At 38.7% G+C, this 144179-nt stretch overlaps 1 long non-coding RNA gene across 5 annotated transcripts; it reads right to left on the bottom strand.

Moving 5' to 3' along the window:
• Positions 1 to 43340: 43340 nt before the first annotated feature.
• LOC134759563 (uncharacterized) lies at positions 43341 to 97179 on the bottom strand. Of its 5 annotated transcripts, none has more exons than XR_010135915.1 (5): positions 96967 to 97179; positions 61811 to 61926; positions 58258 to 58796; positions 50877 to 50958; positions 44119 to 45592 (listed from the first exon to the last, which is right to left on the bottom strand). It is a non-coding gene; the product is annotated as an uncharacterized LOC134759563 (long non-coding RNA). The 5 variants fall into 5 exon arrangements; XR_010135913.1 differs by lacking the exon at positions 44119 to 45592 and adding an exon at positions 49189 to 50441; XR_010135917.1 differs by lacking the exons at positions 44119 to 45592; positions 58258 to 58796 and adding an exon at positions 43341 to 43452 and having other exon boundaries at positions 96967 to 97168.
• Positions 97180 to 144179: the final 47000 nt, after the last annotated feature.

Genomic DNA, 144179 nt, shown 5'->3' with positions numbered 1-144179 from the left:
TTCCCAGTCAGTGTTAAGTATTCATTTGTTTACACCTGATTAACAAAATGTTTGTACAAATACGTTTTTTTGCCTTTTCAGAGTTGGCCTTGCATCACAGTGTGTGTGTGTGTGTTTGTGTGTGTATTTGTGTGTGTATATACATACATATATGTTGTCTCCACTAGATGCTGAGCTCATGGAAGATAAATGCCATGATGTTTTCCCCATTTATTTCTTTAATCATTAAATAAGTATTTCTGAGTGTCTATATTCACTGTGCTCAGCATTATGAAGATACAAAAATAAATCAGACAGTGTTTTATTCTCCAAGAATTTACAATATAGAAAATAGAAGGTAGGCAGAAAAAGAAATACAATGCAAGTTGTTATAACATAAGTGACATAAGAGAGGTAGAGATGAAATGTTAGGAAAAATAGGAATGAGGAGGAGATCATTCCAACAATGATAGAGGGGCAGCGACAACTGGAGAAGATGTCATGAAACAGGAAATAGTTTGAAATTGTCCACCGAATATAGATAGCTCTGGAGGTGTGGGGATGTGGGTTCCCCTGAATGAGAGAAGCAGCATAAGGAAAGGCATGAACAGAAAGAGCAAGAAGATCAGTTTGAGTACATCATGAAATACATAAAGAGAAACTGTAAGAAACTCTTGGAATGCTAGCTTGGAAACGAATGCCATTAATCTCACCCACAAAAGAAGTGGACAAAAAAGGAGGAGGACGTTGGGTGTGTTGGAGATGCGGGTAGGGAGTTGGTCAGTCAGACTGCATCAATATTGCTAGAAAAGGATAACATGAACCAAAGCTGAGACAGTGGCAGTGGGGGCAGAGGCTCTGGATAGAGTCTTAATGAGACTTGACTGTTGGTTGCATATGGAGGGAAAGGGAGAGGAAGGAATAGGCCCTCAAGAACGGAGAGGATGGTGATGCTGACTAAAGCAAAGAACATATGAGGATTACACAGATTAGATGGGGGCAAGAAATGATTCCCAGTAGAGGCATCAAGTATATGCTCTTCTATCTGCCTCCCATTCCAGTGCCTGACAGAATCACACATAAAATAAGTCAAAATAAGTGTTTACTGAATTCATATGAATCTACAATAAGCATTAAAGGTATATGAGGACAATGGTGAAAATAGGATGTTTAGAGACATCATTAAAACTTGAGGTTGTCATCAAGGGAGACAACAACACCATGTCCCATGTCCCGCTATCATCATGGAAAATTCACATCCATTGGAAAGTAGCTATCACGCACTGGGTGGCCGAGGTGGGTAAAGCATTTAGGTACTTTATGAACTATATGGCACTACATCGTCCCGACTCTGTTTTACTAAAGAGGTAAACAGGATTTAGTTATCCAAGAGTTTTTAAATAGCAGGTTACAGCAAATTCTTCCCCTGGCAATGTTTCAATTCCTTTAAAATATTAAGCCTTTTATTTCTCATAACTCCAGGAACAAGAATTATCTCCATTTGGAGTATGAAGAAACCCTGGCCTAGAAAGTTAAGTAATTAGAGAAAGACCACACCACAAAAAAGAGGCAGAGGCAGAATTCAAGCTCAAGCAGGCTGGTGCTGGGGTCTCTGAGCCTCACAGTCCCCTTACACAGCCCCTGCAGACTTCAGCAGGACAGTGTATTTGGGACCCATGTCTGGCTGGTGCCAGAACTATTTCCTTCCACTTTTGTCCAGAGATAACTCTGCTGGAGTTCCCCTCTGAGGAGGAGGGGGAGGAGGAGGAGGAGGAGGGGGAGGAGAAGAAGAAGAAGAGGAAGAAGAAGAAGAGGAAGAAGAAGAAAAGGAGGAGGAGGAGGAGAAGGAGAAGAGGAGGAGGAGAAGAGGAGGAGGAGGAGGAGAAGAGGAGGAGGAGGAGGAAGAAGAAGAGGAAGAGGAAGAGGAAGAAGAAGAAGAAGAGGAAGAGGAATAGGAAGAGGAAGAGGAGGAAGAGGAAGAAGAAGAAGAAGAAGAAGAAGAAGAAGAAGAAGAAGAAGATTATTGAATGATTGGTGCAGGATCAAGCAAAAATCAATAGTGATGTCTGTAACTCATGATTCCTAATATTCAATTTAGGGTTTTACCCAGTAGTTCATGTTGCCCTTCTGTCTAAGGGTTAACAATGAACAGACTATAATCTTTATGTTGTCTTTATTTTAGGAATGTCTTTCAAAAGATGTAAACATGCATGTTAGATATGTATAATGAAGGAAAGCATTACACTTAAAAATCTTTGGGGCAAAGGCCAATACTTGATAAATGTAATCAGCAATTTTCTGTGATTTTTAAAAATCAAATTTTTATGGCAAATTACTCAAAAAGGTAATTTTATTTATTTGTATTTAGATTTCTAGGTACAGTATATTATCATGAATCCCCCAATCATCCTTTAAAAACACTACAATGTAGGGTTTTATTGTAGCTGTCTTTTGAGGTTGCAAATTATTAACATCTGTCTCTTAGTATTTTTTTTTTTTTGTAACACTCTAAATAATCTCTGGTTATCCTGCTAATACCTGTAATTTTCTAGTCAGCTGCTATCTCTCACAGTAGTTTAAAGGTCATTTTTTGCAATACATTAAGAAGCCTGTGAAGAAAGTGGACGTGATTTATTTTTAGCAAGTTGAACTCATGTTTGGATTTGCTTTTGTGTCCCAGAGGAAAAAATCTGCCTAGCTATTTTGCTCCTATTCCTCATTTGGTCCCAGTATGATCAATTTTGGTCTCTTTCATTACATTTTATTTCTGTTTCCTGATGTTATTCCTAATAGAAAGGGAAAACAGATATTACTTTCAGGATCATAATTAAAGGATACATTTATATTGTACATTTTATATTCAAAGTACTGGATAATCCATGCATTATTCCTACAAGATAAAAACATGCTGCACTTTGCCCTGGAGAGGTATGTTTCTGAAAACTCTCTTAATCAAGATTTAGAGAATTACATCCACTTCATTTGCTACAACACCAACCACACTTGCTACAGAAATTATGACACTTGAGTATATTTGTGTAAATGCACATATTTTCATTTATGGAAGGTGCCAATAAAACAATTAAAGAAGCATAAGCATATAGTGAACATACGTTGTTTGTTTGTTTTGTCTTCTCAGCATCCACTACTTTCTTGTACAAAAAAATAAAAAGGCCTGGGTAAAACTTTCCTTTGGGTAAAATTTATCCTCATTGCACACTTGGCCTGTACCTCCAGAGCCTGACCTATTAAACATGTATAATGATTGGCTCACAGACAAATATGTGATCTCTGCTTGAACAATGGGATGCACAGTCAGGAGCCCACAGAACTGTTTCAGAAATGAACATGCATTTTATTTCCACTGGGATTGGTGAGTATGTAGGGTATCATTACAGACCTGGCCATGTCAAATGGCTACATGGGGAAAAATTATGTCTGAAAATGCGGTCAAAGCGGGAAAAATTAGATTGTGGAAGCCGAGAGAAGCAATACCCTGCTGCCATCATCTGAAGTCCCAGATCCAACCACAACTGTTGTTACATGAAATGGGCTCCTTTCAGTTGAAAAATGAATGACACTTACTTAGTATGTAAGCACAATCAGGGCTTACAGGCATAAGTAAGGATCCAGTTTTACTACGATACCAGATGGTAGGTGTGAAGGAAATTTTAGTGAAATATTTTAAATCAAAAGAACTAGATAGGATTAAATAAGAAAGGCAAGACATTATAAACAATGTTTTAACTACATCAAAGAAGTAGAAAGTAATAGCTCATATATGTGCATACAGTAGGAGTTTATATAAGCGTTTGTTATGAACTGAATTGTGTCTTTCCCTCAAAGTTTATGTGTTAAACTCCAACCTCTAGTATGTCAAAATGTGACCTTACATGGAAATGGGGTTATTGAATGTAATTCCTTAAGATGAGGTCACACTGGACTAGGGTGAGCCCCTAATCCAATATGGACTGGTGTGCATAAGGGGAACCAAAGGGGAAATTGTCCCAAAGGGGAAATTTGGAAAGAGGCATACACAGGAAGGGTGCTAGGTGGAGCTTAAGAGAGGTAAAGGGTAATGCTTCTATAAGCTAAGGAATGCCAAAGATCAGCAGCAAATCACCAGAGGCTATGAGAGAGACATAGAGAAGATTCTTCCACATAGCCTCAGAAAGAATTAACCCAGATGACACCTTGATCTTGGATTCTGGCCTCTAGAATTATGAGATTACCAATTGCTATTGTTGAAGCCACTCAGTCTGTGGTACTTCGCTAAAGCTGCTCTTGCAAACTAACACAGAGTTTAAGGACAATTACAGATAAAAATGCAAAAATTCCTTGGGATAGAAAAAAAGTTAAGATGAAATAGGAGAGCACCAATTAAGATCTAAACAATAGGAGATAGTTTTCTCTTTTTGGATCAGAAGTAAACTAAAATTTTAGTTGGATATTGTGATGGTTAATACTGAGTGTCAACTTGACTGGATTGAAGGATACAAAGTGTGTCTGTGAGGGTGTTGCCAAATTAAATTAACATTTGAGTCAGTGGGCTGGGAAGGCAGACCCACCAGTAATCTGGTGGGCTCCATCTTATCAGCATCCAGTGAATGAAAGCAGGCAGAAAAACATGAAAAGGAGAGACTGCCTAGCCTCCCAGTCTACATCTTTCTCCCGTGCTGGATGCTTCCTGCCCTCAAACATCAGACTCCAAGTTCTTCAGTTCTGGGACTCAGACTGGCTCTCCTTCCTCCTCAGTTTGCAGAGAGCCTATTGTGGGACCTTGTACACACACATATATATATATATATATATATATATATGTAAATATATATGTAAATATATATATATGTAAATATATGTGTATATATACACACACACATATATATATGGAAGTTTATTAAGTATTAACTTACATGGTTACGATATCTAGAGGGACAGAACTAACAGGATATATATGTCCCTCTAGAGAACCCTGACTAATACAGATTTTGATACCAGGAGTGAATCTAGAGGAACAGAATATTAAGGATGGAGTTATTTTGTTGGTTTTGGGGTTTCTGGAGTTGGCTGCTTAATATGATTTGACCCCAAAATGTTAAGGACTCTACTTCTAATAGTATGGGGAACTCTGATAGTCCTTGGTGTGAACTGTTTAGAGAGTTATGCAAAATAAGTAAATTTGACACTCCTGATTCACTGCTCATGAGAGGCAAGGAGTTTAGTGACTCTATATATAATACTTTTGAACATATTTGGAGAACTAAGAAACATAATGAAGCTGGTTGGTTGCTCGTAATTTCAGTGGACAAAGTGATGAAGAGAATGATGAATTCAGGGATTCTGTCTCCCAGCTTGAGTTTCAAATATGCTAAGACTGCCCCAAGTGAGAGTCTTAACTCCTGTAGAGAAAGAGCTGAAATTGTGGAAAAACAGACACAAGCTCTTATCATACGAGCAGCTGACCTGCAATGAAAGATGCATGTACAGCTTTGCCAGGTGTCTACTGTTAAATTGAAAGCACGGATTGGAAAAGAATGGGACCCTGAAACTTGGAATGGGGACATGCGGGAGGACCCTGATGAAGCTGGGGACACTGAGTTTGTAAACTCTGATGAAACTTTTTTGCCAGCAGGACAGTTTCCCTGTCCCCAGTAGTGGCAACATCCCCTCCCCAACCCATGCTGCCATTAGTCTTTCCACTTTGTCTGAGGAGATAAACCCTGCACTGTCAGAGGCAACAATGATGGCCTCCCCTGAGGCAGTTGCCAGGCAAATAATGTTGATTCTCTTCAGGAGTCACCCTCAACACTCCTGTTTGCTTCTAGATCTATAACTAGACTAAAGTCCCAGTGGGCCCCTGGAGATGAGGTTGAGGGTGTGACCCATGAGGAAATGTGTTACACTTGAAAAGAACTGTTTGAATTCTCTAATTTATATAAACAGAAATCTGGAGGACAGGGATGGGAATGGATATTAAGGGTATAGGGTAATGGTGGAAGGAACATACAGTTGGATCAGGCTGAATTTATTGATTTGTGCCCACTAAGTGGGACTCTGCTTTTAATGTTGCAGCTCAAGGAGTTAAAACGGTTTTAATAGTTTATTTGCTTGGTTAGCTGAAATATGGATTAAAAGATGGTTCACTGTGAGCAAGCTGGAAATGCCTGGTCTCCTTGATTTAATGTAGTGGAAGGGATCCAAAGGCTTAGGGAGATTAGGATGGTATAGTGAATTAGTCACTTTAGACTTACTCATCCCAGCTGGGAGGGTCCAGAAATATAATCTTGACCAATGCCTTGTGAAATAGATTTGTGAGGGCGGCACCTGCATCTTTGAAGAACCCTGTAATTGCTGTTTTCTGTATGTCAGATCTAATGGTGGGAACCGCAGTCACTCAACCACAAAATTTAAATACAATGGGAATAATTGGATCCCAAACCAAGTGGCGGCACTCAACTGTCAAAGGTAAGGCGGGTGTAGCTACCGTAATGGACAGCAGAGGCAAAGTGGCAATCAGAATAGTTTGACTCATGTAGAGCTCTGGCATTGGCTAATTAATCATGGTGTTCTTAAAAATGAAATTGACAGGAAGCCTATTGCATTCCTATTTAATTTATACAAGCAGAAAACTTCTAAGTCGAATGGACAAAAGACTAATTTGAATTATAAAAACAGATAATCCCCCCCAATCAATTTCCAGACTTGAGTCAATTTACAGACCTAGAACCACTTGAATGAACGGGAGGCTGAGTCCTCTTGAGGAAGGACCCCACTACACCACTGACAATTTATGCAGTGAATCTTTCTCCCATCCTTCCCCAAGGAGACATCTGGCTTTTCACCAGGGTAACTGCATTGGGGAAAGGGAAATGATTAGACATTTCAGGGACTACAGGACACTGGCATTGAGCTGATGATGATTCCAGAGGACTCAATATGTTACTGTGGTCCTCCAGTCAAGGTAGGGGCTTATGGAGGTCAGGTAATTAATGGAGTTTTAGCTCAGGACTGACTTACAGTGGGTCCAGTCAGTCCCTGGACTCATTCTGTGCTCATTTCCCCAGTGCCAGAATGCATAATTGGCATAGACATACTTAGCAGCTGGCAGAACCCCCACATTGGCTCCCTGACTGGTAGGATGAGGGCTATTATAGCAGGAAAGGCCAAATGGAAGCCATTAGAGCTGCCTTTACCCAGAAAAATGGTAAATCAAAAACAATATCACATCCCTGGAGGAACTGCAGAGATTAGTGTCACCATCATGGACTTGAAAGACACAGGGTTGGAGATTCCCACCACATTCCCATTTAACTCTCCCATTTGGCCTGTGCAAAAGACAGATGGATCTTGGAGAATGACAGTAGATTTTCATACGCTTAACCAAGTGGTGACTCCAATTGCAGTTGCTGTACCAGATGCGGTTTCATTGCTTGAGCAAATTAACACATCTCCTGGTACCTGGTATGCAACCATTGGTAGAAGGTGGTGGTGATGGAAGATAACATTTTTTCAGGAGTTAATAGACTAAAACTTTAAGGAATAAACTAGTATTGTGGTTGTATAACTGAAAGAAAAGAATATCACTAAAAATAATACAAAAGCAAAACTTAGGATTAGCAAGAGAACAGATTATGAGTGTGTGGGCTTAGATTAAAGGGGTTTTGGTTTTTGCTTATTTTTGATAACTTCAAAACTATGTATCTGGAGAATTAGAAATTGATGAAGGCATTGTCAGTAAGAGTGGTGGGAAAGAATTGTGGTATGGAGAAGAAATTCTAAAATAGCTTGAGTTACATCATACTTTCAGAGTGTCATAATCTGGTAGACATCTCAACCATCTGACAAAATTAAATACCACCAACTTTGGAGTGACTGGCATTATATATCTCCTGATATGATACACTGAGAAGAACAAAATATCACCTATTTGTACTGTTCCATAATTATTTAACCTGCATTGATTGTGAGCAAACAATCAGACAAATATAAACTGTGGAACCTTCTACAAAACAACTTGCCTGGACTTTGCAAAACTATTAATTTCATAAAAGACAAAACGTTGACAGAACAAATCTAATGCAGGTTAGAATGGTCTAAAGAGATATGACAACTTAATGAAATGTGCAATCTTTTATTAGATCTTGGATCCGAAAAAAGTTCAAAAAAGCATTACTGGGATAATTTGAATATGGACTTTATATATTAGATTAATATGAGATAATAATGTTAAATTTCTTGAATGTGATCATGGTATCATGGTTATGCAGGTTATTTAGGAGATGCAGTAAAAGCAGAAGTATTTAGTGGTAAAGTGTCAAGGATGCCTACAGCTTTCTTTCAAATGGTTCACCAAAATATAAAAGTATATGTGCAGTATATGTCAACACAAACACACACACACATAAACTTTTTTTTGACATTGTTGATACTCTGCTCATATCCTCTTAGATTCATTTTACTATTTCTGTGTGTCTATTCACCACCTCTGTGCTTTTTCTTCTAGCATTCTGTCATTGTGGTATCAGAAATCTAAACAGGATTAGGGCAAGGCTCAACTCACCTGAAATCACACCCTTATTTAACTTCCTCCTGCTCCTACCAATTTACTTTCCTTTTTCCTCTATGATCATATTTTTAACAAATCACTTTCACCCAAATCCTCATCTCAGGATCTGTTTTAGGGGAATCTAACCTGAGATATATAAATATATACACACATTACAGAGAGAGGAGATGATGTAAGATATTCTCAATAGTGAATCTAGGTGAGTTTATTTTATTATTCTTCCAACTTTTCTGTAGGTTTCATACTGGGGAGGAAGGACTTAAAATAGTGGGTCTGTGACCTCTTTCTCTTTTCATTCCTAAAGCATCCTTCCCCAGGGGGAAAAAAATGTTGGTAACCTTATAATCACCCAACAGGCTCTTCCTGCTTTCTGCACAGACAAAAATCAATCCAGTGAGACCATGGCATTGCATTAGAGAAATAGTTTAATTGATATGAGTCTGACCCACTGGCCCATGCAAAAGAACTGGAGTTATAACTCAAATCAGTCTCTCTGAAGTTTCAGAGGTTGGGGGTTTTGTGGACAATTTGGTGGGTAGGGGGCTAGGGAATGAGTGCTGCTGATTGGTTGGGGATGAACTCACAGGGGTGTGGAAAATGGTCTTCAGGCACTGGGTCCACCTCTGGGTGGGGCCACAGATCAGTTGAGTCACAAGTCATGAGTCCAGGTGGGGTCAGTCTGAAAGATATCTTGAAAACCTCTCTTAGGTTCTAGAATAGTGATGTTATCTATAGGAGCAACTGGGGGAAGTCATAAATCATGCGACCTCTGGCCACATGACCCCTGAGCAGTAAGGGATTATATAAACTATGCTTATCAGAATTCAGCCCCCTCTTGTAATTCTAACCTTGAAGCCAGTCATTAGTTTTACAAAGGGAGCTTTAGTTTTGGGAGGGGCTGTTACCATCTTTGCTTTAAGTTTAAACCATAAACTAAATTCTTCCCAAAGTTAGGTTGGCCTACACCCAGGAATGACCAAGGACAGCTTGGAGATCAGAAGCAAGATGGGGTCAACTATGTCATATTTCTTACTGTCACAATTTTGCAAAGGTGGTTTAAACCTGGTCTTATTTCCTTACAAACAAGCTGAACCTCTTGATTAATATACTACTGATATTGCCCAGGAAGGGAGTTTGTATTGATTGCATAATATCATCTTAGCAGGATAAACCTGGTTTAGGGTTAAGGTAAACAAACCCAAGACTTATGAATTTCCTTGAAAATGTCACATAAATTAGGTGACCATCTGGGGTATAAAATGGAGATATTTTATAACCAAAATGTTTTCTGCTATGTGAGGCAACCTGCATACTTCCGTTAGAGACTTCACTTGATCATGGTGTGTGTGTGTGTGTGTGTGTGTGTGTGTGTGTGTGTGTGTAGAAAGTCACAGGGAGCCTCCATCAAAGTTCCAGACCTGTCCTGTGCTTTACATGCACCTTTTGATTGCTTATATCTTTTTGGGATTATTAATAAAGCTGGACACTGGGGAAGATCCTTGACTTGTGAAAGTCTGACTTGACAAACTGATCTTTTGTGTTAGCTTAGTTATTTTACAAACTAAAAAGTTCTTTTGAGAACACAGAGTATCAGTTTCTAAAACGTTCTCATACAGGATTTGGACTAGATCTGTAAGTTTCTCTTCTAAGTTTATATAACACAGTACACAAATGCTGTAGATTGGTCTTCTAAAGTGTATGTCATATTGACTCTTCAACAAGACTGTGCTACTACTGCTGTTTCTTCTGTTAAGTGAGGTCATGGAGATGTGAGTGATAAGGGACACATTCCCATGTTGTCAGCAGCTTCTGGGTGTCAAGGGTTAGTGGTGGCAGCTGCGGCACCAGCAATGCAGTAGCGGTGTTTGGCCACTGAGCTGTCTCCTCAGTGTCCCCTGACATCCACACCTCCAGCCTTCCCAGTAATTTTCTAAGCTCTTAATTTCCTGCATTAAATTCCTTTCTGTTTAAAATACCTAAAGCAGTTTCTGTTTCCTGCAGCAAACCTCAAATGATGTAGTTAATTACTAAGACAAATAGCTATTTCATTTTGGTTTGGAGGAGTGTTTTTCAGCAACTTGATTGATATGCACCAATATTGTTTATCTTCAATATTTTTTAAAATTTAAAATAAAAAATAAAGGGTAATAGACATATTTCTTGGGCAAGAAAAACAAAGGCAGGAGGAGTCATATTTTTACAACTATATGTTTCATTTAACATATATATCTTTTTAGATAACTTTTTATGTAATTGCTGGGTTTTTTTGTTGTTGTTGTTCTTTATGCAATTTTAAATATCTGATTTCTTATTAAGATATGTAACAAAGGCCTTGGGATTTTTCCTGGACACGAAAATGGTTTGAAGATTATTTGAATCTATTTTTTTAATCAACAGATATCACCACAAACTAATCCAGAATCTAAAATTGTTAATGCCATATGTGTCATTGATTTCCATCTTGCCAATTAAATAAAGGTTACCACCTGGGTGCCTCAAAGATTGCCTCTCTCCCTAGGCACCATCACAGTAATTCAACTCAGCCAGGGCAGTCCTGCTGGTCATCCCCAGATTCCCTCTGCAGGGAATGAGTGGCAGAATGCCTTCTGGGAAAAACTTCACTTAGGGAATGGCAAATCTGCAGTTGACTGGGACTTCAATTTGCTCACTAGAAAGGCTCATCTTTTCTGTTTTCACAAAGGGCCACGGATTAGTTCAACATATATGTATTGTGCACCTAGGATATACCAGGCACTGGGTCAGGCACTAGGAATACTAAGAAACAAAATGCAAAGCTATGTTTCTGTCCTCTATAATGTCTGACTTTGAGTAGACGGCTGTGTATCTAATTTTAAAACAATGTGATCCGTTCCATGCATTAAGTGCTTTTGGGAAATAGAGATAGGAATAGTCTAATGTCACTATGGAAAGAGAAAGAATTGAGTTCACAAGTAGAGAAGATGGTAAGATTTGAACTCAGTTGTGAAGAATAAATAGGGCTCGTCCAGGCCAGAGCAGAGGAACTATGTGAATGAAGAATGAAATAATCTAAAAAAAAAAAAGGAAAGAAATTCAATATGAGCCAAGGCAAGAAGACACAAGAGGGCCAGCTCTGTTGAGGAAATTGCCAAGAGTCTGCTGAGCTGGCACAGAGTGTGGTTAGGAAGGTGTGATGGTTGATTTTATGTGTGTACTTGACTGGTCCACAGATCGCCCAGATACTTGGTAAAACATTATTCTAGGGGCTTCTACGAGAATGTTTTGAATGAGATTAGCATCTGAATCAGTAGACTAGGTGAAGCAGATTACTCCCCCTAAGGTTGGTGGGCCTCATTCAATTAGTCGAAGGCCTGAATAGAACAAAAAGGCTGACCCTCCCTTGAGTAAGAGGGAACTCCATCTGCCCAAGTGTCTTCAATCTGGGACACTGGTTGTCTTCTGCTGTCAGACTCAAACTGAAATATGGATTCTTTTGGGTCTCTAGTCTGACAACCTTCAAACTGGAGCTATGCTATCTGCTTTATGGGGTCTCCAGCTTGCTGACTGCAGGTTTTGGGACTTTTCAGCCTCGGTAATTAGATGAGCAATTCCTTATGCAGGTTGAGTATCCTTTACCTGAAATGCGTGGGACCAGAAGTGTTTCAGATTTGGGATTTGGGTTTTTTTTTTTAATATTTGCATATACATAATGAGATATTGTGGGAATGGCACCCAAGTCTCAACATGAAATTTATTTATGTATATACACTTTATACACATAACCTAGAGGTCATTTTCTATTTTAATATTTTAATAAATAATTTTGTGCATGAAACAAATTTTTGACTGCATTTTGACTGTGACCCATCACATGAGGTCAGGTGTGGAACTTGCCACTTGTGGTGTCATATTGGTCCTCAAAAAGTTTCAGAGTTGGAAGCACTTCAGTAATATATATATTTCCCATTGGTCCCATTTCTTTGGGAAAAAAACTGACAAATACAGAAAAGTTGGCATAACATGAGATTGTAACAGTAAACATGACTGGAATGTAAAAACTCCAAAGGTGCTGGGTGCAATGACTCATGCTTGCAATCCCCGCAGTTTGGGAAGTTGAGGTGGGGGGATGACTTAAGGCCAGAAGTTGGAGACCAGCCTGGGCAACACAGCAAAACCTTGTCTCTACAAAAATAATAATAATAAAAATAATAATTAATTACCTGGGCATGGTGGCATGAGTAGTCCCAGCTACTCAGGAGGTTGAAGGAGTATTGCTTGAGCCCAGTATTTCAAGTTTGCAGTAAGCTATGACTGGGCCACTGCACTTCAGCCTGAGTGACAGAGTGAGACATATTAAACACAGCCAATATTTATTTTAGATATTATTGCTATTATTGACAAACCATACTTTTTCTGCTATTTCATTGGTGATCAAGATACTCTTCTGAGGGCTTTACAGATATCCGTTTATTTATTCTTGATGGCCCTTTTATAAGGGAGGCACTAACATTATCCTCAATTTATAGAGGGAGGAATGAAATACAGACAAGCAACCTGCCTAAACTCCCCAAGCTAGTAGTGGCAGAGTCCAGAGGAGTGGAAACCAGGTGATCACATCTCCAGAGCCTGCACTTCCTTGCTGTCTTAGCAATGCTCTAATATTGGACTTAATTCTACAGGAATTTTCAAATATAGGGGTATCTACCATCTTTGCCATTTTTAGGAAGGTGATTCTGTTGGTATAATAGAGAGCAAATTAAAGAATGGGAGTAGAAAATATGAGAAAAGCTAAGATGAGATGTAAGTGATAAGGACCTAGCTCAGATTAGCAGTGCTGGGAGTGAGCAGTGGGTGGTGACACACGCAATGTTTTCAGGATGGCATCACCATGATTTGGTAACTAATCAGATGTGGAGAATACGAGAAAAGAGGTAAAACCCAGTGTGATTAAGAATTGGTGAGTGATTACCTGAACTAGGAAGCATATTGAGGGGAGGGGAGAAGGCAGCTAGTGGGGATTTGGGAATTGAAATTGAGTCACCCACAAGATAGAAATTTGAATCTCAATTCGGAAGAGAGGTCAGCATTAGAGAAATAAAGTTGGGAGTTGTATCAGTTTCCTATGGCTGCCATTATAAATTATTTCAAACTGGCTTAAAACAATAGACATTTATTCTCATAGTGCTAGAAGCTGGAAGCCAGAAATCAAGGTGTTGATGGAGCTCTGCTCCCCCCAGAGGCTCTAGGGAAGCCTCTTTCAGCTTCTGGTGATTACCACTTTTCCTTGGTGTTTTTGGCTTGTGGCCACATCCCTGCAGTCTCTGTCTCCATCTTTGTATCTCTTCTTCTATGTTGTATTGAATCTCTTCCCACAAGTATCACAAAGACACTTGTGATAACATTTAGGTCCCACTCAGATAATATAGGATAACCCCTTCATCTCAATATTCTTAATTTAATCACATCTGCAAAGACTCTTTTTACAAATAAGATAAAATTCTAGGCTCCAGAAATTAGGACCTGATATATTTGGATTGCCATTATTCAGCCTACTGCAGAAGTTATCAGAATATGAATGATTAGTAAGGAAGGAGAAAAATTTCCAAGGGTGAGAGATGGTAGGAAGTCACCTTGTTATAGGGGTAGAAATCTCTGAGCTGAGATCCCACTTGGTCACTGCTTGTGTGTCCCTAACCAAATAGCCTCAACAGTTTAGACATCATTTCTCCCATTGTCAAATGAGGGAGCTTGACTGCCTGAATTTCCTCTTGAGTAGAAAACTTCAAGCATGCGTTTCCTCTAAGTAAGTGTGCACAGCCACTGGGAGGCTATGGCTGCTTAAAATAATATTATTTTACTTAAATAGCAATACTAAAAAGATAAATTCAAGGCAAAACTGTCCATAAACCTGTCATTTAACCAAATCAATATTTTCTTTGTAGGGCATTTTCTAGTCATTGAAAAAACAGACACTTAATTTTTACATATTGGCCACAATTTCATAGATAGAATTGTATAACTTGCATTTTAATTTAAACTGTCACCAAGATTACCTTTCCACTTTGCTACAACCCACTTTTTAAAATCTCCCCCCTCCCTACCCTGCCCAAGCTGACACATTGTATAGCTGAAGGACATGCATTCTATGTGAGTGGCGTCCCCCTAGAGTTGTGCACTGGCAGCCCCATGAGAATGGGAATCCACCTTCTGAAATGATGTACAGTTTCCGCCCATAGGAATACACCCAACAATATCAACACTACACATCTTTCATTAAGGTTCTTTTCAGCTCTACATTCAGATTCTAATTCCTACCAAGGTGACAATAGATTCTAATGCAAAGACTTAAAGAAACTTCTCATAAAGCTTTTGTGTTAGGTAAAGCTTGAAACAATACTTTAGAGAGCTAAAATAAGTCCCGTATTGAACTTGTTCAACTTTTCACTTAAGCGATATCTCAACTATTCCTGCCCAAAGGATTAGATCCCATTCAAACATATCTACTTCAAGCTGTATTGACATCATTTTCCATGACACAAAATCACTGCTACGATTCAGCTCTAGCACCAGTCATTCTCTACTCTGCGTAGAAGTGCTGAAAATAAGGCAAGACTGCCCCAGTTTTCTGTAATAAATAGCAATCTGAATATAACTGGAAAACTTCAGAAACATTCTTAGAAATCTATTTATTCTATTTAGTCATTGCTTCTTTTTTTTCAAGCATACTCTCTCCTTAAATAACCTCATGATTCATGGGCACATGCTTGCATTCACACATTCCTCTCCCTTTCTCACGCACACACAGATTGGTGGAACTATCAAAGTGCTATAATCAATTTTTGTTCAGTCTACACTAAAATTTTAAATGGTACCAAAGAGCATGAAACTAAAAGACTCAATCATCCTTTATCATCCCTGCTCAGTATGAAGTTAATGTGAAATGGTCATTCTTGTTTCTCTCTAGTGGAATAGAAAACAAATTATACTTGCCACCTGAAACCTAGAACATTGAACACCTGCTTTGGAGGCATGAGGTGTCCTCTGTGCAGGAATTTAATGAAATTAATTTAATGATATTAAAGGTGTTACAGTTCACAGAGGTGTGCATGTCCGGTTGAAAAGGCTGTGTACAGCTCAGCACTCATAATGCTGAACAGAGTTAAACTTGCGCTTTGGGTCTCATCTGCAATTAGCTGCTATTCTGCCTCTTCATTCACTCTGGAGGAAGCTTCCTGGGTAGGTGTGGCTTTGGGCAGGTTACTTAACCTCTCCATGCCTCAATTCTTTCCTTTGTTGGTGAGAATTGGGCTAAGAGCACCTTCCTTAAATAGATGTTGAGAGGGTAAGTCAAATGATGCATGTGAAATACAAGATAGTGCCTGAAGTATAGTAAGTGCTCAATAAATGTTTGCTACGCTATCCAACTCCTCATTTCATCAAATGGTTTAGTCGTTCATCTTAATCATCCCACTTTACCAGGGGGTCCACGTGGACAATTTGCAGAGTTTCCATCAGACTCATTCATTTGACATATTTTTCAAATCTGATTACAGCTGCCCTGCTTCATCATGTAGTAGCAATGTGAAAATTCTATGGTCACCCAGTGGGGCCATTTTGTAACATAAAAGTCTTTGAGGAACTGGAAGTCCAGTTATATCCCAGAGACTGTTGGTAAAGCTGGCTTGCCAATTCTGTGTTAGACATGAAACCCTGAATATCAGGGGGGCCTAGTTTGGGAAACTGGAGTATGTGCAAGTCTCCCAGTGAGTTAAGTGAAACCTATTGCATCTGAACCTCTAGATTGGCCTGTGATTGAAATGGCTGGGCACCATGCTGTTTGCCAGATTCCCAAGGGATATTCTGATCTTTTTATTTTCATTTTCTATTTATCTGTTATTGAATATTTTTGGACACTGTGATGCCAACATAGCAGATCTCAGTGGTAGCTTCCCTTTCTATTACAAAAAAGATAAAAGGACCTTAGAGCTGTGAAAAATATCTTATTTTAAAACAACATAGGCAGTAACTGTTTTTGAAAACAGTTTTTATCTTCTAAAACTCAGTGCTGGTTAAGTCTTTAAGTCTTTACATGCAATTATTTCTTTTACCCACTTAGAAAACTGAGACCTGGAAAGGTAAAATATTTTTCATCCAGGGGTATCCTTAATTATCCAACTCTGGGCTACTCTTTGAGGACTTGCTTAGATGACTGTCTATCTACATTAATTTGATTGACTACATCACTAGTCAAGTTCACATGTCATCCGTGCAAATGGCCAATCTTTACCAAATTGTAATCACAGCTTACATTATATAATGCTCTGCAGTTTTGGTATGTCATCTACATTTTAGAATACTATACAGAATACTATATAGTATTCTATATATGTCACAGAATATTATAATACACCTATGTTGTGTATGCCAAGATGGGGGATTATATTTATATGTATATTAAGATGAGACATTCACATAAAGAAAGTGTAGTTTATTTACCAGTGGTTCCATAGCTGGTGAATGGTATAGTTAAGCCTTGCATACAGGCCTCAGATTCTCTATTACATGCTCCTCCCTCCTAAGGAAATTTCCCTGGGTGTAAAGAATAGCTTGCCATAGGGAGTTATCTTAATTAGCATAGAACTAGACCACCTGGGAATGGAACACATGCTGGGATCTTGTGGTAAAGTCAGTGACACCAGGAATAAAGACAGGGTTTAGATAAATACATTTATTCATTAAATAGAACCTTTAACTCCTTACCAATATTGTGAAGACTCAGGCCTGCTTACACACAAATTTGGTTAGAAAAAGGTATCTAATTGTGTTTTCTGGACTCCTACCATATTTCCCCATATTAGTTCATGCATATATAAAAAATTTGAATCCTAACTCAATTACAACAGCCCCCCACACCAAAAAAAATTTTAAATCCTAAGAATTTCATTCTTACCTGTCCTGCAGTATTGCTGTTTTTCCAGAAGCCAAATGACAAGTTGTAAAAGAGGAAAACTTTTTATGAGAACAGCTAAATAGTGACAGAGTCATTTCCTCAAATGATACTTATCTTTTAATAATAATGCCATAAAGATAGATTAAAAGCAGTTGTTTGTTGGGTTATTAAGTTCCAGTACAGGATTAAATTGACTGTGCCTAAAAAATTCACAGCCCCACCTTTGGTGTTAACATATCTTTACAGATTCAACTTTATAAAGATGTATTAATTGTGATTAGTTGCTACAATCTACATAATATTCTTGTGTATATCATAGCAATTTCTTTTTTAAATTTAAAGAGCTGTTTGTTCTTTCATATTTTAATTATATTGGTTAGTTAAACCAGCTGTAAGTGAAAAAAGGTAATGGCTGAGGATTTTGCACTGACGCCAACTCTGTTTTGTAGTTGCAAACTAGAAACAGACTGGTCTGATAGGGGTGGCACTGGCCACATGCAAACAAGTAGGAAACTGAGGATGACTGAGGGCCCTCCTTCTTCCCTGCCACCCTCAAACAACACCTTTATTTAGAACAACTTCAGTTCATATTCACAAGACAACTCTCAGAGATCTGTTCTACTCACTGGATTGTGCATTTAGTCCCCTGAAAATATCCTTGGAGTGTCACTTTGATTCCCAGGAGGCAAAGAAATGTGGCAAAGGATGGGAAGAAGAGAAGATGAGGACAAAAACTCCAGTATCACTCAGTTCTTCTAGTGATGACAATAGAGAGGTATGTATGTACATGTGTATGCATGTATGTGTGTGTTTGTGGGTCCATGTTTATATTTGTGCATTTGCTAATTATTTTATTTATTTAGTTATTTATTTATTTAGTTAGTTAGTTAAACACAGTCTCATTCTGTCACCCAGGCTGGAGTCCAGTGGTGCAGTTTTGGGTCACTGCAACCTCCACCTCCCGGGTTCAAGTGATTCTTGTGCCTCAGCCTCCTAAATCGCTGGAATTACAGGCATGTGCCATCACGACCAGCCAATTTTTGTGTTTTTAGTAGAGATGGGGTTTTACCATGTTGGCCAGGCTGTTCTCAAACTCCTGACCTCAGGTGATCTGCCCACCTCCGCCTCCCAAAGTGCTGGGATTACAGGCATGAGCCACCATGCCAGCCTTATTTTAGTTTTAAAGAAAAAGCTCAGCACACAAAGCACCTCTTGGTTTACAAAACCATTGATCTGTACTCTATAATATGCATGTATATATATGTGTGTCAAGGAGGGGATGTTACCCTCAAGATACAATGTACTCTACTTGAGCAGATGTGTACTATACCCCTAACCTAAGGATGGCAATTCAAAATCCTAAACCAATTTTTAAACTATTCCTAGACTGAGCTTCTTTTTATTATGCAGGGCTTCACAGTTTGGACGTTTGTATCCCTCGCCAAATCTCATGTTGAAACGTGATCCCCTACTTGGAAGGTGTTTGGGTCATGGAGGTGGATCCCTCATGAATAGCTTGTGCCCTCCTTGTGGTAATGAGTGAGTCCTTGCAGTATTTGATTCATGTGAGAGCTGATTGTTTGAAAGAGCCTGGCACCTCCTCCCCTCTCTTGCCATATGACACATCTGCACCCCCTTTGCCTTCCACCATGATTGTCAGCTTCCTAAGGCCTCACCAGAAGCAGGTGCTGGTGCCATGTTTCCTGTGCAGCCTGCAGAACCATGAGCTAAATAAACCTCTTTTCTTTATAAATTACTCAGCCCCAGATGTTCCTTTGTATCCATACAAAGTGGACTAACACACAGCTCCTTTATCAAAATGCCATGGCATAGTTACCACTCATGACAATACTGAGTTCCCTAATTGGCAGGTTTCCAATCTGGGCTCATGAAGATGGATCTTAAACAGAAAAGCCAAAGGTTGACATCTTTCAAATTTAAAAAGGGATAGTCTCCCAACACCAGTAATAATCAATAACAATTGACCAAGGGTCTATCTTGTGCTGGGTAGCATGTGAGGACCTTTATACAAATCACCGAGAATCCTTAAGACCATCCTGCAAGGCAGCAGTTACTCACCTATTCAATGGATAAATAAGAAGCTGGATGGTTGACTGATTTGTCCAGGGTCACACAGAAAAAGCCAAGAAATCAAACTGGGATATGTCCAGGTCCAAAGCCCATGCCACTTCACTTGGGCAGGACTACTTGCTCTTACAAACGTCTCTTGGAGCTACTTTTTTTCCACTTATTATTATTTATTCTGAACTTCACAAAAAATACATGGCAATTGTAGAAAACTTAGACAATATAGGTTAACCAAGTTATAAAAGAGAAAGAAATATTATTACCCTAATTACCAATAAATTACCACCATTAACATATTGAAGTATATTATTCCAGATTTTTCTTACCTCTGTATCTATACAGTGGTACATGGATAACTATATAGTAACCATTTTATAGGTACTATATCTATCTATTTTATATATCTATATATCTATTCAAGTAGCTTATATTTATAAGTGTTAGTCTGTTCTTGCATTGCTACAAAGGAATACCTGAGACTGGGTAATTTTGAAAAGAGGTTTAATTGGCTCACGGCTCCACAGGCTGTACAGGAAGCATAATGCTGGCATATTCGTGGCTTCTGGGGAGGCCTCAGGAAACTTATAATCATTGCAGAAGGCAAATGGGAAGCAGGCATGTCACACAGCCTGAGCAGGAGCAAGAGAACAAGGTACCACACAGTTTTAAACAGCCAGATCTCACAATAAATTACTCACAATCATGAGGACAGCACCAAGGGATGGTGCTAAACCATATGAAAAATTTACCTCCATGATCCAATCACCTCCAATCAGGCCCCATCTCCAATACTAGGAATTATAATTCAACATGAGATTTGGGTGGGGACACACATCCAAACTATATGACTATATTTTGTGCCATCTGATCTCTTTTAAGTGTCAAACATTCCATCTAGGTATGTATTTTTTTAACAAGAAATAAAAAGATTATAAATACTGCTTTTTCCTTTTTTTTTCTTTTTCTACTCAGTACATTCTGAACTTAATATATTCTTAGGCATAATTTTTGTTACAGCAATTTGGTGAAAAAACATCAGTCTGCATCTGTTTGTGTGACCACAATGTGCAAGGTGCCATCAATTCAGGGGCCTCATGAACATATAACAGAGCTGCACAGGATCAACTTGTGTAGCTGCAATATAATGCACTTTACCAATCTCCTGTTGTTGGACATTTAAGCAGCTCCCAATTTATTTATTATTATTAACAATGCTGCAATCAGTATCCCTATATATTTAATATATAATCTTGTACATTAATAGAATTACTTTAAATATTTCTTTAGAATAAAATTTTAGAGGCACAATTACTCAGCCAAATACTCTTCAACATATACTTAGGATTTGGGAAACATATTACCAAATTGCAATATGATTGCTATTCAGTAATATTTTATCAATGTACTCCCTTACAGGTCAATGTGAATAAAGCTGTTTTCCAGGATGCAGTGGCTGAGTAGAATAACAGATTTGTAGCTATTCAGTCCCCATATCCATGCCAATTCAGGGAATATTATTAGCCTTTGAAGTTCAAAGAAACAACAACAACACAAAGGTATATTATTTTTATTTGTATTTCTTTGTTAGGCTGACAATTTTTTATATACATGTAAGTATATTCATGCACATATTTTAGTATGTGCATGTGTGTGTGAATTGCCCAACACCTATTTTAAGTGAGTAAACTCTCAAAAATCAATTCAAAATTACATATTCATCACCTATATGAGAATAGTATCTCATTAACTAGTACCTCATTCAACCAAATTTCACTGAGTGCTTACTAGGACTGACATTCATGCCAGCACACTGATTGTCTATAGCCTTCTGGTTGTTTGCTGCCCATGTTGAACTGGTAGTTAAATATTTTAAATATCACCCTGGTATTTACTATCTGCTAAAGTTCCACTCTGACATTGGAAATTTAGCAGTGAACAAAAACTCAAATCTCTGTATTTATGACACATTCTGACCTAAAGATACATATATAAAATATATAGTATCTCTGGAGAGTATACCAAAGGTAAAATAAGGCTTAAGCTCCTTTCAGCTCACATACAGACACAGCACATAAAATATGCAACAATTATAAGAAAAGATTACACTCAGCTTTAGGATGTATTCATTTCATTGTAAGGCTATGAATACATTGATCAATCTCAGCAGAACCCTGCCCAGATCTGCCATAATTTCCATTTCTCCTATTCTCTACCTCTGGGCTGAAACGCCACATTTTCTTTCCTTGGAAGCAAGTCTTTCCCAGTAAGATTTTGGGCAGCATATTATGCCACCCCCAGGCCTGCTGGCGGCGGAGGAGGACATAGCATCTCCAATCTGCTCTTTTCTTTCAGGCATGCTAATTGGAAGTCCTTCCTGGAACACATGGTCAGAGTGAGGAGCCAAGAGCAGAACAAAGGACAACCACTCACACGCATTTCTTCTCAATCTGGTTCAGGCTTTCTGGTTCAGCAGGGAGGTCAATGCTGCAAAATACTAAATGGTGAAGGGTCAGCAAGTGGTGAGTGGTCACATCCCTGACAAGCCCTGGACATGAGAGAAGAAAGATTGGCTAGATAGATTTTTAAAGGAACTAAAATAGAGACTGGAAAATTAAGAGAAAATGGAAGAGGGAAAATTAGTGGGAAATTCACTACTCTAGACTTTACTGCCTAATGCCCTTCCAGGATTTAAAACTGCTGAGAGAAGTTACAGCTTTTCTTTCCTTAAAAACTAAAAAAAAAAAAAAAAAAAAAAAAAAAAAAAAAAAAAAAAATTGCTAAGGAGATATACTCCTGACATTGTGAAAAAAAAATTGAGGTGGAAGTAGCTAGATTTGGATTTTAAGCCAAGCTCTAAAATAAACTTATTTTGTGGTCTTGAGGATATATGGTTGCTTCCAAGGGCCTCAGTTTTACTTAGTGTGAAATGGACTATAACCAGTGGATTGTATCAAGAGCTCTTACTCTGTTGTCTAAGGACCTCTCTCACCAACCCTGTGAAATCTTAAAAAAAAAGGCACGTGAAATACCGTGTGAATGTACAGTTTTCTTAGAATAGAGGGCTTTCCTCAGACTTGCAAAGGGACGCCCAATGGTGAGAAAGGAGACATTGGATTGATGAACCCTATGATTCTTTATAATTCTTAGAGAATAGGGTTTTATACTGTCATGTGGGTCCCGACTGTGAAATCAGAATTGTTCCAATGAAGTTGTCTATATTAGTCAGTCTCAAGCCAATAGAACTTTACCCCAATACCCAGTCCACTCTACCTCCAGCAAGGGGAGGACTTTGCTAAGAAGTGAAGCTCGAGATGTTGAAAATCTGGGCTGCCAACCCTTCCCCTCCCTGAAACTCACTGTCCAGCCTTCTTGCTAGCCTTCCTCTTTCCCATTCCTCCTGGCCACTGGAGAAGTACAAATCCCACTCATTATCAAAGACAAGTCACCTGCTGACTCTCTCATGGCCAGAACGACAGAAGTCAGTGAGAAATAATGTATGATCTGATCTAGGAATGTCTTTACCTAATTGTTTAAGAATAAAAACAGTCAAATATCTCTCCTACAGATAATCCACATGTCAAAAACTGATAGATGGGAGTAGAAATAGAAGTCTACCTGCAAATGTTTCATGAAGCTTTTTCCAAGGCAGCCAATCCTCGGATGTTTCATTCCACATTGCCTTAAAAACTCCTGGTTCTCAGCAAAAACTTTTCTTTCTTCCACCCCTATTTGAAGCACATGTGTGTGGACATGCACACACACACGCCACACATAATTTTCTTTAAAAAGTAAATATTAAAAACAAGAGTACATATCTGAAATTCTGGAGATGCGTTTTTTTTTTGTTTGTTTGTTTGTTTTTGTTTGTTTTGAGACAGAGTCTTGCTCTGTCCCCTAGGCCGAAGTGCAGTGGCACAAATCTCAGCTCACTGCAACCTCTGCCTCCCAGTTTGAAGCGAGTCTCCTGCCTCAGCCTCCCAAGTAGCTGGGACTACAGGTGTGCACCACCATGCCTGGCTAATTTTTTTTTTCTTTCTTTCTTTTCTCTTTTTTTGTACTTTTAGTAGAGACGGGGTTTCTCCATGTTGCCCAGGCTGGTGTCAAACTCCTGATCTCAAGTTATTGCCTACCTTGGCCTTCCAAAGTGCTGAGATTACAGGCGTGAGCCACCCCACACAGCCCCATTTTTTTTTTTTTTTTTGCAAACAGATTTTGAAAATTGGATTGAACCAAAAGGAAGAAAAGGAAACAAAGAAGAGGAAGAAATGGAATCCTCTAAAAGTTCCATAACACTCTCATAATGCCCTTCACAAGAAAACACTTTAATTGAGAATCTTAAAAGCAATAAATATCCTCACATTAGCACAGGTCAAGTTTTACCAAAAAGGTTTCAATCAGGAACTAAGTTACAATTTTTTAAGTGGTTAGAGCTGTTTAGATTTCGGAATTGTGGCTAATCTACTGTGGGTTCCCAGTCACTCTCTCTTTGTTTTATTATTGGTTAGGATCTTAACCAAGATATGAGATAATTATCATCATCTATAAGTATTTATTGATTATCATTTGTAGAAGATGGGGCACTTGCTTAAGATGACAAAGCTTTTCTCATTAGCTGTTTACAAGCTATAGACAATGCAGAAATTAGAAACACTGCATGACCAGAACATTGTATAAATTCCTTGTCATTCACAATGTAAATTTAAAGTGCTTCTGTTTTAATGTGAAATTTGGGAGGGAGGACAAATTTGTTGCCTGTCTAATATCCACTCTTCCATTCCTTTTCTGGAATATTCCTTCCCTTCCTCTTCCATTCTTCACCTTGGTCATTATTTTCTCAGGGAAGGCTTCCTTGCCTGTCCTAACTAGTCCAACTTGCCTTACTAAAATTTTTCATGGTCATGGTATCATGTATGTTTCTTCCACTGAAAATACATGATTATTTGCACGACTTTTTAAAGATAGTCTCTTACTCCACACGAGACTGTAAGTTCCCTGAGGCATAGACTGACTCTTTTTTTTATCACTATGATTTCTCCAGCAACTAGCAAAGCATTAGGCATACAGTAGGTACCTAGTAACACAAATTGATGGGATGGGTGGATGATGGGTGGATGGATGGATAATTGATTTACTATCAGAGAGGTCATTAGTGTCAGACTTCGGTTAAAGTGAAAATAAGGCTATGTCTCATTTTACATACAGATAAGAGAAAATATATATGGGTGAGAGATTCCAAGACATTATTTACAATAGCTACATCCAGTCCCACAGTTCAGGTCTCCAGGTGTGCTTATGATAAGAGGAATAATTTGGAAATCTCAATCTCCATTTTGAACAAAACCAGTTTAGGAACTCTGAAAAAGAATATAATCCAAAAATGTACGAAACCTCGAAATAAAAACAAGATTAATCCAGAAAGATCCTCTTTAATCTTGGGCATATTATCTTTTTTTTTTCTTTTTGGGGAAAATTGTAGGAAAACTAAGCTTGGGAAAGATTTCTTGGCAAGTGATGATGGGTGAATTGGGTGAAGTTGTATCTCAAATGAACTCATTCAACAGCTTTAAAAAGTGGCCATTAAAAAAAAAAGAACAAAAAACTTTTTCTGCAAAGAGATTTTCTATTCTTTCTCTCCTGGTCAATATCTCAAAAATAATTAAATGCATGCAAATAAGTAAAGGAAACCAAAGAACTTGTAACTAATAGGAGTCATCCTAAGTGTATGAACAAAAAGAAACAGAGAAGAGGAGGGAATAGAATCCATTAAACTCTCCAAGTATCTAAGACCTGCCAGCAACAGCAAAAATGAGAATGAAAACCTTACCTTTGAAGTTCATCCATTACTAATTGAAAGGTAAGAAGTCTGATTCTCTATGCCTTAGGAAATAAAGACTTAACAGATGTCTTTATTGAAGACTCTGCTGTTCTAAGGGGAAGGAAGATGGATAACTCTTCCTAAGCCCTTTTGTCATGTCATATCCAAGTCCTGTCACCTAAACCTGATACACAATTAAACAATTGGCTGGGGTGTTTTCTTGACAGATTATTTGCCAGACTGGAAATGAAGAGATATTTGCAGCACTATTCACCTCTCTTTCTGGAAATGTTCCTAATGAGCAACTTTACCAGCAGGAATTATTCTTGTGTTTGCGAACATCTCTGTAAATGGAATGGGGAAAGTCAAGTTGAAAGCTAAACTACACAAATTAAAGGAATAAGTAAGTATGCTAAAATAAGAGAATAGCATGAAAGAGGGAGATTAAATGGTTCTGTCTTTCATCTGAAAAATACTTCAAATTAATCAGATCACTATAAAGTCCATTAGAGACTAATATTTTTATTAATAATATTCCAATTTGTTCATTTAGATATTTTAATGAATTTTATTTTGCACCCATGTTTTAAACCTTTTACTCAAAGCAACCATCTTTAAAAGATCATATTGCTTTGATGTGATAAAGGACTTCAACAACACATATTAATGAGGCTTAAGGCCTGAAAGAAATCATGTTTGCTTCCACACATACCTCCAACTTCAACAGATGTGAGAGTGTCATATGATAATTTCTACTTCATTCTATGTCAAAACATGTGCATGGTATGGAATCAGCAATTATTCTCAAATGAGCATTTGAGCATTTTTATCACTATAATAAAGAGCTGCCAGGCAAGACTTTGTGCATGTACTGGTGCATGGGCATGTACAAATGTAGCCATATCTATACATTTTCATATATATAAAAGTGTGAGACATTTATATGTGTGTGTGCATATTCATATACATATATGTGCATATTCATATACATATATGCATATTCATATATACATATATATTGCATGCATCTAGAATATTATGCAAACATGGTTGTATAAATGTGTCCATATGTGTTTATATATGTAGTCTTGTCTCAGTAATTACAATTAAGACCATGTCTGCCATTTAACTTTTCTTTCTTCTCACAAGCAAAAGGGGAGAAATCAGGGAAAAGACTACCTAAATACTACATACATAGTTTCATAACTTTATTATACATATGCTTAATCGGGACTACTTGTAAAATTCACTAATTTCTAAGGTATAGGATTCTGCATTGTAACAATTCCCTCAATGGTGCTAACGCCTAGTAACACACTATAAATACACTGACCTTGTGGCCAAGCCAATTTTGGGCAAAATTACCATCAGGGATGTTTGCCTCTAAGAAAAGCTCAACAAACTCCAGTCTACTGTCTATTTTTGTTCGGCCTGAGAGCTGAGAATGATTTTTACATTTTCAAATGGTTGAAAAAAGTCAACAAAATAATATTTCATGACATGTGAAAACTATATGAAATGCAAGCATCCATCAATAAAGTTTTATTAGAATACAGCCACATTTGTTCTTTTGTGTCTCATCTATGGAAGTTTTCTGGCTACAACACTAGAGGTGAACAGTCATAACAGAGACCATATGCCCCCACAAAGCCTGAAATATTTGCTCTCTGGCCCCTAATGGAAAAAGTTTTCCAACCTTGTTCTAGAGCCGCTTCCCTACTCTGTCAGTGGTCTTTATGCCTACATGGGGCATACTGTTCTGCGTCTTCCAGCCTCCCCATATTCTTAAAGAAGGAACTGACAGTATACACTCTTCATCTTCAGGAATTTTCTCATTGTATGTCTTGGCTGTTATCATCAATTTAAATATTATTTCCACTACTAAAAAAATAAAGTAAAGCTCAATGAAGAGATTAGAGAAAACAGAGATTTTTCCACTGGTATCCTTGAAATAATACCGTAACAGAATGAATGGCTCGATGGTACAGAGACCTTCTCCTTCCCAGAGTCACCCAAGGAAAGTCAGGGACTCCAGAATGTCAGGACGATGGTAGAGAAAAAAAATCAAGATTCTTTGAAATATTGACTTCAAAGTTTAGTCCAAACTCAAAATCAATGATTTATTGATTTATATTTTCTACTCTGCCTAGCTAGATGTCTATAGAGATATCTTCCCCTGTGCCTTCCACCCACAAAATGCATCCAAAAACCAACTTCTAAGTCCAATACAGAAACAATATTTGTTTAAAAAGGAACTACGTTTGAGGACCCTGAATCCTTCTTTTGCAGCAGTGGTCATAATGTAATCACAGTGACACTTCTGTGATTATCTCTTTAATATCTTCTTCTTTCCAGGCTTTCTCATCTTAGGTCCTCATCTGAACCACAAAACCCCCAAAAATGCACTAAGAATTATTTTCTCAATTATCTCAAGAGATGTGCAATTGTGGGAGCTAATGATTCTGCTGATGTGAGTCTGTTACTTGTTTAACTGAAGGCTACAGGACAGGCAATTAGCTGGAAAGGTAGGCTTGAGGTGGGGAAGCAAGGGCAAGCTAGAATCAATCACAAGACTGACCTGGAATTCACAGTGGTCTTTGATCATTTCCAAGGCTCAAACCTTGAGGACAGAGGTTCCTGCTATGGCCCATGCAGCCATACAGGGTTCTTTGCTTAGAATAACCTCATGCTTATTTTAATGCTCTGCTATTTCTATCTTAAAATTTTAAATAACTTTTGAATAAAAGAGATCTCATTTTCATTTTATGACGGGCTCCACAAATTATGTAACCAACCATGCCTGCTGGAGAAACTGGTGCCCCTTATCATACACTTGGCTTAGGAGCTGGAGGAGCAGAAGCAGAAAATCCAACACCATCTGCAGACACTGAGGACCCAACCATCTCCCGACACCCACAAGAGAAGCCAGCAGGTAAACATGTGTGAGCTCCAGTGTGGTCTCATGCCTAGCAGTGACCTCCTCACAGAAAAGAAATATGGCTGCTCCTTCACTTCCACCTTCCAAATCCACTCCCCTCCCCACCGCCCCCAAAGCACACACACACAAAACGTCTTCAGTGGCCCACAGTAACAAGGAACTCTACAGAGAAAAGAATTCTGGGAAATGCAATTCAAGCTCAATGACATCACTCTGCTGCAAACCCACCATTCAAGCAAAGCCTTTGTGTGGACAAACCATTTCAGACAAATCCAGTGGGAGGCAGTAAGTGGAATGGAAAAAAAAAAAAAATTGGATTCAAAGCTCAGATCCACCACTTATTGACTAAAACTCTGAGCAAGTCGATCTCCCTGAGGTTCAGGTAACTCACCTCTAGAGTAAATATTACAATACCTACTTGAAGAATCATTGCGAGAATTAGATAAAATATTTTTAACATACTTAAAACTGTTTCAGGAAATGCTGTTCAAGCTTAAGAAAAAAATTCTGCATTCATAGATAAAACATATAGACAAATAATCAATCTAAAGAATGGTTTATGGTACTTAGTTGAGAGGATTAGGGCCCTTTTTAATCCTATTGCAGTCACTACTAGTGCAATCTCCCCAAATCTCCCTGGAATACCCCAAATGACAGAAAAAAGTAAATGTGTTCCTCCAGCAGCTTCTTGCTATAAGTGCAAAACTCCATCAAGTCTTATTTTATCTTGAAAAATCCATGTGACTCTTATATTCTGTTATAGAATTGTATTTGTTTTAATGTAAACATTATATGTTAAATTAGTTAGCAAATGCAAATATTTTAAGGATGTACTGATGAACAAAGAAGCAATGATCCCATCTACCTAGAAAATGAAAAGCACAGAGGTTCTAGAATAGGGAATTCTGCAGTCACAACTCCAGCTCTCAGTAGAGTCAAGGCTAAAGCCAATGTGAGTATGCAAACAAGCTACTTTGAACATAAAACCCTCAACAAGTACATAGGCCTCCTCCAAGAAGCCCTCTTAGAACCAGTGAATCCTGACCTCTTAGTTTCACAGCACTTTTTACCTAGGCTTCCTTCAACATAATTCATGGGCTACCACCCTCCCAAAGCCCAGATTCTACAGCCCTGGAAGGCTAGGACAGTACTTAAAAAGTAAAATAAATTGCTGAAATCTTTTATTATTAAAGCACTGAGTGAAGCTTCACTCAGTGCTTTACTCATAGAAAGCATGCTCAATAAACATGTATTAATCACCAGATGACTACTCTTCTCACCATGAATAATTGAGAAGGGCAAAAATTACCCCAAACCAAAACTAAGCTTAACAACATTTCAAATCTAAGGACAGAAAGGGTGATTAAAAGCCATTGCATTATGAGAAAATGTGTTTCCAGTGTAAAAAAAAAATTTGTTTGCCAAGCATTCCAGGCTTATTTTGATTCAAAATGGTATTAGACAGTTAAAAAAAAAAAAACCCATGATTTTTTGTTCTTTACAATTTTGGTCATCCCCAGGGGGTAGAAACTGTTCTGGTGTCATCTTTGCATCTTCATTCAGCGAGTTTTATCAGTGTGACTCAGACAGAAAATGTCCTCTAAGAGCTGGATTTGCTTTGGTCTAAAAAGAGAAAATCTGTGAGACTGTGACAGTGTTGCTAAATCAAGAAAGATTTTTTTTCCTTTCTTTTAATTAACAATAAGTGATTCTATGTGTATTTTTTAGTGTACTTTTTCCCAGCTGAACGCTGGTCATAAACCTTGACAACCCCTGATTTTGTTGTTTGTACTGACATTCTCCAGTCCATAGATTTTAGTAAAATTACCAACAACTTTTCTTGATTCTGTGATATTCAGTGATCACTGTATGTACAGACTGAGTTCCACAGTGGCAAACGAGTATGAATAAATATTTTAGGTACCTTAATAGGCTTATTTGTATCATTTTTTTTTCTTAATAAGAGAACATTCTTGCCACATTGGTCAACTGCAGCTACCAAAAGTGGTTTTAGATGGTTTCCACAACGTGGAATTTGAATAGCTTCACAAATGGCTCCCTTGATGCACTGTTCACTCTATCTTCAATGTCCTTACTCTATTTCTGAATATTCAAGTGTTGCTGCCTTTCATTTCTCAGCTTACACACTGCCACTTCCATGAGGTCTTTCCAGATATCCCCTTCACTGTAATTGAGCCATAGATAGTAGTTAGCATTATTAATACTATTACTGTTAGCGATGTGTACCTCTAGCTTGACTGCCCTAAAACAGAATTCCAAAACACTAGCCCATGTACTTGGGGCCTTCCCACTGTCCCTTTCTGCACGCCCCTCTTGCACCATCACCTGCCACACATTTTGGACTCACTCTGACTCTGGTAGTGGGAATTGGAAAAGCAAAGTCTGAGAAGCCCTGGTACCACTGCCCTGATCTATTACAGTGGCTCATTGCCACCTTTGATCATCATGCGAATTTCTTGTTCAAATTAGAGATTATAGCAATGAGCAATGCTTCCTAATTTCATTTTTCTCCCCCTTTTCAGGATCTTTGATATGTCACCATTTTCAGTCTCTGAACAGCCTAAAATCTAAGTTTTGCCAGCTGATCAAATGGACTGTGAGGAGAAAATCCATAAGTAAGACCTAGATGTCAGACTAATAAACCTGCAGAGAATTGTGTTTAAATTCCATTGAGATGATACAAGTTTGCTAACTAGAGTCCACATATAATTACAGCATATTTTTCATCACTAAAATTCCATTGTCATTAACTCATTATCTGAAAGATTAGCCCATGATCACTTCATATGAAAACTAACTGAAAATGTAAGGAGGCATTTCAATTTATTTCATTAAAAATGTTACATCATTAGGTGTTATTGATGAGGTTAATCATGATAACAAATTAGACTTTATGAAACTTTATTTAAAGAATTTAGATTGTTTTCTACAACAAAACTTGTTTGAATAATCTCCTCCTGTAATTACCAAAGAGGGCACTGACTGATCATATTTTAAAGAAAAAAAAGGAACAAATTAGTCACATGATATACCATCCATGTTTTGGCAGAGGAAGAAAAATGGGAGACAGAAAAAAAAAAAGAAATTTGAACACAAAGTACTAGCTCTGAAATCCAAGTGTACAGACCTTACCCATTTTTATCTTTACCTTATTCTCCACCTTCAATGTGGCCCTTAACATAATGTAAATATAAAATTTGCTTTTTGATACAACCCATAACTAGTTTACCGAAAAATATTTCATCAGTATAATTTTCTAGGTAACTTTTTAAAACTTTATTTTATTTTAACTTAAAAACCTTTAAAAAAGCATTAGTATAATTCTTAAGCTGTGTTTGCAAATACAGTATATGAAACATGTAAACTTTGATCTCAGTGAATCCATTTTTTTTTACCACATTTTAACCTCCTTGACGATAAGAATATTTCATGTATCTTTTTATCCTTAAGAAACTATATCACAAACAGTCAGTGTTTAAAATCATTTATGTATTCCCTAGTTTATTTTAAGAAGGCTTAGGATGAAATTCTAAATTGGTTAACAAACAATGCAAACATCTTTAAATACTTAGTCATGGATAAACTCTATAGTATTGTTAATATCACTGATATAAAGATAACTTTAGAATATATAACCTGAAAATATTTTTTAAAATACCACCTTAGGAGCAGACTTTTATTATTATTATTTTTCCCTTTCTATTAATGCCATCAATAAAAGTCTATTTCTTAACGATTCCAAGTGGGAGACGATCAACTTTCAGATTTAGTGCTCCCAGTCTGAATATCTTCAATCCCTCACTGCTAGCCCAGCACATAGAAGGTGTTAAGAAATGTTCTTAATTAAAAATAAAGATTCACTGTATATTATATTATGTGCATGTGGGCAAAGACAAAAGTAATGATACAGGATTGTAAATTTATATTATTCCTGAAACAACTTGGTGCTTTCATCTTCATCTTTAGCAAAGACCTATACGTGAATCAGCTAACTGGTATTTTGACTTGCAGTACAATTCAGAATCGTGACACTCATTGGCAGGTGCAGAAAGTATGGCAAGGACTATGTATATTGGAAATCAATGCCCCTTAAGAAAATAATACAGTAAGATATAAATCCAGATATTCTGCCAGCTGACTCAAGTTCACTTAAACTGAGCACTCGAATGAGGAAGGCCTGATTGAACAATCAGGAGGAGGCTGCGAATTCTGTCCCCTGCCACCAAGTTGTAAAGGTATCCCACTTTACATGTTTTCAGAGGGTCACCTTTGATGTGAGAGGCAGAGAAGGAGAAAGAGGAGAGAGGATGATAGTATGATGTCTTCCTTCGGCAAGAAAAATAACTTCCTATAAACATTGGAGGTAGAAAATTCTCCCTGTATAACAGGCATGGTTTCATAACATTCCTGAAACAGACAAACCATGAATTGCAATGAATGTTTCATTCTTTCAGAATGCCATAAGTACTAGAAGTTAATTTATGGACTCGCCTGAAATGCAGATGCTCAATCTGAGTCCTCTGACAGCCTCACTATTTTAAAAGCAAGTTGGATCCAGCACTCTTGAAGATGGAGAGGCAGCCGAGAACCACCTTCCCTAATTGCCTGATGAAGACTCCTGTTGAGTTGAGACACCAGCTTACTGGTTATTGTGTCTAATGAGTAAATTTGCAAGCCTCCTACTTTAAATGAGTTGTGTGCATTTATTTTACACAAATGAAGAGGTTGGGTAAAAGATTTTCTAATTTAGCCTTATCTTTTACACAATTTTAGAAAAAGCAGAGAAAAACAACTTTTAAAAACTGGCCGATGTATTTTAATGTTTTTGTTGTTATTTTCTTTTTTGGGCAGGGAGATAAATAATAGGGCAGGGAGTTCTTTGTGAGGTTTTTCTGCCCATTAACAATTATATAACAAAGATGCCCCAATCTGCATTTTATAACTGTATGTTATTGACATTCATACTCCTAGGACCTGTCTAGCTGTCGAAGACTGGCTTTTATTTTTTTCCTAGTATTTGGAGTCTCAAATGGACAATGACAGCAGTCCCAGCCTTACTGAAGCTCATCAAACTGCCTCATTCAAAGTGATGACTGAGTTGGATTCAATCCAAGGACTCAGCTACCAGTATTAACCCATCAAATGTTGCAGCTCCTCAGATGCTCTAATCATTAGGGTGGGATTAATAGGCACGCTCTGCCACAGCCTCAATGCCTAGGAAATCATGCCGGGAGAATGCAGACGCTTAAACAGGCCGAACTTTAATCACACCAAGCAAAAAATGACAGTTTGGAAATTAACTCAGGAGGATAAAGTTGGAAAGGAGATTAAAATAGCCTGGGTGTTTATCAACAGATTGTACAATATTAGCCAAGCAGACTCCCCAAACTTCTAGTGAGAATCCCTGTGGTGGGTGCCTTCCATGTTCTTTCTTTGAAAATAAACAGTGAAACGTTTGCATAGGCCCCCCCAAAAAAGAAAAGCAGGTAAGTAGCTAGTGGGGTTGTAGGTAACAAACACACAAATTTCAGAGAGAAGAAACACATAGATAAAGACAGAATTGTAAGCTTCTTCAACAGAATTTAAAATACTTTCTGCTCCAAGTCTGCACATGTCCAAATAAATCACGATGCGCTTGAGCTATGCTGGGCTACTCCTTTTTTTTTTTTTTTTTTCTTTCCCTGGCTGTAATAAGCATGCTTGATTGTCAGGCCCTGCTGTTCTTAGGGCCAAATCAAAAATACAATATTAACTTCTTTCAAAGATGCAGCCACCAAAGCAATAGAAGAATGCAAATAAATCAATTCTGCATGCTTAAGCCCATCTCCCTTTCATGCAAGCCTGGTGATGGAGAGTGATTCTCTTTCCCCAACTCTGCCTTATCATTTTGAGGTATGAAAAATAGATTGTGTCACCGTAATGAAGCACAGGAAAAGGGAGCTTGTTATAAGCTGATTACAGTTTAGATTGAAGGACTGGTTCTCATTAGCTATTTTCGATTGGACAGCATCCTTGAGCTGTAGTAATTACTGAAAGTAATTTTTGAAAGGGAGGGTGGGGCAGCTGGTGCAAGGAGAAATTCAAACAGTTGCTTGGGGGTTGGGGAGAGGAGTGGGAAAAGAGACCTGCAGCCTGCCAGGTTATTACCCCAAATGCTAGGCCACAGTGAGGCAGCTGTGCTAGCCACTTTCTTGTCAGGCTATCCAGCAATGAGGAGTGAGTGCTTTGCATGAAGAAATGAATACAGCATAAGAGGCCTATTGAAGGTTCAAGTGGCAGGGTGGCTCACTGGAGTTACGCCTTCAACATGCAGAAGCTTGGTTTTCATCCCATAATAAATGTGATGAAGGCAGGTTTCATTGCTATTTATGGAAGCAGACTTAAAAAGAAGATGCCAAGTGATAGTCAAGGTAAAATGACCGATTTTCTTGCTTCATTAAGGGAATTTGAGAGATTGACCATTTATCTCATCACAAATAGGATGAAATATGCAACCTTGCCAGTCTTGGAGGTATGCTGAGCAAATCTCTACATGTGTTGTGCCAAAGGCAAGTTTTTGATCCAGCATTTTCTTCAGTATAGGAGAGAAGCCTCAGGGAAGAAAGTGTGTTATTTGTTTGTTGACTTGGGGGAAACTGGGAGTTTGGGAGGCCTGGTTTCTAGTTCTAGATCTGCCACTCACTAGACAGCCAGAGACCCTGCATAAACCATTTAACCTCTCAGTGTGTCTGGGAAATAAAAGAAGCAAATTAGATGTTTTCTGATGTCCCTTACAGTTATGGACGTCTCTGATTCCAGTTATTATCTCTTCTAGCTAGCTAATTTATGGACAGTGAGATAAAAAATATAAAAAGGAAAAAATTCTTCCCTTCTAAATCAAGGAACAAATTCTGCAAAAAACTAAAATGAAGGTTTCTTCTAAACATAAGAGATCTGGGTTGCACTTTGATGGGAAAAGCAGCAGCATTTACTGAGATTCTAATAATGTGCCACACTTCATATGCATGTTATTTAATTTGATCCCCCAATAACTCTACAAAGGACAGATGAGGAGACCCAAAAGTGCTATGTCACATGCCCATGGTGACATGGCCCACAGTGGGAGAAAAATGACACAGCCTATGAGGCTGTCCACCCAAATGAGCAAAATAGCCATGAAACAGAAGACTGATTCAATCAAAATTAGAGGAGGCATGCACAGCCACATTTGTAGCATGATTTGAGCAGCGTCCAGAGGCTTCCTTTGCTCTAAATACCTCTTAAACTGTCAGAATGTTGCCTGGATTCCTTCCACTAAACTCCTTCCTTTGAGTTAATGAAGCCACCATCTCCAGAAAGCCCTGATTAAAATACAAATGTGTTACCTGGGAGGAATAAATTCATTAAGCCATTAGTAAAAATTAACAGTCTTTATAAAATTAACAGGCTGAATTTATCTGATTAGCCAGCTGTCATTCAGGAGAAAACAGATACCAAGGGGAGAACACCAAGTCAAAATTTTGCCTTCAAAGAAGAGATAGAGAAAGTCTGACACTCTGGCCACTGTTGCAGGGGATCTGGCCATTCGTATGCCCCAGTTAGGGTTCCTTGGCAGATAGACAGCTGCAGGGAGGGCAGGAACAGATGGAGAGTGAAGATGAGAACAAAGTCGAAGAAGGGACTCCAGTGGGGGAAGTGCGAGAAGACGGGAGCACCAAAACACATTGTATCACTTGGCTATTTGCTAAAGACTACAGGTAGCTCTCAGGATTCAGGACTTCTACATTCATCATTATAATTATACCATAGAGCCTAAAGTATAATAATAATAATAATAATAATAATAAAAAGAAAAAAAAGAAAAAAAAATAATTTAAAAAATAATTTAGTTCAGTGACTTTCAAATTGAAAAACCGAAAACCACTCCCACATCCAAACCTTCCAAATAGAGGAGGCCTACTTTTATCTGTGTTCTCTACTGGGCTTCTGTGTAATATATTGTTTGGAGAAAGGATTCAGTTGCTAAGAAAGAAAGAAAAATATAGAAGGAAGGAAGGAAGGAAGGAAGGAGGGAAGGAAGGGAGGGAAAGGAAGGGCTGGAGGGAGGGAGGGAGGGAAAAAGGAAAAAAAATGGAAGAGGGAAAGGAGAAAACAGAAGTGTAGAAACTAGTGGTCTAATCCAGGAGTTGGCAAATCTTTTTTAGTAAAGGGCTGGACAGTAAATATTTTAGGGTTTACAGCCATTAGTCTCCGTGGCGGTTTTGGGTAAATGAATGGCTATGGCTGTAAATAAAATTTATAAAACCAGGCAGTGGCTGACCCCTGATTCTAGGCCAAGGACCTATCACCTTACAGCTAAAGGCAATGGGGCCCAAAATAGTTAACTGCACAAAGCTACTGAGTGGTTTTGTTGGATGGATACTCAGATCTTCTCCAGTGTATTTTTTTTCTACAGAATCTCAATATAGACCTATTTGAACTTAAAATATTAGTTATACCTTGAAAAGAAGGTGCTCACAGATACTTGGAGATACAGGTCTGAGTTCAGACTTTCACTCAAGAGTAAGGTCTAACTTAAAATATTAGTTATACCTTGAAAAGAAGGTGCTCACAGATACTTGGAGATACAGGTCTGAGTTCAGGCTTTCACTCAAGAGTAAGGTCTATTTAGGTTAAAATTGTGGTCACTGCCTAGAGGCAACGATAGAAATTGTGGGCTTGGACAAAGTCACTGAGGAAGAGCAGGAAGCAAGCATGTGTTGAGGAATGCAGGAAATGCCAGGTTTGCAGTGCCTTCACAGAAAAGGAAGCCAGTTTACACATACACACACAGAGACACACACCTGCACACACACACACACACACACACCTGCACACACACAGAGGAAAAAAGGAGAATCTGGACAAGTCATAGCACTGAGGTACTTCTTACATTCTTATGGTGGGAGTTGAGATGAACTGTCTGTTTTATTTAGAAAACGAGCTGGTATGAACTCAGCAGCAGGGCTGGGGCTCCCACCAGGCCTCTGGCCGTGAGCTCCATCAACAATGTGAAGCCTTTCCTCATTCTATCACTTTTTATTTTATTAACTTATTGTTGAAGCTAGAATTCATATTTTTTACATCAAAGCTTGGTACAAAATGTCTCAAAATATCCTTCTAAATATCAGAGAATTACCACCTTGTTTTAGCTTACTTAATCTTCTCTCCATTCCAATGTCAAATAAGGAGATGGAGAGAGATTATTCATATTCAGTGATTTTCTAGAAAAAGATAGAATAGTGGAGAAATGCAACTGAGGTGTGGCCATATGGTAAAAATATTCATGATCCAGTGAGTTCACATAATACAAATATACTTGTATTCACAATGTAATAAGTACCCTGCTTTTCTAGATGAAAGAATTATATATTAGTTTTTGGAATTTTGTTAACATGATAATAATAACAACAGTAATGTTAGTAAAGGCTAACTAAGTGCAGATCTTGAGTCAGGTACCTCACATATGTGACCTCATTCAGCTTGCAGAATAGTGTTAGCACCAGCTGGAATGAAGAAGCTGAAGGTGAGTTGTGTAAGAAACTTGCCCAAATTCACGTGGTTACCAAGTGGCTGGGCCAAGCAAGATTTGAACCAGTTACATTTCATTTTTGTAGTTGTTGTGTGAAAAATGATTGAAAAGTTCTACAAACAATTTTACCCGAAGCTTATATTTCTTTTTATATATTGTCCTATATTAACCACCCTGATATTAAGAGAAGAGACCACATTTTAAAATTTATTTTTATCATTATCTCAGATTTGAATAGTTAGCTCTAACTTTAAAACCCATCCTCCCAATACTTTTTAATTCAGTTTTTGCTCTTTCTATCAATATATATCTCTCCTCCTCTCCTTCTCTCCCTTGCTGTCTCCCTGTCTCTCTCTCCCTCTCTCGCTCTGTCTCTCCCTCTGTCTCTTTCTCACACACACACACATGCAACCACACAAACACACTGTCTCTCTCTGTCTCTTTTACCTTCATTATCTCTTTGTCTTCATGTGTATGAGCATGTGGTGTGTCCCATAAAATAATCCTCACCTAGACAAATGCTGTAGCCTGCCCACTGATGATCTCAGCCCCACTCATTTCCTTGTTTACTCTGCAACCAGAATGATGTTTTCACTATGTTTCAAGGACTTCCCTTTGCTTTGAGCTTGGCTTTAACACAGCCGCCAGCCCTGCCCCTTCCTCCCTCCTTACACTCCTGGCCTTCCCTTTCCTCGACTGCCCCTTCTCTCTGTTCTCCAGTGACAGAGGCCCACTTTCATTCCTCAAAGGACTCTCAGTCTCTTTGTCCACAAGGCCTTTTCAATGTGTTGTCCCTCACAACGGAAGCTGTTCACACCTGCAGGCTGACCCACCTGCTCTGTCCCGTCCCAAACCTATTCACTCTTCAGATCTCCATCAAAACAGGCACCCTAGGGGCTGCACTCCCTCATTTCCAGGCGAGGGCATTCCTCCCCATGACGCATCTCATAGCAAACAATAGCAGTTCCATAATTAGAAATTACGTATGGATTGGCTTGATTATTTGTTTCTGAGCCTCCCAGGAGACTTAAAGTTCTACAAAGGCAAAGACCATGTTTGTTTTCCCCAATCTTGCATTTTATACAGGGTCTGACATAAAATAGGAAAAATCATTTGTTAATTAAATAATTACAACTTACTTAATTAAACTGCACCTCTACATTTTCAATACCACTGTTGAAATTTTCTTCCCCAAATTCTGAGCTAATTATAAAACACATTTTAAATTGTATCCTCCCGTCTTAATATCAGGGTGGTTAACATATTAAAATGAACAATTAGAAAGACAATGAAAAATGTCAGGTAAAATTGCCTTATGTGCTTCGATATCATTTTTTTGTAGAAAAACAGTGAAAAGATGAAATTTGGCTGCTTGACATATTCCCAAGCTACTAGAGAAAAATATATATTGCCCAAGAGAATCAACTTTTCTTTCCCTTGCATAGCCACTGGATGTTTCCTGGGAGAATTCAAACTACTGTGCACAAAAGCACTTTTTCATGGTGCATAGCCTCCCAGGTATACAGAAATTCACAAAGCAAAAGTCAGAGATCCATTAGAGAAACCGAGAAGAGAACTTCACCAACAAACAGCCTCAGGGCCTTGGCCCCATCAGTCCCATTCCATCCTGTGTCCCTTGATACGGTTTGGCTATATCCCCACCCAAATCTCATCTTGAATTGTAGCTCCCATAATTCCCACATATTGTGGGAGGGACCCGATGGGAGATCACTGAATCATGGGAGCGGTTCCCCCCATCCTGTTATTGTGGTAGTGGATAGGTCTCACCAGATCTGATGGTTTTATAAAGTAATCCCTTTCACTTGGCTCTCATTCTCTCTCTTGTCTGCTGCCATATAAGACGTGCCTTTTGCCTTCTGCCGTGATTATGAGACCTCCCCAGCCATGCAGAACTGTGAGTTCATTAAACCTCTTTTCTTTATAAATTACCCAATCTCGGGTATGTCTTCACCAGCAGCACGAGAATGGACTAATACAGCCCTAGAATTAGGCTGGTCTAGAGTTTGGTTTTAAATATCTGTACCCACTGGAACTTTCTGCAGAGATCACTGGATGGAATTACTACTCAGCATGGCCCAAACTTGCAGCTTGACTTTACAAGTTTACATATCATGTCCCCATATGATTAATTTTAGTAACTGCCTTTTCTAAACACCTACACCTGAATTAAAATACTAAAGAGAAAGCACACTCAAATCATTCCCCAATGAACAGATGGGCGCCAGTGTTTCCAGCTATGGACTGTATGAAGCAACAGATTGTGCATCTTTTCACAAATCCTCAAGTTAGAATTTTTATGGCATCATGAATTCAAAGATGAAGTCTGTTTTCCTGCAAAGGAGATTTTGTGCTGACCTGATGCCAGCCTCTAAGCCTCTTCCTCTGGTGGGGCGTGTTGCAAATAAAAAGTGCTTTACCATGTATTCAATTAGCTATTGCTCACAACCATTCTGGCAGTTAAGATGACTGTTATTTATGTTTTATGATTCAGTTAACTTGCTCAAAACATACCCTGAACAATTCCTTGGTGTCTGATTTCAGACCAGTTCAACTGGGCTAGACCCATCTGCAGCAATGTATTCTACATCCTCTTAGGAACACACCTGACTATCATGGTATTAACAGTGGGCTAGGCACCTGAATGCCCCTTGGCATTTGCAAGATATGCATGCAGAGGACTTCTGCTGTGACCTCCTGCTAATCCAATCAATTAGTAAGCAGGAGATGGAAGTCTGACGGCACTCATGCAGATGTACCTGCTCTGGCAAAGGAGGAATCACATCTAACCCAGCAGAGAATGGGAAACTTGCTTAAAAGGCTGGAAACTTCCGTTTCAGGGAGTAACCTCTCTCTCACTGCATCACTCAAACACCCTTCTGCAGGCTTCTTAAGAGGCAACTGGAGAATCTAGAATACTCACCAATATATAAAATGTGCTATATTTATTCACTGGAATGGTATTCAGAAGTTAAAATCAAATAATTAAGTTTGCATAAATCAACATGGATAAATTTCAAAAATAAATTGTTGAGTAAAACACAACTTGCAGACAAGATATACAGTATGATGTGATTTGTGTACCAAAAAGCACATATGCACTTCATAGTAGAAAACCTCTTATTTTCTATGTACAGGCATACCTCAGCGATTTTGAAAATTTGGTTCCAGACCACCGCAATAAAGTAAATATCACAATAAAGTGAGTCACATAAAGTTTTTGGTTTCCCAGTGTGTATAAAAGTTATGGTTAAGCTATACTGAAGTCTATTAAGTATGCAATAGCATTATGTCTTAATAATGTATACACCTTAATTAAAGAATATTTTATTGCTAAAAAATGCTAACAATCATCTGAGCCTTAAGGGGACCATAATGTTTTTGCTGTTGGAGGGTCTTGCCTCGATATTGATGGCGGCTGACAGATCAGAATGGTGGTTGGGTTGCTGAAGGCTGGGATGTCTGTGGCATTTTCTTATAATAAAATAACAGTGTAGTTTGTCACATTTGTTGAGTCTCCCTTTCATAAAGATTTCCCTGTAGCATGTGATGCTGTCTGATAGCATTGGACCCACCATAGAACTTCCTTTGAAATTGGAGTCAGTCCTCTCAAACCCTGATGCTGCTTTATCCAATAAGTTTATGTAATATTCTAAAGTGTGTTGTCATTTCACCAGTGTTCACAGCATCTTCACCAGGAGTAGATTCCATCTCAATAAACCACTTCCTTTGCTCATCCATAAGAAACAACTTCTCCTTCATTAAAGTTTTATTATGGGATTGCAGCGATTCAGTTACATCCTCTGGGTCCACTTCTAACTCTAGTTCTCTTCCTACTTCCACCACATTGGCTATGACTTCAAAGTCATCCATGAGGGTTGGAATCAACTTCTTCCAAACTCCTGTTAATGTTGATATTTTCACTTCCTCTAATGAATCATAAATGTTCTTAATAGTATCTAGAATGATGAATCCTTTCCTGAAGTTTTTCAATTTATGTTGCCCAGTTCCACTAGAGGAATCACTATCTATGGCAGCTATAGCCTCATGAAATGTATTTCTTAAATAATAAGATAAGACTTGAAAGTCAAAATTACTCCTTGACCCATGGACTGTGGAATGGATGTTGTGTTAGCAGGCATGAAAACCATATTAATCTCCTTGTACATCTCCATCACAGCTCTTGGGTGACTAGGTGCATTGTTAATGAGCAGTAATATTTTGAAAGTAATATTTTGTCCTGAGCAGTAGATCTCAATGGTGGACTCAAAATATTCAGTAAAACATGCTGTAAAAAGATATGCTGTCATCCAGACTTTGTGGCTCCATTTATTGAGCACAGGTAGAGCAGATTTAACATAATTCTGAAGAGCTCTAGGATTTTTAGAATGGTGAATGAACATCTGCTTCAAAAAGCAGCATTGAAAGCATCAGCTGCACTAGTCCCTAACAAGACAGTCAGCCTGTCCTTTGACTCTTTGAAGCCAGGCATTGATTTCTCCTCACCAGCTATGAAAGTCCTAGATGACATCATCTTCCAGTATAAGGCTGTTTGTCTACATGGAAAATATTTGTTTAGTGTAGCCACCTTCATCAATTATTTTACTTACATCTGGACAGCTTGCTGCAGCTTCTTAGCACTTGCTGCTTCTCCTTGCACTTTTATGTTATAGAGTCAGCTCGTTTCTTTAAACTTCATAAACCAACCTCTGCTAGCTTCAAACTTTTCTTCTGCAGCTTCCTCACCTCCCTCCTTTGTAGAATTTAATAGAGTTAGTGCTTTGCTCTGGATTAGGCTTTGACTTAAGAAAAGGTTGTGGCTGTTTTGATCATCTGTTGAGGCCACTAAATAAAACATTTTCCATAACAGCATCAAGGCTGCTTTGCTTTCCTATCATTCATGTGTTCACTATAGTAGCACATTTACTTTCCTTCAAGAACTTTTCCTTTGCATTTATAACTTGGCTAACTGGCACAAGAGGTCCAGCCTTCAGCCTGTCTGGGATTTCGGCCATTCCTTCCTCACTAGGCTTAATCATTTCTAGCTTTTGATTTAAAGTGAGACATATGTGACTCTCCCTTTTACTTGAACACTTAGAGACCTCTGTAGGGTTACTAACTGGCCTAACTTCAATATCCTTGTGTCTCAGGGGGTAGGGAGGCTGAAGAAAAGGGAGAGACGGGGTGTAGGGTTCAGTAGAGCAGTCAGAACACATACATTTATCAATTAGGTTCATCATCTTATATGGGCACAGTTTGGGGTACTCCAAAACAATTACAATAGTAGCATCAAAGATCACTAATCACAGATCACCATGACAATAATAATTAAAAATAGTATAATAATAATGAAAAGTTTAATATTAAAGTATAATATTAAAAATAGTATAATAATAATGAATAGTATAATAATAATAAAAATAATGTGAGAATTACCATAATTTGACAGAGAGACACAAAGTGAGCTCATGCTGTTGGAAAAATGATGCTGATAGACTTGCTCAAGGAACGGTTGGTACAAACCTTCGATCTGTAAAAAATGCAGTATCTGTGAAGAGCAATAAAACAAAGCTCAATAAAATGAGGTAGCCTGCATGTAAATACACACGTGTAAACCATAAAAAAGGGATTTTTGTGCATATTAGTTGGAAATCTTTCAAGAATATTTAGGAATATTCTAAGGGAAAAGTGTATTAATATCCCAGAAAATTAATTTTTTCCCAGTACCTTAGGAATAAGTCAAATGGCTAAAATTCAGCTTTTGTTTTGGACATATTATCTAAATATATACATAGGTATGATATATATTCTTATATACTATATGTATTCTTATATACTATATGTATTATATATAGTGTATCCATAGGGAATTGGTTCCAGGACCCTCTGTGGATACCAAAATTGTGAATGCTCAGGTTCTGCAGTTAGCCATGTAGAATCCATAGATACAGAGGATCAACTATATATAATTATTTTAAAATCTAAAAGGACATATACTAAACTCATCAGCATGATTTTATCTGGATGGAGGGTTAAAGCTGATTGTCAAAGAGGCCATCCATATAATAAACAATTAGTAAAATTTCAAAAATTAAAAAAATACAAAATGGAGTAAAATAATAATAGTAGCTAACGTGTACTAAATCTTCATCATGTCGCACACTCTTTCAGCTGTTTTGCATGTTTTATTCAATCATTACACAACTCTTATGAGGCAGCAGGCACTATCATTATATATAAACCCATTTTGTAAAAGAGGTGATCAATGCCCAAGGGTTAGGTATTCTATCCAAGAGCACCAAAAGTTGAAAGATGGTGAGGGGAGGAGCTGGGATTGAGATCCAGGCAGACTGGCTCCAGCTTTGTGTTTAACCTCTGTGCTCTGAATGGCCCCTGAAGCTCTGCTCTGACTCACCAGAGGCCCTGCCAGCTCTGTTGGGAGACAGGCAGTTCCATCATCTGAGAGCAAAAATGCTGCAACATGTGCTTCACAACACTTGACTCTGCTTCTGGTGGGAGATCAGCAGCTCCTCATAGAAAACTACTCTCAACCTAACCCACTGCCATAAAGGAAGTCAAAAGCAGAACAAAGCACTGTTAACAAGGCAGAGAAAGGCCTGCCTCTTGACATTCAGGGGAACTAGCTTCTCTTAAAATAACTGATCAAGTTTCATGAAATATGGAATGTTTTCCAGACAAAAAAATGTAAAGTAGTACTTTCTTTTTCATTCAATGCATTTTAAGATTGGCTTTAAAGATATTGATCTGGCTTATGTGTTTGTTTTTTTCTCAAGGGAAAGATTGAATCATCTAAGATGTAGAGGCATAACTTGATTAGAAACTCAAAATGTATTTTTTATCTGATTCAAAAATGTAGATAAAATAGGACGTCTCTTTACCTTCTTTCTTTTTGTGAACAGGTTTCAGATCAAAGGTCAATGAGCTGCTAAACATGGCAAATATGCATCTATTTCCTCTCCCTCTCCAAACTGAACAAAACTGACATAAACTCTCAGAGTAAAATCTCCAGTGGGAAATGAGAATGATATGTTTAAGCATTTTAAACATTTTGTTGATGGGCATATGATAGAGATGCTGAAGGTCTAAAAGTACACAGAAAATAAGGCAAAAAAATTAAAAAGTCATTTTTAACTCTAAGAAAAAAATTAAGAGGGTTAATTAAGAAAAAAATGGTATCTTTCTAGGTTATGACTTAGGTTAGCAGAACATTATTTATAGCATCCAAAATGAAGAAAGCAAAGATGATGGATTTAAGCAAAAGAGAATGTGATATAACAAGAGTGGAGAAGAGATTGGAGAGGAAGTATAATGAAGAGTTGAGGGAGATACAAGTCTCCAATCTTCCTCCACCATAGTGGGAAATCAATGTCCAAAAAAGGGAGCAGCTTTCTAATCAGGCCTTCATTTCCATTCCTCTCCAGGAACTAAGGCCACAATTGCCTTCCACAGAGCCAAATCCAGTGGTCAATACCAGTTTCATCTTATTTGGCCCAATGTAACCTCTGCACAGTTTGCCATGCCTCTTTCTTAGCCGGCTTTCCACCTACATCATTATCTATTCATTGTGTCTCCTTTGCTGGTTTTTCCTCATTCCAGGCTCTGTACCCAGCACAACCACTTCATGAACTCCACACTCTTGTGTCTCTTTGACCTCCTCAGTCAGGTGCCTGCAGCAAAGTGAACATAGCATCTGAACAGGGGTAGTGTTCACGGTGAAAGGAAGATACTGATAATCAATACAATATTGATAATTTTTCATGACAACAAAGTAAACTAAGACTTTCCTAGGCCAACCAAGCTGTGAGTCACCCTTTCCAAGAGACATTTCAAAATTAACTAGTATGCCCAACTCTCGCGTCTCTCTCAAACTTGCTTTTCCTAAACTCTTACTTGCCTTTGTTAGTGGAAATCCCATTCTTCCAGTTCCTCAGGCCAAGAAGCTTGGAGTCACCCCTGTCTTCCTTCCTGCTAAGGTACTTACATTCAATCTATCAGCTACTCCTTCCAGCTTCTACCTTCAAAATATGTTCTAAGTCCCCCCATTTTCCACCCTTTCCTTGATCAGAGCAAACATTAACTCTTGGCTGGGCTACAGAAGCATCCTTCCTGGTTCTTTCAATCCTGCCCCTCGTCCCACCTGTTCTGATTCCAGGAAGCAGAGAGGTTCTTTCTAAATCTAAGTCCTATCTTAGGATCTTGTCTCTTCCCTACTTGAAACCCTCAAAGGCTCACTCAGAGTGAAAGCTTGAGGCCTTGACAGGTGCAAGGTCTTATACAATCTGTCCCTGTGTATACCTCATGTGTCCTGTCTGGCCACATTGTCATCTAGGCACCCCTGCTCACTCTACCCCAGCCTGTGATCCTCCTGGCTGTTCTTCATGCAACATATCCTACACATAAGGACATTGCATTTTGCGTTTTCTCTACCTGCAGTCTTCACCCTTAGATATTGTGATGGTTAATATTGAGTGTCAACTTGATTGGATTGAAGGATGCAAAGTGTTCTTCCTGGGTGTTTCTGTGAGGGTGTTGCCAAAGGAAATTACCATTTGAGTCAGTGGACTGGGAGAGGCAGACCCACCCTCATTCTGGGTGGGCACAATCTAATCAGCTGTCACTGAGGCTAGAATAAAGCAGGCAGAAGAACGTGGAAAGACTAGACTGACTAAGTCTTCTGGCCTCCATCTTTCTCCTGTGCTGGATGCTTCCTGCCCTCAAACATCAGACTCCAAGTTCTTCAGCTTTTGGACTCTTGGACCTACACCAGTGGTTTGCCATGGCTCTTGGGCCTTCGGCCACAGACTGAAGGCTGTACTATTGGCTTCCCTACGTTTGAGATTTTGGGACTTGGACTGGCTTCCTTGCTCCTCAGCTTGTACTTGGCCTATTGTGGGAACTTCACCTTGTGATCGTATGAGTCAATACTCCTTAATCAACTCCCTTTCATATATACATCTATTCTATTAGTCCTGTCCCTCTAGAGAACACTAATACAGATATGTTTACAAGTCACTCTCTCCATTTTCTAGTATCTTTTTCAAATTCAAACATTACATTCTTCTTTTAACCTCCCTTCCTTACCGTGTTGAAAATTGTCCACCTCACTCCAACATTCCCTGTCCCTCTTGCCTGTTTTGCTCTTCACTGTAGCATTACCACATATTATATATTTTGCTCACTGTGCTCCTCCCACAATGAGGATGTCAGCTCCATGGGGACAGTGACTTGACAATTTGATTCACTGCTGGGAGCCTGCACCTAGAGCTGAGCCTCATTAAATATTTGTTGAAGGAATGAAATAGGAATGTAAGCATGTTATTTAAAATATGAAGGTAAATCATCGAGGACACAGCTAGAAGAATTGAAGGAGGTTGCTACTGAGGAGGCAACACTAGGCTGGGGCAGGGGATGGCTATTTTTATCATAAGCATTTTAGTACTAGCTGATTCAAAAACACAGTTTTTCATTTCATTTCTTTAAAGTAAATTAATCTCATGAGCACAGGTGGATTAAGTCCCTCACAGCCCCAAACTCCTGGACTTTGTGTCAGTGACGCCAAGACGTTATCTTCAAATGCTCACACTGTCCTGGAGTCACTGAGGCCACAGTCCACACCCTTCATGCTGGTGAAGGTGACAACAAGATGCACCTTCCTTCGCCTTGCCCACCCATCTCGGTGCACATCACCAACAAAGCTCTCTGGACCTCAGCTACCACTGTAGCTGTTCAGAGCAACCAGGTAAAAGCCTCCAAGGTTCACACTGAGGAGAGATGAGGAGAGAGGCACGAAGATTCTTGGGGAAGATACTTTTTTTTCAAAATGCATGTTAAAGAAGCAGAGAAAAGATTCATTGTGTTATTCACGAAATGCTCATCCGGTGACTAGGAAATACCCTTTTGTTGAAAATATCTGATCTAAGGAATAAAGAAAATGTTATCTGTGCAGAGACATAATGATTTCTGCTATGAGAAAATTAATTTGAATGTTAAAATAATCACTTCTCTTTGTCATTGTTGGTGATAAGGAGAAGAGGTAAGTGTAATAATGGTCTTGGTGCCACCTCAGTGTACGGCTTTTTTTTTTTTTTTTTTTGCAACTAACTCCTGGCATAACTAATAGCAGTTCTCTAAAATAGATTTCACAGGAGACCAGGCATTTAATTTTCTCCCCACCCTTTTGTTAACTCTGAATCTTCCCCTCAGGCTATTTGGTTAGCTGTAGAATTAGGGAAAGCCAGGGTTAAGACGTCCCCTTGAAGAAAACTGACAGAGCTAGGGTTGGGAATAATGAAAATCAAACTTGGCAAAAATGGCTTTTCAGTATATTGAAAAGAGGATTGAATCCACCATGGATCAAGAAATCCCCTCATCAAATCCAATCTTGATTTTTACCTAGGAACTGATTAGTCCCACCTGTCACTCAGCCATTTTATCTCCCAGGCTCAGTGTATGAGCAATTTTGCTGTGGTTTGTCAATTTGGTGTCAGTCCACCGAGACCAGAATACTGTTCAAGGTGGTAAGAATCAAAAAGAGAGCCACTTAAATGCATTTTATATTGCCATAAGCTGATATTTAAATCATGTTTGTAAAGCCTCAACTTTTTGAAGAAATTACAGATTACAGCAAAAATGCAAAGATAATTATGAAGTCCCAGTGATGCCACTGAATACAATTTTATTTTGATAATTTTCATAGACCTCAAAGAAGGAGAAGTTTGATTTGAAAATATAGGCAACTACAGGAGTTCAGGGCCACAATATTAATACATCTTTGTAGCCTTTAAGTATCCTGCAAGTGAAACAAATTTGGAAAGATACTGCATGAGCAAATAAATCACTTCAGAAAAAAAAATAATGATTTTCTGTTTTTCATTAGCATTGTGCCTTTAAAATTGTTATTTCACATCTCACATTTTATCATAACATTTTTCTCTTGTTTGTTCTGCTGATAATGATTATCTTGATTTATGAACACAGCTAGAGAAGTTGAACAAGCCAAATACCTTTCCATATTAAAGACACTAAGTAGGTAAAACCACTGGGTGAGAAAAACAGATTTTCCCAACCGAAGCACTGATTACAGTCTTGGTTTCAGAAAACAGTAAGCAATATAATGACCTCCCAGTTATCCTCTGCTGATGAGATATAATCAACATTTTCCTTTTTTTTTTGTCTCCAGCAGAGCATTTATAAATGGTCACCCTATTTAAAGTAAGTTATTATAGAATGAGAAATAATTATAGAACATTAGGAGAGAAAGTTATACCCATAACATTAAAGTTTGTTTTCCTTTACATCACACAGGGCTATCCCAAGCTCAATCTCTTATATTTTTAACATACAGTTCACACTTTACACATGAATGTCTATGTAACACATCCACTAATTCTATTTATAAATGCAATAGAAAGGAGTCAACCGAAAATATTATCACTTGGCATTAACTTATTTAACTGGATGTCCAGGCTTGAATTCAGAAAAGCATATTCTATTGGCATAATTCTCCTTTATGGAAATTTCATTGAGAGGAAAAGATACATCTTATTTTTAACTTAAGGACTAGTAAAAAGCATTAATCACCAATATTAGGTGGTTACTTGATGCCAAGCACCCTGCATATATCCCATTAAATATATGCTAAACCTTGCTGTAGCCCCATTTTTCAGATGAGAAGCTTGGGTAAAAAATAGGAATGCTCTGGCTACAACTAAACTAATTTGACTGACCCAAGTATATTTTATTTTCCTTTACCTAAAAAGCAGTGAAAACGCGATGCTGTCGGGATCTGGGGCAGTGGCTCAATGACATCGTCTGAGAATCTGTTGTCTTTCTGTCTCGGAATCCTCAGCATGTTGGAATATTGTGAAAGGATTGTCTGCAAGATGATGGTTGCAGGACCTGGCACCACATTTTCTGTTTGTATCATTCAAAGCCGCTCAGGAAAATTGAAATTTTTCTAGGCATTTTAAACAGATAAAGGATTTTATTGGAACTGAGTGCTTACGGAATTGTTGGCAGGGAGGTCTGGAAGAATGGAGGTCTGTGCAGATTACTGCTAGAGTGTTCAATACCTCACTCATGACCTGATAAGAGGAACCACTTAATTATTTCCAACAAAAGGAAGATGTTGCCCTCGAAGCGTCTGGGTCCTCTGGCTCCTGGTCTTTCATCTTGTTAATCTTTCTCTGTTCCTTGGAGCTACTCCATCAGTCAAAAGGATTTTCTACAAAGTCCTTTTAATTTTCTAAGAGAGTGTTAAGAAATAAGGAGATGTTATCTGCCTAGGTTTCTCAGCCCTCTGCTTGTGAGGTTTCCTTCTTTTTGTTTCAGTAGTTCTCCCTTTCCCTCGATGAGGAGGGGCAGAAAGAGTGACCTGCCACGTTCTAGGGCTCACTGCTTCCTTGGAACACAGCGGAAATGGACTCTCTTTTATTTCAGGGCAGATTGGCAGTGATGACATCTAAGAACAGCTATCCTTTTCTCAGTTTGGATGCTGAGAGTGGGGTGTTCTTTCTTCTTCAACAGAAATATTCGATGCAGCCAGCAAGCGTAATTTATCATGACATAGAGCAAAATAGAAACATTTTTGTTGAAGACGCCCGGCCTTTATCTCCTCTTATTGATACATACAGGGTATCCCTGGAGAATCAAAGCCAATCTTGGTGGCACATGCTCTCCTGGTAGCAATTTTATCGAGCTCATATTTTTTTCACAGATGAAGGAATGATTACCACCTGACAAAAGGACAGCAGAAGCAGAGGTTTCCAAGGATTTCCTAGCAAACTCTTAAAACAGTGACTGACCCTGTGACTTTGGACAAGTTACTTAACATCCTTGAAGGTCCACCCACTCTAAAAATAATGGAAATATTTCCAAGCACACAGTCACTGTGAGGGCTAAATCAGGCATTTAGGAGGAGGGGTAAAGCACAGATGACAGTGTTTGTATTACCTGAAGCTCTTCCTCTGAGTCACAGGCAGCTTTTACTTCCCCAGGTGACACCCTTGTTTGGACTCTTGTGTAAAGGTCATTCCTTGGGAAAACAGGGCATAAATCCACGTGATTCAATGATTGTAACCTATATCTATGTAGCTTCTTTTCAAATAAAGAAACCAACCTCCAGTACCCTCACTTTTATATTTCACTGAAGTCACATTATATATCAATATTATATAAGAAAATGCAGCTACGTATGCTTGCTCCTTTTTGTACCTTAAAGGAATCTAAAGTTTCATTTTGCTATGGTGTTCTTTTATTTATTAAATATTTTTAAAAGCATTTGTTGGCAGTTGTATCCATGCACCCAGAAATAAAATGTATGCTGTATTTTATAACCAAGTTAATGGTATCTTTTGACTATTTTTGATGTTTGCCCCATGCCCCAAGTACTGAATTGAAAACCTAACTCCTAATACGATGATACTCTGCTAAATAATTGACATTCATGTGAGTGGGCTCTGAGTCCAATGGGTTAGAGTCCAAGCTCCACACCACAATGTGTATTAGTTGAGTTATTTAAGCTCTCTGAGCCACAGTTCCAATATCTATATGAATGATTAAAACAATGTCTGGTAATTTGTAAACACTCAATAAATATTAGCTGCTATAATATTATTACCGTTACCTTGTTATTCCTCACTGATACCTAGCAATACTCACATTACCCCAAATAGGCTCTTGGATTCTCTAAATAAGTTTCTCAATAAGCATGCAGCTTTTCTGTTCCAGTTTATTATTGGTAGCTTTTTTTCACCCAAAATTTCTTTAAGCATGAGAAACATTAAATTCAAAAGAACTATTTTTTTAGGACTCTGGCCTGGGCATTGAGTTGGAAGACATTATTGCCACTGAAGAAGAGAATAACAAAGAGGAAAGGCTTCCTTGTGTCCTCATTTCACTTTGATGTGCCACAAATACAGAATAAGCTGACACTCCTAAAATATGACGACACCATATTGTTGTTACTCCGTATCCTGGCACCTCAGTTCCCCTGCATGCTGCGCAGGCTGCTGAAGCCTTTGAAGTTAGAAAACACTACTGCCTGATCGCCAACTCTCATAATGAAGACACAGTGTGGTAAATCAAAAGAGACATGTCACCTCGTGTCTACACTCCCTTCCCAACAGGGAGAGGCAGGAAGGAGGAAGGAGAGGAAGAGGAGGAGGGGGAAAGCAAGCTCAAAATTGTGATTATAAATCAATTGGTCCTGCCTCTCAGGAGTAAAAGACCAGAAACTTTTATATTACAACTCAATCCCATCTTGCATCTTCAAATCATTTTCTCTTTCTTTTTTAATGTTTTATCATCTTTAAATTTTTTTAATAAATAATTTTTCTTCTAAAAAAGAAAGAGGAATGTCATTTCTTTAAAGAAAAAAAAGATGTATCATTTGTCTTCCTCTGGGGGAAATAGACGCATTTTTTAAAATTCATTTTTCTTTGTCATAAGCAATTATTGTGTCATAAATTTAAAACAGGTTGTACATTTGAGGTCCCATTCAAATCTGAGCATGGGACATGTGGGATATGAAGGTTTATTAGTATAAATGGATAAATAATGCATGTTGAGTCTCAGAAACCTTGTGTTCCAGCTAGTTGACTCCAAGAACATGTCATAATATATTTTTAAAAATTCAACCAGGCAATATCGTCACAAAGATAAATTGATCTAAACTCTAATTGGAAAGGCACAGAAAACATATTGCTATGTTCATTTCTTTACACTAAATAATTTGAGTCTATGAACTCAACTGTGATTTATTTGTAAGTATATCATAATCATCAAAATGGATACCAGGCATTTTGGAAACTCACTCTTAGATGTGTTCACAATCAAAACCTGTTAGTCCATAGCACATTGTCTTGAGTAATACTCTGCCATTCTCCTTCTGGACTCTGACATTTCTCTTTTTACTGCAATATTATTTAAATGGAAAGATTCACCACAAATTGCATAGTGTTGCAAAAATACTTAGAGTGATCTTTAAAGTCAAAGGAAAATCCTCACTTGACAAATGACAGTAAATTCCACTTCTTGTTTTCAAAAGAAAATTTTCAATTTGTCAAGATAACAATTTTCAAATTTCAGATGACTTGGATTATAGGACTATTGATGAATTGTCAAAATCATAGGAAGAAGTATTTTTAAAATAAATATTGAGCATTCATTGGGTGAGATTACAAAGAACCCAATTGTTTTCATGATTTCTTCGTGCAAAGCTGGGATTAGCAAAAAGCAATTCCTAGAAGACAAAACTTTGGATCATTTACAGTCCTGAGATGCCATTTTAAGCAACAGAAAAAAGCAATAGTTAGGTATGGGTGTGATGGCAAAGAGAAAAGGGAGGCAATGTAGTTACTAAGCTCCCAGGAGTCAAGTGTACGCAGACAAAAGCTGCCGTGTAACATGTGGTCTTACTAGTTTGTGTGTCATGTAATACTTGACTGTGTTTTAATCATGAAAGGGAGATGATTGAAGAATTCCAGACCTTAAATAGATTCCATACCTTCATTGTCTATACTTCTTTATATTTGGTAAAGGAAGGAATGTTAGATGTAGCCCTAGGGACATCTTAGCCTAGTGTCAGACAGTAGTAGTAAGTATGGGCCTCCCACCAAATGAGGTTACCAGAGTAATCTGAAGACTGGGCCAAGTACAGCAGCTATGTTTATCATTACTGCTGCTACTGCGTTTCACCTAACATTGCTCCACCCTCTTATAGCTTACCATTATATATATTTATGCATATGCAACCTCATTAGACCTTCCCAGAAGTCTTCCAAATGTGATGGTATTATCAACACATTATGAGCGATCTGAGGACAAAAAGGTCAATGATTGGGCCCAAGATGACATAGGCACCAGCAGCGGACCCTGAAACAGATCCCAGTCCCTTTGATATTCAGTCTCATATTTTCAGATAAGCTGCATGACCTTTGAAAATGCATTACTGATGAGAGGAACTGTGAGGGGAGACACTTGGTTTGATGAAAGGAATATGGAGAAGCTGGAGAAATTCAGGAGAGAAAATTGTACAATCCATTTAATAACCCCTTACATAGCCCATGGTATATTTTAGGCAGTCTTAAATATGTTATAAATATTGACTCAGCAATACTGATATCAATCTTATAAGGCAAGCACTATAGCCCCATTTTAAAGATGCCAAAACTAAAACCCGAGGATGTTAAATAACCTTCCCAAGAACATGGCAAGCTGGCTTGAGTTCATGCTATTAATTGGAGGGTTTTGCTGCCTCTTGTGTAATGGCTTGGTTGTTGGAAGGGTTAAATAAGGTGATATAGGTCAACTGTTTATTATAGACCTTGGAAAAATGATGTTTAAAAGAAGTGAAGAACATCATTAATGATGTGAAGAAGACAGATGGCAGACTTATCTAGTTCAAGTGAAGAATATATACTATGACGCTACACAAAAGGGTGGAAGTTGAACAGAGTGGAATGAGAGTGGTTAAAGAGCATCCTTCACACAGGAAGTTTTCTGGATGGGTTAGCCTCAGTCAGCATCCTTTCTACACAGATTTTGACCATCTGTTGAGCTTGGCACAGTTCATACAAGATCAGATTGCCTCAACATTTTTTTCCTCTTAGTTTCCAGTTCATCCTTACTTTAACCCAAATCTAGAACTAGTTTGCTGAGTGTCCTGAAATAATTCTACAACTCATGCAATACCAAGTTTTCAGACCCTCAAGATACAAAGATTAAGAGACACCTGCTTCACCCTTCAAGCAACAGACTTCCTATAAAGTTATTACAGACACATAAACCAGTAATAACCACCATTACACTAAGGGCTAAAATAAAAGTTTGCCTAAGGACCAGAAGGAACACATAAGAGGAATGTTGCTTTTGCATAAGACAGATTTCCTCAAGGAACTGGACTTAATAGGGCTTGAAAGGGAAAGAAGATAAGAAAGGAAACAAGAGTGCAGAAGATAGTCCAAACCAATCACACAGGCCTGTGAATTATGGAGTGCTTAGGGAAACACAGATCACTTGTTATTGTTAGAAAATAAGTTTAGGGAGGAGGCAAGAAGAAACGGAAAAGGAGGCTAGGTAGGTGCCCTATCAGGAGGCTGTGTCCACCATGTGAAGCCACACAGGAGAGGATTAGAAAGAGGTAAAAAGATAAGATCTGTATTTCAGAAAAATACAAAAAACATAACATTCCTGAAAGCACAGTTGACAAATTCATGCAGGAATAAATTAGATGCGGGAGTCTATTTCTATCTGAGAAGTGTTAAGAGTTTGGCCTAAGATAGTTCATTTATTAGGAGAGCAGAGAAACAAAAAATCGGTTTGTAAGTTATACAGGAAGACAAAAGGAATATTGGAGCTGGCAAAGACTCAGATTATTGGCATGGTGACTTTGTTAGTGGGGTCACTGATGCAGATAGCGAATATAGATGGGAGAGGATTGGGGATGAAGGAGATGTGATAATAAGACTTCTGGACAGATTGAGTTTAACGTGCTTGTGAAGTATTCAAATAGAGATGTCTAGTAGGCAGTGGAAAATACAAGCAAGTAATAGGTATTCAAAATATGTTTACCTGAGTGCACTGATCTCTCCTGAGATGTTAGTTGTTTGGGATATATCCACTCTACTGGAATCCGCAGTATCTGGGTGATGATTTTCACCCCACACCTCTGTGCCTCTGAATGTCATCAAATTTATCACCAAAGTACCACCCATTGTTTTCCCTCTTAAGGTATCTAGTTGTTTGCCCTGTGTTTACTCTTCTCACTCCCAATCCCATTTAAGGATCGACTGTAATTTCCTATCTCAATATATCAGTGGTTCTTTCCAGACTAGCAACAGCACCAGCACCTAGAAACTTGCTAGAAATACAAATTCTTGGTCCTCACCCCATACCTACTGAATCAGAAATGCTGGGGGTAGGATTCCACAACTTATATTTTCGTAAGTCCTTCAGGTGACTCTAATGCTTGCTCACTGCCATAGAATATCCTTTCTATAACCTAAAAAATGTAGATTACTCCAGCCTCAAATTATTCTTGCTCAAATAAGTCATCCACTCTTCTAGGAGGGGAACAATTACTGTTCTAAAATACACATATGTTAGGGCTACTCTCAAACCACATTTAATTTTTAAATACTGATTCTTTTTCTCATAGGCTAAGCTGATGTGAATGACATTTATACATTATTTTGTTTCTAAGCTGTTTTAGGTACTTTCCATGGATCAACTTCAACAAACGAATTGGGAAAAAGACTAGAATGGACAGAAGTGTGTGAGAGGGGAGAAAAAAGAAAGGGAATGAGAGAAGAAAGTCAAGAAAAAAGAAAAAAGAGAAGTAGTTAGGAGAGTGATAGGAATATGAAAAGCTAAGAGGAATTATATAGATGAAGAAGTAGAAAAGACAGAAGAGAGAAATAAATTAACATATGTAGACAATGATTACAGATTCTCTAGTTGGGATCTCTTGTCTCTTGCTAATCACCTCAATAAAGATATAAGCAAAAAAATCTGGGGGTGGATTCTGCTTCATATAATTCTCAGTTATTATCCTGTTAATGGCTTTGTTCACTTGGTAAGCTGAATATCCACCAGATATTTGCCCTTCTAGATCCACTACTCACCCTTCTCCATCTTGCACCGTGCCCTGGGAGACTGACTGGCACACACCAAGTCAACAGGCTCTCTTGCCTTCTGCCTTCTGGTTGAATTTAGCAAATGGCCAAAGATTGCAAGATGAAAGAAAAGGGAGGATGAATTACCAATTCCTTGCTCACTCCCTGCAGCATTGCTATGGATTGGCTTCTTTAAACCAAGAGCATATTTTCTCTTAGGTGACCTCTCCCCACAGTTCTCTCTTGCTCTCTCTCGCTCTCTCTCTCTCTCTCTCTCATCCTCTCATCCCTTTAGACTTAGCCTTGGTAACTCCATTTTTACCCCTTGAATAACTGAACTGTTTCCTCGAGCTTTTCCCTATACCCTGATCACACCATCACATTTCCTTTATAAGACTCTCTTCTCAGCCGGGCACAGTGGCTTGTGCCTGTAATTCTAGCTCTTTGGGAGGCTGAGGTGGGCAGATCGCTTGAGGTCAGGAGTTCAAGACCAGCCTGATCAATATGGTGAAACCCCATCTCTACTAAAAATACAAAAATTTAGCCAGGCGTGGTGGTGGGCACCTGTAATCCCAGCTACTCGGGATGCTGAGGCAGGAGACTCACTTGAGCCTGGAAGGTGGAGGTTGCAGTAAGCCAAAATTGTGCCATTGCACTCCAGCCTGGGTGCCAGAGCAAACCTCCCTCTCAAAAAAAATACAAAAACAAACAAAAATCAAAAACCCTCTCTTCTCTTTCTCTCTTGAGTACACAAACTTTTACTCGCCAAAACTGATAAACTTAGCTTTGTCTTGATTTCCCTCCTACCTCACTAGCCACTCTTATTTTATTTTATTTTAGACTGAGTCTCACTCTGTCACCCAGGCTGGAGTGCAGTGGCGCAATCTCGGCTCGCTGCAACCTCTGCCTCCTGGGTTCAAGTGATTCTCCTACCTCAGCCTCCTGAGTAGCTGGGACTACAGGCACCCGCCACCATGCCCAGCTAGTTTTTGTATTTTTAGTAGAGACATGGTTTCACCATATTGGCCAGGCTGGTCTCGAACTCCTGACCTTGTGATCTGCCTGCATCGGCCTCCCAAAGTTCTAGGATTACAGGCACGAGCCACCGCACCCAGCCTAGCCACTCTATCTTAATGTCACTTTCTGGCTTCATCTCATCTTCCCAACATTTAGATTTCAGATTGCCCTGAAACTCACCTTTCAGACTTCTTTCCTCAAGGTACCCTCAGTGCCTCGACTACCTCATTCAGATGACATTAGATACCATCTATATTCTAACTGCCACATTTAGTCTCCAGCCTTTGGCTTTCCCCTGAATTCCAAACTCAGCTATCTACTTGGAAGTCTAATAGACAAAACTTAATTTGCCCAAATCCCATTTTCTTCACCAAAACCGTCTATACCTTGGTCATTTCCATATCAACTGTGGTACCATTGTTTATCTAGTTCATCAGTTCAAAATCCTAGAAGTCTCCGTTGATTCCTCTTGCTGCCTGTCCTGCAGACGATAAAGCAGCAAGTACTATCAACTCCACCTTCCGGATATACCCTGAAACCAACAGTGTCTCACACTTGCAGCACAACTGTTTTAAACCAGCACCTTCATCTCTCACTTAACTACCTAACAGTCTCCTGTCAGGTCTCTACCCTTCCATTCTCTCCCCTACCAAAGCCAGATGAAGATCTCTCTAAAGCACAAATCAAAGCATGCCACTCACCCATCCACTCAACTTCAGTGGCGTTCTATTACAAGCCAAATGAAATCCAAACATTTTCCCATGGCTTCCAGAGTCCTCTGTCATCTGGTTCCAGTCTAGCTCTCCAACAGCTTTCTTCTTTTCCAGACAATCTGGCCTCATTATGTCCAATGCAGCAGCCACTGCCACATGTGCTTACTGAGCACTTGAAATCTGGGTAGTGAGAATGAAGGGCCAAATTTCCTATTTTATTCAATTTATGTTTAAAAATTTAAATTTAAAAATGGCCAGGCATTGTGGTTCATGCTTGTTATCCCAGCACTTTGGGAGGCCAAGGTGGGTGCGTCGCCTGAGGTCAGGAGTTCGAGACCAGCCTGGCCAACATGGTGAAACCCTGTCTTTACTAAAAATACAAAAATTAGCTGGGTGTAGTGGCGGGCACCTGTAATCCCAGCTACTCAGGAGGCTGAGGCGGGAGAATCGCTTGAATCCGGGACGCAGAGTTTGCACTGAACTGAGATCGCGCCACCACACTCTAGCTTGGGCGACAGAGCAAGACCCTGTCAAAAAACAAAAAAGAAAAAAGAAAAATTTAAAAACCAGTACTTACTTAATTATCAGAAAACTCTTAAATATGGTCAGATGACATAGATATATGAATCTATCTTATCAATGATACATTTCATGATCAATTATTTTTATAAAAATTTAGTTTCCGGCTGGGCGCGGTGGCTTACGCCTGTAATCCCGGCACTTTGGGAGGCCGAGGCGGGTGGATCACGAGGTCAGGAGATCAAGACCATCCTGGCTAACAAGGTGAAACCCCATCTCTACTAAAAACACAAAAATTAGCCGGGCATGGTGGCGGGCACCTGTAGTCCCAGCCACTCAGGAGGCTGAGGCAGGAGAATGGTGTGAACCCGGGAGGCAGAGCTTGCAGTGAGCAGAGATCACACCACTGCACTCCAGCCTGGGCCACAGAGCAAGACTCCATCTCAAAAAAAAAAAACAAAAACAAAATTTAGCTTCCAAATTGAGATGTGCTTTAAGTATAATATACCTGATTTTGAAGAAAAGTATAAAAATAAACTATTACATACATAATTTTTATACTGATTACATGTTTAAGTTAAAACCATATAATTAAATTTTACTTTGTTTCTTACTTTTGAATCTTATTTTATTTTCACTTCTTTAGTGTGATTAATTTAAAAATGTAATTCCACATGTGGCTGTCATTGTCATATTTCTGTCTATTGTAGAACAGATAGGCTGTCTGCTCTATCTAATTCAGTCCTGCCTCCAGGGTTTTTATACTTGTTTCTTCCTATGACTAGAATGTTCTTCCAGACCTACATCTCTTGTCCATTATCACTCATTTGCAGTTTTTATTCCGATCTCTGCTCAAATATCAACTCTTAAAATAGGATTTCCCTGACCATACTAAGACAGCCTCCATCCTCTTCTCCTCACCTGCTTTTGTTTTTCCACATAGCACCCATCACTACATCTATTTGCTTACTCTCTGACTCCCCTACTAGGAAGTAAGCCTTCTAAGGGCAGGGGCAGTTTTCTTGTTCAGTGCTGTATTTCAAGGGTAGAAAAAGGATTGTATAATGGGCACTCAGTATTTGTTGAATGAATGAATGAAAGAAACCACCAATACTCAACTGTGGCACAGCACGGACAACATCTGTGTGTACTCTACGACTCTTACCTGAATTCAGCCTTTAAACATCTCCACCACATTAGAACTCAGTAAGCATGACACATTTATCTCACAGAAATCCAGGACCTTGAGATGCTGATGGAAACAGCACTTCAAGCAATGGCAGAGCAGGTGGGAGGGACACAGGCCACTCTTCACACAAACTTTTCACAGACATAGCCAAGAGCCACATCCTATGCTCAATGCCAATGAATCAATCCTATTTAAGAAGCTTATCATTTTCCATTACTTCTCTTTCAAGGAATAAATATCAAAGGTGCATGGAAAAATAATACATGGAAGATACAAACTTGAAGGCTTCTATAATGTGTTTTGCCTGCGATGCCTTAAAATTGCACTGGAACTGCTTTTCAATGTAGCTACAATTCTAAGCACATGTTATGGTATGTTCCTAATTTTCAAGAGTCAGTAGCAGGTAATTCTAAGAAGGAAGGAAATTAGAATAACAAAACAAACATATTCTAGGTTATCTCAAGTGTAAACTATAGAAGGCTCATAATTGGCACTCTGCTGGGAATCACTGAGAATTTTCAATTTAGATTTTCAACAGAAATTTCACTTTGGGTACTAAGACAACCCACTATTTCAAATGAGAAGTTGTACATACATTTAGCGTGGAAGCCAGGGAATTTCCAATTTTTCTCTCAAATCACATCAATTTGCACCTCCTGAACAACAAAGACAGGGCTAACAGCAGCATCAGCACAAACATCAAAGAACATGCTATCTCCTACAGTTTAGGAATTTCAAAATTGAAGGGAAGATAAATGCATCAGCATGGTGAAGAGGAAGAAAGATGCATTTTATCTCGCTTTCCAGAAGTTGCATAACTTTCTGTAATTGTGAGGTTATCATAGTGGATAACTGGTAAGGAATTTTAACAGATCCAGGCAATAAATCTTCAGTAGTGGGATGAAAACATGGAGAGAGTAGAAGTAGGTCTCCCTCCAGAAGGTCACAAAAGTGGGAATGTGTATGAAGACAGCTGCCAGCCCAGCTCATGGCCAGAATCTAAAGCCATTTTGGAGTCACTATTATGTTCCTCGTTGTAGACATATGGGTAATGAGTCCATGACGGATGGGGGTGGAAAATCACATCAACTGTCATTTCTTGTTCCCATTCTGCCAGGCATGATGTTGCTGCATTATTTTTCTCATCTGCTTTCTAATCTGCAATGAGTTTGTGAAGGGGGTTAACACTGTGTGTGAATAAGGAGAAGATGTATTTTATTTCAGGTGTTTGGATGTCTTTTCTGCACATTTCTGAAGATGAGAGCTTTTTACCTGTAACCTTTGTCTAAAGGCTTTTTAGTCCCATTCAGACTTGCTACTATATTAAAAACAGAAGCAGTGAGTTTGGTGAATTGTAGGTGAAAGAGGTTATAATGTTACCAATTATCCTAATTTTGAGATGGGCTTCTGGAAATCAGGCTGCAGAGGCCTGCCACAGTGTCTAGCAAAAGCAACAGTGGCCAGGTGTGGTGGTTCACACCCGTAATCCCAGCACTTTGGGAGGATGAGGTGGGTGGATCACCTGATGTTGGGAGTTCGAGACCAGCCTGGCCAACATGGTGAAACCCCATCTCTACTAAAAAAAAAAATATTTATACACACACACACACACACACACACACATATGTATACACACACACACATATACATATATAAAACTAAAAATGCAACAGTGAGGCAAGGTGTGGCAGTTCATGCCTGTAATCCCAGTACTTTCAGAAGCCAAGGCAGGCAGATCACTTGAGGTCAGGAGTTCAAGACCAGCCTGGCCAACATGGTGAAACCCCATCTCTACTAAGAATATGAAAATTAGCCCGTTGTGGTGGCACTCACCTGTAGTCCCAGCTACTCAGCAAGCTGAGGCAGGAGAATCACTTGAACCTGGGAGGCAGAGGTTGCAGTGAGCCAAGATCGCGCCATTACACTCCAGCCTTGGCAACAGAGAAAGACTGTCTCAAAAAGAAAAAAAAAAGAAAAGAAAAAGGAACAGTGATTCTGGGTTCAAATCATGATGTTGAACAGAGGCTTCCTGTCTGCAGAATATTTCTGGATTGCCACATATCCTCTTGAACACATGTAAACTTTGGACAGACGGCTCTCAGTGGGTACAGATATTCAGGAACATAAGTAAATTCCATCTCAAACCTCTGAGATATGCATGAATTTGCAGGATTCAGCCTCAAATTACAATGCCTTCTTGATAGTCTTTCAAATCAAAAGGTTATTTGGAAATGAAAAATTTTTAAAAAGTCAAAAATATTCAAAAGTGTGTTGTTGTTTTTTTTAAATCCCTCAAGATCCACCTTTGTTTTCTTTCTTCTTTTCCAGCTGGAAATTGCTTTTCCACCCATTTTTCATGATTACTCCACTCTTGTCCTGTGAAATCCTAAACTGAGATGTCCACCTTCTACATGAACTGATACGATAGTGGTTACATCTGACAATACTTTCTCCTCATGAGAAAATATTCACAACTGTTTTCTATGCCAGTGATTTGTGTTAATTCTGATATCAAATAGATTTTACTTTACACCTCTGGCAGTCAAATGCATATACTGTTCCCCTTCTCTAAATTTAAAATCCAGTCAAGAGAATGAAGGAGATAATGTCTCTTTTATTACAGTTTGGCGAAAATAATGAAAATCATTGTGGATATTGAAATATCCCATGAAGCACTTGGATATATTTTACTCTGTGCTCGGGAAATTGTAGACAATATAGTCAAAGAAACAGATGTCAACTAAATGCCGTGTTAAAGCTATGATGCCCCTATAGTCACCCAGAAATTTGAGGATTCTAAATTGAATCAGCGAACCACAAATAAATAAGCACAGAGAAAACTAATTGCCTAGAAAAGAGTGCTCCACTTGCTTCATCATTTGCTACTTGAAATTCTCTGCAAGTGCAACTTAACTGAAATCTAAATAGCAGAAAAGAGATCAGACAGACACTGAAACCAAGACCTAGGTTTCTGTCTGTCTTCTCATTTTCAATCAGGGCAGCTAGGACTCAGGAGAAACCTCATAAATGCAAAGGAAATTTACCATTGTTATGCAGTTTCTTTCAGAGAGCAGTCCTCCAAAACAGAGAGGTCTAGTTCAGGACTGCTCAAATGTTAATGTGTCTTTGAATCATGTGGGATCTTGATAAAATGCAGATGCTGATTTGGTAGGCTTGGGGCAGGACCTGAGATTATGAATATCTAACCAGTTCCCAGGTGATGCCCATATAGTGGGGTTTCTGCTGGTTAATAATTTCTCTTGGAAATCAAAAAGCAATTCTCACTCTTTCAGTACTCCACTGTATGATTTTAGAAACATTGTCTGACCTAGCTGTGCCTCAGTTTCTCATCTATGAAGAAGAAGTGCTAAGGTTAAAGAGATCATGTTGCTACAGAAACTTGAAGAGAATTAAAGATGTTATATGAACAGGTTTGGCCAAACAAATATGTTCCAGGACATGAAAAACATCAGAAGAGTGAAGAAATAAGGGTCTTAAAGACTGAGAATAAAAAGTAAACAGATAGATCTCACTGGAAGATAAACCACAAACAAGAGAATTTTTTAAAAAGTAAGGAAAAAATCAATAAAGCAAAGTGCCATGAAGAGAGTCAAGTGAAGGGAGGTCAGACTTCAGCAATGTAGAACAAAGAAAAATGTGAAATATGCTTTAATATCTAAAAAATGATGAGCACAGTGTTTTACAAAGGACAGATCTGCGGAGAGGTAAGGAAGAAGGTGATGTAGCATATATACGAAAAAGAAAAGATATGAAAACCTTCGAATAAAATTAAACAAAATATTTAAAATAGATAATAAAAGTAACAAATTCAACCACCTCTTTCCCCAAAATGGTAGATTGATTTTTAATATAATTTTTTCTTTGCTTTTTGACTTTATTATTATTATTTTTGAGACAGGGTTTTACTCTGTTGACCAGGCTGAGTGCAGCAGCCTGATCACAGCTCACTGCAGCCTCTACCTCCTGGACTCAAGTGATCCTTCCACCTCAGCCTCCCAAGTAGCTGGGACTACAAGCATGTGCCACCATGGCCAGTTAATTTATATTTTTTAGTTAATTTATTTATTTATTTATTCATTTTTTAGAGATGGTCTTGCTATGTTGCCCAGGCTGGTCTCAAACTCCTGGACTCAAGCAATCCTCACACTTCAACCTCCCCAAATACTGAGACCGCAGGCATAAGCCACAGTGCTAGGTTGATATTTTTAAGTGCCTGGGGCGTGCATAACTAGCCCATCTTCCGGTAACTGCTCAGGCATATCTTGCCTCAGACACGAGATGAAGCCAAGTTATGAAGTTTTCAAGTACACTAGGGGTTAATAAGGAGGCTCTCTCTCTTGATGGGCCATTCCAAGAAAAGCAGTCTGCCTTCTAAGCCCCAAAGTCTCCTTGAGACAGGGAATACCTCACAGAAATCTGGGTGGCAGAAAGAATGTAGAAAAAAAAACATATTTTATTTATTTTGTTTGTAGGACACTAATTAAATGACATCAGCAAAGCTGGAAAATCCTGCCTATCAGGTTTAACACTTACTCTGGTAGCCTTCTCAAACCTTTCCAAGGTTGAAGTTACTGATGATTAACTTCTGGGAATACCCGTGGTAACTATTTCAGACCTGTGAACTATCACACCCTCTTCATGTCACACAAGGCATGTCAGCAGACACCTGCATCAAGCGAGTACCTTTTCAGAAGGCTGTAATGTTAGATTTTGTTTTTGGAAGTGACAGTGACCGTTCTAGCCACCAAATGGTAATACTTCCTCTGAGCCTTCCAAGACCTTAGCCGACTTTCTTCCAGATAAAGTCACTACCTGCATAAGACTAACATTACCCGTGAATCGGCTGTTCCTGCAGCAGAGCCTGTGCCTGAAATGTAACTGGCAATTTCAGCTCATCTATAGTTGAGAACAAAGGGTCACATATAAAAGGTTTCCAGCCCAGGGAGAGCTAGTTAGAGCATGTGCAACACAATTAGCTGTACAACAGTGAAGGGAAGATGCAGTATTACTCACAGATAAAGAGTAGTCTGCAAAGAGTAACCTGGCTCTCTAAATTTACCAAGATTCACTCAAGATTCTACTGCAGTGTTCACAAGCTTTTATCTCTCTGACAACCAAACCCAAGAGGTTTGCCAAAATAGAATTCCAGTGTAGAGGGAAGGAAGCTAAAGAATTATGCATTAATAACACCTTTACCCACAGGCAGAACATATTTTCATCTGTACACATCACAAATAGGAGATCTTAGGTTATTAAAGGTGAAAGAGGCCAATAGTCTTTGGGATGGCTCTCTTGGGACAGTTATTTGCATAATGAAGGCTAATACACAGTAACCCAGCTCAGCAGTTCTTTTGGATCACCTACTTGTAGGCGCACACAATATTTTAAACTCACTAACTAAATTACTTGGTGGAAGAGTTGTCCATAGCTAATCTCAAAACTATGTCTACAAAAATTCATGACCATATTTACCAATGAGGAAAAAGCCTAATTGGTAAAGATGTATGTGTTAATTAATCTCTGTTTTAGAATATCCAAAATGAATGCCTATATAAAGATCACCATTGATAAATATTCAGATGCTGCCAATGTCATCTGCATAACTTAAACTCAGAGTCAGAGAAAGGACCTATGCCTTGCTCTGGATACCCAAAGTCCAGGACGCCTATGTCAGAAGTCATCTTAGAAAGCACTTATCAAGGGACAGAAAGCCAAAATGTGTGGGCATGATCGTCTTTTCATATTTAGTCATACAACTTTATTTAAAATATTTTAAATAAAGACATCTTAATTTAAAATACTTTAAATTAATGAACCCAAACTGTAAGAAAATTTAGCACAAAAGATAGAAGCAAATGTATAACTTTGTTTAAAAAGACAGAAATGGAGTTATTTACTAGACAGGAACCATTTAATATTTTGCAGTTAATGTATTGACTGAATTGCTCTAGTGTTTTTGTTGTGCAGTAATTTTACTTTATAAAATAACTTGTGGCTTACTCCATACCTAACGCGTCTTGAATAATAACAGTATAAAAATTAATATTGATTAAATGTTATGTACTAGCACTCTACTCTGCTAAGTGCTTTACCTAAATTAATTCACTTATTTCTCATTTCTCTATATCATGGGTGTTCATAATATATATACTTTACAGATGAGCACAAGGAGGGTAAATATCTTGCCCATGATCACACAGCTAGTAAGGGACTGAGCTGGGATTCAAATCCAAAGCCTAAATTATACCATCTTCCAGGAAGTCCAGCTTCAAAAGCTTTGTTTTTCCTAATGCTCTGCTTTTTCTGAGTGTCCGTTATATAATAATGTGTGTATTTCAATCTACGGCTATATATTAGGTTGGTGCAAAAGTAATTGCGGTTTTTGCCATTGAAAGTAATGGCAAAAGCATCTCCATAAATAACACACACATATTGGATATGTACTTAGTGCCATGTAACAATTTAGGAGAGGAATGTAAAAAGATCAATAAAGAGGGGCCTGCTCCCCTAAGAAGCTCTGTATCTCCCTAGATTCTCTTTCCAATCCTCACATCACAACATTCATGGGGTAGTTAGTCCATGAAATCAGTTGTTAACTCGTGAAGAGAGTTACCTCTTTATCTATTAAATCTGTCTTAGACTCCTTGTTTCTTCATCAATAATTTTCTAACCCAACACACCTCATCTTTCAATTCAAAATTTGGGGAACTAGAAAAGTAAAGTAGTTGTGCTATCATGCCGAGTTTCATCAGAGGAAGCCAAAATCAGATGAATGCTGCTGAGAATAGATGCTGAACAGATGAAAACTGGAAAGTTTTAGAGAGTTGGTCTCAAGAAAAGGGAAAAGGGAAGTGCATTGAAAAGGAGTAGAAAACTTAAAATAAATGTGGTCCATCTAGTGGTGGAGCTGCCTAGAATCCAAAATGAAACAACCTTACAGGCAGAGATGAAATAGGTGAAAAGATTCTAGGTTATAGCTTAATTCTCCCTCCCCTGAGTGTGGGCTGGACTTAGTGACTCACTTTGAAGAATAGAGCATAGAAAGGGAAAAGACAGTAAATTTACAGAGAAGGAACTTGGTAAACACTAACTTAGCCAAGTAATTAAACTTGACATCATACTCCCTGAAATGAGGTGACGAGAAGGACACCTCACCTTCATGTCATTTTTCCCTAAACCTCAACCCAGTCTGACCATGGGAAAAATATCTGCTAAACCCACATTAGAGATGCTGTGGCCTGAATGTTTGCATCCCCACGAAATTTATATGTTAAAATCCTAACCCCTAATGTGATGGTTTTGGTGGTGGGATCTTTGGGGGTTAATTATAGGCTCCCTAAGGATGGAACCTTCGTGCACGAGATTAGTGTTCTCATAAAAGACACTAAAGAGATATTTTTTTCTCTTAGCCATGTAAGGATACAACGAGAAAATGGTCATCTGCAAACCAGGAAGCAGACCCTCACCAGACAGCAAATTTGCTGATACCTTGATCTTGGACTTCCCAGCCTCCAGAAATAAGTGTGCATTGTTTAAGCCACCCATGCTATGGTATTCTGCTATAGAAACCCAAACAGACTAAGCAAAGGGCATTCTACAAAATGCTTGATCAGGGTTCTTCAAAACTGTCAAGATTATGAAAATTAAGAGAAACTGAAATTGTCACAGATTGACAGAGAGCATGAAGACATGCTGCAATGCAGCACCATCAGTTGACTCCTGGATGGAAAAATGCCATCAATAGAAAACCGGTGAAATACAAATAAAGTCTGCAATTTAGTCAATAGTATCTCCAGACATTCATTTCTTAGTTTTGACAAATGCACCATGGTTATATAAGATGTTCACATTAGAGTAAATGGTATAAAAAGTATTAGAAACTTCTATGTGATATTTTTACAGCTTTTTTGTAATTTTATACTTGTTCTGAAATAAAAAGTAAATTTAAAAATAATTATTAATGCATGTTTTTATCTTATTTATAAGGCTTTAGAGCATACTTTTTTTTCCAAATGGCTGTTTTAAAGAAGATATGTAATTTTCTCTGGATAAGAAAAACATGAAAAAAATGCAAACATTATAGGAGTTGAGCTTTAAGAGCATATTGTTTTCAACAATAGTAGTGATTACTAGTTACAGAGAGCCTTTGTACCAAACAGTGATAATAAGTTACATGGTGATTCAGGTTGAAAGCCAGGAATAAAGTTAAAATCATATAGGGATGGACTCCTGCTTATTTGAGGGTGACCGCTGCCACATCAGCCATCTTCTGCTTGTCATTGGATAATTAGGTAAACGTTCTAGGCAGTCACTAAGCCTAGTTGAGATGGGAGTTCCAGAAATTAAGAATTTAATATTAAAGAATGAAGAGGAGAGGAGTAAGGCATGGATTAGGGGCCAACTCTGGGCAATAATGAGCAACAACAAAATATGAAAGCCAGTGACCCCAATGTTGGTTCCTTGTAAGCATCTCAGACTTCAAGGTGGCCAAAAAGAAATCAAGCAGAGGAGATACAGTACTTTACAAAGTTGTTTCAAGCCTGTTTCCAGCAGAGATGGCTATGAGGAGGCTGAATCACGAACAATTGTCTCCTGTATTGCTTCATTTCCTTCTCACCATTTTTCTCAACAGCATAGAGTGGAGAACAAGGCTATGGGTTCTGAGTAATGGAGATCCCAGTTCTGCCACTAATCGGATTTGTCATATTATGGAACTCTCTTAATATCTTGGATGGATCTCAGTTTCTTCAAGTGAAAAATGAGTAAGTTACACCTGATCATTGCAAAAGTCCCTTCTGAGTTGTAAAGATTGTGTGATATGATCATCTTGTGGACCACTTTTGCTATACAATACCCCAATTTGCAACCCTTGATCATTATATACAATGACAGGTAGGAACAAATAGAGTCAACACTTACACAACTGGATCCTGTGTGCACCTGGGCTCTGTTAATCTGATCAAAGATCAGTCTTTTTGTTAGCAGATGGCGACATAAGCATCAAGACCATGTTGCTACTTCCAGGGAACTCCAGTATTCTTTTACTTCAGGTCTTTAAAAGTGTGTCATAAAACTTAGCTGCTTCAACTTGAACTTCAAATCACAAAAGTATAGGCCATTGGTATAGAGATAAGAGGAATTTCCCAATGAAAATAGAAATGCAAATTATCTGGAGGTATTAATGATCATTTCATGGTCATAAACTAAACATTGAAATGAGAGCACTAAGAAGAAACTGTGTGGCCCTAGCTGCTCTCTCATAAAGTAAGACAGCAAGTAAGAGGTGGGTGAGAGAGAGAGAGAGAGAGAGAGAGAGAGAAGGGAGGATAGTTTTAAGAAGGAAATAATAGTCTGTAGACTAACCAGAAATAGTACCTAAAAGCCAGAAAAAAACGAAATTGGCCAAAGAAAAGCTAGTTGTGTTAGAATTGGAAGGTGGTCAACCATTCCAGGTTTTAAAAATAAAATAAAATAAAACAGCAGGGGGAGGTGTCATCTGGAAAGAATTAGGAGAAAGATAAGATGACCAACTCATCCCAATTTGCACAGGAATTTCCTAGTTTGAGCACTGAAAGTTCTGCATGTTGGGAAATCCTCCAGTTCTCAGGCAAATGGATATGGTTAGTCACTCTCAAAAAGGACTATAATCTAAGATTACATTCTTGTTTTATTTTAATATGACCCTCACATTGAAATTGTTGCATTTCCCTCTCTGTATTTAGTTAGATGCCAATTAGTTTTGGTTCTATATTTATTTTATGTAGTGTGGAAATTCTTAAATAAGGAGTACAACATGTAGATATATATTCACATAAACATATATATGTATAAAACACACACACACACACACACACACACACACACTGCTCTTAAGAAAATGAAGTTATCTCTACCTTACTCAGCATCACCTCACATTGCACAAGCCAGGAAGTAACTTAGACTTATGATCAAATCTAATCTTATGACTGAGTCTAGTTCTTAAGATTAAAAATGTATAAAATGCTTTGAAAACTTAAAAGCAGCATACATGTGAGGACGTAAGCCCATGCTATTAATGATCTGTTCATATTAAATACCACTAGGGCTAAATGATTTTTGTAATCTGAACTATTTTAAATGTATATGTCAGTTATGATAAAGACAATTGATTTCATATATGAAGGTAAATTCTAAGTTGAAAAACAGATGTAGTAAAAGTGTCAAGAGCAATACACTGGGTTATTAAAAATATAGCCATAATATTAAGATTGAGAAAGGCTTAAATTCACAAATTCAGATAAACAAAATATCATTAACAAATAATGCAAAAGCATGAGAACTTGACTCCTATTTAAGATCACCTTTTCCATCTTCTACTTCTATCATAATGATTTTAAAACTGGAAAATGTAGGTAACAAGCACAATTATCAGGGAACCGGAAGTAAAGATGGTAGAAGATAGTTAAGTAACATCTCTCTGTTTGAAATGAATAGAAGTCATCAGACCCAAACGACTTATATACAAGGCCAACTTATGAACACATGCTTACGTTGCTCTAAAAGCAAGGTGTTCTAGTAGATGAAATACGTTTTAAAATAGAGAAATACAGTTAGGAACTAGTGACTACATACAGCTGAGCTTGATGTTGACCCTGGCTATATTCTGAAGCCAAAGAGCCAACATAGACAATCAACCAATCATGCTAAACTAATTTTCATTAAAAAAAAATACAGGCAAGGAGGTCACAAAAATACTATACAAAGAATATATTTTGATATCAGCAAGTTGAAAATATTTTGTGATTTGTTTTACAGTTTCCCTGTATATCTATACACACATGCACACATGTTGTCTGTTAATGGATCAATAACAGACAAGTAGGGTGGAGCAAGATGTCCGCAATAGATGTCATCCAGTATTTTTCTTAATTACTACAAGTCAAGATATATCCTTGTCAAGTTTGTATTAAATACACATCTGGTGATAAAATCAGCTTTCAAAAAGAACTTGACAAACTAGAATTAAAGATTGTACTGATTCCTATTAAAGTCATGCACTTGGGCCTCAGAAAGCAACTGAGTCAGTGAAGTACAGTGGATACCTGATATCACTATGAGATTGTTTATAAAATGCTTGGGAATTTTGGTTGATATCAGTCTCTTTATGAGCCAATGGGGTGGCATGAATGCCAAGAAAAACTAATGCCTACATAGCTCACACCAGTAGCAGCATCATGTTCGAAACAAAGAAGATAGTGCTCATACAGTGGTAGTCCTTGGTTTAATCCTTGTGGTAGTCCATTTGGACTTATATAACAAAGTACCGTAGACTGGGTGGCTTATGAACAACAGTCATTTATTTCTCGCAGTTCTGTGGCTGGGAAACCCAAGATCAAAACATCTTCAGTTTCCAAGTCTGGTGAGAGCACACTTCCTGGTGTACAGACATTCCTCATGTGGTGAAAAGCGGGAGGGAGATTTCTGGGGTCTCTTTTATAAAGGAACTAATGCCATTTATGAGGGCTCCACCCTTATGACCTGATTACCTCCCAAAGCCCCCATCTCTTCATGCCATCACGTTGGCGATTAGATTTCAACATATGAATTTGGGGAGTTGGGAGGTGGACAGTCTATAGAAGCGTGAATATATATTCACATATACATACATGTGTATGTCACACACTCACACATACAGCAGTCCAGATTAACTGAGGCTTATCAAGGACAGTGATACCAGAACTGTGAAGAGACTAGAAACTAGATTATAGGAAGAGTAATTATTAGAGCAAGAAAAAAAATACTATAACTGGAGACAGAGCACAGTGGAGGCATGAAAATTATTTTCAAATATCTGAAATTACATTTTAAAGAAGAGGGATTGAGTTTATCTCACAAATCTCCAGGGAAGGAAAGTCTGATCAATAGATTGAAGATTTGGATAGGCAAATTTCAACTCAGTTTAAGAAAGAATATTTCAAAAATTGTAGCTTTTTTAATCAAAAGAATGAAAAATCAGAATTGCTAAGGGTATGAAGACATGGATATTTTCATATAATTGAAATGGGGATGGAAATTGGAGTTCTTTCTAGAGAAGCAATTTCAAAAAATATTTTTAAACATTAAAAGCCTATATCCTTTAGTCTAGAAATTCCACATACATTTACATGAATAATTAGAAATGCTGGAGAAAGTTTGTAAGAAAATTAATTGCAACATTTTTTGTAGGGGGTGAGTATTTTGAAATAATCTAGCCATTATATATATATATATATATATACACACATATACACACAGACATATGAAACATATATATAACATATGGGATACAATGTTTCTCAAAAAGCACAGAGGAGAAAAATGTTTTGTAGAGACAGAAATATTCATAATACATTATTAGTAGAAAAAGAGATTCCAATCTTTTAAATGTAGAGAGAAAAAAATTAAAATAAGCCAAAGTATTAACATTGCCATCTGTAAAATAAAGAGCTAATTTTTTTCTTATGTTTTACTATTTTTTCTCAATCTGTCTAAAATGAAAACGTATACATTTTGCCATCAGAAACAAACAAGTGAAAAACAATGAAAGCACAGAACGTGTGTTTGTGCATTTCCAGTACCTGACTCATAGTAAGAGGGCTACACATTTTTGTTGAATAAATGAATAAATTAATTAAATGTTATAAATATTTTATGAAGTTAACTCTCTAAAAGAGTTAATAGCTTCCCATTACTAGAAGTGTTTAAGTAGATGCTGAATGACTCTCAGCATATTTGGAGGGCATTCTTATTTTGATTTAGATCAGTGGTTCCTAAACAGAGGCACCTGGAAAACCTAAAATACTCTCCCATTTCACAAAATACAAATGTCTAGTCCCTGCCACAGGTTTATTGCATCAAAATCTGTAGGAATTGAATGGAATCCTTTGAAAATCTGCAGGAGTTGTTAGAATTTGCTGGGGGAGGGGGGACGGTGTATTAATCTGTTCTCACACTGCTAATAAAGACCTGCCTAAGACTGGGTAATTTATAAAGGAAAGAGGTTTAATGGACTCACAGTTCTACATTGCTGGGGAGGCCTTATAATCATGGAGGAAGGCAAAGGAGAAGCGAAGGCACATCTCACATGGCGGCAGGCAACAGAACTTGTACAGGGGAATTCCTTTTTATAAAACCATCAGATCTCATAAGACTTATTCACTACCATGAGAACAGTATGGGGAAACCGCCCCCATGAGTCAATTATCTCCACTTGGCCCCACCCTTGACACATGAGGATTATTACGATTCAAAGTGAGATTTGGGTGGGACACAGACAAGCCATATCAGAGGGAAAAATACCTTCTAAGATTATTTTCATTCAGCTTGAAAACCAACCTGTGGTGCTGAGCTGGTGGCTAAGGTGGGACCCTGTAGAGATTGCCCAAAACCTTTCTGCTTGCTGTTCTCTGGCCTGAAACATTCTTCTTCCAGGCCCAAGGAGCTCACTCCCTTATGCTTCTCATCTTCATTCAGATGCCATCTCCTCAAAGAGGTTTCCTTTGATTCTCACAAATTGCAACCCCTTCCAAGGCCTTCCCACCTAGGCATCCCTGCCCTAATTTTTCTATAGCACTTATTACTTTCTATAATATAATATAATTATTTATTATTGTTTTTGTTTAGGGTTTATCTCTCCTGCAGTAGATAGTAAGCTCCATAAAGATAGACATTCTCATCTAACTTTTTGCAAACCTAAGCATCCCAAAATAGTGCCTGCCACACAGGAGGTGCTCAATAATTGTTTGCAAATGAACAAAAAGAATGAATAGATCAATGTTTATGGTTCTAGTTGTAGGTGCCCGGCTGCTGCTTCATGATGGTTCAGTGATATTTCAGTTAGTCTATGCTTTTCTTTACAGAAAAGCAAACATTTTCCATAAAGGACCAAATGGAAATATTTTCAGCCTTGTGAATCATGAGGTCTCTGTGGCAGCCTCTCAATTCTGCCATTGTAGCAAAAAGACAGCTACAGATAATACATAAACAAATGAGTAGAGCTACAGCTACATTCCAATAAAACTTTGTTAAAGACAGATTTGGCCCATGGGCCACAGTTTGCTGACCTCTGCTCTGTCCACATTTCTGGAAACCTCATAAAGACAGAGCTCTCTGAGGGGGCTATGTATCTGGCTTTGCTAACCCCATGCACAAAGTTCTTGGCTCTAAAAGATGGGATCTTGGGGCAAGTATCCTTTTATACTAACACTGGACAGGGTTCTTTAAGTTGGTCATTATGAAGACATCAAAGGATTTTATTGATAATGGCAATAAAACTCACACCCAATAGGAAGTAAATGACATTTTATATAATTGCTTAAGGAGAATATGGTGGATGTGGATATGAACCTCCAGTCCCTCCTCACTAGTTGTGGTGGAACTTTTCCAGTTCTGCCTGCCTTCCAGAGTCTCTGTGTTTTGCCTTGTGTCCTGGCTGCTTCTCCTTTTGGGAATTCTATTACGTTGATGTCGCAATGTCTCGAAGCAATAGTTTAAAAATGATTCCTCCCCAGTGGGATTTTGTGGAGCCTCTTAATGGCCTTCAATATGCCCTACTCACTACAGGTGTGTGAGGCTGCAGCACTGTGTCAAATCATCTCAGGGATTTTGTTATGGAAGTCTAGGGGTTCAGCATTTTCTGGAGAGAATGGCAAGCTAGGGTGGGGGCACATGACAAGGAACAGAGTTTGAATCCCTACGCCATGAAGAGTTTCTCTCTGTTTTGTCTGATCTTAAAACACTTACCCCACTTGGCAGAAACAATCCACTGCCCGGCAATTTCAGTATAACTCTCAGTGACAGATCCCTTGCAGGAAGTAGTGCAGGACATTGCTGTTTAATTACTTTGCACCCAATATTAATATAGTGCCAGATATTTGGATGAAATCTAAAGGATTCAGTCAATTTTGTAGATATTCTCCTTAAAGAACCACAGTAATTGCTAGTTTTAAAATATTATTACAAATAACATTTGTGCAATCTAAGTTTGGGCATCACTTGAGACCCTCAGTAAAGGTGGCGATTCCATTTCCAATAAGCAGGCCAGCAATTTCTGGCATTCACCTGTTGGACCAAATAACTGGAGGTTGTGCCTAGGCAAGGGTAGTGTCTTGGTCTGCCCGCTGCAAGTCACGTTTATGGCCTATGCAAAAAAGAGGTCAAAGGTTTTGGCCTCTAGATCAATCCTCATTTCAAATATTGCATCTTGCTAAAGAAAACAATGTACTGATTTTGTCACAGAAAGTATTGTTCTTGTTATCAGACAAAAAGGAGTCAGAATGGAGAACAGACCTCAAGAAAACAGATTTATATTATCCCCAAAATGCCAGCCTTGTCTACTCATAACGGCCACCAATTTCTCTTTAGGAGAATGAACTGAAAAGATACTTTTCTTGGATGTTATCTTTTGGAATCTATGCGAATTTTTTGGCCGTCATTCTGTGCAAAAAAGACAATATGTGGTGTTCATTCTTACAGGTGTATTGCCTCTTTAAGGCAGGCCCATGTCCCAGCATTTCTGTATCCTCCAGAATATGCCATCCTGGGCCCTGGCTGGGGAAACTCCTCGTTCCCACAATGTGCATTGGCCTGAGGCTCCATCCAGTCAGGCTCTCAATCCTTGCTCGTTCCTCCCCAAGGGAAAAGTAGCTGATTTTACTGTGTTGGCCTGTCTGCCACTGAACCACCTCACTGGTGTTTAAGGTCACCGCTCTGTACAGCCCCACTCCTCTTCTTCCTGTCTACTGTGACAAGCCTCATGGCCCAGGACCAACTCCTTGCTCATTCGTCATCTCCACTGGTGACTGACTAGGTGAGGCAGGAGAAGCCATCAATACAGACCCAGGTCCCAAAATATAAATCAGCGAGAAAGCAAATGGGTCTCCCTTGCCTACCAATTCCTAGCATGCAGCCCCTCCAGCCCATTTAGAGTCAGTACTCTAAAGAAGAGGAGAACTCCCTAACCACCAAAACCTTGTACTTGAACAACTCCATTTTCAAGTTTCATTTACAACTCCATTGAGTAAATGAAGGTTCTAGTTGCCGAAATCCCTCCCTCCCTACAAAACACTGTGCAGACTCTAAGTAAGCAAGGCAACATTGCTGACTATCAATCCAATCCAATCTGCCCTCTGTCTTATGTGTGTTCTTTTATTTGCTTTTATAGGAATCAATTTAAATGTCTAAACCATAACAGACATTATTTTTCTAAGGGTTATATCCAGATGCTCACTTGTTTCCTATGATTGTTCCATCAAAATCATCTATTAGTTTGGAAAGATACTATACATATTTTTGTGGTGATAAATTGAAATATACTCATCCAATTTATTCTCCAGCCTTTTTTCTTCAGGTAATATTGGCATGTGAAAACAAACAGCCTTTTATCCCTTTTAGATAGCAGCTTTTCATGTCCATTTATAGATGGATTAAAAATATTCCCCAAATATTACTTGTAATTGCAGACAAAAGGAACTCTCTTTCTTGTACACACACACACACACACACACAGTTGCAGGCATTTGTGATGGAATAGATGTTAATGCTGCTGCTGACACCAAAAACTCCAATTACCCCAGGATTTGAGTACTGACTGATTCCTGATTTATTTTAGGCAAATTAGGCAGCATAATGAGTAAAGCAAATACTTCAAGGATCAAATTTAAATGAATAAACTTAAAGAAATTCAGGTGTAAGTCTGACTTCCATAGCTATTTCTTCAATTGTGGTAAAGTCTTGGCAGCTGCAAACATCAATTAATGATCTGCAGTTCCAACAATAACAGAGTCCTGCTCAGAATGGATTTACGGAAAATTTGGCCAATCTGATCTAAAGCTACCAAACTAGCAAGTTTACTACAAGTAGATGTAACAGATTATACTTCACAAGACGTGATGACAAAAAAATCTGATTGTCTCTGGGAAAATGGGAAAGAAAAATAACTTCTTAGCCATTACTTGTCCAGCTGGCTATAATAACCAACATGTGCATTGTGTTTAACAGTGTAAAATATGTTCTCACAAACATTATCTCATAAAAGTCTCACCACAACCCAGAAGTTCATGAAACACACTTGATAAAGACACAGAGGCTCTGGGCAGTTAAGTAACTTCCCTAAAGTCATGCAGATACAGTTCAAACAACTATAAAAACAGCTGAAACTATGAAATAAATAACTAAAAGCAACTGTATCAGTCCGTTCTTATGCTGCTAATAAAGGCATACTTGAGAGTGGGTAATTTATAAAGGAAAGAGGTTTAATGGACTCACAGTTCCACATGGCTGGGGAGGCCTCACAATCATGGCAGAAGCCGAAAGGCACATCTTACATGGCGACAGGCAAGACAGAACGAGAGCCAAGCAAAACGGGAAACCCCTTATAAAACCATCAGATCTCATGAGACTAATTCACTACCACGAGAACAGTATGGGGAAAGAGCCCCCATGATTCAATTACCTCCCACCGGGTCCCTTCCACAACACTCGGGAATTATACGTGCTACAATTTAAGATGAGATTTGGGTGGGAACACAGCCAAACCATATCAGCAACCATTCATTAGAATTTGCCAGATTGTGACACAGCCTCTTTTTTTGTGGCTAAACCAGACAATCTCATTCACTGGCAGTATTTTCCTAATCAGAGATGACTGATTGGTGGCCTGTGGAAGACAGCAGACCAGTAGTGATCAAGAGCACTCTTAGGACAAGACACTCCAAGATAACAAATGCTGACACATTCCTCTTCAGAGCCAGCCTGTCGTGAATTCGTCTGTTGCCAGGACTGAAACACGTATAATACTTCCCTCCTCAGGTTTCCAGGGGCTCAGGGATGTGCTTTCAACAAAACAGCCTTACACACAAATTATTGGTATTGTCAAATTCTGTGTCTTGCTCCCTTTCTCACCTCTTCATTTCTAGACACCTGTGTCTGGGAATAGAAGCAAAACCTATTTGAAAAATATCTGAGCAAAAAATGTTACCCTTAAAAATACAATTTTTAATTTGAATAGAAGAATTCAATATATTAGTAGTCCTTGGAACAGCAAGTCCTTCAAACACCTAATACCCAGCCAGCTTCCTACACAGAACTTCAAGTGTGGAGTTTTAGAATCACAGATGTTCAAATCTGAAGGGAATTTAGACCTGCTAGTTCCAGCCTCTCATTTTCCCAAGGAGAAAAGCCCTGTGACAAGAAATACCATTCCGTAGGTCACACAGAGCATTAATTCTGAGCCAAACTTAAAAACAAAAGTCTCCAGATCCATGTTTCCAGATTTTCTGCTATGACTTCATACGAAAAAGATGGCTGGTCCCCTAAGCAACAGTTCTTAGGATCAGTCGACTCATAGCTAGGTGGATGTTTTCCCTTTCCTATGAACAGGGACCAAGAAAAATCTTCTCACCTATTGCCCCTGAAGTTTCTCAGGGAAAATAAACAGCTCAAAGGAAAAAAGAGGAGGGGGCTAATATACATATTTTACCAGATCCATTTCTAGCACTAATCTTTGGTATTATCTTTAAACATACCAGATATTTTAAAACTGACCCTAGCACTGGAATATTCAAGTACTGGAGACAAAGGCATGCATTATAAGAACCACGAAGCTCCACTATCCCATTATTTATAATGTGTTAAGTACTACAATAAAAGAAGTATAAAATACTAGAGAAACAAACTTGAGGGGTGCCATTAATTCCTTTTGAGGGAATTGAGAACACGTGTATGGCATGTCTAACATTTGTGATAGACCCTGAAAGTCATCCGTCACAAGCTGGACAATGGCAGAGGGCAGAGAAACAGTGCAAGCAAAGGCACAAAATGATGTCATGGTTAGAATCAGCATATAACCCGATGTGTTGAAAAAAGGGAAAGGAGATAGTAAACATGCAGGATGGGGCCAGATCTGGAAGTGTATTAACTACCAAGCCAAGAAATATTGAAAGCCTGAAGAAGAATTATATGATCAACCCTGTGTTTCTAAACTAATTAAAGGCATATTGCAATTATTAGCTCATAAATATTGTTCTTGGATTAGGGGTGTCATAGACTGAATGTTTGTGTCCTTCTAAAATTCACATGTTGAAATTTTAACCTCCAATGTGATGCTATTAGGAGGTAATCAGGTCTTGAGGGTACAGCCTTCATTATGAGATTAATGCATTATATTATAAGGGAGTAACAGAGAGAAGATCTTTCCATATCCACCACGTGAGGACACCATGAGAAGACAGCCATCTGTGAACCAGGAGGAAGGCTCTCACAAGAATCCAGCCATGCTGGCACCCTGATCTCAAACTTTCAGCCTCCAGAACTTTGAGAAATAAATGTGTCGCATAAGCCACCTAATCTATGGTAATTTATTGTAGCAGCCTGAACTAAGACAATGGGCAAGAGAGAGGTTAATTCCCATTCAGTATCTAATTCTTCACAGCAGCAAAAATCCAAAATATAGTCAAAAAACAGTTCCTATTGCCAATAACAACATTCTAATTTGGTCAAATTTTAATGCTAAAAGTAGAGGGCAGGTCCCTGAGGTTCAGATTGTTATAAACCACACACTGGGTCTTCTCTGGGGTACTTCCCAGCAGCATTTTGCTTAGGTTCCCATGGCCCTCACCCAGTCACCATAAGTTCCTTGGGCACTCGGAAGTCTCAGACCTAGAATAGAATGGAAATTCCCTAAGGCCACAGAAGACCTTTGGAATTTTCAAGAAGACCTGAATCTGCATCAACTGACTTGGTTTATTTTCCACTCTGGTGGTGGTGGAGGGGGCACACCCCCCTCCCTCAAGACTCAAGTAGACCTTTGTATGTCAAGGCTGAAAATAATCTAGGCACTGAGCCGTCTGGAAAGAATGAGTATTTGCTGCTCTGAAATCATTGACCTGTGAGAAACCTACTTGTGATTCTTCATTTTGTGACAAGGGGGGATTTGTATGACTCACTGAAATCAAAGTCAAAAACAGGACTTGATGTAATTTTGTTCTTATCTTTTATATTTGAATCCCTAGATACAAAACACAATTCTTCATTTTTATGGTTTGTATGAAAATATAAGTCTGTGTGAATGATAATTCTGACTAAATTGGAATTGAATTCAAACAATTAGTATTGCTTTTTATTTTGCTGAAATAATCTAGTTGACTCATAAACAAAATAAACATTTTGATTGAACAACATCCACCTTTATTTTTAATGTTTTGAGTGGTTATTCCAGTTATCCCATGTAGATATCCTTCAGTGACTCTGGTAAGGAATAGAATATAATTTTGTTGAGAATCATTTTCGTGAGAGGATTGAAATTTCTTGTGTCTGTTTTCCTTTAAAAATATAAATGTCTCTATTCTCATGGCTTCAGATGTTAATACTTATTTCCCTGCTAGGAAATGTATTACGTTGTCCCTTAGGGGTCTGTTACATTTACCTGAGATGACCTCATGGATCACTGGGAACTAATTTGTAACTATAAAATAGAAATACATCTAGTTCAGACTTATAAACACTTATTTTGTCTTAGAAGACCAAACATTGACTAGAATTATAAACAGAAATTACGAAATGGCTACTGAAATAATATTTCCACTTTCAGATAATGACACCATTAATGTGATTAATATTAGTTTGAGAATATCTTAGGATGTAAATTTCTACAAAAGTCAACAGTACATTTTACTTTGGGTAAATCAGTCATGGCAGGGTATACATATATGTGGATTTATTTAAATCCACTTTGCATCAATGAAACCTATAAAGGAATATACCCATTTTCTCATTTTGAACCTCTCAAAAAATAAATCTCTTCTGAATGAATTGCAATTATGTATATCTTGAATTACATCTAATTGCAACATGGAATTAGATTATGGGGAAAGATACAGCCTAAGTGAACTGAAATGTTCATGGGGACTTCTCTGTTTGCTTACAGACTTTAGGTCTGTCAGTTTGAAAATTTGGACAACTCAGATTTGAAGGCCTTTGGACCTTTATGGTACCTGTCTCCAAAAAAAATTGAGACTGTTCCCATGCATACTGACCTGTCGGAAACTGGGAATTATGCTTTCCCATAAGGCCATGGGGCAATTCTCCAGCTGTCACCGTGTGACATGTCTGACAATGGGTATCTGCTGAAGTGCCAGCCCATGTCTGCTTTATCTCCAATCCATCTCAGTATAGATGGATGTTTGCAGGGCCTTGAGACCATACGAATCACCTCAGGCAGAATAATAATTGTTCTTGTAGCAGCAGATAGGCTATTTCATGGACATATTGGGTTGACAGAAAAGTGAATCAATTTTAAAAAGAGTGTGTAGCATTAGATAAAGCCCAAGTCCCCATGGTCTTATCTGATGGTTTAGTTTGTTTTTCAAAAGTGAGGTACCCAGAGGTATTGGTGCTCTATTTTCAGCAGACTGAAAGTTTAATAGGAAGGTTCTGACAAGCACCTGTAAGGTCATCAGTACACACTGCTGTGCATCTCACTGGATTGAAAGTTTGCATCATACAACTGCATCTAGTGTAAACAGGGTTATTGTTTCAGAAGATTCTAGAACAGAGCAGCCAGCTTTGCTTCCCCAAGGTTATGCCCCTATTGTATCAAGAGGCTGACAGTTATCTGAATCTCTCTTATCATTATTATTCCATTTTGAGAATGAATATAGCCCTCACCACTGGAACTGGGTACTAAACTGAGAACATGTAGCACCAACTGGAAGCAAAAGGAGAGACAGAGAAAATCTCTGAAGCAATATCATGGTAGTGGTCAGCAGTTAAGGGAATTGAGGTTTATAAATAAAACATACAATGTACAATCTATTTTGTTCTTGAATGCATTCCTGGGGGTGAAGTAAACCAAATAGATCTAGTCTGATGGAGGAAGATTAAGAAGTCCAAGGAGAGTCTCATCAACGATCATCAGTGGAAGTTGCATGAAAAAATCCTATTATATAAAAAGAAAGAACCAGGGGAAATAGAAACAAGAAAAAAGAAAGAATGGTGGAACTTAATCTCTTAATTGGTCTCTTTGCTTCAATTGTCTCTCTGTTCCCATCCCTACTCCTGACTATTCCCAAAGTTAGCATCCTGAAACAAAAAACTATACATATTACCATTTTGTTACAAGATGTCCAGTGACTCCCTGATGCCTACAGAATTTCATAATTTGGGATTCAAATGCCCCCATTACTCGGTTCCTATCCATTGTGCCAATCTCATCTCCCACGGTGCCCCCAGTGGAAAAAGTCTTTCCAGACTTCCCTTTATACATCCTGCAACTTCCCGCTCAAATCCTTTCTCCTTCACAAAGCCCCTTCTGCTTCTACTCCAGATGGCGAGATTCAAGAAAGCAGAAAATGTGTTTTAATTACAGACAATGTCTATGAGCTTTATTGGGTACAAAACACTTTGCTAAAAGACACACTTCCATTGTCTTCTTTAATATAAACAGCAACTTTATGAAGTGATCCCTTTTTATACATGGGAAAACTTCAGGAGCGAGAGTTTAAGTAACTTGCCCAAGGTCACATAGCTAACAAATGATGGAACAGAAGCCAGATTATCTTAATGCCAGAGCCTTTGTTCTGAATCTCTTCAACAAACTATCACATCTATTTTTGTAACCAGTTCTCCACCCGCAGGCAAAATTTTTAGGTGCAATAGATCAAATAATGGTCAATAAAATGTTGTTAAACCAAAGCCTCACTACATGATATACAGAAACAAAATAAATTGTTTTAAAGGAGAGACGAACATATTCCCAAGAAACAGAATGAAATATTGACTTCAAAGAAAAGAAATGTAATGAAAAGGGAAATACAAATCCAGGCAATTGTTTCATGGGTTAGGAAGGACATCAGAAGGAGGGGTAACTTACTACATTTGGACTAAAGGCCAGCAACACTAGCTCCTCTAGTGTTAAAGGTAGGAAGTGATGAGTGAGCTTGAGACTTACCTAAGTGGGAAATCAAGATCCAATGCAAGACTTCAAATATTGATGAAACCTACATTCTAGTAGAAATTGAGGGGAGCCCAGTGGATCTAATAATTGTCAATGAAAGGTTATAAAACTGAACACTTCCTATGTAAAATAAAATCAAAGAAGACAAGTTTAGTATGGCAAGAAATCCATTAAAACACTGAGGACATCAAGACAAAAAGTCCAAGACACAATACAATGCAAGTGATACGGGCCAACTGAATCAAGAGAAAGAACCCAAGCACCGGGTGGGGAGATCAGGGTTGGGTTGGAAAAGGAACTGCAGTTGCACTTATTAGAATGAAGAGTTTGATTAAGTAGACAGAAGTGAGAGAGATTTCTCTACTAAATGTTAAAGAGTAGGAGCCAGGGGCTCTTGGAGATATATCTGTCACAATGTTTACAAAACGGTATTCCAAAAACCCTGACTCCAACCAGATGTTCTGCAGAAAAAGCATTAGTGGTTAAGTAAATGTTGAACAGGCTGAACTGTACAGGTCTCTTCTACAGACCTATAGCACTCATTGGCAGAGTGAAGGCTCTGAGAAGCCCAACAGTGTTAGCAATGGTAGCAGTAGCAGTAGCAGCAGCTTATATCTATTGAGTTTTTCCTATGTGCCAGCCACTGTACTATGATTTTATATGGATGACCAATATGTAACTGTCCTTATGTGATAGGAGTATTACTATCCCCATTAGACAACTAAAGACTAAAGGGGTCTAAGGTTTAGACAATAAACCAATCCTTCAATGTCATGTAGCTAGAAAGTGGTAGAACTTGGATCCTAAATCAAGCATTCTGACCCCAGAGTATATGCTCTTAAATGCCACATTATTAACGCTTCCCATTAAACATTGCTATTTAACATTTTTAATGCAAACCTTTTGAACCATAATACATCCACCTTCTTTTTCATTGTTTCCTGTAACTTCTCTTTGACCTAAAAATCATTCTTCATAAGTCGATTTTATCCATGAGTATGGTGCACAGAGAAAGTGCCCTGTGTGCTTGTGTTTGCCTGTGATTTGGGTCTGGTTGTCTTCCTAGATGAGAAGCCTGCCATCCTGATTCATGAAGTATTCCACAAATTTGGAAATACCAGGCTTGAGGAAGGCCTGATTTTCATTCATAGACTACATCATCAGAGTGAAACTTACATCCCCTCATCCCTTCCCACCAACCGCCCCCTCCACTGCGACAAAAGCAAAACGTAAAACAGCCCTTGGCTAGTACATTTATGACAAGTCTATTTAATCTCCCTGTCAGAAAGCTTCCTGGACTACCTAATATCTATGGCACTGTCTTACCCTTTTTTGTAGGTGTGTTATACTTCATAATTAACTTGTTTATAAAATATATCTGTAGCACAAAAATACCCTTTTGCACTGGCCAAGGATGTACGCTTTTAAAATGCCTTCCAGAAAAATGCTGACTGTTAGGCAATCTAACAATAAGCTGATAATATTGGGGGCTTGCAGAACAAAGGCCTTGTGAATTCCCAGGTGAATGAAAAGTCTATTTAGAAACAATATCAGCATTGTCCCATAAACTATGTATTTGGCATTTTCATTGCACACCTGAAATTAACAGTAATGCAGCGAAGGTTTTTCTAGGAGAGGCTGGAAGTTCAAGGGAGGGCAAAGGCAGGGAGTGAATTTCTGTAATAGTGATGCCTGTAACCCTGCCAGGTAATGCCCTAGGTGAAAACTCAGTGGCAGCCACCAGAAGATAAGGATCTTCAGGTCAGCAGATCAGAGGGAGACTGACCCTCCTGCAGTCTAAAGAGAGAAGAGAATCCAGGCTTTCCCCAGCCCTTCATTGCTGCTCAGAACCTTCTCACCTGTATCGCTACACTGTGTGCTCCTTTAGTGAAGGCCTTAAGGTTTCTGCCATTCCATGCATCTCGATCTGTTTGAGTAACTGAAAAAACAAACACCCCAATCAGCCTCATAATTGATTCCCAGTTGATGGAAGGCAGCTGACTTTCTGCATTTACCCAGCATTTCACTAAAAGATGAAGCAGTAAATTTCTCAGGGCCTGCCAAAGGAATGATTAACTTGGTAAGCCCTCTGAGTTTCTTTCCTGTTGACGGCTGGTTTTCTTAAACAAGTTAGTACCTGCTGAGATGGGTGGGATTTTATCTGATTCACCAGAGCTGATATCTTTAAAACACACCAACAGTCCCACACTTTGATTATTCGTAAGTCACCACTATGTAGTTAAATAGGTGCTCCATGAGTAAATAAAGGAAGGAATTGCAGTTCTGTTCAAGGAGCATGAAATATGGCTTGCTAAGTTGAAGTCTATTTTTCCCAGGAAAGAAACACAGTGTAATTTTTTCCTTTTGATTACATGATGTCAGTGGATACTCCATCGCCTCCTGTATAGACTTGACAGGCCTATTTCAATGTATTCCAAACCTGCCCCTGCACAGTTATTGTTTCCAAGCTCCTAAGCACAGTCACAGAAATGGGAGTGGGTTTGGTTTGATTACCAGGCTTGGAGGGAGGCTCTGAAGGAGCCAGAGCTGCCTCCTTTACACAAGCCTTCACCTCAAAAGCGTCCACTTAACTGCCTTTAAAAACATCCCACCTTAGGGGGAGGTAACCTCTGTGGTTCTTAATGGTTTCAAAGAAGAAGAAACACGTATTCAATAACCATGGATCTAGAGCATAACAAATACATGCTGGTCACAATCAGAGCAGATCATGTTTCTAAATATGAAATTTATAGAGTTTAATCTGTGAGTAAGAGGACTCCGTTCCTGCCCAAGTTTTTTTTAATTGATCCATATAGTTGTACATATTTATGGGGTACATATGATTTTTGATACATGCACACAATGTGTCATGATCAAATCAGGGTAATTGAGATATCCATCACCTGAAACATTTATCATTTCTTCATGTTTAAAACATCAAAATCTCTTCCAAAGGTTTGAGCAGGTTCTTAAGAAACTTAGGCACCCAAATGAAATTGGATCCTAGTTAGCTTTTTACTACTACATATCTAGCAAGACACCTCTTCCTTCCTATCCGTCACCATGTCTAGTACGGCCCAACACTCATAATTATTGCCCAGGGAATCTCACCTGTTTGGGAATTCATGAAGTGGACTCCATGAACAGCATCAGAATGAGGATAACCTCTAGAATATATTCCTACAAGAAAGTTACTGTCACCACTTTATGGTTATTTGCTACTCTAAAAGTCTCTCTTGTTAACATCTTTCCAGGTCAGGACTTCCCTGAGCCTGAAGCAGAGGAAATGTTTTCATTCCAGTGACCAGCTGTCAAACCATAAGAGAGGGCACAGTCCTTCGTGTTGTAATCGTGTCTGGGCCATTGTCCCAAGAAGTGGGGTGTCACTTTGACTGAACAGCTTGCCAGTGAGACCACTCAGAGAGCTCAAACTACCTACAACTCCTTCAGGCTGCAGCCCTTAAGAACTCTTCTGCAAGAGTTGGGTGAGCAGAGCATAGACTTCAGAGCTACAAGCTGAGGTCCGCATTCTTTATTGGCCCTTGATGGTGATCAAATCACTTAAGCTTTTGATACTTCAGTTTCCAAATCTATAAAATGAAGTTGAAAACACTCCGAGGGCTGCTGTGAGAGTTGCATGATGTAGTTTACGACTTTCTGAAACACAGTGGTTCCAAACACATAATCATCCCCCCCTAGGAAACTTGGACCTACGAGTAATCATGTTTACAAAACAGAGGATGCCTTATCAGTGGAGGCTTAGGCTGGGACAACACCTAATAATTCTTACAAACAGCCTTCACTTGCCAGCAGACAGACATCTGCTTCCACCCTCTCCAGTTGCTCAGAAGACCTTGCCACCTCCCTCTCAAAGGCAGACCAGCCAGCACAGCTAGCAGTTCTTTTATGGATTGTGGGGACAACCTATGAGAGTCTGCTTTCTTTCCTCCCAGTGATATTAGCACACACAGAGGTGGATTTACCTTTAATAACACTTAAGCTTCAGGGCCCTCAAATTGCAAGAGCCCATTTCAACACCTTATACCCAACTTAGAATTCATAATATTTGTATTCTTGTTCTTAGAGATGGCCTCTCAAATTGTATAATTCCTGGACCCCCAAATACATGGATTTGTCCCTGGGCTCATCACAGTGATAGTGTCCTCACTATTTTATAGCTAAATAAAGAAAGCCCTGAGATGACCAGGAATAAGATCTGCGCTTCTTTGCTCCAACTTCAAGCTTAAGCTTTTTCTTAAGTTGCATGCCTTAGATAGGCACCATCTCCCTCTGGGCCACATCAGACTGTAAAACCCTCCCCCCCAGACTATAAAAAACCTAATTAGGAAAAAGAAAAGTAGAGATTCTGTAACCCCACATCTTACCAATAACCACAACTAAGAAGCTCAAATTTTTGTCAGTGTAAGTGGTAGGTAATTTTCATTGAAGTACAAATATCAGATTTTGTCCCAGACTAAAGCAAAACCTGATAATTATACAGTTGCAAATTATTGTGTTAACAAAAAAGATCTAAATTATCTCCTTCCAGCACTTAATGAATTCAGCCACTTAATGAATTCTCGAAATGCATTGCTTTTCCCCATTCCACTTTCTCCTTGCAACAGCGGATTTGTATGCCTGTTGGAAAGAAGAGTGATTCCCATGTCATCCTTCCAGAGTACTATTTATTTGCCAAAAAGAAAAATAGGAAAAAACGAGGACTAAGTTGTCTTTGATCAGTGGGAATTAGTTGCAAATGCTCAATAAAAATAAAAGCTGGATTTGACTCTTAGTATGCTTAGGACTTCAATGATGCAATCACCCAAATTTAGAATTTATAAGGCTGCTTTGTTCAGCTCCTTCAGCTCAGTTCCCATGTAATGTTTGCTCTCAGGGCACAAACATGAAGCATCTGGATGGAATCTATTCTGGCTTCAGGAAGACAAAATGCCTATCCTGTAGAAAAACTGTCCATCTTTAAATTAAATTCAAATCCAAGCAACTTGCACCCTAGCCAAAGCCTGTTTCTCTATATCTTTATAAACTGCATGATTTAAATCATCTGTGTGTGATTCTTATTTTCCTATTCTTCATAAACTTTTGGAGTAAATGTGGTGCTTGTTAACATGAAGAATTGATAGTTTGTTGCCATTTTCCATGGTCTTAACAATTGGGAACATTTGTAATCAATAAAGGGAGACACAAGGAAACAAATTTGATAACTGTTTTTAAGGAATAAAGACAGAATATTAAAACAGGATTGGAAAGAAGTACTCCTACCCCAAATCTAATAAACCCGTGGATTGACATTTTTGATAACTATATGGCATGCCATCTAACCTCCTACATTTTTAGCAGAGCTTCTCTTTATTCATGTTTTTCCACATTACACACCCAGTATTATACTATTTAGGCATCAGTGACAAATTCATTCACTAATGTCCTTTAATTCCATTTGACACTTGGAAATGACAGCCAGCTGGTCCTCCAAAAAGTCATGATGCAGTGAAAGCCTAGTGTATGTGCTACCATGGTGTTTGTTGGTTGTTGTTGTTGTTGTTGTTGTTGTTTGTTGCTGCTGTTGTTGTTTTTTCTTAATGGAAGTTATCTGCATGTCTTCCTTTGGCATTTAGTTACACAGGATGCCCCATCATAGCTGCAGAATCTGCTGTCATAGGTAGTATCTCCTGATAAAGTTAAGAAAATATTTCATACCTCTCCCCACATCAATACCTCTCTGTCTACTGTCTGATCTCACAGAATCACAGTCTATAAATCACAGTCTCACCTACGCTCAGCTTTGCTGGTGGAACTGATCTACCCCATTTCTATCTGTGCCATGAAAAAGTGAGCACTGGGCATGCAATGATAGGTTCAATTTGAATATGGTGATCATCTGAGATAAAGTTTTGTTTTCCTAACGGAAGCCCATAATAGCAATAGTGCCAAAGAAATAATTCCAATGTGGAAGTGATAAACAAAAATAGGAGAAAGGGTGCCTAGCAGGGCCCCATGAGGCAGAAATTGCTGGCTCTTCTCAAGCCAGATCTCCCAGGAGGTTCCCTCTGTCTAAACTTTTCAAAGAATGTAGCTATTAGGATTTCAAACATATGATATTATTACTTAATCAGAGCATAATTTTTCAGTTTTTTTAGAGCTTCTAGGCTTTTACAGTGCCCAAGTAGCTTGAGCAGCCGTCTGAGAAACTACCAAGAAAGAGGAAGAAGGTGTGTGCTCTGAGCACCCCACCCTAGCAGCATCACCTTAGAATCTCCGCTTTTTCCTTATTTATGATTTGGGATTAATAATGTTTCCTTTGTAAAAAAGTATTCGGATAAACTACCTAGAATATCCTGCTGGGCTGGGCTAAGAAAATTTATGAAGAATAAGAGGAAAACCTAATTCTGCCCCCACCACCTCTCTCTTTGTGTCTCTATCTCACTTTCTCCTTTCTCTGTCTCTTTCCCCTTCTCTGTGTCTCTATCTCTCTCTCCCATTTCTCTCTGTCTCTCCCAGCCCCACAGTGTGTCTCTCTATTTGTCTCTCTGTCTCTTCTCTGTCTGCCTCCCCTTTCCGCTACATCAGCACAGTCCCTCTAGTTGTAATTATTCTGCACTGGTTCTAGAAGTGATCTTCCTGGAGAGTCAGTCTTCTTTCTCAAAGCTCAGAGGCCAGGACTTTGGAAGCTCTTTATATGTGAGGCATTCCTGTCCTCCTGTGGAAAGCTGCAGGGATTGTGATTCCAGGTATTGTGAACTATACTTTTTGGCTAGGGATAGAAAAAAATCAGACACATAGACTAATTAGGGCACCTAATGTCAAAACTGAATCGTGATGGAAATGGCACGATCCCAATCATCCCACAATATTAGCTAAACTCAAGAAAACAGAAATATCCCTTTAATGTCAAGTTTTTAAAATAATCCTGATAGATAGACAGAGGTCCTGTGAGTTCATTGTTGCCCTTGGTATTCAGAAAGGTGAAAGTGCCTTCCACCCGGTGGTAACTCTAATGCTCACACGAAGTGGCTTCTGAGTGGGAATGACTTAATCACCTATACTTATTCCCAGCTTACTTAGGGTGGATACTAAATATAGAAACCAAAGAAGAAAAGGAACCTTTTGACAATGTTGGTCTCTAAGATCCCTGTGGCCAGATGGCACCATTGTATTTGAAAATAATCTGACTCTTTCTACATGATCTGTATTTAAAAGACTATAGGGCCAGGTGTGGTAGCTCACACCTGTAATCCCAGCACCTTGGGAGGCCAAGTGGGGCAGATTGCCTGAGCTCAGGAGTTCGAGACCAGCCTGGGTAACATGGAGAAACCCCGTCTCTACTAAAATACAAAAAATTAGCTGGGCATGGCAGCGTGTGCCTGTAGTCCCAGCTGCTCAGGAGGCTGAGGCAGGAAAATTGCTTGAACCCAGGAGGCAGAGGTTGCAGTGAGCCAAGATCGTGCCACTGCATTCCAGCCTGGGTGACACAGCAAGACTCTGTCTAAAAAAAAAAACCAAAAAAACAGACTATAAACCTGATTGTCCCAGTTATAGAACTCTGAAGCAAGGAGGTGGAATAAATCCAGACAGAACTGCAGTAATGCTTCTGAGGAGGAGGGCTTTTCTTGTTCTCCATTTGTGTAGGTGAAACACAGCGTGGAACATATTTCTTAGCACATTCTGCCTACTCCCCATCCCTGCCTGCTTCCTTAGGAAATAGACTCCTCCAGTGATCTCTAATGGGATAGAAATGCGGCTTCAGAACAGGCATTATTTCCTAGTATTCGATAACAAAGAACAATGTAGAAAATGTTTCAAAGAAGGTGGAGCATCTCCAAACAGAAAATAAAATACAGTAAATTACTATTTCAACAGCTTGCAAACAATTACAAAAACAGAAACCAAAAGCATTTTTGCATGTTTTGTACTCTTTTATGAGAAGGAGACAAATGATAAGTAAGCTGTCATCAGGGATGTATTCAATACCCAAAACTCAACAGCAATTGGGCCCCATCTTCTGAAACAACCATGTTCCTTATGATTCTGAAATGAGTCTATGTCCTCAGATTCTTCTAGACCTCAAACTCAATATACACAAAATGGTTTTAGTGTCTTCTTCTTAAGTCTTTGAAATCTGGAAGTTCACATCCATAAGCATAGATACCTGTCACCTTCTCATATTGTATATGCTGATCTCTACCATGGATTAAACCATTAATCAAATATCTAATGGTTGAGTTTTCTCCCTTCCTACAGATTTTGATATTCTAGTTCTGGCAGGGAGCAAGGAAAAGGAGCATGAACATGCCTGTGTTCTCTTTCATGGTAACTCAGCCTTTTAGGGAATGGCAGGATGGTAGGTAACCGAGTAAGCCAAGATAATTAGTTGTAAGCAATGAAAACCAACTCTGACCATCTTAAGTAAGGCATAGTACTTACTGGAAGCCTGTTGGAATCTCATAGAAATGATGGAAGACTATGCCTGGGGCATGGGAGGTGAATATAACATGGACAAAGCAGCATCACTTGGGGACAGTCATCATGAGCACGATTGCCCTCCTTGCCGTCTTCATGGATGGTGGCAGGACTTCCTACTGTCCCCATTTCCTCATGTTTCACACTTCAGCTTCAGAGCCCTAGCCAGCAGTCAGTTTGGTCAGGGTTGGATGTGTGCCCATCCACCTGCCAGCAAAGAGGTAGAAGAGGGATCTGGCACCTAATGCTGACAGCAGCCCTGGGAGGCAGGTGCCAGGATTTCCCCTTCTTCCTACAGCAAATGCTCAGGGACAGAGGAGGAATTACTCTCAGGGAAATCCCAGGGCTTTGTGGGAAGGGGACAGGTGCTGACCGAGCTCTGGATACCTTGGGACTGCACATCTACCATCAGAGCCCTTGCAGCCCCCTCCTCTGTATTTCACTCCTGGGTTCATAAACTATTCCCTAAGCCAAACGACACATTGGCGACTCAGGCAGGTTCATATTTTTGTGCTCTTCTAATCCAATATTCTTTATTAGCTATTTACCTTCTATTTTAAGGGGTTTCCTATTCTGAAAATTCTATTCATCTTTATTCATGATCAAATGAAGGGATTTTCCTGAGAATAACAAATCATTTTGACTCTTTGGAACTACATTCCATTTTACAGTTTTTCCTTCACCCATAACTGGATAGCATTAGTCACTCATACTCACTTAGGGTAGAGGTAGCTAACATGTATATACTTCCGAAGGCTTATTCCAAATACATATAAAAGTTTCTTTCACTAGCCATCATAGGCTGTGTTCTCTGGGAAACAGACTCTGAGATTTGCATGCAGGGGGTTTATTGGGAAACACACTCATGAATAAAACTGGCAACAGATGAGAGAAGCAGGACTGGGCAGAAGAAAAAGTTGAACTGTGATCCAGTTGCAGAGGAGACCTCAGCCAATCCTATGAGGAGTTCTGGAGCTGGAATAGAACTATCCCATCTAAGACAAGGTCCAGGACTTTGTACCCCACATCAACCAGTGTGGGCTGCCACTATGGAAGGAGTGTAACACTGAACAAAGCAATTGCCCTCAAGTGGAGGATAATTCCTGAAAAGGAACTCAGCCACGGCCATCAGTAGCTAACATTCCTGCCAGCTGGAAAATGAGTCCTTGGTCCTGAAGAGGAATCTGGATGGGATAATAGTATCCATTATCTTCTAATCTTCCACAATCTGCTTGCCTCTTGCACTGCGTTAATCCCATCTGAAAATGACTGCTCCCTGGCTTTGGTCTCTTTTCCTAGAGAAACTTACAGGAGGAAAGTTAATGGGACAAATTTCAATTGTCACCACTGAAGCTGATTTTTAAACTGCAACTGGTACGCCTCTTTTCTCTCCTATAGTGCCCATTCCAGACTCCTGTCTTCTTTCATTAGTACATTTTCTGGTCTTGGTAACTCACCTGGTGGGGTAACCAAGACTGTCATCCTTGAAGGAGCTGAGCTTCTGTTTACCACACTCTTCTGACACAGGACATTTGTCCAAGAAGAGTAGGCCCTCCTTATCCACAGGCTCAGCATCCTCAGATTCAAACTACTGCAGATCAAACTATCTGTAGAAGAAAAATTAAAAATACAATGAAAGGCCGGGCACAGTGGCTCATGCCTGCAATCCCAGCACTTTGGGAGGCCGAGGCGGGCAGATCACGAGGTCAGCAGATTGAGACCATCCTGGCTAACACGGTGAAACCCCGTCTCTACTAAAAAATACAAAAAATTAGCCAGGCACGTTGGTGGGTGCCTATAGTCCCAGCTACTCGGGAGGCTGAGGCAGGAGAATGGCATGAACCTGGGAGGTGGAGCTTGCAGTGAGCCGAGATTGTGCCACTGCACTCCAGCCTGGGTGACAGAGTGAGACTCCGTCTCAAAAAAAAAAAAAATTCAATGAAAATAGTACAAATAAAAACTACAGTATAACAACTATTTCCATAACATTTATATTGTATTATGTATTATAAGTAGTTTAGAGATTATTTAAAATATATGGGAAGATGTGTATAGGTTATATGCAAATACTATGGCATTTTGTACAAGGGGTTTGAACATCCTCAGACTTTGCTATGCACGGAGGTCCTGGAACCAGTGCCCTCAAAATACCGAGCGATGACTGCTCTATCAAAATGAGTAAGGGTGTGCCAAGACTTGCCCCAGTGAATCATCTGGTGCCAAACAAATTCTTCCTGCCTTCATTATGTAAAAGTGGTCTTATCTTTTTTGGATGATCAGAGTCAATTATTCCTTCCAGAATGGTAACTCTGTTTCTTGCCTGCTAGTCTTTTGGCACAAGCATCTCAAAGTAATTTGCAGGCAGCCAAGGCATAAAGCATAATGAGATTTTCACTGTGTCCTCAGTGGAACAGCTACTGAGAGGGCGGAAGTGCTCCTTCTCAATGGCTCAGGAATTTCAAGACCCTACAGAGCCTAGAGTTGTGGAAGCAACAAATTCCCCAAGGAATCGCTAGATGTGATGATAGGCAAAGCCACTACTACCACCACCCCTTGGTCCTGGACCAAATATTCCTCATCTTTGGGGCACAGCACCATATAAATGATACTCATTGTGAGTATATACTGCGGCCTAGAAGAGGGCTACCCTTCCCTTGGGGTATCATCCCTACTCTGGTACCTCATCTTGGCCTTCAAAGGACCATTCTATCACTCTATCGGGTCATCAGACTTTATGGTTTAAAACAGGACCAGTGGATTCCATGACCAAGTGCCTACTGCCACATTCCCTTTTACTGTGATGTAGGTCTCTTGGTCTGATGCAATATTATGGATCAAACTATCTAAGCTTTCAATGCTGCTGGCTAAAGTCCTGTGAGCAGGAAAAGCAAACCCATACCCAAAACATCAGTCTACTCCTATCAGAATAGATATTTTCCACTTCCAGGGGTAAGGGGTCCAATCTTATGAAATTCCTACCAAGTAGCCACTTGGTTTCCTCAAAGAATGATGAATCTTCCCCAGATCCTTTATCGCCAATTGTTTCCCTTCCAGCCCTTGACCAACCAGCTAAGCATCACAAGTGCCTTTTCCCACTACATGTACCTCTAGTACTATAGCTTTTGCTGGATAATATGCTTTGATCACAGCCTGGACCTGCTGCAGAGCCCTGTCCTGGCTGCTCTGTGTCCCACTCAAAGCTGATACCTTTTCATGTTATTTGGTCAATCACAGCCAACATGATAAGGAACCAACATTGGTGTCCTTCAAACTACCAAGTACATCCATGCCATTTATTTATTCAGGGACCCTCTGGTTATGGACTCAGAAGACCTGTGAGCCAGAAGACCTGGGCCAAAAATCACTTTATTGCTTGGTTCTCAAATGTCCTCACTCTTTCCTGACAACTCAGATCCTATATTGAAATATCTTTAAAATGCTTTGATATTCCCCTACCTTCATGTATTAGTCTGTTTACATGCTGCTGAGAAAGACATACCCAAGACTGGGCAATTTACAAAAGAAAGAGGTTTAATTGGACTTACAGTTCCACATGGCTGGGGAGGCCTCACAATCATGGCAGAAGGCAAGGAGGGGCAAGTCACACCTTATGTGGATGGCAGCAGGCAAAGAGAGTTTGTGCAGGAAAACTCCCCCTTATGGTATCCATCAGATCTCATCAGACTTCCTCACTATCACAAGAACAGCAAGGGAAAGACCTGCCCTGATGATTCAATTACCTCCCACCGGGTCCCCCCTACAACATATGGGAATTCAAGATGAGATTTGAGTGGAGATGCAGCCAAACCATATCACTTCAATATATGAGAATTTGAATAAATGGTTGTAGATATCTTTGAGGAAGGCTTGGAATAATCACTACTGAGAATATTTGCCATGATGTTGCAGAGTTTATCCTTGTGAGGACCCAACATCTCCCTCTTACCAATGGGTTCTGAGTTAGAGAACTGGTCAAAAGATTATGACTTTTTTATTAGAGCAGTTGGCTTCTGTCTACCAATCATACGTTCTTGTTTTCTTTTCTTGTATAGACCAAGCAATATTCTTGCTGGCTGACCTTTTTATCCTGTCAGTCTTAGTTTGTTCCATGCTGCTATAACAGAATACTTGAGACTGGATGATTTTTAAAACTAAGAGATTTGTTTCTTATGGTTCTAGAGGCTAGGAAGTCCAAGGTTGAGGGGCCAGGATCTTTCTACTGAGGGATTTCTTGCTACATCATACCATGGTGGCATGCAGAAGAGCAAAGGAATATGCATTAGTGCATTAATCCATTCATAAGGGCAGAGCACTCCTGACCCAATCGCCCCATAAAAGTCCCACCTCTCCGTGCCACTGCATTAAATATTAAGTTTCTAACACACGAACTTTGAGGGACACATTCAAGCCATAACACTGTCCCAAGGAACACCATGTTCTATTCGTCATCTACATAGCTCTTTTTAGGTCAGGCTCCCTGGTTCTACTAGAACATTGCTCTTCATTGTAATAAATGTACCCACTTTGCTTTTGCCAGTTAAATATCTTCAGCTAGTATCTATTCTTACAAAATCCCATCATCCACATTGCTTTCAGGGAACCCAATTCTATAACAGCATCTCCCTCCATCAGTGGTGGTCTACAGAGGACAATCTGCTTTGTACTTGTTAAAAAATTCTGGTGCCTCTCTCATTAGTACATTGATTATTATTTGGTAAATGAAGTGTCCTCAGGTCCTTGGGAGAGGCAGCTTCCCTCAGTCAAGGGCAATTCCTGGAGAGTCAATCAAGGGTAATCAGTCAGCAGCGTTGGTCCTGGGGATGAGGGTGAGAAGTCTGATGGTATCTTGGTAGTACATCACTGCATCTGCTGTTCTACCTCATGGCCAAGCCACTTTCCTTACCCTACTTCCAAACAAAAAGCATTAAGTCCACTATTGCTTCCCATAATAGAGCCTTATACGTCATAGGAAATGCTTGATGGTCCTGGACATTAAGATCACAAAGGTCTATGCATTCTACATGGAACAGTAAAAGAAATAACTTCTATTCCTACTGAAGCTCTAAAGATACAGGAATATCACTACAGAAAAAAAGAAAAAAAAAGAAAGGAAGGAAGGAAAAGAAAAAGGAAGTGAGGAAGGGAGGGAGGAAGAGAGGGACGAAGGGGGGAAGGGGGAAAGGGGGAAGGGGGAGGGAGGGAGGGGAGAAGGGGGGAGGGAGTGAAGGGGGAAGTGGGGAGGGGGAAGGGGGAAGGGGGAAGGGAGGGAAGGGGGAGGAAGGGGGGAAAGGGGGGCAGGGAGGAAAGGGGGAGGGAGGGTGGGGGGAAGGGAGGCTAGGGGGAGGGAGGGGGAAGGGGGAGGGAGGGGGGAAGGAGAGAGAGAAGAGGGGAAAGAGGGAAGGAGGGAAGAATAAAAGAGGTTAATTTTCAGTGGGTCACTGTATTAGTCTGTTTTAATGCTGCTGATAAAGACATACCAGAGACTGGGCAATTTAAAAAGGAAGAGGTTTAATGGAGAACTCACAGTTCCACGTGGCTGAGGAAGCCTCACAATCATGGCAGAAGGCAACGAGGAGCAAGTCAAATCTACTTGGATAGCGGCAGGCAAAGAGAGAGATTCCGCAGGCAAACTCCCGTTTTTAAAGCTATCAGATGTCAAGAGACTTATTCGCTGTCAGGAGAACAGCACAGGAAAAATCCGCCCCCATGATTTAATTATCTCCCACAGGGTTCCTCCCACAACACATGGGAATTATGGGAGCTACAAGATGAGATTTGGGTGGAGACACAGAACCAAACCATATCAGTCATTCCACTGTCTCTGTACAGATTATCATGGGGAAATATAGCACACTTCTGATTTTTTTTCCCAGTAGTACTTTAGTATGCCCAGAATATTGATGCTGAGCAGCTGTCGGCTTACCCACAGCTCCTAACCTGAGTTTGGATCCTCCCTGCACGGTGGGTGATTGCTCTGCTGTGAGTTTGGCTTTGGTGTCATTCATTTCTTACACCTAGTGTTGCTTATACTTCTCCTTTTCTGAAGACCTCAAGAAAGCAACAGGTAGAAGTGATCAATACCAAAACTTGTTTCCACTTTTGGGAATTTAGAGATATTACAGTTTCTTTGGAATATCCAACATTTTTTTCTTCATTTTCAAGACAGAACATAGCTCCCTTAATATTCCCTAGAATTAGCAATCTCTCCCCAAAACTGTCCTCTAAAGTTGTTTCAGGGTAAAGTGACTCACTTGTTCTAAGGCTTGACAATATCCTAAATTCTTCACATTCCACACCTTCATTTGACATGAGGGAAAGCATAAGAATTGAAATCCAGCAATAGTTCTGGGATTCCAAACACTTGGCCCAGTTTTATTATTAGTATTTTTGAATCATTCAGCTTGCCTATAATATGCAGAACATTAAGTCTGCCTGCATACATTAATCCTTCTGAAGAATTAAAATTGATTTAATTGTATAGATTTCATCAGAAAAAAAGGTACTACAAATATTTTCAGTAGATTCTTAGACTCTAAAGGAAGGGTCAGGTTTTGAAAATGTATGTAGTAACAATACGCAGTACATGGTTTTGTTTTAATGTGTTAAAAGATAATCAATTCTAATATAAAAATTATATCATTATGTTTTCATGCTTCTAGTAGCATACACATAATAGAAAATGCTCATTATAGCTCTTTGGAGGTTGTGGCAAAGTACAAAATGTTTTTTACAAGTATCTGTGAAACTATTTGATCTATAAATTGGCAAAAATACTTCTATTAGTGTTAGAAGCAAAGATTTTCTTTTAAAAAGTCTAATCAAGATGTGTTTCTTCTAAGAACCAATACCAATATAAATACGAGATAAAATTGCATTGAGTTCAACAGAATGCAATAAACAACACTGTGCCAGGCACTGATTGGACCAAAGGCATACAAAGATGACTATAATTCATTTGCTTACGGAACTCACTGTCTGGTGAAGAAGAAAGGAATATTTGATTACCACACAAGGGGTTTCTGATGGGCGTTAACACTGTTTTCATTACAACCCTTTTGTCAAGGACCAGAAAAGGTGAATCATATTACTATATGTCAGAAACTTTCACATTTAAGGTTCCATCTGGTCCCCACTACAACCCCAGTAATAGACATTATTATTTTTATTAAGTTTACTTGAGATTGTGTAGCTAGTAAGTGGCTTAAACCAACTGTCTGTAAAATCCTCGATCTTTATACAATATCAGGGGTTGGCAAGCTATAATCTGTGAGTCAAATATGATCTGCTGCCTGTTTTTATAAAGTTTTATTGAAACACAGTCATGCCTATTATTTTCTACATATTATCATCTATGGTTTCTTTCAAGCTAAAAGAGCTAATTTGAGTGGCTGCCCAACAACAAAGACCATGTCACTAGGCTGAAAATATTTACTATCTGGCCCTTTAAAGAAAAGGTTTTTCTGATTCCAGCATTATATCATACCACAACAGGTCTCAAACAGAGAATTTTGGCAGTGTCTGGAGACTTTTTCTGGTGGTGCCAACTTAGGGGTGCTACTGGCATGCTAGTGCCAAACACGTTCAATGTACAAGATGGCTCCCCACAATAGCGAATTATCCAGCCCAAAATGTCAATAGTGCTTGACACCCCAAATCCTTCTCATCTGATGAAATCTGCAGTTTCATTACAAAACTTCATAAAATGTCCAATTTTAATTCTGTGGAATGGCTAAATATTCGGCAATTTTAGTATATATTACTACACTAGTGAGTTAAACATCAACTAGAATTTTCAAGATATTTGCATCTTCCAAAAAGTAATTTGCTGGCTGTATGTTTGGTGTTATTGCATTATGAAAATATAAATTCATAAAATAGACCATCTGAAGACTTCTGTATAAGGCTGGCTGATTGGACATAATCCTCTATTTTTACATTATCTTAAAAGCCAACTAAAATGACAGTAAAGAGATATTTTGAAGTTATAACCTTCAAGAACAGGGATGATGGCAGTGATTGTGGCCATAACACTTTGGAAGCGGGGAGCAGATGGACCAGTGATAAATGATAGCAGACCTCAGAAACTGCATTTCAAGACAGAGTGAGAAAAAGCTGAGAACTAACCAGATTTTCACCAAATAATTTCTCAAAACCTCAGAAACTGGCAAAACAAGTCCTTTGGAAGGAGGGCTAAAGCCAGTAGCAAACATACAAAGGATTGAAAGTCTGGAAAAGGAAGAGTCAGAGGCTCAGATCCCCTCCCTCACTCTGAGCAAATGGGTCACTATCTCCCTCCTACCCTGCAAAGAGTTAAATGCAGATATTCTCTGGAGTAGAGCATACCAGATCATGATTAGTTGGTTAACCCTGTACTGAGAACAGAGGAGTCGGGGGAAGAAAGGCATATCGGATGCTAAGGACCCATCCACAACTCCATATCTCATTGTCACTTGATTCCCAGCATGCTGGCATAGATAGGAAAAAATATTGCTAACACTAAAGAAGAACAGAGGCATATTTTTAAAAATTCAAAAAGAAAGAGACAAAGGATCTGAGAAATATAAAACTATAACAGAAATGAAAAGTTCAATAGATGATTTGGAAGATAAAGTTGAAGAAAACTTCCAGCATATATACAAAGGAATCAAATGAATAAGACACACAAGCAATTAGCAAATTAAGGGCCAAGTTTAGAAGGTTCAGTATCTGAGTGATAAGACTTCCAGAGAGAAAACAATGATGAAAATCAGCAATAAAATAATCCAAGAGAATTGAATGCCCAGCACAATGAATGATAGACCCACCAAAACACAAATTTATGAATTTCAGATTGAGACAAAGAGATGATCCAAAAATCTTCAGAAATGTAAACATAAAAATCAAGTTACATAAGAGAGTTAGAAATTGATTTTAGATTTCTCAATAGCTGAAAGCTAGAAGGTAATGAAACAATGCCTTCAGGATTCTAAAGGAAAATTGTTTCCAATCTTGAATTCCATATAAAGTCAAATTCTCATCAATAGTTAGAGTAAAATAAACATGTTTTCAGCCATCAAGTTTACAAAAAATTTACCCCCCATGAACTTTCTCTTAGGAACCACCTTTCCTCCGATACAACAAGGCAGAATAGCAAGAAAGTAGAAGACAATGTGTCTTAGCCCATGTTATCCAGAAAGAATAGCCAGAGATGAGTAGTGTGTAATTATGAGGTATGATCCGGAGAATAAGAGTGAGTTTCATAGAAAAAAAGTCAAGGAAAGAGGAAGAGAGATTTTTCAGAACACCTGTCCAGAAAATAATGAAGCATTTGTGGTTTCATTCCTGTTTGCTCTTGGTCAAATTTCCCCCCAGGCAACTAACTCTCCTGCCCTTCCAGGGGGCACATGTATGAGCATCTAGTGGGTTCCAGGAGTATCTGCCATTCAGATGACCAAGATGCTCAAGACCAGAAGCAAGTGGCATGCAGTGCAGGCCCAACCTTAGGTGTTACTGGACTGCTTCCTTGTGAAGCTGGTCAGAGTACTCACAGAACTTGTCATCACAGTGTGGCAGGGTTAATTAAGAAAGAGAAGAGACAGTAAGAATCTGAAGCGAGGCAAGAGGAGTTCAGTAATATGGGGCTACCCCATATTTCCTGTTTTCCTCTCTTTCAAAGTGCACGTTTCTCCACACCCTGCAGTTAGGCATGGCCATGTGTTTGCTTTGCTCAATAATTTGCTTTGGCTACTTCTAGACTGAAGCACTTAAATGTGGGTGCACGATGCTCTATGTTCCCTTCTCCTGCCTCCACAATCACAGAAACTTGCAAGTCAATTTGGTTGCACCACACTATGAAAGTCATTATCACAAGGAAGAAAGAATGTAAGAGGGTTTAGCTCTCAAACAGGTAGGAGACAAGAGAATTGGGGGAAGGTTGTGACTATTCTGTTTCGTATTTGTGGTGTTGGTTCCATGGCTCTATTACTTGTCAAAACTCAGAACTGTACAACAAAGACACAAACACACACACACACACACACACACACAAAAAAAAAAAAGAAAAGAAAGAAAGTCACCCTGGATGCTGGTTCAACACAGCTGCTCTAAGGAATCATCCAGAGTCATTTAGACCCAAGGTGAACTTTGCGCAAGAGATTAACAACTTCTGTCATGTGAATTGACTCATATCTTGATGCTAGATTGACATGAAATAGAGGAAAAAAGAAAATTCACCATAGAAAAGACATGACTTCGATTCCCAGGATAACAGTTAGAAGATATCTTGGGATGATAGCCACACAACAAGCAATACGAAGCACCCTGTCCACATGGGAGTAGGTCCAAAGGCTCCCAGACGGGCATAGGGAGAAAAAAAATGAGAAAATAGCTGATGAGTCTGAATTCTGTATAAGAGTTAGGCAATCGGCAAAGATTTTGAGGTTAAATTCCTGATCAATACACTGAAAACTAACATATATAAAAGCAAGATGACTTATAACTATAATACGAGTTTTATAATAAAAAAGAGTTAGAATTTGCTATGGAGCTCTGCTACAAATAGCAATTATTTAGTCATTAATCTCTAAACCCTGCATATTGATCTAAGTAAAACACAACTATATTAGGAAAACGGTAAAATGGGAAGCATATGCATGGGAATATGGAATATTCCCATGTTCCGGGAAAGGGAAGGATTTTTTTATTTAACTAATTTTCCAGAGGTGAAGTAAATATAAAATGACGAATTTTTTTTTAATTTAAATACCAACTCAAGAATGTTATTTGGAAACATGAAAGTAAAAACCAAAATAATCAGCTAACAGAACTGAAAGTAGCTGCCTTTGGAAAGGGAAAAATATGAAGAAGTAGATAGAAGAGTGCTGTTTTTAGTAACAAGTATTATAGAACTATTTTACTGTAAACTCTTTTCAAATATAACTTAAAATAATAAAATGAATTAAAATCAACACACTTTTTTTGCTGATTCTGTTTTTTGAAAACTTCTTGTTTATCTTTCCCCAACCCATTATTGCTGTGTGTTCAGAAAATGATGATTAATGTTTAATGTAATAATTATATATCTATGTTTGCATCACATAGTCTCAAATGATTCTCATAAAGGTAAGCGATAGGGCAGCTAACCTGTACCAAGTTCCCAGAGTTAGCAAATATCCAGGCCAAACTGTAAATCCACATTCCTCCTCCCACAACACACTACCTGTAATATGACATGGTTTTGTGGAAAGTGGAAATGGTCAAGGAGCCTAGAAATGAGGATTTGAGTCTGTCTCAATATGAGCCAAACTTAAATGTTCTGACCAAACTTGAAGGTTATGTCTTCATAAATAACTAAAGACTCTTAAAGAAAAAATAAGGACCTATTCATTTACAATTAGATAGTCAACAAGCATTAAAAGAATATGGTTGGGTAGGTACCGGGAAAAGTAAATGGAATTTTCCATTTATTGATGGAATATACTGCAGTGCTTCCAAAACTTGTTCTAATCAATCCCTAAGGTCTTTTAAGTAGCTACAATGCTCGAGGCAGCATACAGGACAATGAGAATTTATTACAATGAGAATTTATTACACATTCTAAAATAACTAAAAGAGTATAATGGCAACCTACAGAATGGGAGAAAATTTTCGCAACCTACTCATCTGACAAAGGGCTAATATCCAGAATCTACAATGAACTCCAACAAATTTACAAGAAGAAAACAAACAACCCCATCAAAAAGTGAGTGAAGGACATGAACAGACACTTCTCAAAAGAAGACATTTATGCAGCCAAAAAACACATGAAAAAATGCTCACCATCACTGGCCATCAGAGAAATGCAAATCAAAACCACAATGAGATACCATCTCACACCAGTTAGAATGGCAATCATTAAAAAGTCAGGAAACAACAGGTGCTGGAGAGGATGTGGAGAAATAGGAACACTTTTACACTGTTGGTGGGACTGTAAACTAGTTCAACCCTTGTGGAAGTCAGTGTGGCGATTCCTCAGGGATCTAGAACTAGAAATTCCATTTGACCCAGCCATCCCATTACTGGGTCTATACCCAAAGGACTATAAATCATGCTGCTATAAAGACACATGCACACGTATGTTTATTGCGGCATTATTCACAATAGCAAAGACTTGGAGCCAACCCAAATGTCCAACAATGATAGACTGGATTAAGAAAATGTGGCACATATACACCATGGAATACTATGCAGCCATAAAAAATGATGAGTTCCTGTCCTTTGTAGGGACATGGATGAAATTGGAAATCATCATTCTCAGTAAACTATCGCAAGAACAAAAAACCAAACACCGCATATTCTCACTCATAGGTGGGAATTGAACAATGAGAACACATGGACACAGGAAGGGGAACATCACACTTCGGGGACTGTTGTGGGGTGGGGGGAGGGGGGAGGGATAGCATTGGGAGATACACCTAATGCTAGATGACGAGTTAGTGGGTGCAGCGCACCTGCATGGCACATGTATACGTATGTAACTTACCTGCACATTGTACACATGTACCATAAAACCTAAAGTATAATAATAATAATAGTAAAAAATAAAAAAATAAAAAAATAGAAAAAGAGTATAATGGAAATATTTGTAACACAAAGAAATGATAAATGCTTGAGGTGATGGATACTCATTTACCCTGATGTGATTACTATGCCTTGTATTCCTTTATCAAATATCTCATGTACTCCATAAATATATCCACCTACTATGTACCAATAAAAATTAAAAATAATTTTTTAAAAAAACATAAATATGCCATACTCTTTGGCTTTATTGCTGCCTTGCTCTTTGCAGTTTTTGCCAGAATTGTGATTTAACAGATACTGGTAAAGCTTTTCATTTACTGCCAAAAATGGCATATGTTTTTACTTACTGTTATGCCCTTGTATCTAGTAAGGTACCTGAAATATACTAGTGGTCAATACATAATTGTTTAATGAATGAACAGGTGATTGAATAAATAAACAAGAAGATAAATGGTCAACAATGAACCTGGGTCAAATGGACAATGTATAGGATTGGGACAGTGCCATTCAGATTATTTTCCATAATTCCTACCTCCAACTCATTCCTGTGATAGTTTTCTATGTGTCTCATAAGTCATTTAATTTTCCATATGGCTAAATTGTTAGCTCTGGGGGTAGTGACCATGTGTCAACCTCCAGATTCCTTCAGAATTGTAAGACTGAACAGAGATGAGATATGGAACTCAATGCACACTCCATGAATGAGTACAGCCAATGCAGTGGCCTTGCTGACTCACCCTCATTATTGTACATGAAAGTTAATCTACAATACGTGGTTGAATATGCAAGACTGTTCATCTTCTTTTTTTCTAATCCTATCTGACGTCACAAAAAACCTTGAAAAAAGTGCTAAAAATAATTTTGCCACACTTATTTAGAAAGGATTAGGATTGGACAAACTCCCCTGAATTCATTAATTTATTCATTTTTCTCTTTGATTGCTCAATAAAAACCTATTTATAGGTTATCAAATCAATAAATAACTATATGAATCAATGACTCAATAAATACCTATTGAGTTGACTTAACAAATAACTGTTGAGTCAATATTTATACAAATCAAATCCTATACTATGAGTCAGCCAGGACTGAAGTCACATGTATCTTCAGGATATTATAGTAAAACACAAGGTTAATGTTAGGCTTAGAAGAACATGTATTAACAATAAAAGAATTCATCAAGAAGGAATCTTCTCCCCTACTTACTTTATCCCAAAGAAAATTTATTTCTTTATTACATAGCAGCATATCACCAAAAAATACGAAGATCCCTAGAGAAGGCCATTATTTACAGTTTCTTCTTTTGCCTTTTAAGATTATCCAATGTTAAACAACTGGTATGGTTTGCATGTAATGTGACATCCATGTGCAACCTGAATAACATCTGTTAAATAACCAGCAGAAAGGGAAAAATAATCCATCCTCTTTCCTTCAAGCACATAAAAGCAGTAAACATTGGGAAAGATTTTGTTTCTGCTGTGATTGGCAGTCACAAAGTTTTCATGAGTCATTAGCACAACCAGATGCTTCCCTAGAAATAGGTAGGGATTGCAGGAGAGAGTTCTCCTATCTGTGATATTCCAGCTACCATTGTGAATAGCTACTATGAGTCAAACATCATAATAGATGCTGCAGAGGCAAAAATGTAAAGAAAAAAATGTTCCCTCCTTTCAGGAACTTTCTCTCCAGGAGAAAGTCTTAAGGAGTAAACAATTACTATGGAAAGGGCTCTGTATTAGTCTATTATCATGCTGCTAATAAAGATATACCCGATACTGGGTAATTTATAAAGGAAAGAGGTTTAATTGACACATAGTTAGCTCTGCAGGCCTGCGTAGGCCTCAGCAAATCATGCTGGAAAGAGAAGCAAACATGTCTTACATGGTGACAGGCAAGAGGGTATGTGCAGGGGAACTCCCCTTTACAAAACCATCAGATCTCATAGACTTATTACCACAAGAACAGCATGGGAAAGACCTGTCCCCATGATTCAATTACCTCCCACCAAGTCCCTCCCATGACACATGGAAATTATGGAAGCTACAATTCAAGATGAGACTTGGGTGGGGACACGACCAAACCATATCATGCTCGGAGCTCAATAGATGTAGGGTTGAGTTCTATAAGGAAGCAAAGTGCCTCCTCTGATCTGAAGTGATCATTGAAATGGGCCTTGAAGGATAAGTAGGACTTTCCAGGAAAAGCAAAGATTGGGATGGAAGGGGCATTTCAAGCAACAGAAAGCACATGCAAAGGTCCAAAGTTTAACTGAGAACTTTGAGTATTATCACATACATCTGTGAGGAGAGTGGAAATGGAATTGATAATCTTGGGAAGGAAAGTTATAGCCAAATTGTGAAGAACATGTTTTTGCCATAAAAAGAAGTTTTGAATGTATGAATTTTTTGCCACAAAAAGAAGTTTTGACTGTATGAAAGGGGGCTGCACAGTGACCCTATAGCAATTGGGTATCTTCTTTAGCAAAAAATCACTGAAGTCCATCCTCAAATAAACAATAATAATTGTTCTAAAAGAAAAGGTATACAGTGTTCCCTTCTAATAACTACTTTAAAAGCCAAAGTGATCCAAATTTTGAGAACACAAATTAAATTATCTGGTTTCACTTCATATGACCACACAGCTAAATTATTAGGGAAAAAAAAGACTTGATAGGGCATAAAATTAACCATCAGTTATGTATTTGCCATTTGGGAATTTAGTTTCCTGCTGAGCTTCAATTGTAAGATTTAGCAAAACCTTCTGTTCTTCTGTGTACTTAAAATACTGTGTGGGTTTCTGAGACCAGCCAACAGGAAAAACATGGGTAGCAACATACTGGTCGCCTTTTTCCCAGAGTTTTCAAAACCAGGCACTTCCTGTATTCAAAGGTTATCCCAAGCCAACCATGACACTGAAAAATAGATCACTTCTAATCAAAATTTAAAAGCTAATCTGCAAAAGACATTGTTAAAGGAATGAAAAGACAAACCCCAGACTGGGAGAAAATATTAGCAAAAGACATATCTGCTAAAGAAATGTTATCCAAAATACTGTATACAAAGATTTTAAAATACTGTATCCTTTTAAAACAAAAAAAAAAAAAAATGGGCAAAACATCTGAACAAACATCTCACCAAAGAAGATGTACAGGTGGAAAATAAACATACAAAAATACGTTCAGCATATATGTCATTAAGGGATTGTAAATTAAAACAATGAGAAACCACTAGCCACTTATTAGAATGCTTGGAGTCCAAAAAAAACCTGACAATACTGGGGAGAATGTGGGGCAGAGGGAGCCCTCATGTATTGCCTTTGGTGATGCAAAATGGCAAAGCCACCCTGTAAAAAAGCTTGGAAGTTTCTTAGAAAACTAAACACAGTCTTACCATACAATCTAGCTCTTACTATACCAATCAAGTTCCCAGGTATTTATCAATTATGTTGAAAACTTACATCCATACAAAAACCTGCACGCAAAAGACTACACAGCACCTGCCCAAACCTGGAGGTCCTTCAATGAATGAATGGAAAACAAGCTGTGGTGTGTCCTTACAATGGAATATTATTCAGCAATAAAAAATAAATAAGCTACTAAGCCATAAAAAAAACAAAAAAACATAGAGAAACGTTGCTTCAACCATGCGACATTCTGGAAAAAGCAAAACTATGGAGACACTAAAAAATCAATGGTCACAAGAGGTTGGTGGGAAGGGAGGGATGAATAGGCAGAGCACAGAAGGTTTTTAGGGTGGAAAATATTCCATAGGATACTGTAATGATGGATACATGATATTATGTTGTAGTTAATAAATGGTGAATAATAGTGTATTAAGGCTAACTCAGTTGTAACAAATGTATCACATTAAGGTAAAATGTTAATACTAGGGCAAACTGTGTGTTCAGGTGTGTGTGGCAGGGGTGGTTATAGAAGTTCTTTATACTATCTGCTCAATTCTTCTGTGCATCTGAAACTATTCTAAAAACATTAAGTCTATTAATTTTTTAAAAGGCAAGGAGAATGTAAAGAATAATATGATTAAAGAAAAAAATATTTTTAGCTATAACATGACCCCAAACTGACTCCTTGTAAGGTGGAATTGAGCCTAAAAATAATTTGGACTGGCTCATGCAAGCCCTCCTCAAAAGCCCCCAAACACCACAAATAGCTGATAAGACACAGCAAAGAAGATGCTAGACTGCTGGGCCCATTGCCATATGTAAGCCCTGCTTATGTGCTGGTAACTGTATTATATTAGTTTTCTATGACTCTGTAACAAATTACCACAAACTTAGTCACCTAAAGCTACACGCATTTATGATGTCACTGCTTTTGCAGATCAGGTTTCTGAGCATGGCTGAGGTGGGGAAGCTCTTATGGGCTACAATCAAGATGTGAAGCTCTTATGGGCTACAATCAAGATGCTGACTGAACTGCAACTCATCTGGAGGCTTGATGGGGGAAGGATCTGTGTCCAGGTTCATTGAGGTTGTTGGCAGCATTTATTTTGTTGTAGTGCATGGCTTTTGGCCGGCTGTTGACTGAAGGCTGCACTCACACCACAGAGGTTAGAGGCTCATAGTTCCTCGTCATGTGGGCTTCCTCAATATGGCTGCTTACTTGATAAGCCAGCCAGGAGAATCTCTCTGCATCTGCTCAGAAGTGGTTGTATAGCACAATGTAAACATAAACACGACATTCCATCATCTTTGCTATATTCTATCTGTTAGAAGCAAGTCACAGGTCATATACAAACTCAGGAAAGGGGATTGCACAAAAGTGTGGACACCAGCAGGAGGAGACTTCACTGGAAGTCACCTTAGGGTCTGTCCACCACATGGGCCAATGGGAGGACTCCACAAACAAGGACAGCAACCCAAAACATAACACACTGGAACCCCATAGCCTGTGGGGAAGCTTCAGATCTATGAGAAGTGTTATTCAGCCCATTAGCTGAAGCTTTGCCTGGATGGATGGGATTATCTCTCAGTGTGTACCCTCAGGTTTTTACTGAAACATAATGGTTATGCAAAATATGCAGGTGTTTGTACTTTTAAGCTGAACCACAGGCTTGTTATTTTTATTCTTTTTTTTATTATTCTACTTTAAGTTTTAGGGTACATGTGCACAATGTGCAGGTTTGTTACATATGTATACATGTGCCATGTTGGTGTGCTGCACCCATTAACTCGTCATTATTTTTATTCGTTTTATTAAAGGATAATAATAACATCAGACATACAGTGCCTGTAACATCTATGTAGCAGGAACTGTTCTACGTCTCAATTAAATATTTTTTAAAAACATTTTTATCATCCCCAGTTTACAAAAAGAATTGGAGACACAGAGCAGTTTCAGGACTGAGAAGTGACAGAGCCAGGAATCAAACCAGGGAGTCCACACTGTCTCTCCATGATTTTATGGATGACATGAAATAGTGGAATGAGGGATGAAAGAAACTCTTTGAAAGGTCATAACATTTGAAAAGAAAAGAAACGTTACCAGAAAATTATGACTCTATCACATCTAAGCCCACTCTTCCCAGTACAACTCTTTACCATCTGGTTCATTCACAGATTTTAATGAATGTTACTAGATCAAATTTCAGAGTGCTATAGTCCATCTGCTGTAACTGGGGCTGTGGAAATACAACATTAGCATCCTACTAGTCAATAACCAAGACTTATTGTTCAATTCCTATCTCTAATCTACAAGTCATAATCATTGATGTCTCCATGACAACAAATCTAATTTTAAAAAGAGAGAGATTGGCAATACACAGATCTGTATATAGCAAATTTCCGACATGTTAATTTAGTAAGTATGCAGTATATGTAAGACCTTGTACAAAATGTAGATGCGATGGGGCGGGTAAAAATGAATATGAATTATCTTTGCCTCTAAGGAGTTTATAATCTAGTTGGAGGGGCAGGCATATAGCAAATATAATAAAAGACACAATGAATGAAATGAAATCAGTGCTTCTGAAAAAGGACTAAGCAATATGGCAGAGGAGCCCCAGAGGAAGCAGGGATGGGTATTTCAGAATGAAGCTGATATCAAACTTGCTCCCAACCGTTAACTAACCACAGCCTTCCCCATGATCTGAAAATGTCAACTTGTGAAAGTGCTGTTGTCGATTTAGAAAGCAAAATAGAAAGCACTAGAGAGGCCACGAAACTAGAGGGCCATGAGAATCATGGGCAATCAATAATGAGAGCCACAGGTAGATGGGCCAGACACAGCACACTCCTTCCACTGGGTTTGTTTGTCAGTCACCTGCAAGGAAAGTTTCTTTGAGAACTGACACCAAGAGACCTCCTTCTTCCTGTTGAAACATTGGCAGAAAAGGGAGGAGACCAGGATTCTAAGAAAAAGCAGTCAGGGTTCCCAAACTATTCAATTTGATATGGTGAACATATCAGGTACAGACTTCTGGGATAAATTTTATTCTGTGTTTCAGTGGTAAGATTACCATATTTATCTAAATTCAAAGAAATAACCAATTTCCAAATATTCTTTGTCAATCAAAAGTGCAATAGGCTTTTGGAGTAATATTTAACGTGTATAAAAACACATGTACATCTTGTTAAAATGCAGATTCTGATTCTATGGAGCCAGGGCTGGAAGATTCTGAATTTCTAACAAGCCCCTGGGAGATGTAAATCCTGATAATTCATGAACCACTTTGAGTAGCAAGAAATTAAAGAAAAACCTTAAATACATACTAATTGCTCAACCTGCTCACCATCATGGTACAGTTGTGGCTCAGCTTGCAGACTAAATGACTATAGCCTGGATTAAGGAGAAGAATTTTGAAAGTAGTAACTTATTAAGGGGAATTGGCAACTTATTAAGAGGAATGTATTCTGCTTCATGGCGTAACATAAAATATTTTATGTGATAAAAATGCTTAAAAAATATGTATATGTTTGTGTTCAATGTTGTCAGTGTATTTTAAAGAATTATTTAGCTTCAATTCTACATTTTCTTACATGGACCTTCACCATCAGTCCTTTCATATCAAAAACCCTAGTTTTGACTTTAATCAGGTTAGATCTAGGTTTTGAGGAATGTGAATTTTATAACCTTTGGAGGAGAACTCCTTAAGGAAAAGAGCACCAAAATGTGAATTCAAAATTAGGTATAAAAGTAACTATTTAGAAAAAATTTCAGGACCATCCTAGAGTCATGGGGCATGAGGAAAGGAATGGAAGGGAGTCCGAGTGGATGGAGACAGTAGTTTTAACCAATCACAGTAAAAATATCAGTCACACTTTAAACCCCCAGAGCTTTGGATGGGCCCATGAATGTTGGGCCCTGAAGCCAAAGCTTTAATAGCTTCACCATAAATTTGTCTCTGGTTTTATTTCAACTCTTGATTAGCTGGAGTATATCCATTAATACATTTTTCAAAAAAGACAAATTTGTGGTATAATTTTAAATCTATAGTAATTAAGTAATTTTAAAAATCATATTGTGTCAAGAAAATATACACAAAATACAGACACACATACATATAATGCAATAATTCATATCTTTTTACAGCTATTACTTTGCCTTTCACAGGTAGCACCTGATTTAGAGATAGTTCCTCTCAAGAAAACCATTTATTTGGAACTTAGAACAGCCCAGCTGTTACATACTTAGCTTCTCAGAGTAGCCCACAAGAAGTCTGTTTATTCTACAACATGCATTGTATAACAATGTAGATAAAATCTGTGTTAACATATTTTCTTATATCACATAGCATGAGAATTCCTCTGCTCTGGGATGTCCAGGATGTCTCTAAGGATGTGGGACTTCTCAACCTTCTGTGACCTCCCAGGCCTTCATGTTTGCTGTGCAGAGGGGATTACAACCCTCCAACCCCAACTCGATGGCACCAGCAAACCCAGATTAAGCCAAGGAAAAAAAAAATCCTCCAATTTCTAGCAGAATAGCAGTCATTGCAACTTGCAAGTGTGATAGTGCTGGTACCTGCATAAGTAGAAGTATTGGAACAGTAGGGCTCTCTCCCGCACACAGAGGTCTTCGAGTAGCGTACACTAAAGAGAAGAGTAAGATTTATCTCATCTTATGAGAAAAAGGTAGTCTCAGACCTAGCTGTCCCTGATATATAATTACAGAAATCAAGGCCAGGTGCTAGGACGGACGTGGGGAGGGGTCCTGCGATATTATCAGAAGGTTTGAGTTGTTGGGCAGCAGCAAACCCAGAATAAGGCAGGGAAGAAAATCCTCCAATCTCTAGCAGAATAGCAGTCTTTGCAATTTCCAAGTGTGAGACTGGGGAACTTGCTGAGGACGTTAAATCTGGGATAGTGATAACAAAGGAGAGAAAGGAGACATTGGGACTTCCCTTTTCCTCGTCCCTCACCTTTAACCAGTTCTGCCATCCCAGACACTTCCCTAGACCTTTGTGGACTGGCAGGGAAAGAAGTGGAGAATAGAGGATGAGAGGAGGTTTATAGGCAGCTCTCCAGTGTGCCAACATTAGAGAAAAAGAGAACAGGCAAAGCAGTAGTGATTGATCAAGAAGAAGGGGTATTTGTGCAACTATGTAATTAAGGAGGCTTTCTGCAAGGGCTAGTTCAACTACAGAAATGTAGATGGCAAATGTGTAGAAAGTCACATCAGACAAGTTGGAGCAAGAAGGTTGGGTGGGTTGTCTTCTTCTTTGAGGTTCAGAATTCCCTTGTAAATAGTCTTTTTATCTATGAAGTGTGATACCTTTGAAAGCTTTAACTTCTTTCCTGACTCTGTCCCTTTGCGGTTGAACAAAAACATTACTGCCTTCCACAAACACTATTGCCCAGCTAGAGAAAGTTTTTGACTCTTATCAAACTTGAACCTTGCCAGAAGAAGCAGTGTCCAAACAGCCTCTGTCTACCAAGCAACATATGTTTGTTTTATTAAAAAGCCCCAAGTTGGAAAGCTCAATCCTGACCCAGCTCTTGAATTTATTCCCGCAACCCATGATCCAACACTTCTGTTTCATTTCCTATGGACCCTCTCCCCACTCACTCTAATTAAGAGAAAACAATTTTTCAACTGTTATTAAAAGATATAGACATTTTATCCAAGAAACTTGGTGTATTTTCCAGAGCATTAGTTGTGTCAATTAAATTTGCATTTATTGCTGCTAGTTATTTCAGTGAAATAACTGGCCAGTGAATCACATAGACTGGGTATCCCTCTGCTAATGTGTTTCCAACACATCACACACAGGTATGTAACACAAGCACATGTTTTCAAGACCCAAGGCTCATCAGGCTTTATGCAGGAACCATTTTTGATTTAGTGGACTTTCCCCACACTCCATGTGCCCCCTACAAACACCTTATAAATTGGTTGGTTGGTTTGTTGTCCCTAGGTCATTTGTTTCTGCACATAATCAAATGTGATCTGTAGATCCTCAGGCCATACTAGTCTGGGTGTAAAAATGGAGCTGGTATTTACCTAACTCTGTCCTGAAGTATTAAAACAGGTTCTCCTGTCTCTTCATCCTTCTAAACTTTTCTGGGAGTCCCTGGGAGATGTATTATATGTCATCCCAAACATAGCCCATTCTACCAGAATCTGGAATCTCCCTTTTTTTTTCCTCCACCATTTCCAACTTCCTGGCACTAATTTATGCCAACTAAGCTTCCAGGCCCATAAAGTACAATGAAGGTGCCTCCCTACTGCATGAATCTTGAGAAGGACCACAGTGATAAAGCCATGGCCCAGTATCACGCTGCTTGACACCATTTGTACACAACACTGAACTGAATCTGAAAGGCTGGGAGCAGTGCTGAGAGGGTGCATCACTGTTGCTCTTCCTCCTGGAACCAGCACTGTGATCCTAAGTTCCTCTGGTGCTAAAGTCACTGGAAGCATAGGGACCACAGTAACTGTGGTATTTAAGAGACTGGAAGTGCCCTCTGCCTCTTTCCCCACCTTGGTATCACCACTGTTACACCAAGGGGCTCCAAGCAGCCCTAACCTGGTTCCCTAGGCCTGAAATCGCTTCTGCTTTTTCCACCTTTCTTTTTGTAGGGCTCAAGCACAGACTCATGGTAAAGGGCAGCCTGGAAACAATTTGAAAGAGAGATACAATGCTTTAATCATTCATTCATTTATTTGACATTTATTAAGTGCCTACTATTTTCCTGATTCAGCCCCAGGGGCTGCATTTACAGTGGCAAACAGTAAAAACAAGGCTCTGCCTCCAGATCTTGTACTCTAGTAAAAACTCAGACCAACGATGAATGCAGCGTGAAGGGTGTTAGGATCAGGGAGGAACAGGGAAGTGCTAGAGCCCAGCACAGTGGTTAGAAGCTGGGTTCTGGGGCCAGGCTACTGGAGACTGAATTCTGGGCCCAGTGCTCGCTAGGTGTGTGGCCTGGGTAACTTACTGAATCTTACTCTGCCTCATTCTCCTCATCTGAAAAATTCTATCGACAGCTGAGCTGTTGGAAGTACTAGATGAAGTAAACATGTGCAAGAATTAATATTGTCATATGTAACTTTGTTAAGTGACTTCAACTAACCTGTTTGTTAGAAACGTGTACAGCTTTAGTTGCTATTATAAATATATTAAAAAGTAATTATCATTAGTGTGTAATTTGCAAAATTTGTGTGATTATCTCTGTTCTCTGAAAAACAGAATATTAGAAAACAAGCATGAAAACTCATGACTTTACTTGAAAGGTGATTAGAAATTCTTGAAAATGATTTTCTCCAAAACAAAAAAAAAAACAAAAAGATACATTCTTTCCAGAAAATCTTAGTGCAAAGAGAACATGACCTCAGCGCTCTATTATTTCTATATGGTAACAAGGGATCTGATAGATTTGGGATGGTGGATGGAGAATAATTAAACCTGATTTTGTTTGTGTTGTATATGTCAACACAACTGTTTGATTGCTTTTTGGCTGTACAGACATCTGTGGTGCTGCTGTTGGGTAGACCTATGAGGTCCATGATGACAAAGTAATTACAACTCATATGACTGTAGCAATACATGTTTTATAGCAGCTCATTTACTCCACAACAATGATTTATTGCATTTGTATGTGTGCACATATAAGTTTGCCATGACAAGATGATGCGTAGTAATTAATTTGCAAGTATAGTTTCATGTAATATAAACCAGCCCTACTAACTGCACCACATTTAATAAAAGAAAGTGTTTAAACAGAACTCTGTTCTGAAAAGACATTTGGTGTGATGGTGAAACATCATCAGGAAACCAAAGCAGAAACGTGAGGCAGGAAGCCGAAATCTAAAACAGTGCTACAAATCCCAAAGAGGCAGGCAGTTGGAGCTGTGAAGACTCCCCATGCCAAACTGCACTGTTCTTGCATTACATAAAACTGAGTGGTCTTCTGGGAACCTGAAGAGAAATAAATGAACACAATTTCTTATTCTTTCAGATGTCCTACAAATTCATACATGAAATATTAGGGGTGATCACACGGGCCGGAGACACTTGAAGTTCTGGCAGTGCTTCTGTTTTGAGCCCGGGTTCTCAGAAGTGGCATCATTGCTGGTATTGCTAACTTTACACAGGGAGCTAGCAGTTAGCATCTCAGCTCATGAGTGAAATTGTTTTCATTTAGTTCGTTTGAAAAGAAAAATTGATTTACTATTTTGTCTTTCAGTATAATATTAGTGATATGCTTTCTTGAGTGGAACTTTTCAGAACAGACCATTTTTCTCCCTGCAATTAATTGTCGCTGAATTTCCGATTACCTAAATAAGCTTTTTTAAATGACATTTAAAATTGAAAATCATCAAAGCATTGTCTGTATAAGGTATAAACAGTTAAAGACCTGATAATCTAAAAAAGTTCTGCCTGAATATTCTGTCATGGTTAAAAGACCTCAATGTATGTATAGACAAACTCTCGTCTTTGCCCACACTGCCCTGCCTGCACAACACAGTCCCTACACACCTCATCTTATCCCCTGAATACATGTTCTCCCTCTTCAATAAATAGCAGTTGACATGGAAGATGACCTCCATCCCTTCAGCTATTTGGTACCCATTTCACAATGGTTCTGAAAGGATAGTAACCCACGCAAATTAGGTAGGGAAAAGACCAATGATCTCCACCTCCCTGTCAATCTCCCACAGAAGTTTCCTATGGTTTATGTCTCTCTTGTACCCAAATTGACTTCTTTTGTCCTCTGTTGATTTGGATTCTTTCATATGTTGATATGAAAATATTTGTTTCCTGTATTCATAGTCTCCAAATCACTCTGCATACTCTTCCAAGTATATCTTTAAGGCTAACCAAGAGATATCTGCCCTTCATTTTATCACACCACTGTCACAAGATTTTAAAATCTGGAAAGGAGGATAGATTAGTACATTTAATTTCTTCCAAGAAGTATTTTTGTAATAAGAAAATAACAAATGATAGGCAAACATGTTTACTTCAGGAAATTTGAGACTTAAAAGTATTAAGAGAATATTGTTGTAAAGATGTTGGTGTATTTCCTTCCAGTCATTTTTTTCTAAAAGAAATAGATAGATCACTTTTTCGAGTTCTAACACCAATAAAAAATATGCCCATCCAATTAATAGAAATTGCAGCAAATCCACAATTACACTTGGAATAAATTTATATACTTAAATGTTCCATTTTTCTACATAGAAATATATCTCCATGTGTATTTAAATCCCTCAGTAAAGTTCCATAGTTTTCTTAATAAAATCTAAAAGTTCTCATACTCTTTAAAATATTCCTTAAGCATTTTCATGTTTTTTGCCCTTGTAAATGGCATCTGATACTTCCATTTTCTAGACCAGTTACGGCTGGCGTATTGGAAAGCCATCATGTTTTATATATTAATTTCTTATTAAACTCTAATTAATCCTAATAGCTCTTCAGTCAAGCCCACATTTCCACAAAATGAGAACAAGGATCTTTTATGAAGCCCAAAACACAAACAAATGAAAAAAAACAAGATAATGTGAAAAATGGTTGAAGAGCTTCCTTAGCTCTGTGTGTGTTTGTGTAGATAAAATAAAGAAAAAGTTTCAACCATTTTTTGAGCATTTGTTTCCACATGTCTTTGGATGCCCATTTATATTGTAAGTGTGTGTCATAAAGTAGGTTATCAATGTTTATTAAAGAATACCTGTAATCCCAGCACTCTGGGAGGCTGAGGCGGGCAGATCAGGAGTTCGAGACCAGCCTGGCCAACATAATGAAAACATGTCTCTACTAAAAATACAAAAATTAGCCGAGCATGGTGGGACGTGCCTATAGTCCCAGCTACTCAGGAGGCTGAGGCAGGAGAATCGATGGGACCCAGGAGGCAGAGGTTGTGGTGAGCCAAGATTACGCCACTGCACTCCAGCTTGGGCAACAGAGTGAGACTCTGCCAAGAAAGAAAGAAAGAGAGAAAGAGAGAGAGAAGGAGGGAGGGAGGAAGGAAAGAAGGAAGGAAGGAAGGAAGGGAGAAAGAAAGATTACAAAGCAAAACTTAAATAAATGAGAAACAATATCCATATTGTATGCATAAACAACTAGTTGTATGTACATACAAAACAGTTATAAGGGGGAATACATGCCACAAAAGGTAAAGAAATGCTCACTTGGTCTAATTGGGACTTAATCTATGAATTCTGTCTGGTACAGTTTACAGAATTTGGATATTAGATGGTAATAGACATTAATTCAGGACTGAAAGGCAAAAGAAATTCTTATTTTGAATCAAGAAGCTCAATTCAAACAAACCTGCCAAACATTTGTGTTCTGGAACTGGTGGTTACTGGGAAATAGGGCCAAGCGCTTTGACATGGCCACAGCAGCAGTGGGGCATGTGATGAGGGGCATTTAGATCAGAGCCCACTCTCCTTCTCTTGTGCCCAAGCCTGGTCACACAGGCCTTTCTAAGATAGCTAAAGCTGACCATTCACTAACATGAAATTATATTTCTGTATGTGAAGGTTACTACTTAAATGCTGCTAGGGTCATTCTCAGGTGTTTTAGCATAATAAATAAGGGTAGAATGAGAAAACATAATGGTTATAAATTAATCAGGAATTAATTAAGCCACTCCAATCTGCTCCTTCTACTGAAGTTTGTTGCCTAATGTAGTAAAGAGAGTTCCTAATAAACTCTAGGGTTGTTAATCCTCCTAAATATCTGGGATTGTAAAGGACCATGAGAAAGTATAATCATCTCAAAATTTAACCTAAGCATTTTGTTTCCTTGGGGAAAATTTCTAATTCCCAGTTCATTAAGATGTTCAACTGTGGATGGTGTGTGTGTGTCTGTGCATGTCTGTGTGTGTGTGTGTGTAAAGCTCAACGAAAAGTCCCCATCAGCCTGTTTTCAAATTAATTTGCACATTAATCTGTGTAGGAAGCTTTCTTTATTTGATGAAGGGGGGAAAAAGACATCACACTGACTTAAAAGTTTCTACTAATTTCTAACTATGCCTGAGGAGTTTCCACAATATCTTCCAATCAGCAAAGGATTTGTGACTCTTTTCAGTGTGCTTGAGATGGCACAGACAAATTACTTAAGAGCGCAAGGAGATTATCTCTAATTGGCATAAAAAGGATATGGCATTAAAAACAAAACTCTCTGAAACTGACAGTGTTTGGTGCCTAAAGGGTAAGGCAGTTCCCTCTGTGGTAACACTGTAGAAATAAACACATCAGCCTGCGATAGATGGCGACCTTTTGAGGTCTTATTTAGATTTGGAAAGCTTTATTTCTCTTGCATTATGCTTCACAAGGCTGAGTTGTACTTGCTAAATGAGGGCAAATGACAGACTCACCTTGGCAGCCCGTCTTCTTGATGTTTACCTTTGTTATATACAATGAATTATCATTGTTTATAAAATACAAATACCAATGCTCACAGAAAGTCAATATGAAATACATGCTGTTTGGACTATGCAGAGATCAGAAATTGAGAGCATTTGGGAAAGCAACGGAAGGGATAGGAAGATGAGGTTCATACTAGCAGATAGGTTAAGAATAAGTAGCAGTGAGTTTTACCACGGATGTAGTCAGTGATTACAATTGCAAGTCACTGAGTTAGGTGATGGGCTGGCATCAAAGTCCCTGCTCTCAATGGGCTTAACATTTCATGGGAAAAATAAGACAGACTTATCATAAAATTAAATAATAATAGCATGCAATAGGCAATATAAAAAAAAAAACCCTAGGACAAAGATCAACAAAGTTGATCTTTGATGAGTGAGCCATTGAAGACCATCCAATCCAAACTAATTCTTTTGTAGTTAAGGAAAATGAGATGAAGACAGATTAAGCAGCTCACCTGTGAGCACATAGATGGTTAGTTATTCTGGCTCAGGATCAGATTGTATGTTCTTACCACCAAAAAGGAGAGATATGACTACATAACACAGTAGGCCCAAAAAGTTTTACTGAGTGTGTAATTTTTTTAAAAAAAGAAGGGACACAAAGAAAAGAAACAAACAAACGAAGACAACAAAAACCAGGCCTTAAAAAAGGGTGCTATGGTCTAAATGTTTGTGTTCCCTCCCAAAATTCTTACGTTGAAAACTTAGTCACCAGTGTGATGGTATTAGGTGGGGCCTTTGGGAGGTGATTAGGTAATCCTCATGACTGGGATTAGTATCCTTGCAAAAGAGGCCCCAGAGAGATCTGCCTTGTTTCTTTCCACCATGTGAGGCTATCAGGAGAAAACAGCCCTCACCAGACACTGAATCTGCTAGCTGATAGCACCTTGCTCTTGGACTTCCCAGACTCCAGAACTGTGAGTGATACATGTCTGTTGTTTATAAGCCACCGAGTTGATGGCATTTTGAGCCATCCAAATAGACTATGACAGAAGGATAAAATTTCAAAGAGTAGAAAGGATGAGAGTGGGCTGAGGAAAGAACACAGGGTACGGACCTGGATGGGCAGGAAGCACCACTCCCAAGTTGAAGATACCTCATGTAAGGGCAGTGGGAGTCAAAGGCAAAAGCAAACATTTTCCCTCTTGCATCTTCCAGAACAAACTTTGGTATCTAGATTCTCTTCTAGAGTTAAGACCAGCCCAGTCCAATCAGAACAATCCCCTTGCTATCCACCAAACACCCACATTTCTTAAAAATCCTTCCCTTTCTTGATGCTGCTCCTAGGACATACCCTATCTGATTTTCAAGGTCAGATGGCAAAGTCACTTCGTTTAGAATCTCCCTGATCCTTGGGCCCATGGAAAGCACTGTTTCCTGAACTACGTTGTAGGCAGCCTGAAATATTCATGTAATCATGTAGATTTTAAGCTTTGGATATAGAGATGTTACATCTTACACTTACTGTGTGTCACACTGTGTGCTTACAATATTAGTCATGATGTGGGCTCTTAATGATTCTTACTGACCAAATCATAAAAAGAAACCTTTCTTCCAATGGCCTGTGCATCTGTCATTGAATCCTCACCACCCATCTTCAGATCTTGACCTGAACTAAAAAATGATGATGATGATGATGATGATGATGATGATGATGATGATGATGACATTTACAACAATAGCAGTTATATTTTTAAGTACTTTTGGTAAGCCAGACACTTTTCAAAGCACTACTGTGTATTATTCTATTTAATCTTTGGCACAGTTATATAAGATACACATTGTTATCATCACCATTTTTAGTAGAAGAAAATTAGACAACGAATGTTGATCACAAGAAGCCAAAAAATTTTCTGTGCAGAAAGTTTCCTTTCATGGCTATAGCATATAGGCTGATTTGTATTTTAAATAAATTCAGATTTCCATAAGATCATTAGGGGTAGATATTCCCTTATCTGTTCAAACACTAATTCCATACTTACATTGTTTCTGTCCATGTGAAAGTAGGTATGATACGTAAAAATGTTAACCTGTATGGCAGGGATATCAGCGTTTACCATAAATACTTGACAGTTCTATATGGAGGGAGGTTCTAATGGGTTATAACTCTGCATCCTCCCTTACCCACCCACTCCTGCCCCCAAATAGGAAGAGTGAGATATCTGATTGGAGGGTTTAGAAGAAGAATCTGAGCAGGTGTAACTTGGTGTCTGCAAGCTGTGCACATTTTGCTTGCTTCCTTCAGGAACCTACATTTAATAAAGTGAGTCCTGCTGATGAACTAGCAAGGAGCCCACAGTTGGAGTGCTGTTTGAAACTGGGTGGGTAAACCTGTGTTATCTCAACGTTTACTATTAAGGAGCACTCTGTTGCCACATACCTGAACCAAGGCAAAGATCTCCATAGCTCTCCCACAAATGGAACTGACATTTTGGTTGCTATGTCCCTGACTGTATCTAGCTCTAATGGTTCTGAAATTGATCATGGAAATGAGGTAGTTTTTATCAGGCTTTCTAAAAACTGCATCATCAGCCAAAAGGTTTTTTTTTTTTTTACATTAAAAAAATTTGCAATAAGAGTGTTTAAATATAAAGCTTGCATTCAGTATTTAACATATAATTTCCTAACCAATATTTTATTTAATTTTTTCATCTCAGAAATAAGGCTATCATTGACCATATCAAATCAAATGCTTTCATAAAAATTACAGAGTTGGGGAAATAGTTTAGAGTCTTTGGTAATGTCTTTCATCACTGCTTGTATTACTTCTTTTTATTCCAATATGATGCATATACTGTACTGTTAACTAGATTATACAAAGCAAATACTTCACAGCAACATGAAATGACAATACCTAGCACAAAAAAAAAAAAAAAAAAAAAAAGAGAGACAGAGAGAGAGAGGCCTCCTAAGGAGAAAATAATGCCATTCTTAAATGTTTTCATATTAAGAAGTCACATTAGAATCTACTACTATATTATAGATTTTGATATGATATGTCAACCATACTGAAATCTCCACATTTTAGGAAAACTTTTTACTTTTTTTTCACCCATAAAAAGGATAATCCCTATTTATTTCATTTAAAGGAGACATTAGCAAAATTTAACAGTGTTATATTTGGGGATTCTTTTAACGTTTTTAAGCCCCAGACTGGCAAGAACAAAGAATCACTTTGCTAACTAATGTATTAAATATATTGTCTATTTATATAGTAATTGTTTGATGGAAAATTCATCTCTTTTGTTCCTTCTTATCTTTTCTTCTCTCTTGTCCATGCAGTGTATTTATGAATTATGCATGTGACCATAATTAAAAGTAACAATTGGTGAATTGTACTCCATGGACATTGTTTCATGTTTCAAGTCTTATTTAGACTAAACCAAATTTATGCAAAGAGAAGAGCTTGTAATTAAATTCATAACCATCCTTCCTGGGAAGGTTTCCTTTATGTAAAACGCATTGCTTGCTAGAGGCTGTTTTTACGACCAAAAGCTTTGCATAGTATCTTTAAAAGAAAAAACAGTAGACAATTTAGCAGCAACCCCCTGCTCCTTTCTACAGTGAAGGTTTCCTATAACTATTATCCATCTTCCTTTACCCTCTACAGCATGGTTCGTTTGCAGGCCATGTAGAACTGCTAAGAACCAGCTTCTACAGCAGTTCTGTTATTTGCAAACTAGCAACAGGTACAACATAGCAAATGGTGGAATGAGATCAATTCCTAAAACTCTCTTCTTTGATTCCCCTCAGGAGCTCCCACGGTAACTTTTCATCTTTTGTTTGCTGTTTATTTTTATGTTTTAAGTATAAGAATCCTGGAAAAGGAAAAAGACAGCTGAGATACTTAGAAAGATATCACTCTATCCACAGGCATACTTACTCCATAGGGGAAGAAAAGATTACCATAAATATTATCCCAGCTCCAACCTTCTTCCTTCCCAATTCACATTTTTCAAAGCATTCTTTCTTAGGAAAATACATTTTATTAAATGGTTTGTTTTAAAAAATATATGATCCAAACTCCCAGCTTAGTGTCATGTGCACATTTACTGAAAATCATCTGCACTCCATCATCTATGAAAGCCTGGAATATTCTGTTCAGAACCCATCCGTGTATTTTACTAGCACATACCTGGATAGCCTTTCTCTTTCTTAACCTAGGTCATCCTTAGAAATTTCTATCTCTGGACTTCTTATTTTCCTGAAACAACAAGCTCTTCTGTAAAGATACCACATGATGAATTTGCAGTAAGGAATCGACTATTTTTCACTGCCAACAAACCATCCTTTTTGATTGCGAGTCCATTTCTCAGCAATGTGACAATATCATAGGATGAATAGACCTGAAAAAACTTCAGATTTCCTCTCAGACTTGGGAAAGAACGTGATGTGTGATCACTTTAGCTTGGTCTGCTTTTGTAAAATGCAGTTTGATATTCTCTCCTCTTCCTCCCTCTGCTCTCCCTTCCCCATGATTTGAAAAATGCCATGTTTAAAAGCTTTGGCTGTACCCTGATGTCATCCACTTGATCCATCATCATCTTCTCAGCTCATCTTTCTCTCTATTAAAAATAAGATATTTATATTTCTAGATGAAATAGGAGAAACCCGGGCCTGATAAATGACTTCCTGTTGTCATGATTGCCGGGTAGTATATTATTGGAGGGTGTTCAGCCATGATCTAGTGTTATTGCCTTCTGTTCTGCTGACTGGAAACGATCACTCATATCCACATAGTGTAAAGTTTGTTTTTAAGAATCAGACTGTTAATTAAAGAGAAGAAGAATTAATACAGGAAGCATGCCATGGAAAGGTGGTGACAGATGTCACAAGCTGCAAGTGTTAAAGCCTTGCTGAGGAGACACTGGATTCTCTTAAACTATCCCCTATCTCTGAATAGTGGAGTGAAGGAAATGGTTATAGAGCTTGAAGGAAAGAAAGAGTTGTTTGAAATAAGCACTCGCCCCTATTTACTACACTCACAGGGGAAGGCAGCCTCTTCACAGGCCAAAGACGTTCCCACCAGAGCCTGGAGTGCGGCCATATCGTAGCCCTTTGAAGTGCCCCAGAAATTCAGGAGATGACCTTACGAGATATCCAGACATTGCATTAAATATCCTCAATCACATAGCAAGGAAAGCATTGTTTTTATTTTTCTATATCTAAGCAAGTCTTGGGTGGGTCTGAGTATGTCTTTAACATCAGCCATCATGGGCTGAACCTTCTGGTTTAACAAAAGGTGAGAAGACTCTGAACCCTCTGAGTAGAATTTAACTTATGAGCTCACATTTTATTTTTCTTTGCTATTACCTTCCGTTTACTGTAAGCAAAACTAGTATTTTTCATTTATGTAATAAAGTCTCTTTTGAAAATGAACTAGCTTAAGGTTTTTTTTAAAAAAAAAAAAGCAAGTCCATTTAAACAAAATATTATGTGCATAGTGGTAGACTTGACAATCAGATATGACAAAATAATTGAAGGAGAAAGCCATAGGGTGAATACGTGAAAAATATTATTAAGGTTTTGCACAAATGACTGAAGTTTGGGAAATGCTTGTTTTGGATAATACCTAAATACTGATAAGGATTCGTATAAAAAAAATGTTTAAAAAACACATAGAGAGGACTAAGGTAAGTCCCTAACATGGTGATAAAAACATTAGAAAAGATATAGAGATACTGAAATAAAATCAGTATTAAACTCACAGGAACAATAGCCTGATGTTTCAAAAGCTATTTTTAGGGTGTCTCATAACACCTGTTATTAATTAAATACATCAATTTCCTTTATCCTAAAAAGCAAACAAAAAACGAATTTAGCAAAGTCAAGTGACAAACGAGTTAACAATATTTGACTCCTTGCCTCTCATGCATTCTATTAGAAGTGGCTTATGCTCAAACTTACAAAAAATAAGTGTATTTTGACTGAAAAGTCAGAAGTCAGAGATTTACTTTAAGCTCATCGGACGCTTGGCAGAGGGATGTATAAGAATGTCTGATAGGGAAAACTATGCCTAATAGAGTTCCCTTCTTTTTCTTTGAAAGCCCTAATTTTGACGGTAGAATTTCCTCCTTCCTTATGAAGACATCATCCTTGCTAGGTTGTAGTAAGACCTCAGAGGTCATGTTCACAGCGGTATCTCCAGGGACTAATCCAGTGTTTTGTTCATAGCCAACACTCATTAAGTATTGAATGAGTAATAAATGAATGAATTAACAAATGAATTTAAGGTCTTCACACAAAATCCAATCCCATGAGACATAATAGAGCAGAGAAAACATTAACCAAACTACTGAAGTCAACATTTTTCTTCCCCTACTGTTAACTTTAAAAGTGAAGGTCATAATTGATGCAGTTCTGTCATCCACTTTACACTCAGTGCACAAGTTTTCTTCATCTCTCTGTGAAGCTGAAAAGATTATAATGAAAATGCCTAAAGAAAGAAGGGAGGGACAATTGTAAATAGTTTTCTCTGACAACTGGTATCAGCATTTTCTCATAGCTTTGCATTTATTCAGACTAAAATGACAAATGTATTACAATGAATAGATGAGATCTTTCTTTCTGGATATAGCATAAAAATAAAACAATACTGTACTGATTTTTCTCAGCACATTGTCCTCCCCGCACAATTGCGGAACGTTGGCAGAGCTGTTAACACCATTGATAGGAAACAATCAAAACTTGGGACAGATTCTGCAGCCTGGAGCTTGTGAATGTCTAGGATTTATAGCTCAGCTTGATGCCACTGTGGGACTCCTCTGGCTTCAATATCCTGCCAGCTACCAGGGGGGCTTTTTTCTCTTCATGAAAGTGCACCTTTTCCTCAAGGTCACACATTTACAGTTTCTTAAAGAAATTCCTACTGATCATGGGACTCCTCTCAGTTTGAGGAGCCTCCTGGGTGCTTTGAAGCCCAGTTTCTTGAAAGCTGCCCCGCAGTCCTCCTGGAATGGAGCTAGTAGATATAGAGGCGGACTGTTTGGAATTGAAAGGACCCCCAGCATTCCACTATGAAGTCTCTGCTGTTGTCCTCACATAGCCCAACAGTCGGCCCGCTTCACATCTGTGCGGAAAAGTTTTTACCAGCTTTTGGGAAAATATCAACCCTAGTGAAAGTTTGATGCCTGCTTAAGTATATCTTAAGCAGGCATGAGAGCAATTAAATCAAGTCTGTATCATAGAGTACTCTGGATAAATAGCAAACTCCAAATATTCCCTGGCCTGTGCCCTACATTTCAGTTTTTAATATAAGCACAGTAACTCTCCAATTCTGGAAGTGATCGGCAAGGTTCCAAGTCATCTCCCACTGCTCCACAAACCACGGGCAGGAGGGAGCTTCATTTCCTGATGAATCATCCAGACCAACCCTGGAGGGCCTTCCCAGCCAAATGAGCCAAGGCCAAGTTCTTTCAACACTCTGAGGCTGCAATCAGTTGCCCTACACAAGAGGAAGATGCTCTGTAGATGATTTGAGGACAGGCTTCAGTTACCCTTCTCTTATTTTTCTTTAGTTTCTTGTTTTATCTTCTTTGGCCTGTATTGCAAAGAGACTGCAACCTTTAAGATCCATGATGCCTTCTAAAAGGAGACAGAGTGGGAGGACTCTGACAGATGTGGCTCAAAGGTGAAGTGGCTGAAATACTGATGGAAAACAACTGGTGATAAAGCAAGGCTCCCAATTACCCTAGAGCCGTGAGATGAGCATAGGCATTGGCAGCTAATATACTTGGATTTGATTCCAAGCTTTTATATTTTAGCTCAGTGTAATTTGACTGAACTTCTGTTTTCTCATTTGCATGCGAGAGGAAGAGATGTTTCAGGAGGGAGGGACGTAATGTACATAGCGTACCTTGTATAGAAAATGCCAACTACCTTCAAGGTGCTTTTTCAGTTTTTTATCTGTGAGAAAGGGTATTTTCTTGAAGAGGTAAAGTTTGTTCTTCTTGTCTGTTGTCTATTTGTCTGTTTTCAAACTGTACTCTGCTTGATTCTGACTTTAGCATCTTTAATTTGATTAATCCCACTAGAATTAAATTTCATGAAAGCAGTGTCCCTATTTTCCTAACTGCTGTATTACCAGCTATTAGAACATTACTGAACACAGATACTATTCTTTCTTCTACAATCAGTTTTTCAATTATGCCTTCCCAGAATGGCTCAGGCTCACATTTGAGACCACTTATCTTTTTAAGGTTGTGTCCACTATCCCTAATTAGATTGGGGTATCTTAACAGCAGGGACATCCTGTGTGTCCTGAGATACCTCCTAACTCAGCACACCAAACACAGCAAGTGCATGTTAATATTTCTTGTGAGAACCTGCTGTGAATTTGGTACTGTGGATTTCATACAAGTCTTATTTCTGCCTGGGCATTTGGTTTTACTTATCTTCCATTAATCATAGTGTATATGTTTTCATTTTAGTCTCTCTACTTATTGGATACCATACTTTATGACATTGCCAATTCGGTCAATAAATACCTCCCCATGAAACTAAAACTGACTTTTTAACTGGGATTCCTTTTAAAAGGCAAATAATATGCTACTTGTTATCCTCCATTTAATCTTTAGAATAACTAGCAGCATTTTTATTTTTTGCAACATGTGTCAATCACCCTTAATGCTCTGAAGAAACAATGATGCTTCTGAAAACTCAACTCTAATTCTTCTGACTCCATCAGGATGACTCTTACTAATCAGAATGGCTGTTTAAAGTCTGTATTTTCTCATAATTTATCTTGCTCCTAATGTTGCAGAGTAAAGCTGTGATGATCAGTCACTTAGAGATGAATCCACTTTTTCCCTCCTTGACTGAATATGAGGAAATAGAAATGAGCATGCATCAAATATTGACTATAGAGATAAGAACTGTGTTCTGTGGAAAAATACTTTTTCAATGTTATGCTTATGGCATATTTAGGACATCTATTTCATCATTATTTGGCCGCACAAATCTCTCTCTAAAACATGCTCAGAATATCAAGACATCATTTTATGTGTCTATCACATAAGTATATCTGGATAATCTATTCATGCCCATTTTCTCATGCCTTTTGAAACAGCCTCTTGTGTGTAATTGATAGCATTTCTTATACCTCTCTTCCCATAGAGATGAATATAAAGCCAAAAGAACCTTGTCAGAATCCCATTAGCTTTTTCATTCTTACCCTAACCCCTCTCAACTCTAAATCAAGGGGAAATACTGGTATTCCTCAAGGACTTTTAGGGGACACGCAGTGAGGATATTGCCTTGAATGGAAAACTCTTAGATGAAGCAAAGGGGTCACTGTCCATATCTATCTTATGAAGGGTTCTCTTTCCTCTCCCATAGATGCAATAAAAAAAATTCTGCTGGATTGCATTTCACTATAGAACATGTTTGAGTTACAAAAGCCAATTGGGACCAGGACAAGGTGACAAGAGAAAAGAACCTAGTAATGGTAAATTTTTAAAGTTAGTAGCAGGCAACTAGCAAACTTTCTTTAAGACTTAAAGCATCAGGGTTCATAATGGTTATATTCAAACAAGTCTGTAGAGAACTTCTGCTTCTAGAGAAAATACAATAACATGGACCAAATTTACATCCCTCCAACCCCCTCCAAAACAACCAAGACAAAATATATGTCTTGAAACAACAGGTTTAAAGACATTGAGTATTAGGCAACAAAGGATAGTTAGCCTTGAGAAACAGGGAACAAATAAGATAAGCCCTATGACAGTCCCAGATTACGGCCTTGAGAGGGTTTCTAGGCTGTGATATGAGAAAGAAAACCCAGGAGAAGCCCAGCAAATTCTCCGAGTTAAAGAAACAGCTGAGCCTGGGGAGACCAAGATGGTGAGAGTTGACATGCAGAGTACTAGAGAGGAGAGAGTTGCACAGAGAAGGAACTCTGGAGAGCAGCAGAGAATTCCCCTTGAGTATTCAGAATAGTGCTGATCAGTGCATGGTTATGAGGATGCTACCCAAAGCTGGGGGTGGGGGGACCAAAACCCTTGAAAAGATAAAGACCACAGTGCTTAGTGCTTATAAAGGGATAGAAACAGAGCCTGGTCCCAACAGCCAGAATAGAAATCTCAGAATTCACAGAGCACTGGGTAGATCACCCAGAAATGTCTTGCCTCTGTAGTAGAGAATAATTAGCCTTAAACTAAATAATACTCAGGTCCCATCTAACAAATTTAAAAAGCAAGATTTGAAAGAATCAAACTGTTTCCAAGTAACCTAAACATGTTCCATAACAAGACTAAAAAATATTTATAGAAATACAAAAATAGCCAGCATCCATGATGTAACATTTACAATACCTACTAGCCAATAAAAGACAATCAGCATGCAAAGAAGAAGAAAAATAAAACCCATGATGAGAAGAGAAATCAATCATCCAAAATAAACCCCAAATGGACATGGATTTTAGAATCAGCATTAAAACAGCTATTTTAATGCTTTCTCACTTGTTCCAAAAAAGTAAGTAGAAAAAGAAAAATATTTTTTAAAGACCCTAATTGAACTTCTTGTGGTGAAAACTACAATATTTGAGATGAAAAAAATATATACTGGACAGAATTAATGGCAGATTAAACCTTGCAGAAGAAAAAAACACGGCAAAAGAAAGAAATCCAAAATCAAAGAGAAAAACAATTAAAAAATAAATAATCAGTAAACTTTGGGACAATTTCAAGCCCTCTTATATATGTTCAATTGGATTCACTGAAGGAGAAGAGAAAGACATGGGACAGAAAACAATTTGATTGAGTAATGGCCCAAATTTTTCCAAATACAGTGATACTATAAACTCAAGGATCTTGGGTTTAGTAAGTATCTAAGAAGCTCAATGAGTGAAGGAGAAGGAGGAGCAGAAGGAGGAGGAGAAAATGAGGGAAGGAAAGAAGAAAGGAGGGGAAGGAAGGAAGGAAGGAAAAGGAGAAGGGAGGGAAAGGAGGAGGGAAGAGGAGGAGGTGAGGACTACAGCAAGACACATTTTTAAATTACTCAAAATAAGTGACAAAAATGTTTAAAGTAGCCAGAGAAGAAAGATACATATGGAGAAACAAAGATAAGGATGACAGTAGATTTCTCATCAAACATAATGTAAGCGGGAAAGTGGAGCAACATCTTTAAAGTACTGTAAAAAGTGTCAATGTGGAATTCTATATCTGGTAATAGCATCTTTCAAAAATGAAAGTGAAATAAAAACATATTTAGATATACAAAAGCTGAAAGAGCTCATCTATAGCAGACCCTCAATATAAGAAATATTAAAGGAAGTCCTCCAGGTAGAAGGAAAATAATACCAGATAGAAACATGGGTCTACACAAAGAAAGAGCAGTAGGTATGGTAACTACATGGGTAAATACATAAGAGATGTTTTTCTTATAATTTAAATCTCTTTAGAAGATAGTTGACAATTTTTCCCAAAATTACAAAAATATAGTATAACATTCACTCTTTCCTTTGTTGGAGAGGTTCTCCTGGCTCTGTGCTGAGCCCAGACAGGTTGGTGCCCAGCTTTGCTCCTCTCTGCCCTCTCCCCTGTCTGGGCTTAGCACAGAGCCAGTAGAACCTCTCCAACCAGGAAGAGGTGAGTGAGTGAGAGCCCCCAGAGAGATTCACACTCTCCACAGAGACCTGCACAAAACTAGGAGTGGGGGAATCCCGCTGGCCTCCCCACACTGTGCTTCGGACTGAGGCAAAGAGCCACCTGGACATTTTTCAGGGGCAACTGTCTAGTCCAAGGGGACCTCTACAATCCTTGTGCCCTGTAGCAGATCAACACCAGCACCACAGCCCCAATAGAGGACACAGTTGCAGTGCCTGGGAGCAGTAAGATTATCCCACCCTACTTTTGCCAGATGGGGCTCAGCTCCAGCTTTCAATCCAGAGTCCTACTTTGGCCTGAACATGCTGGCCACTCCTCTCACCCTCACCACTGGTAGCCAGATGGGCAACACTTGCTAGAGCTTTCAGCCCAGCAGTCTCACTTTTGTGTGAACTCAGCTGGGGGGTGCAGCCTTCTGATGTCCCAGGAAATGTCCAAAGGTCAGAGTATATGACCCCAACCACTCCCACCACTGGCAACCAGGCAGGCAATGTTTGCTGGACCTTCTGGCCCAGCAGCCCCACTTCTGTGTGAACTCAGCTTGAGAACAGAGCTTTCTGTTGTTACCCCAGGAAACACCCAGATAGCAGAGCATGTGACCCCACCCACTGCAGCCACCAGAAGCAAAGTGGGCAGCTCCTGCTGGAGTTGCCAAGTTAGCAGTCCTGCTTCTGCCTGAATTTGCCAAGACACACAACCTCCTGTTGTCCCAAGAAGCATCCAGACAGCAAAGCAGGTTTCCACATCCATGCCCACCACTGGTAGCCAGGCAAGCCATGCCTGCGACAGCTTCTGGCTCAGTGATTCAACTTCTGCCTGAATTTTCTGAGAGGCACAGCCTCCTGCTGCCCTGGAAACACCTTGACAGCAGGGCAGGCAACTCCACCCATCCCTGCCTCCTATAGCCATTGAGGCCACACTCAGAAAGCTTCCAACCCAGGGGTCCTGCTTCTACCTAAACTCTGCAGACAGGCATAACCCCGTGTTTCCACAGGAAGCACATGGACTGCAGATTAGGGCTGGCCTGGAAAGGATATGGCTTGTCTGCCAACCACAACCTCTGCCTGAGGGAGACCCATGGACCAGAACATACAACAACAACAAAAGCAGGTATGTAGATAGTAATCAGAGGGGGCTTCTCCAAGACCTAGGAGTGAACTAGAATTAAAGCTAGTCAACCAAACCCACCATATACCATAATTGAACCCCCAAGGACAACAAAAAAGAAAAAAGCAAAAAAAAAATATTGAATGAACAGCAAAGTCAAAGACTGAAGAAACATCAGCTCACAAAAATGAGAAAGACCAGCACAAGAACTCTTGCAACTCAAAAAGCTGGAGTGTCTTCTTTCCTCCAAACAACTACACTGGTTCTAACCTGGGCTGAAATGACAGAAATGGAATTCAGAATATGGACGGGAATGAAGATCATCTACATTCAGGAGAACCCAATCCCAGGAAGCTAAGAATCACAATAAAACAATACAGGAGCTTATGGACAAAATAGCCATTAGAAAAAAGAACTAATCTGGTCTAATCTGATAGACCTGAAAAACACACTACAAGAATTACATAATACAATTGCACATTTTCACAGCAGAATAGATAAAACTGAGGGAAGAATCTCAGAGTTTAAATCTGGCTCTCTGAAATAACTCAGTCAGACAAAAATGAAGAAAAAAGAATAAAAAAGAATGAACAAATCCTCCGAGAAATATGGGATTATGTAAGGAGACAAAATCTATGACCCAATGGCATCCCTGAAAGAGACAAGGAGGAAGCAAGACCTTGGAAAACATATTTTAAGACATAGCTCATGAAAACATCCGCAACCTCACTAAATAGGTCATCATTCAAATCCAGAAAATGCAGAGAACCCCTGCAATATATTACACAAGAAAACCATCCCCCAGACACATAATCATTAAATTCTCCAAGGTCAAAATGAAAGAAAACTGTTTAAGGTAGCTAGAGAGAAGGGGCAGGTCACCTACAAAGGAAATCCCAACAGGCTAACAGCTAACCTTTCAGCAGAAACCTTACAGGCCAGAAGAGAGTGGGGGCCTATATTAAGCATTCTTAAAGAAAAACATTTCCAAGAAGAATTTCATAGCCAGCCAAATTAATTCAAAAAGGAAGGAGAAATAAGATTTATTTTCAGATAAGAAAATGCTGAGGAAATTCATGTCACCAAATCTGCCTTACAAAAGGTCCTGAAAGGAGCACTAAATATGGAAAGACCACTATCAGCCACTACAAAAACACACTTAAATATGTAGTCCAGTGACACTATAATGCAACCACACAAACAAGTCTGCATAATAATCAGCTAATAACATGAGGACAGGATCAAATATTCACTTACCAATACTAACCTTGAATGTAAATGCACTAAGTGTCCAAATTAAAAGGCACAAAGTGGCAAGCTGCATAAAGAAGCAAGACCCAATAGTATGCTGTCTTCAAGAGACCAATCTCACATGCAATGACATCCATAGGTTCAAAATAAAGGGATGGAGAAAAACCTACCAAGGAATGGAAAACAGGAAAAAGTAGTGGTTGCAATTCTAATGTCAAACAAAATGGATTTTAAACCAACAAAGATCAAAAAACATTAAAATAAAGGGCATTATATAATGGTAAATGGTTTAATCCAATGAGATCTGACTATCCTAAACATACACACACTCAAGTCAGGACCACCCAGATTCATAAAACAAGTTATTAGAGACCTTCAAAGGGACTTTGATTCCCATACAATAATAATGGGAGATTTCAACACCCCACTGACAGTATTAGATAGGTCACTGAGATAGAAAGTTAACAAAGATATTTAGGACAAGAACTCAACACTGGACCAAATGGATCTTACAGACATCTACAGAATTCTTCATCCAAAAATAATAGAATATACATTCTTATCATCACCACATGGCACATACTCCAAAATCAACCACACAATTAGACATAAAACAATACGCAGCAATTTTTTTAAATGAAATTATACCAATCACTCTTTCAGACCACAGCACAATAAAAATGAAAATTAATATTAAGAAAATGAGTGAGTCATACAATTATATGGAAATTAAACAACCTGCTCCTAAATGACTTTAGAATAAACAATGAAATTAAGGCAGAGACTAAGAAATTCTTTGAAACTAATGAGAAGAAAGATACAGCATACCAGTATCTCTGGGACACAGCTAAGGCAGTGTTAAGAGGGAAGTTTATAGCACTAAAATCCCGTGTCAAAAACTTAGGAAGATCTCAAATTAACAACCTAACATCACAATGAGAAGAACTAGAGAAGCAAGAGCAAACCAACCCCAAAGCTAGCAGAAGACAAGAAATAAGCAAATCAGAGCTGAGCTGAAGGAAGTTGAGACATGAAAAACCATCCAAAAGACCAACAAGTACAGGGGTTAGTTCTTTGAAAAAAATAATAGATAGACTGCTAACTAGACTAATAAAGAAAAAAAAAGAAGATCCAAATAAACACAATTAGAAATAACAAATGCAATGTTAGCACTGACCCCACAGCAAAAAGAAATCATCATGAACTACCAAGAACAACTCTATGCACACAAACCAGAAAATTTAGAAGAAATGAATAAATTCCTGAACATATACAATCTCCCAAGACTGAACCAGGAAGAAATTGAATCCCTGAACAGACCAATAATGAGTTATGAAACTGAATCAGTCATAAAAAAAAGTCTACCAACCAAAAAAAGCCCAGGACCAAATGGATTCAAAGCACATTCTACCAGACGTATAAAGAAGAGCTGCTGCCATTCTTACTGAAACTTTTCCAAAAAAAGTTGAGAAGAAGGGACTCTTACACAATTCATTTGATGAGGCCAGCAACATTCTCATACCAAAACACTGGCAGAGATGCAACAGAAAAAAAGAAAACTTCAGGCCAATATTTTTGATGAACATAGATGAAGAAATTCTCAACTAAATACTAGCAAACCAAATCCAGCAGCACATCAAAAAGCTAATTTACCATGATCAAGTAGGTTTTGTCCCTGGGATGCAAGGTTGGTTCAACATATGCTAATCAATACATGTGATTCATTACATAAACAGAGCTAGAAAACAAAAGCCACATGATTATCTCAATAAATGCAGAAATGGCTTTTGATAAAATTCAACACCCATTCATATTAAAAACCCTCAATAAACCATGCATTGAAGAACATACTTCAAAACAATAAGAGCCATCTATGACAAGCCCACAGCCAACATCATACTGAATGGGCAAAAACTGGAAGAATTCCCCTTGAAAACTGGTACCAGACAAGTATGCCTTCTATCATGACTACTATTAAATATATTGTCAGAAGTCTTGGCCACAGCAATCAGGCAAGAGAAAGAAATGAAGGAATCTAAATAGGAAGAGAGAAAGCCAAAGTATCCCTGTTTGCAGACAACTTAATTCTATATCTTGAAAACCTGACAGTGTCTGCCCAAAAGCTCCCTGATATAATAAACAACCTCAGCAAAGTTCTGGGGTACAAAATCAACATGCGAAAATCACTAGCATTCCTACCAACATAGCAAAGCCAAGAGCCAAATTAGGAAAACAATTCCCTTACAACTGCCACAGAAAAATCATAAAATACCTAGGAATACAGCTAACAAGGAAGGTGAAAGATCTCTCCAAAGAGGATTAAAAAGCACTGCTTAAAAAATCAGAGCTGACACAAATGAATCAAAAAAGTTCCACACTTATTGATAAGAAGAATCAATATCATTAAAATGGCCATACTGCCCAAAATAAACAGATTCAATGCTATTCCTATCAAACTACCAAATACACTTTTCACAAAATTAGAATGAATCTATTTTAAACTTTATAGGGGACCAAAAAAAGCTAGACTAGTCAAGGCATCCTAAAGGAAAAGAACAAAGCTGGAGTATTCACATTACCCAACTTCTAATTATACTGCAGGTCTACGGTAACCAAAACAGTGTGGTACTTGTACAAAAACAGACACATAGACCAATCAAACAGAATAGGGAGCCCAGAAGTAATGCCACACCCCTACAGCTATCTGATCTTCAGCAAAACTGACAAAAATAAGCAATGGGGAAAGAATTCCCCATTTAATAAATTGTGCTGGGATAATGAGCTAGTCATATGCAGAAGACTGGAACTAGACTACTACCTTACACCACATAAAAAAAATCAACTCAAGATTGGTTAAAGGCTTAAATGTAAAACCTAAAACTATAAATACCTTGGAAGGTAACCTAGGAAATACTATTTTGGACACAGGACTGGGCAAAGATTTTATGACCAAGAAGCCAAAAGCAATTGCAACAAAAACAAAAATTGACAAATGAGATCTAATTAAACTAAAGAGCTTCTGCACAGCAAAATAAACTATCAACAGAGTAAACAGACAACCTACAGAATAGGAGAAAATATTTGCAAACTCTGCATCTGGCAAAGATCTAATATCCATAATCTATAAGGAACTGAAATTTGCAAGCAAAAAACAAACAACTCCGTTACAAAGTGGTCAAAGGACATTAACAGACACTTTTCAAAAGAAGATATACATGCAGCCAACAAGCATATAAAAAATGCTCAACACCACTAATGATTAGAGAAATGTAAATCAATACCACAGTGAGATACCATCCCATACCAGTCAAATGGGCTATTATTAAAAAGTAAAAAAAAAAAAAAGATGCTGGTAAGGTTGAATAGAAAAGAGAATGTTTATACACCGCTTGTGAGACTTTAAATGAGTTCAGTCATTGAAAACAGTGTAGTGATTCCTCAAAAAACTTAAAACAGGGTTATCATTTGACCCAGCCTGACCAACATGGAGAAACCCCCACTCTAATAAAAATACAAAAAAAAAAATTAGCTGAGTGTGGCAGTGCATGCCTGTAATTCCAGCTACTCAGGAGGCTGAGGCAGAATTGCTTGAACCCGGGAGGTGGAGGTTGCAGTGAGCAAAGATGGTGCCATTGCACTCCAGCCTGGGCAACAAGAGTGAAACTCCGTTTCAAAAAAATATATATATATAGCTAGATAGATAGATAGATAGATAGATAGATAGATAGATATAGATATAGATATAGATATAGATATAGATATAGATATAGATATAGATATATAGATATAGATATAGATATAGATATAGATATGTTCACATATACACCCCTTACTGAGTATATGGGTATATACCTGATATGGTCTGGTTTTTTGTCCCCATGCAAATCTCATCTTGAATTGTAATACCCATATGTTGTGGGAGAGACCTCATGGGAAGTGATTGGAACACGGGGGCAGTTCCTCTATGCTGTTCTTGTGATAGTGAGTTCTCACGAGTTCTGATGGCTTTGTAAGGGGCTTTTTCCCCCTTAATTCTGAACATTTCTCTCCTGCCACCATGTGAAGAAGGACACATTTTCTTCCCCTTCCACCGTGATTGTAAGCTTCCTGAGGCCACCCAAGCCCTGCTGAACTGTGAGTCAATTAAACCTCTTTCCTTTATAAATTACCCAGTCTCGGGTATTTCTTCATAGCAGAGCAAAAGTGAACTAATACAGTAAAGTGGTACCAAGAGAGTGAGGTCCTGCTGTAATGATACCCGAAAGCAACTTTGGAACTAGGTTAACAGACAGAGGTTGGAACAGTTTGGAGGGCTCAGAAGAAGACACGAAAATGTGGGAAAGTTTCAAACTTCCTAGAGACTTGGAGGGCTCAGAAGACAGGAAGATGTGGGAAAGTTTAGAACTTCCTAGAGACTTGTTTAATGGCTTTGACCAAAATGTTGATAGTGATATAGACAATGAAGTATAGGCTGAGGTGGTCTCACATAGAGATGAGAAACTTGTTCTGAACTGGAGCAAAGGGACTTTTGCTATGCTTTAGCAAAGAAACTAACAGCATTTTGCTTCTGCCCTAGAGATCTGTGGAACTTTGAATATGAGAGAGATGATTGAGGGTATCTGGTGGAAGAAATTTCTAAGCGGCAAAGCATTCAAGAGGAAGCAGAGCATAAAAGTTTGGAAAATTTGCAACTTGACAATGTCATAGAAAACAAAAAAAAACATACTCTGGGGAGAAATTAAAGCCTGCTGCAGAAATTTGCATAAGTAACAAGGAGCTGAATGTTAATCACCAAGACAATGGGGATAATGTCTCCAGGGAATGTCTGAGACCTTCACGGCAGCCCCTCCCATCACAGGCCCAGAGGCCTAGGAGGGAAAAACTGTTTCCTGTGCCAGACCCAGGGTCTTCCTGTTTTGTGCAGCCTCAGGACATGATGCCCTGCATCCCAGCTGCTTCAGCTCCAGCCATGGCTAAAAGGGGCCAAGGTACAGCTCAGGCCATTGCATCAGAGGGTGTAAGCTCCAAGCCTTGGTGGTTTCCACTTGGTATTGAGCCTGTGGATGCACAAAAGTCAAGAATTGAGGTTTGGGAACCTCCACCTAGATTTCAGATATACGGAAACGCCTCTATGTTCAGGCAAAAGTTTGCTGCAGGGGTAGAGCCCTCAAGGAGAATCCCTGCTAGGGCAGTGCAGAAGGGAAACTCTGTACAAACTCCCCACACAGAGTCCCTATTGGGCACTGCCTAGTGGAGCTATGAGAAGAGGGCCACAGTCTTCCAGATCCCAGAATGGTAGATCAGCTTGCACTGTGTGCCTCAAAAAGCCACAGACACTCAATACCAGCTTGCGAAAGTAGCCAAGGGTGGGGGGCTGTACCCTGCAAAGTCACAGAGGCAGAGCTGCCCAAGGCCATGGGAGCCCACCTATTGCATCAGTGTGACCTGGATGTGAGACATGGAATCAAAGGAGATCATTTTGGAACTTTAAAGTTTAGTGACTGCCCTATTGGATTTTGGACTTGCATGGATCCTGTGGCCCCTTTGTTTTGGCATTTTTATCCCATTTGAAATGGATGTATTTACCCAATGCCTGCATCCACATTATATCTAGGAAGTAACTAACTTGCTTTTGATTTTACAGGATCATGGGCAGAAGGGGCTTGTCTTGTCTCAGATGAGACTATGGACTTGGACTTTGGGTTAATGCTGAAATGAGTTAAGAATTAGGGGAATATGAGGGAAGGCATAATTGTATTTTGAAATATGAGAAAGATGAGATTTGGGAGGGGGCAGGGGTGAAATGGTATACTCTGGCTCTGTGTCCCCACCCAAATCTTGTCTTGAATTGTAATCCCACCGTGTTGTGGGAGGGACATTGAGGGAGGTGATTAGATCATGGGGGTGGTTCCCCTATGCTGTTCTCATGATAGTGAATGAGTTTGCATGAGATCTGATGGTTTTGTATAGGGCTTTTACTCCCTCAGTTCTTCAGTCTCTCACCTTGCCACCATGTGAAGAAGGATATGTTTACTTCTCCTTCTGCCATGATCGTAAGTTTTCTGAGGCCTCCCTGTCATGCAGAACCATGAGTCAATTAAACCTCTTTTCATTATAAATTACCCATTTTTGAGTATTTCTTCATAGCAGCATGAAAACAAACTAATACAATACTCAAAGGAATATAAAGCATTCTACCATAAAGAAACATGCACATGAATGTTCACTGCAGCAATGTTCACAATAGCAAAGACATGGAATCAACATAAATGCCTATCAATGAAAGACTGGATAAAGAAAATGTGGTACATATACACCATGGAATATTATGCAGCCATTAAAAAAAGAACAAGATGATGTATTTCATGGGAACATGGATGGAAGTAGAGGTCATCATCCTTTGCAAAGTAACCCAGGAGCAGAAAATCAAATACCACATATTCTCACTTATAAGTGAGAGCTAAATAATGAGAACATATGAATACTAGAAGGAGAACAACAAACACTGGAATCTATTTTAGGGTTGAGGGTGGGAAGAGAGAGAGGATCAGAAAAAAAAATACCTATCAGGTTTTATGCTTATTACCAGAGTGATGAAATTATCTGTACACTAAATCCCTGAGACATGCAGTTTGCCTATATAACAAACATGCACATGTACTCCTGAACATAAAATAAGTGTTAAAAAAAAGTAAGCAGAAGAGAATAAATAATGAACATCAGAAAAACAATCAACAAAATAGAAAACAGAAAAATGGTAGATAAAAATTAACAAAACCTAAGGCTAATACTTTGGGAAGATCAACAAAATTGATAAACATCTAGCCAAACTAATCAGAAAAAAAAAAACATTAATGTATTATAGTTCCTTTGTGATGCTAAGGAGTACCTGAATCTGGCTAATTTATTTAAACAAGAGATTTATTTGACTCAAGTTTCTGCAGTCTATACAAGCCTGGCAGCAGGATCTGACTAGCTTCTAATGAAGCCTCATAAAGCTTACAATTATGAAAGAAGGCAAAGGAGGAGCTAGCATATGGTGAGAGAGGGAGCAAGATAGAGAGAACAAGAGAGAGAAGGAGGAGGTGACAGGATCTTTTTGTTGTTGGTGTTGTTTTGAAATGGAGTCTTGCTCTGTCACTCAAGCTGAAGTGCAGTGGCATGATCTTGGCTCACTACAACCTCCACTTCCTGGTTCAAGCAATTCACCTGTCTCTGCCTCCCAAGTAGCTGGAATTACAGGCACACACCACCATGCCTGGCTAATTTTTGTATTTTTAGCAGAGACGGGGTTTCACAATGTTGGCCAGGTTGGTCTCAAACTCCTGACCTCAGGTGATCCACCTGCCTTGGCCTCCCAAAATGCTGGGATTGCAGGCATGAGCCACCATGCCTGGCTGGTGCCAGGGTCTTTTAAACAGTCAGATCTCATGTGAACTCAAAGAGTGAGAACTCACTTATTGCTATGAGTACAGCACCACACCATTTAAAAGGGATCCACCCCCATGACCCAAACACCTCCCGCTAAGCCCACCTTCAACATTGGAGTTCACATTTCAGCATGAGATTTGGAGGGGATAAAACATCCAAACTATTTCACCCAGCCCTTCAAGTTTCACGTCCTTCTCACATTGCAAAATACAATCACCCCTTCCCAATAGTCTCCCAAAGTCTCAACTTATTCTTGCATCAACTCAAAAGCCCAAAATCTTATCTGAGACTCAAAGCACATTCCATGCACATATCAGCCTGTAAGATTTTTTTAAAAAGCCATTTACTTCCCAGATACAATGGTGGTACAGGCATTCCTATTCCAAAAGGGAGAAAGAAGTCAACCAAAACAAAGGGACCATAGGCTCCACTCAAGTCTGAAATCCAGCAGGGCATTCATTAAATCTTAAAGCTCCAAATAATCATCTTTGGCTTCATGTCCTGCATCCAGGGCATGCTTGTGCAAGGGGTGGGCTCCTAAGGTTTTGGGCAGCTTTCAAAGGTGAAGCCCCTGTGGCTGCTTTCATGGGTTGGAGTTAAGAACCTGCAGCTTCTTCAGGCTCAGAGTGCAAGCTGTTGGTAGCTCTACCTTTCTGGGATCCGAAGAGCAGCAGCCTCATCTCCGTGGTTCAGCTAAGCAGTACTTCAGAGGGGATTCTGTGTGCAGGCTCCAATCCCACATTTCTCCCTCAGCACTGACCTAGTAGAGGCTCTGTGGAAGGTGGGAGGGTTGCTCTACACCTTTGGCAGGCTTCTGCATGAGTATACAGGCTTTCCAATACATCTTCTGAAATCAAGGCAGAAGCTGCCAAGCCTCATTCACTCTTAGATTCTGCACACCTGCAGGCTTAACACCACATGAAAGCTGCCAAGGCTTACTGTTTGTGCCCTCCAAAGTGGCAGCCCAAGATGAACCTAGGGTGCTTTGATCTGTAGCTGAAGCTTGAGAGGCAGGGTTTTGGGGAGCAGCAGGACCCTGGGCCTGGGCCTGATGCCTGAAACCATTCTATCCTCCTAGGCCTCTGGGCCTGTGATTGGAAGGGCTTCCTGGAAGGTCTCTGAAATGCGTTCAAGGCTTTTTCCCCATTGTCTCGCTTATTGGCCCTTGGATCTTTTTGGTCATGCTAATTTATTTAGCAAGTGGTTGCTCCACAGCCCACTTGTATTCCTCTCCTGAAAATTCAGTTTCCTTCTCTACCACATGGCCAAGTTGTAAATTTTCTAAACTTTTCTGCTCTGCTTCCCTTTTAATTATAAGTTCCAACTTTCAGTCATTCTTTTGCTCTCATATCTTATTGCAAGCTGTTAGAAGCAACTAGGCCACATCTTGAGTGCTGTGCTACTTTAAAATTTCTTCCACCAGCTATCCTAAGTCAACATTCTTAAGTTGCAACTTACACAGATTCCTAGGACATGAACACAATCCAGCCAAGTTCATTGCTAGGGTGTAACACAAGTGGCCTTTACTCCAGTTCCCAATAACTTCCTTATTTCCATCTGAGACTTCATCAGCCTGGCCTTTACTGTTCATATTTCTATCAGCATTTTGGTCACAACCATTTAACCAGTCTCTAAGAAGTTCCAAACTTTCTCTCATCTTCTTCTCTTCTGGTGAACTCTCCAAACTCTTGTAATTTATGCCTATTACCCAGTTTCAAAGCCATTTTCACATCTTAAGGTATCTTTATAGCAATGCCCTATTCAACAGTGCCAATGTTCTATGTTACTCCATTTGCATTGCCATAAAATAATCCTTAACACTGAGTAATTTATAAAGGAAAGAGATGTTTGGGGGCTCGCTCTTTTGCAGGCTATACAAGAAGCATATCACTGGCATCTGCTTCTGGTGAGGGTCTCAGTAAGCTCCTTATCATGGCAGAAGGTTATAGGGAAGCAGATAATTCACCTGGCAAGAGAGGGAGCAAGGAAGTGAGGACAAATAACCAGGATCTTTTAAAAAACCAGATCTCATATCAACTCATTACTGCGAGGAGGGCACCAAACTATTCATGAGGGATCTGCCCCCCATGACACAAACACCTCCCACCAGGCCCCACAGCCAATACTAGAAATTACATTTCAACATGAGATGTGGAGGGGACAAACATCCAAACTATAACAGTTGGGAATACAGTGACCATTATAGATTCTATAGCTATTAAGAGCATAAGGCGGCAATGTTATGACCTTATGACAATAGATTCAAACCAGAAAAAAACAGACTAATTTTTTCAATGACACAAATAACCAAGATTCATATAAGAAGTAGATAGAATTAGTAGTCCTCTAACTAGTCTTAAAATTGAACATATAATTTAAAAGCTTTCCATGTAGGAAAACCTCAGGCCCAATGACTTCACTGTAAACTTTTAATGAAGAAATAATACTACACAAATGAAGAAATAATACTACACAAATGAAGAAATTAATACTACACAAATAATTCTACACAAACTCTTTTATACAATGTTAGAGAAGGTAATGATTTCCACCTCATTCTATAAACAACATTTTCCTGATATCAAAAATTAGAAAATTTATTAAGGAAAAGGAAACTACAGATTGATATTTTAATGAATACAGATGCAAAAAAATAAGCAAAATTATAGCAAATTTATACTAATAATATATAAAAATGATAATACATGATGACCAAGTGAAATGTATTCCAGGAATGAAAGGTGATTTAACATTTTAAAATAAGTTGATGTAATTTACCATATTAACAAACTAAAAAAACTAAAAACATTTTATTCAGCTCTATAGATGGAGAAAGAGCATTTTAAAATCCAGTATTAATTCCTTATAGAAGCTCTCTAAATTTTATGAGTGGAAGGAAACTTCTTCAATTTGATAAGGCATATTCCATGCACCAAAAAAAAAACTGCAGCAAATATTGTACTTAATGGTGAAAGATGGAATATCCTCCACCCAAAAGCAGGAACAAGGAAAGGATGTCAGTCCTCATCCTTCTGGTTCAATACTGTATTGGAGGCTCTAGCCAGGACAATCAGGCAAGAAAAAGGAAAAGAGAGTACTTTTTTAGGAACTTGGATGTAGGGTTGATTTATCATGGTGTGAAAGAATCAGGTATGAAAGTCTTTAAAAGAACTTTAAGATAAAGAGAATAAGAAGACAGGCTGGAAGAAAATATTTGCAAAATAACATATTTGGTAGAAAAAAAAAAAACTGCTGTCCATTAATTGATTTATGCTAGCAAAAACACTGTTTCTTTGTTTTGCCATAAGCCAACCATAATGACTTTAAAATCTATAAAATAAAACAGAGGAATCTGGATCATAAATAAATAAATAATAAATTTATAATATAAATGTTAAAAAAAGCCTGTTATCCCAAATATACAAATAACTCTTAAAACTCAACAATAAGAAAATAAACAACCTTACCCTTTTAATGGGGCAAATAATCTAAACAAACACCTCACTGAAGAAGATATACAGATGGCAAGTAAGCATATGAACAGATGCTTCACATCATATGTCATCAGGGAAATGCAAATTAAAACAATGAGATACCACTACACAGTTATTTAAATGGCTAAAATCCAAAACACTAGCAACATCAAATGTAGGCTAGCACAGATGTAGAGTCACAAGAACTCTCATTCATTTTAGCAGAAATGCAAAATGAAGACACAGCCACTTTGGAAGAGAGTTTGGCAGTTTCTTACAAAACTAAACATACTCTTACCATAGATCCAGCAAACATGCTTCTTGGTAATTTACTCAAAGGAGTTGAAAATACATCTACACAAAAGCCTGCATATCCTTATATGCAGTTTATAGCAGCTTTATTCATAATTGCCAAAATGTGGAAGCAATCAAGATGTATTCCAGTAGGTGAATGGATAAACTGTGATATACCCAGACACTGGAATATTATTCAGTGC

Source organism: Pongo abelii, chromosome 11 (assembly GCF_028885655.2).
Source record: "Pongo abelii isolate AG06213 chromosome 11, NHGRI_mPonAbe1-v2.0_pri, whole genome shotgun sequence".
In the NCBI taxonomy this organism is placed as follows: domain Eukaryota; kingdom Metazoa; phylum Chordata; class Mammalia; order Primates; family Hominidae; genus Pongo; species Pongo abelii.
Note: the sequence above shows the minus strand (reverse complement) of the source record. Positions and strands in the feature narration are given on the sequence as shown.